Raw genomic sequence first — 126558 nt, forward strand, 5'->3', positions numbered from 1 at the left:
GGGGCGGGGGCCGGGCCGGGGGAGGGCCCGGGGGCGGTGCCGCCACCGCCCCGCCCCGCTGGGCCGTCGTGCCCACCCGCGGCTGCCGCCCCGGCCCGCCGGCCTCGCCGCTGGGAGACCCTGACAGCTGCTGCCCGTCGGACACCTGTGGCCGCTTCCGAGGAGCGTGCAGGGTTGTTGGTGGCATTAGCGTATCATACAACCAACCCTCCGCTTGCCGTGCGGCAGCGGGCAAGAGCCCTTCAGTAACACCTGGAAGAGTTTGGGTCAGAGCTGCACCCCTGCGGACGGGCTGTACCGTCATGAGGGGCATGAATGCTCGCTCAACCCCTTCTGCAATGAGGAAGGGGTATGTTGCTCTCAAAAAGCTTCCCCTTAACTTCATGCCCTAACCAGAAGACAAGAGACATTTCCATGGCCAGTCAATCACAGAATCAATTAGGTTGGAAAAGATCTCTAATATCATCAAGTCCAACCTATGACTGAACTCCACCCTGTGAACTGGACCACGCCACCAAAGTGTCACGCCCTGTCTTTCCTTAAACACCTCCAGGGACAGTGACTCCACCATTCTCCCTGGATTGTCCATTCCTCTGTCTAATAACACTTTCTGTGAAGTTCCTCCTAATGTTCAACCTAAACCTCCCCGAACGCAGCTTAAACTATGTACTTTCATCCTGTCATTAGCTACTTGGGAGAAGGAGTCGACCTCCAGCTGGCTACAACCTCCTTTCAAGTAGTTGAAGAGGGTGATAAAGTCACCCCTTACTCTCCTCCAGGCTAAACAACCCTAGCTCCTTCAGCCACTTCTCATAGGATTTGTGCTCCAGACCCTTCACCAGCTTTGTTGCCCTTCTCTGGGCTCACTCCAGCACCTCAATATTCTTTCTAAGTTGAGGGGCCCAAAACTGGACACAGTACTTGAGGTGTGGCCTTACCAGAGCCAAGTACAGGGGAAGTTAACACAAACAGAAATCAGAGCTAGCCTGTGAGATTTACTATCCTAGTAAAGCTCTGAAATTCAGCATCTGGAAAACTTAAATTGCATTTTCAGTCTGGGGGCCCAATTCTTACCTCACTTGGCTTCTATGGGAGCAGGAGTGGGCCTTCTTTTAAGGAACATCATTTTTCAGTATATGATGACCAGGAAGAAAGCCACTTTACTGAGTACCATTCTGCTTTCATGGGAAAATCGCAGCCTGTTCATTAAGTGGTACCTTTTGGTTGTAAAGTATTCCCCTGCGTGTGTGTGAAGTACATAAATAGATCTGCATGTGTATAGAATAAAGTTTAACTCTCTAAAAAGCTTGCAGCATGTATTTAAGAGCTGAAGAGGCAGGCTTAGTGCAGAAGGTATTTTAGCTAAGAATTAAAGCCAGTTTATAGCAGTAAAAAGCTGCCAAATGATTTCTAAAACTGTGCTCAGCTAATCTGCACGATAATACGGTTTCAAGCAGAATTCTTACAATTCATGTTTAACATAGAGGAACTTGAGGAGACTTACTCATAAGGATTTCACAGCATTTGGAAGGATGAATTTAATTTTTTATTTAAAATCAGTCTTTATTTGAATACCTAGCTTTTAGCTTCTGTTAGTTCTTCAATGGTATTTTAACCCCTGATAACTAACTGTCACATAGAAGTCAGCACAGAAGAAAGGGTCCAGTGTGATTTCTCATTACCTTTTGGGTGTTGAGTTACATGATTAAAAGTGTAATCCCTGTTAACACAAAGATGCAGGGAGAACAAAGGCAGAGAAACCTCAGTAACTTCATCAGGGAAAATGGAGCACGCAACACTGGCTGCTCCCAAGCATATCAGAGAAAACTGATTAAACCTTCTTATCTGGTGTGACATCTGCCAAGAAACTCCCAGATGCTTTGCAAACTACAGGTGGTTATTGCCTATGGTATAGGACATATTAAGGGATGCAACGGGAACAGCATTTTTGGAACATGCAAGACTTACCTACCATATAGTTTAGGGCAGAGACCAAAGGAAGGGAGAAGGAAAGTTTGAGGTGGCTAGAGGAGGAAAAAACATGGGAAAAGGGGGATGAAAGGGGCCAGTCAGGTCTAGCTGAGCCCTGTGTCAGATCACCACAGCCTATCCTATATTCCAATTAAATCCTGTTTCTAACTTACGTGTATGTGCGCTGTCAGTTCTGCGTGGGTATGCATGAACACTTCAAACTAGATTAGACAATAAACAAGCAGTCTGAGTATGTGTAACTGAATGGGACCACAGGTCCTCAATTGACCTCAGGTCAACAATATTTGATTCACTTTACTCTCATATGAACTGCCTCCATATAATCCAAGTAGATGCCTGGTTATGTCCCTTGAAGCAAGATGTGACCTCAGCTCTGTTGCAGACTTCATGTGGCCTGGAGCAAACCAGTTTTGTCAATCCATGCTTTGACTCTTGATGAAACTATGGGCCATCTACACCACAAAGATAAAGCATAAATAAATAATTTCAGGTTGCTCAGAATATGGCTAGATTCTGAATGGCTACTAGTAATGCAGAGTACCAGCCAATAATCAGAACAAACAAGGAATATACTCTGGAAAAAAGATTATTTTCTTGCTTCTATTATCTTCATAGTAAATGATGCTGGAGTTATGACAAGCTGTGCTTGGCCTGTGGTTTTGGTAGGATCCATTACAAGAAAGCCACTTTTTCTATCTTTGTGTACTGTGGTTGAGAGAGCTAGAAAGAGAAATTTTCTTCAGAGCCAAGCTTATCACAGAAGACTCATTTGTATTAGTATAAGATCACAGAATTACAGAATCACAGAATTGGTAAGGTTGGAAAGGATCACTGGTAGGGTCATCTGGTTCAAACTCCCTGCTCAAGCAGGGTTTCCCCTAAGCACGTTACTCAATATTGTGTCCAGGCAGCTGTTGAGTATCTCCAGTGAGGGAAACTACAGAACGTCTCTGAGAAATCTGTTCCAGTACTCAGACAGCCACACAGTAAAGTTCTTCCATATATTCAGGTGGAACTTCCAGTGCATCAGACTCTGCCTGTTGCCTCTTGTCTTATTGCTAGGAACAACCAAGAACAGCCTGGCTCCATCCTCTTGCCCCGCCCCAATATATAAATACAGATACATTGATGAAATCCCCTCTCAACCTTCTCTTCTCCAGGCTGAACAGGCCCAGTTCCCTCAGTTTCTAGTAAGAGAGATGTTCCAGTCCCCTGACCATCTTCATAACCCTTCGCTGGACCCACTCCAGGAGCTCCATGTCTCTCTCATACTGAGGAGCCCAGAACTGGACACTGCTCCAGATGTAGCCTCACTAGGGCTGAGTGGAGAGCAGATCTATTAGCCAAAGCTTTTGGCACTTCCTTCACTGCTCTAAAAGATGTGGGATTTTGCTGCTGGATTTGAATATACAAATGCAGTTTCCCCTTCGACCTATCTTGAAATGATATCATCAAACATCTCATTTATAAACATCCTGATAATCAAACAGCATTTAATAAAACTGCATGTAATGGCAGTGTTTACATCACTCGTGTAGTTGCACACTTCCACAGGCAAGTGGCTTCAGGGAAGAAGTAGGGACAGATGTAATGGAAGTTCTGAGGAGGCTGGGGATGCCCTGTGTGAGCACTCTCTTGTGTGGGTGACAAGTGAGGTGTAAAAGGTACACAATTTTTGTCTCTATTCACATCATAGCTCTATTCTGTCCTGCCTAGAAATGTCATTGGGGCATATCTGTGAATAACTCCGATACTCTTTCAGTAAATGGTGTGTCAAAATTTGGTCATCTGATGACAGCACAATAGATGTGAGGATATCTGGCTTTGGCATAAAGTTCTCTCTCCATGTTACTGTGTTGCAAATTTAGTCTTTGTACTGCAAAATCCACCACTGGGATTGTGGGATTTTAACCCTTTTTGGTAACATTTTCTTTTGAGAAGTCCAGATGAACGATAACCAATAACATAGAGGGTTTCCTACAGAAAACATTATCCAGATGTTTATTGAAACTAATCTCTGCCAATTGTTAACATAAAGATTGCCAGTTTTTAGGCTTTTGTAGACCACAGGATGTCTTCAACTCACATTGGCAGACCTGCCAGTTCTTACCTGGGGGGACAAAGGATGATTCCTAAGCACATTGCAGAGGATCTGCATCCTCAAGAGAACCTGACCTCTCTAGAAGGTACCAATGCTCAGCATGTTGCAAGCTGAAGCTCAAATTTTTCATTTCTTGTTTCTAATCAGCTTAGTATACAACCCATATTTAATTTCACAATCTTTCTTATAAGCTAGAAGTTGATTTTTTAGGGAGTTCACATTGGTTTGAGGCAAAAGAGCAAAATGCAATAATGTCTTTAGATGCAATCTAAATTTGCTGGCTTCAATCTGTAAATAGTGCTCTGAAAAGAATTAATTCTAGTAATTTATATGTGTCATGCCCAGTGACAGGAATGATAATGATGAAAAGTCAAGACTGTTGTAATTAAGGACAAAAATCTGTAATAATATATTGAAATATTTTGTATATGACTGAATTGCCACTTAGCAAGCTGGAGTGGAGTTGGAGCTGTGCTTAGCAACAGCTTTTTGAAGCATTCAAAATAATCAAATTTTTAACATACTGCAGCAAAATGATAAATGTAGATCCACATACATTTATAAATTTGTCATCACCATTAACATCTATCAAGTTAAACAGGTATATTAATATTTCAGCCTATATCCATCTATCCATTAGAATTCATCTGGCTTTGTAATGTTGTGTTCTTTAGCTATGCATCAAGCTCGAAGCTCTCCTGACTGTTGCAACAATATTCTCTTTAGGAAACAGAGCTGGAGATCAGTTTTTAAAGGAGGAGTCATAATAGGCATTCAGATTCCCTCAAACTACTCATATGCTTCTCTTGAAACATCTTAACATGTGAAAGGCTATTTACTGTATGCATTGATGTGGTCCTCGTCACTATGTCAGTTTAAAACAAAAGGATCAAATCAAAAGTAAGAAACAGTTCTCAGACATATGCAATTACATTGGCAGTCTTCTCAAAAAAAGAAAATTGAACCATGATAGAGCTCAAAGAGTGTGACAAGCCTCCCCTGTCCCCTGAGCTCCAGAGCCTGCAGTGACAGGAAGCACCTAAGCAAACTTGTTCACCTTTCCTTGACCTCTAGGAGTGCCAGACTTGAATTCAGGCATCCACTCAGTTGTAACCTGCCTCTGTGTTCCCAGGAACTCACTCCTCACAGCTTCCTCATGACTGATTAATACTAGGACTGGATTCTAGAGATTTGAGCTGCTCTGTGTTCTGTGTGCAAAAAGGTTTAATGAGTATCTAGGAGTATGATATGATGGACCAAATCTGGGATGTTCTGCTAGTACAAATTAAGTTATCTTAAGTGTTAAATCCTCTTCCTCCTCTCCTGCCAGGCTGTGGGCTCAGCAAGTTAGAAACTCTTAGCTCTACAATAGCCATTGGCTTTTCTGTCCTAGCGGAAAGTGAAGGCCCTGAAGTTCTGGCCCATTCATTTTCATTTCTTTCTTTGCACAGTCTGTAGAGGGCCCCCTGCTACACAGCTCCCATTTGGCCTGAGCTGCAGCTGCAACAGAACTCTCTGTTTGGGACTCAAAAACCAGAGATGAAAAGGCTTGTGAGGTCAATTGATCCATAACCTGGGCAATGTAGGATTGTTCTCCATTGCACAGTAAATCCTTACATCCCCTGCCTAGGTCCCTCTTCCTGACCCACGGTGAAAGGGCTGCCATGCTGTGCTCCAGGAGACTACCTCATACTCTAAGAGTGTTTAATCTTTTGTCCACTTTTTCTGGCTCCTCACTGCCTGACTTCCTCAATCTACCTCCTCTCTACCCTTTGCTTGTGGTTTTGGGACTGAGGCCAAGTAGGGGGCAAAAATCCTTCTACCTCTTTTTTTGTGCCACAGGCATAACCTTGGGCTTCACAATCTCAGTCCTTTAGTGCAGTGGGATGCTTTTGGTTTTGAGTTCTCCTGTACTGCCAAAGCCATGGTAGAAGGCTGTAATGTCCTCGCAGTAGCAGCATTTCCTAGGGCATAGGTGACAGCAAAGTAAGGGGCTTAGCTTATCGCTCTGCCTAGCAAAATAACAACTTGAGAGTATTACTGGGTGATGTCTGTGTTTTCCCTGTTAACACAAAAGGTGCAGGATCCCACTCCTCATTTGTATCACTCATGTGGCACACAGCCGTTTTGCCTTATATACATTTTACTCTGAGCTATGTTAAATTTCAGCTGGAGCATTTTCAGAGCAGTTTTCCCTCTCTCAGCCACCACCAGTCTCCAACATATGTGGTAGCACCAGTCTGTCTAGGCTATTCCATAAAAAATTGCATCCTTTCCATTTTACCTATTGTGCTGGTTTTGCATAAGGTAATTTTCTTCACAGTGGCTAATATGGGGTTTTGGATTTGTGCTGAAAATACTGCTAATATAGAGATGGTTTTGTTATTGCTGAGCAGGGCTTGCACAGCATCAAGGCCTTTTCTGCTTCTTGTATTGCCCCCTGCAAGGAAGCTGGGGGTACAGAGCTGGGACTGCTGACCCCAGCTGACCACGGGGATATCCCAGATCATATGACATCACGCTCAGCATATAAAACTGGGAAAGAAGGAAGGGGGGACATTCAGAGTGATGGTGTTTGTCTTCCCAAGTCATCATTAATGTGTGAAGGAGCCCTGCTTTCCTGGGGATGGCTAAACCCCTGCCTGCTCATGGGAAGTGGTGAATGAATTCTTTGTTGCTTTGTTCATGTGCGCGTGGCTTTTGCTTTACCTATTAAACTGTCTTTACCTCAATGCATGAGTTTTCCCACTTTTACTCTTTTGATTATTTCTCCCATATCACTGAGGGGGAGTGAGTGCAGGGCTTAGCTGCCATCTGGGGTTAAACCAAGACACCTCTTTATAAATGTACAGATCAATTAGGCAGTTCTACAGTTACAGTTCTCTAGCTACAAAGCCAGATAGAGTTCTTGTTTACAAGCTCCTCACCCCCCACCTCTCACCCACTCAAGTCACAGTTTTATTATACTTGATTTTCTGAGTACTTGTGTTTTCTGGAGGGACTCATTAGAAATCCTTTGCATTTGATGGGGAAATGCGTGGGTTTAATTAAAAATGTAATTTGTTTCTCTTATGTGAGTTTTATTCATTACCTAACATGTCAATATTTTCAGCCAATGATTTCAAAATAAGTAATCATAGACAGCATGTAGAACGGCAAGATGATTATGTTATTCCCAACATCTTCCGATCACCTCCTGGACAATAAGCATATCAATACTTTCCACTGAGGTAATGGGCAGTGCATGAACTTTCCAGGCTGCCTCCAGAATCTAAAGTAGATGAACACAACCAAACAGTGTTTGGCAGTAAAGTAGCTAATCAATAAATGAATGCTGGATCAATACATATCCCCTATATCCCCTAGAAGAACCACAGTAGTTTTTCTCCAGCTGTCCCTTTAAAGAGGTTCTAACAAATAAATAATAAAAGACAAATTGATATGTTTTGATAATGAAAATTTGCTATAATTTGCAGCAAAATGACATAAAACAACATCATGTGTGTAAATCCTCAGCTAAAGTAAAATATTACACCACCTGTGGCATCTATGCCATCTGAAGGCCTGAAAGTTTAACTCCTGCCTCTGTTTTACCGCCTGTTTTAAAAGCAGAGTGTCTCTCTTTTGCTCTAGGTAATGAAAAATTCACATCATGAAAGCCTCCTTTGAAGTGCATATGTGGGAATTTTTAAAAAATATTTTCACAAAATATTTGGTGCTATCTCACACTGATGCCTTTGTATACAGGGTAGAGGAAATGTAACCAGAAGCAGGCAAGTATTAAAAACACAAGGTGGGAGGCAATGGAGTAGCCAGGATCCTAAAAACTTCAGAGAAAAATAAGCCCTAAGCTAAAACTGAATTTTCCGAGTGCCAGATCTTAAATTAATTCTTTTGGAATTGAAACCCTACGTACTTAATCAGACTCCTTTAAAATGGTCTTGACCACAAAATTACTTTGTTATTACGTAAGAGGTGAAGGAAGGAATGCATCTTATCTCTTCTAAGCTCTCCTGAAATACAAAGCAAAAAGATATCAGAAGAAGATAACCTATATGGTGTTTGCAGTTCCTAACTGGAAACCTGGCTGGTATTTGAAAAACTGTGATTTAAGTAATTTTGTGTTTGCTAACAAGGGTAAATTGAATGTTTGCTTACATTAAAATGTGTGCCTAAAATGTTATATTTTTAAATGGTAATCTCCATTTGGAGTTTGTCCAAAATTCAGTCTTTTTAATGGCTAATGTTCCTCAAGCTGTTCACAGATAAAGTCCTCCTAAGCACCCCTAGGGTTCATCTGGCTTTTTAAACGTCTGCTTCAAGATGAGCTAAATTCCCAGAAATGCCTATTTCTCTCAATTAAATGTGAAAGAAGCCCACAGTGTCTGGCTGCAGTGGAAACTGGAAATGTCTGGAGCTTTTACAGAGCCAGAGCCAGCACCCTGTGAGCTGCAGCCCTCCTGAGGCAAGAGTGGGTGCTTAAACTGGGGGTCAGGTCACTTCTCCTGACCCTGAGCTACAGCCATCAGTAGTGAGTACAGCAAGAAGTTGGCACCCTGGGAAGCACAGGAGTTTCAGAAGAAATTTATGACTCACACAGGAAATTGTCCTGGTTTCTCTGGTGTTCAGAAGTGTGAAGAACTCACTCGTTATTTCAAGAACCCTTTAATGAAACATCATTTTGGGTGCACAGGGAAAAGGTGTGGTGACTCCAGCTCCCCTGAATGAATCTGTCCCATCAGCTCAGTTGTCTCAGCTTGACTGCCCAGAGTATAGACACAGATATAGTATGGATTTAGACAAGTGTTATGACTTAACCCCAGCCAGCAACTCAGCCCCACAGAGCTGCTTTCTCACTTTCCCAGTGGGATGGGGGACAGAATCAGAAGGATAAAAGTGATAAAACTAATGGGATGAGATAAAGACAGTTTAACAGGTAAAGCAAAAGCCACGTACACATGAACAAAGCAAAACAAGCAATTTGTTCACCACTTCCCATGGGAAAGCGTTGAGCCATTCCAAGGAAAGCAGTGCTCTGCCACACGTAATGGTGACTTGGGAAGACAAATGCCATCACTCCAAATGTCCCCCCTTCCTTTTACTTCCCCCAGCTTTATATGCTGAGCATGACATCATAGGGTCTGGGATATCCCTGGGGTCAGGTGGGGTCAGCTGTCCTGACTGTGTCCCTTCACAACTTCTTGTGCAAGCCCAGACTTCTCAGTGGTGGGGTGGGGTGAGGAGCAGAAAAGGCCTTGGCTCTGTGCTCCCAGTGCTCAGCAGTGTGGAAAAACATCCCTGTGTTATCAACACTGTTTCCAGTACAAATCCAAACAAAGCCCCATGCTAGCTACTATGAAGAAAATTAACTCTATCCCAGCCAAAACCAGGACAATAAGTGGTATGATTCTATGATATTTTTATTATTGACTATTTGTTTGTTTGCTTATGATCAGTGCAGTGTTGGACAGGAATAAGACCCCAACTTGCAATGGGGAGTTGTTCTTATTTTACACAAGAGAGCAATGGCATATTGAAACACTCACTTTGATGGTTTCCCTTGTCTGCAGGGAGTGCTCAGTAAAAGCTTTCTGCTACGTCTGGATCGACATAACTGGGATTGTTGGTCCCATATGAATTGAGACAGGAAGTACTGCAGTACAGAGATGGTCCAGATAGGAAAACAAATGTCACTGACAGACAAGATCTAATTTCAGCATTAGGCTAACAATGTGACTGATGCTGAGCCAGTAGGAAATTATTATGGCCTAGATTAGATTAAGCATGCAATGTCAGAAGAGCCCTTCTCCACCCCTGCCTGCATCCCTGCCCTTCCCTACCACTCTACAGAGACCAGTTGGCCCCTTGCCTCTCTTCCATCCTGCTCTTGTTAATACAGGTAGCTTAAAAAGCTGTATAAGCAATTACAAGTTCCATAATAATGTACTATCATCCACCTTCCCTCATCCTCACCTAAAATCTCATTAAAGAAAAAAAAGAAGTAGGAAAAAAAAAAAAGTAAAACCTTTCTGTATGGAAGTCCAAAGTGACTTCTCTTATGCATGCATTGGTATTTATTTCATCTGCCAGAAGCACTAAGGGCTTTTCAGGTCCAGAAGCTGCTGGTAGCATCAGCAGGGCCAACAGCAAAATGAATGACTTTTGCCACAAACCAGAATGGGGATTTGAACCCTAGCAACTCCGGTCACATCTGAAACTCTCCAGCCAGAAAATCCCTCTGGCCCAGCATTGGACAACAAGTCTACCTCAGCAAAAAACCTCTTTCTCTGTCCAACAAAAAGAGCAGGTTTGAGGTATAGCAAAGGACAGCTTATGTTTGTGAACTGTTCTTTCCTGCATCACTGATTAGGAGAGAAGTCATCTTTGCTCATACTCCAACCAGAGTTAACAGAACACCATGCAAAGCCACACATCCACACATGCTGGTACACCAAAATGAACCTCATGTTACGTACGGGGATGGCCAGATATCAGGTAAAGGACTGACTTTAATCCAGCTGACTTCAAGCGACACTGTACAGCCTTCATGGATATAGGAAAACACCACAGAATCACTATTAGAAGCTATTTCTATCACTTAGGCTTTCCACCAACCCCCAGCACAAAAGTGCAGAAGAAAGGTATAGGAGGTATAGGAGCAGATATAGCAGAATACAGCAGTGATCCTCGTTTCTTTGCATGTGGCAAAGATCAGGTGGATCTGAGTCAGCTCTAGTGACCAAGTGTCTCATTGGTGTGTGTCAGAGTTGAACTGAAAATAAAATTAAGTTTTCACTGGCTTGGGATTTCATATGAAACCAGTGCAAAAATGGATCTGGAAACAAAACAAATGCCAGTGGGTTCGTTTTTCAGAAGCTGGTGCTAATGCCCCTGAAATAGCTTCATTACTGTTTGTATTACACTTGCAGCTTTGCATGAGGTGTTGCACAAATACTTAGCATGGGCTTGTCCTCCACTTAGATGGCCAGTGGGTTGAAGTGATTTATTTGGTAACAGCTGAGTGTTTATTTATTCAGTGTATTGTTAGGAGCCTCTTAAGGTTGACCAGAGCACTATATAGGCATTCCTTTGGGTTAACTTGTAAAAATGTAATGATATACACAGGCAGTGCTCCCCTGAGCTTGCAGACATTAGCAGAAGCCAGCCCCTAGTGGAATGGTTAGAGATGCTGGCTTCTGAACTTGCTGAGATGGCATGAAAATGAGATTTATCTTTATTAACCCTCTTTTCAAAGCTTTATTTTTAGTCAGTCAATTATTTCCAGGTTGGACCTTTTTAATTGCTAAATTGTGACTCACACTGAGATTTAGCAAGTCAGATTAAGCTGGCCTGAAACCAGCTAAAAGGTGTAGTTTAAAAGATATCTGTCCGTACTCTAATTTCTCCATGGAAAAAAAAGAAAGCTCCAGCTTAGAAACACATTTGAGTATAAGCTTCAGCCCTGTACAAGAAGTGAAGATTGTAAAATGGATGAGTAAAGAAAAATAAAGTCAGGAGAATACTATGGCAAGCAGAGTTGGAGACTCTAGAAGAGGAAAACAAGTTGTAAAAGTATTTTTTGAAGAGTGAGAGGGTCATAGCAATAGCCTTAGTCTATCATGACAAATTTCCTGTCTTCATCACTAAGGCAGGAGGACCCAATTTTTTCTGTTCTATACAGAGGAAGAAGGAGTTAATGAATTGATACCACATCAGGTCTGTTAAGATCCTTTAAAGCAAATGGTAAGTAAACAGGAAGCCAGGCAACAGGAATGCCAAGAAACAGCTATTAACATCAGGCAATCTAACATCTTCCAACTTCCGTCTGGCATGTTTATTACAGACAAGACAACTTCTGCCTGGCATGTTATTACAGACCTTGCATCAATCCTGCCCCAAATAAAATATAAAGAGTTAAACTGATGCTTAGGGTCTGCCCTTTTGTTATGAAACAGGGGCTAGAGTTTCCAAATCATCCCTAGCAGAGATGTATGGCCTAAATGCAAAGACAACAATGGCACTTAAAGGCTTTCAAGGAATCCTTCCAGGAGAGAGACAGGCTCAAAAGATTGCAATATTACATAAAAAAATTATTTCCTGCAGCATGTAGAATTGAACAAACTTCTGCTATGGTGTTGCTTTTTACCCTTAAGTCTTATCTCCTCTTTTTTTACTTTTTTTTAGCTACTCTTTTTTTTTTTTTTTTTACTTCTCTTTTTTCTTACCTGTACCTCCCTTTTGGCAGTACTATCAGGGAATTCTTCATGGCATCTGTGATTCATATTTAACAACGTGTTTTCATGAGTGTCATTGTAGGGAATCACTGAGGACTATCCCTATGGGAAGCATCAGAGAAATACAAAAGCAGGCACCTGGAAAAAAACCCAACAAGATGGCTATTAAAAATAGAGAATACATCTTTGAATTTAATCTGCATTCAGAAGAGAGAATGGGGACTTACACCAGGAATGGGAAAATAATTTCACACTGTAAGACTAGCCCAGAATATCTTTGCCTTGGCAAAGTACTGGTGTATTGGCATCCATTTCCAGTGTGAGTTGTATTAGTTGACCAAGAAGATATCCTATTCCATTCATTTTCTCTTTTTTGAGCCAACAGCATCTCACTGCAATTGTTTCCCTGCTATTCTTCACCTGTTTGGATGATTGTTTCCCAAGGTGCTAGCCCTGTGCTCAGCCCAAAAAAGTCATCACCCCTGACTGTGACCTCTGTACAATGCTGCTATAACAAATGTGTTTGCATGTGTGGTGCAGTGTCTGGCTCTTTGCCTTAGGTGATGAGACGACCTCTCTGTTTTTGGGGAGGCAGACAGCTGCCTCCCCACCAGAGCCAGTTGGTGTTCAGTGGGAGATCTCAGGTGGGCAAAGTCTAGAAATATGGCAGAGATAGGTCCTTCCCTAGGGAAGGAAAGGGACCATGGGGCAACAAGTACTGGGAAGCACCTTGGCTCTGGTTTTGCTAGCCTAGGCTAAGTACCCATTCGGGGCTTCTTCCCCTAGAGCTGGACAATCAAAGAGGTTTCCAGAGGGGAAAGACTGGTGTCTACTGTTAGTTTGCCAGGGCTTCATGTCACATTGGGGGCCCATCAGATTGGACTTCTACTGCTTTGACCTGGATTTCACAGATGAGAAGCTGCATCCTAGTCCCCCAGGCTGCCCCATCCATGCTTGGTTGGCAGTGCCTAGCAGCCTGGCACATGTTAGCTGGACGCATTAGTGTGTTTATACATTATGAGTGCCATAATGTGGGGTGGCTGCTTCCAAGCAAAACAGCCTCGTGGCCCTCTGCCTGCTCCTTGAGCTTCCAAAGCCTGCTAATAACGTGTCACGGGAGCAATGAAGGACTCCTGTCCATGCCTGGGCCTTCTGAGGCTTCATCTTTTGAGGTGGCACATTCTGGGAGAGGGGAAAGGTGCAAGGGGGGGGAAGCAGGGACTGGGGTAGCCTAGTAAGTCATGCTGGGCCCCATGGCCACATCACCCCAGGCAGCGGGGCAGGGAGGAGAAGCTGGCAGCTGGCACCAAACCTGCCTGCACTTTGTCTCACAGGACTTAATATCCTTCTCAATCTGATGTGTCTACATATAAAGCACTGCCAGTCCTCCTGTAACAGGCATTATATTACTATAAGCATTTATCTAAGGCATCCTGGACCTGTAATTAGACAGCAGTTAAGGTCAGACAAGTGATTAGTTAACAGTAGTTCTCTGGTTTGGCTTACATGCCTTGTTCATCTTCATTCAGAACAATTTAGTTTGCTGACAGTCAGATAAATTTCTGCTAGATAATCCGGAACATTTGAGTGTTTGGCCCTGAAATGTTTCACAAAATTAACAAGTTGAAGAATGGTTTACTGTCTTCCTAGAGAGCATTTCCCCTGGCCTGCCAGCTGCAAGCTCTGTGTCTTCAGTCCTACCCCATGATATGCTGTGCCCGTATGCACATGCACTAGCAAAAATAAATGGCCATAACAGGGAGGAAAAATACCATCCTTGATTTCATATCCCATCCATGGTAATAATTTTCTATTCAACTTTATGCTTTTCTGTCTTTGTATCTCCTTCCTTTTTGCCTATTAGCCTTTTCCAGTAAACAGGGAGCTTGCAAGGTTAGCAGAGAGTTATATTTTTTTACTCTGTGAAGGGCAGATCAGCACATAAAATTACTGGACATGTACGTATCTGTATCTGCTCAGAACACCGCACCAACAGCACCAACAGCAGGCAACCAGAGTGCTCTTCAGCAAAGCCACTGCCCTCCAGTGCCCAGGGGAAACAGTCCAAAACATTTATACACTAGATCCAGAGTCCTTCTGGCCTTAAAATATGCAAAGCTTCAAGTAAGGGAAATGATCCTTTTGGAGCAGAAAGGCTGTCCCCTAAATGCAGCTCATGCCATTAGAAAACAATTTAACACAGAGTACTTGGATTATTGCACAACTAATACTTCCACTTTTAAAATATCTTGGCCAAAAGCCATCACAAAAACATGTTAAAATATAGTTTGAATACCAAATACGTTTCTAGAGCTGTATTTGCTTTTTCTCTCTCTCTCATTGCACTGTCCCACTTTTCTGAAATGTGCTAAGTTCATCATCTGCTTGTTGCATCAGGTATGTATTAAACCCATCCCTGCTCTGCAGACATACTTCTGCGAGATGAGCTGGGGCCTTGCAGAGATCTCCACAGAACCACCACAGAAAAGTCCTCACGTCCACACTGAACTACCTGCGTTTGGAGAGGATAACCATCCCTCCAGCCACAGGAAAGCAATCTAACAGCTAAATCATGGGACTTCAAAGCTTTCACTGCTTTGTAAATCCTGAGCACAGCAGCTGCCGGATATTGTCATGGTGAGCAAAACTGATCAGTCTCATTTAATCATGTCACACTTCATTTGTGCCACAAGTGTCAGGAAGCTGGTCAAAACAAGGTTAATGGGCTACAGTGCATCACAGGCCAATAATCAGATTAACTGGGCAGTTGCCCAGTTCCTGGCCATGATTATATTCACCCTATGATACTGCTTTTAACTATTTGTGACTGGGTTGCCAATCTGGTATTAGAGGCAGGAAGGACAAGGCTAAGAACCCAAGGGAAACTAGTTATTGCTAGAGATTAAATGAGGCTTTCACAAGGTGAAAAATAAAAATTGACAAGAAAGATATAGAAATATTTGCATTTTCACTACTCATTTTTTATTTAATATTGTGAGGGATATTTGTATGGACACAATCATTTTTAAAGTCTTTTTATACACTCAGCAGCAACCCATTAAGCAATCTGTTAAAAATAAAGCCGGAGAAAATGAATGGGGCCTTTTCCTAGTGTTTTATAAGTCATAATAAAACAGGACCTTTCCTTTGACACCTTCCTGATTATTCAATTTGAAAAGCATTTTTCTCAGCTCTCAGATTTCATTGCTACATCATCAGCTCAATGGGGACAGAGCATAAACTGTATGGTGTCAGTGCAGCTCCAGGTCAGGTTACAAATCTGCGGGGTCCTGCAGACTAAGTAAGCAAAGAGAGTGATGTAATTTGAAAGGAAACACAGGTCAGTCATGCTAATGTCCCTCCTGCCTGGCATCAGCCTAAATGCTGGGTCTAGGTGTACAGTTGCTATGGGAAATAGCAATGTAAGAAATACAAAGACTTAAAAAAGACTGTGTTTGAAAGCCAGTGAGATAAATAAAGATACAAACTCTCCTCCTCACCCTTCCTTCAGTTTTTAGAGGGAAAGTCACAGGATTTCCCTGAAGACAGTAGGTCAAGCATGGCAGGAGGGTCCCGGAATGGTGGTGCCCCTCTCACAACATGTCTCCTGGTAGCAGTTGGAGAAGCTGCTGTGCTCTTCCCTTGCTGTTTCTCAGGCAGATGAAACAGAGAGGCACAGAATCAGAGCTGACCACCCACCTTACACCATGAAGTACTTTCCTTTTGCCAAAAACGTTAATTTAAAGGAGAGTAAAAATGGTCCCAAGTTTGCACAAATATATAATAAATGAAAAGGTGTCAGATAATTAAATTGTTTTATTATTTGGGAGTCTGACCTTTTCTACACTGAGATTCATGTTCTCTCGCTTGGCCTGTGTTCCTGTGTAAAGTTAGATATCTGTTTCTTTTCTGCGACTCTAGTTATACTGTCTGTAAAATGTATTTGATCCTATTATGATATGAAGCCTTACTATGCAAACAATCCAAGCAACTCCAAGATTCATGAACAAAGCCCTGACTTTTCTTCAAGAGCAGCTTTGCCAACAGGCTCCTTCAGTTCAAGGTCTCTGCCTCAAGAAATTAAAGCATTTAACACAAATAGGAAGAACTATTCCTCTATGAACTTTACTAGGCCAGTGAGACACAGACCCAGACCAAAGAACAGGGCCAGGCTAAGCATGAGGCCAAAATGACTGGAGATCACAGCAGTGTGGGCTTTGTACCCTGCACCCCGGCCAGCAAGAGGCAGGTTTGCACTCAGCCTTGCCTAACATGGGTGCTATTAAACTGATGAGGCAAAAACACTCCTGGAAATTATCTTAACAGCAGAAGAATTGAGGAACCTCCCAAACCCAGGCTTATCCAAAACAGCCACAGCTGCTGGAGCATATGCTCCTGGGTGAAGTCAGGCCATAGGCACTTTACATTTCGAGGCTGTCAGCACATCCTTTCCTGTCACATCCCCTGGGCTCTCCATCTGGCATACACCTGTGTCTTGCTCCTGGCTCTTGGCAGTGCAGATGCCTGAATACAGGAGAAGCCTTTCCTTCAGTTGGTTCAGAGAGGATGAAAAATTGTTTTCTCCCCTGACTTCCAAGTCAGAGCACCCCTTACTCCAACTCAGGCAAAATTACCTTGATTAATTTTAAAAATGGAAGAAGTTACTGTGAGTTATTCTGGTTGGTTTTGCCTGAAGAAGGACAGGAGTGCTCACACAAACCAGTTTGCCAGGAGAGCTGGTGAATGGTGGTAGCTATAGCCAGAGGAGGTACCACCTCTGGCTGGCACAGCTGGATCAGCAATAGAACTTGTGGCCATAGTGGTCTGCCTGGCAGGAGGAAACTTGCTTCTTGTCCATTTTTAGTACAGGAGGTAGGTTCTATCCTTGGAGGTGTGTGGAAGAGGCACAGTAAATCTGCTCAGTGAAGCATAGTCTCAGAGTAATGGTTTCTTTAATGCGGAGTTGGAGCAAAAGAAAATACGGCTGAATGAGAGACACGCCCTGAGATTCCGAGTTGGCCTGGGAGGGTGGTACAGGCCTGTGGGGACTGTCTGGGGAGAAAGCCGATAATGGGAAAGCTTGCAAAATCCAAACTTAATCTCTTGCACTGCAGAGAACTAATCCTCATGCTTGACATTAATCTTTTCATTGGAGATATAACACCCTTATCTTCCATGTTGCTGACTGAGCCAGAAAGTAGGACCTGTGGTCTTTATAGGCTGGATATAGAGCTGCAGAAATCCTTACAGTGACATTGTCTTTCCTCTGGGTCTTCTTAAAATTTTGGTATGGACTGGGCTCCCTTTGATGACAGCCCGCCTTTGCTCTTTTTAAAGAAACATTCTCATGTGTAGTCCTAATACAGGCCCTTCTCTCGACATAAAAAAATCTCACTTGGCCCAGCAAGGAAGAGGCTATTGGCAAGTAAGACTGTAACAACCTCCATGGCATCCCACTCGATGGTCTCCAGAATTGGAGCTGGCTGGGAGCAGGTATGACTCTGGTCTCTTCCACTGTCTTGTATAGGGCATCATCTGGAGGGTCCTCACAGTTTGGGTTTACTGTCATAAAATCAGTACTCATGTTGCAAATGATGGCAGCCAAACTAGCCTTGAGGCAAAGCCTTGTTTTTCTCACAGGAGCAGAGGCCAAACAGCTTGACCTACACGCAGCACTCAAGCCAAAATGCACTGCATTTTCTGGTCTTCTGGACCAGGGCTATAAGTTCATCCTCCTCTACCTCTTTCTGACCCACAAGCCTTTCTGGAGAATTTTTGATTTCTCCTTTTATCCACCACTTGCTTCTGGTTTTGTTGTTCTTACTTTTGTTTCTTTAAAGAGAGAGGCTCTAAGTGAATACAACAGATTGCACAAGTGTTTGCATTAACCAGGGCCTTGAGGCAGGGATATTTGGATGCTCACCCAGCATCTCTATAAGCTGCAAGATAACATATTGGCTTCTATGGAATCAGGAAATATTGAACTACATGGTGTGGGATAAAACTCAAAGGATATAATCCTTCATTTATCAGCAGCCATGTTGTGGCAGAGCAGCGCAGCCTTTCCAGCGTTTAAAAGCAAACTGTGAAACAAATCTGAATGCATATATCTTAATACACATTAATTGCAACTAGAATTAGACCTCATTGGACTGCCAAAGCTATGAACACAGTCAAAATCATCAGGGTTTCCAGATAACTCTAGGATTTGTGAATAACAGAGAAACAGGCAGTAGCAAGGGAAGTAATCGAAGCTCCTACACATCATCGATTAAAACACAAGGACTGCCCTTCAAGGAGGAACTTTGCATCAGGAGGAAAATATATTGGCTGCTCTCCCAAGCTGCTTCTGGCTCTGACAGCAGCGATTCAGGACATATGACTGTGCTGACATAGATAAAAACAAATCTGCGTTTTCAGTCTCTCTACATTAAAAAAACAGCCCAGGAAGGATACACGTCTTAATTAACCCCTTGGGAACAGAAGACAAAAGCAAATAACAAACAGAATACTGCACAGATGGAAAGCATTTTGACTGTGAATCCTTTGAAGGCAGGTGGTTTTCTTGTTTTGTTTTCACACAAAAGAAAAATTCACCTGTCTGGCAACCTAGCAAAAGGTCACACAACACTGAAGCCCTGTTAAGAGTACAAGTTAAAAAGACCCAAAGCAGGCACTGTGAGGATTTCACCTACCTACTGTTGCTCTTCTGCTGGCAAGAATTCCAGCTGTGTGTGGGTTGCCGCTTTGCTACACAGGATGCAGGAGCAGAAGTGAATTATGACAAGCTGACACACTATTTCCTTTGAGAAACAGATGCCTATATTTGACATGGCTTGAATCTCTTGCTTAAAAAATGAGAGCAAATGGGCCTATTTGAAGTTTGTGCAAGCAGGTGCATGTTGCCCTTCGGCTAAACACAAACACTTGGAAAGCACAATTAAAGCAAGAAGAAAATGAAACTGGTTTTTCCTTTGCAGTTCAAGCACAGGACACCTGTGTAGCGGGGAAAGAACGGAGGCAGAGAAACAAAGAGGTGTTTATACTAGGCTGGCAGACATGAGAGATGCTCTGCTTTTTCCTGAGCCACTTCTCACCAGTAGAAGAACCCAGAGCTTGATCAGATCCTAGCGGACTCCAAAATGGCAAAAGTCTGTCCCATTTGTTTCATGGAAACTGAATTTTCTTGAGATATCTTCTAGTTGATTTTCTATAGAACAGAAAGAAAAGCTTTATTCTTAGTGGAGGAGTTCCTTGGCCTCATGGGAGTTAATCTGTTGGCAGTGCTGCTCAGCTCACATCACATCAGAGTCTTATTCATGGATACCTGCACAGCACTCAGAGGCCAAGCAAGCTGCCAGGGTCACACAGGAAGGCTGCAGCAAAATCAGAAAGGTGATTTTGCTCAAATAATCATCCAGCTGCTCCAGCTCTTTCCTTCCCCCACAACAGGAACAGCAGCAGTGCCTGCACAGGAAGGCCACCACAGGTGTACTCAGCACTGCAACTGTGCCTTAAATACTGCCTTAAACATGTTCAAAATAACCTTCAGGAAGAGGTGCTGGCCACCTGCCCATAGGGGTGAGGACCTTCCTCACCCCACCATTCTCTGGGTATCTGCCCCTGCAGACAGCCAGAGCCTGTAAAACTCCTGCCTGGCATGCAGTGTACATGTCATTGGAAAGAGCTGTCTGCCTTCTCACAGAAGAGGATATGCCCTGCACACATCTCAAAGAGGCAGACTCTGTCAGCTTATAAATGTGTCCTGAAATCGGTTGTAACTTCAGGCAAGAAATGTAAATCCAATGATCATACACAGGTAGAAGAAATACTGCCTTAACCCCAATGCCTGATTACAGGAAGCAGCGCTCAAAAATTGTTTCTTCCTCTCTGTTTCCTTCTTATTCCCTCTCTGACCTAAGCATGATCCCTCAGCTAGTCTATCCAAATCACATTCACATATTTGCTCCCTACTAGTAGAACCTCCTTTTCATGTGAAAAGGGCACTGAGAAAAATGGCATTACTTCAGACAGTTGGGCAGGTGTTGGCAATGGGGATGCAAGGGATGCAAGATGTATCTAAACAAAATCTTTAACATAATTTTAAATTCCCTTGGCTGTAGATGTTCCTTGTCTCTAGCAAGCTTCTTCCAGCACTCAGTGGCACATCCACAGAGGCAGGTTTTGAGATACCTGATGGCAGCTCAGACCAGATGAAGTGCAATAGTGAGGGGCCAGAGCCACACAAGCAGGTCAGGGAGGAGGTGCGATCACTCTGGTTGTCTGTTGAGTTCACAAGCTCACCACCAAAACATCATTTTGGCTCCAGTGTTCATTGAACCTGTGGTCCAAATTGCCTGAAATACCATACCATGCAGCTGTACTCCATTTATTGGCAACACTTGGGCTCAGAGGTTGCCCCTCTCACCTTATCGGGATCACTGATGAGTGCCTGCCATGGGTTCTCTCTGTTTTTTCACTCACAGATGAAACACAGCCACTGGGGACCTGCTGACACCAGGAGTATTCCTTGACACAGCCTTCTTGGGGAGTGGGCTGGTGTGAGGTGGCAGGACACAGCTCAACATACAAGTGTCTCATCACCCACTGGCCAGAGAGTGCAGCTGAAGAAGAATGGCCTGGGAGCTCAGGATGGGAACACATACATTGTACACAATTTACTCTCTGGCCTTCTGAGCTGCTTTGGTTTCTCCACTGATGTTTTTATTCAGACAGCAGCAGTATAAAGGAGGATAAGGCCAGCTCTAATAAGGTCAGCTCATGCCTGCAAATAAGAGTGATTCAGAGAAGCTGTCCCAGAGTAGTTCTGAATGGAATAAATATTAATGAGCTAAGATGCAGCCCAGCCACAGTGGCTGAAGGGTGTGCATGCACATACACAGAGGTACATACTACCTCCTCCATCCCCCTTTCCTCCTTTACTTTCTGGAGTCATTTCCAAGCCCTCCATTGCCAAAGCTGCTGACAGAGGAAACAATGCCTTTCTCCTCCTTTAACATAGTTTTACAGCGACTATTTGCCATGAGAGCAGCTATTTCCCAAGTGAGGCATAGAAAAGAGGAAAATTTTTGCCATTATATTGCTGCCGCAAACTTTCTTGGTGTCGCGGGGGAGACTGAGAGGCTTAGACAAATTTTATTTGGGAAGCCATCTCATTGAGCTATGAGGTGCAGAAATAACTCTCTTGCTTTCAAAACTCCTTTTCAGAGAGGAGCCTAGGTATGGCTGGATCCAATCTTAGCTTCAAATTTTGCCAACAGTTTAAATTTAAGGAATTATAGAGGTGTGATCGAACCACTTTTGTCTTGCAGTTTTTAGTGATAGCAAATAAGATGTATTTATATAAAATTAATTATTTATTATGATGAATAGACAAATGAACAGACAAAATATCTTAATCAGAATTATTTACTACACAGTATAAAAGTTGAAAACTACTAGTAGTGTAGTACAAGATAGGATAGTATAGTGCACTATGTCAAAGCAATTACATTAAGGCAATTGTATCAAAGTTAGCAAAAAGAAACAATAATTAAGTAGAGATTGACATAACTCACCACACACCAATTGCGGGCAAATCTCTCTTTCATTTAACCCCTGGGAAGTAACCTTGAAGAGGCGACCCTGCTTCACAGGAAAAGCTCCTCACACTTCAGGAAAGTATGTGGAAGAATCTGCCATACAAAAGTTGGACTGGGCTTTTACAGTTACAAAGTGCTTGACTGCCAGACACATATCTCTAGGCCAGATAGCAGCTTATCTGTCAAATCTTGCTTCAAAAAGCAGGATATGTGTTTGAAGTTTGGTGAACCAGGCTGGTTTTAGCATAATTCAACACTAAAAGCAATACCATGGTGTCACTGGTAACTCACCATAGATACCTTCCATTGTTTGGATTCTCTGACTAGATTTTAGACTATCAAGGCAAAGCATCCTGTTCTTGGGAAGATGCTTCCCATTCTGTCCTGAAGCTCCACCTCCCCAGTATACCAAATAACTGTCAATATACATATTGAGGAATCTTGCATCTGTTGGAAAGGAATCAAATGCCCTTTGAATCACATAACAGAAAAAAGGATCTTTTTGAAAGGAAAATTCTCATGCATGCAACTAGGAAGCAAACTGCAGCTCCATGTTAGTTATCTTGAACTCCTTGGCCAGATCCATAAAGGTCACCTCAAGAAACAGTCTTAGGAGCCTGGGAGGCAGCAGCCTCAAACTAGGTGGCCAACTGCCCTGCGGTGTGCCTACTGAAAACTCTGCTGCCACTTAGTCCCTGGCTTCTTTGCATCACTGAAGCATCACTAGAGCTAATTAAGAGCAAACACTGTGGTGAAATGCTTTCTGCATTGACATATGGCCACCATAAGCAATCCAGAGCCATGAGCTCACCACATGCTGCTGACGCAGTTGTGAGCTAACAGCAAGAGCCAGGACTGACACCAGTCCTGGTTTAACTCAATGTAGAAATGCCAGTTCCCCACAAAGCTCCAGTGAGTTGTCTTCTCATCTGACTTTCATTCCTATATCCTGTTGCTAAATGAGGCACATGTAGGCAACAAAATCTCGGTAGCTCGGCAATCTTCTCCTGCTGTAAATAACAGCAGCCTCTTTTGGTAAAGTGCCGTCAGCCAAGCTCTTCAACAAGCAATACTGGCAGGTGTGTTGTTAGCCTATCTGTAGAGGAGGCAAAATTGCACTCAACATCTCTCCTTCATCCCAGAAAAAGCCTGGAGTAATATCCTGTGCCATCTGACTTGCCTTCATTAAGTTTTCTCTCCTGCTTCGCACTGCACAGTTTGTAAGGTAGGTTGACTGCGCAAGACTGAAACTAGTAATAAATATATCACGTTGAGCAAATAGGACACACAAATTGGAAGGAGTAAGAAAACTCTGTGGCACTAGGACTGCCGAGGGACCTTTGCAAGGCTGTTCTTCACTGTGACAGCAAGAGCCTACAAACTGCACAGGTAGTACAACTGTGGATATATAGCATCTAAAATGCTCTTGTTCTGAATTTCCTGAGAAATCTTAAATCCTTGAGCTCTCTCTCTCTCTCTCTCACACACACACATAGGGCAGTGCTGATTATCTGAATGAGAAAAAAACCATTATGCATAGACTCTAATATAATTTTCAGTGGGAAAAGTAGATATTATAGCAAGTTGCTGCTAGGCCAATAAGAATTTAACTGAGGATATATCATATGAATGTTGTTGCTATTCTTAACTTTTTTTACTTTTTTTACAGCTTGACTTGTGCTGCTTCTCCTTTACCACCTAAGACAGCCCACATAGCCCTGGCTGCAGCAGAGCAGCTAAGGGGCTGCAGCTAGGCCAAGGCAAAAGTCATGTCTGGTTATGGTCAGGACCTTCTCTAAGCTCTCGAGAAACAGAGACAGAGAGTTTCCCTTGGTTTCCTCTCCTGCTTCTCCAAACAACTCTGATCCTCCATCTCATGAAATAGGCTTATCTAATAAAGCTATCATATTGTATATAATGACAAGAATCAACTCCAACCGTTCTTATTTTGCAACCTCTTCATATTTCCTCTGCTGGTTTTGTGCCAAGTTTATCTACCATCAACAGGTGATGTTTACTGGCTCAGAATGAACAAAGTTACCTTTCCTTCTCCAGCTACTTCCTAGAAAAAACCCCAAACCAACAAGAATTTTAAAGAAGAGAAAGAGAAATAAAATACGTGTGGGCAAGTGACAAATGTAACTGAAGTAAGAAGGAGGAGTGCTCATTGTTTCATAAAACTCACCATATGTTGTGTGGCTTCATTACTCAAATCTTGTATGTGCTTGTTTGATGATTTGATCAGCTGTTGACTTCATTTCATATTGCTGCCAATTCGTGACTTGGTTCATTTGATTTGAGTTGTATCCCTAATCAAGGATTGTATTTTGCTCATTTTCAGCTACTTTAGTTACTAAGAAAAAAAAAAGGAGTCTGCTTTAGAGGTATTTCTTATGATTTGTGTGTATGTGGTTATTTAGTTTGCAGTAAAGGCTAACAGGAAAACACAGCCCAGAGCCTTATTGCCATGTCCCCAGAAGAGCAACCCACCCACTGGGTACAGGCATGGGCAACTATAACATTCTGCTTCTCCATCTTTCACAAGTTGCTGGGACATTTACTGGCTACAAGGCAAGTATTTTGAAGATTACTAGAAATATAACAAAAGGACTTGATGGGCCGCCAAGGCCAGTTTCCTGCAAGTCCAGGTAAGCGTATTTTGTAATCCTCCCTCATACACTTCCCATGTAAACTTACTAACATGTAGCTTTCAAAAGTGACAGCATTGTCTCGTGGGAGTTATGTGCTGTTACCTATAAGTGATGGGTAAGATGATTTCTTCCCTGTAAGTGTTTTAGAAAATTTACATGAATAGATGACAGCTCAAGCTGTTGCTCAAATCTAGGCATCTTTTTCTACAAGAGCCTTAATGTCAGACAAAACCTAACAGAGCTATGTAGCATCAGTTCCACTTCTGCCCTTGCTGCCCATGACAGCCCGTGCCTGGTGGACAGAGACGTCCGTGGTCTGAGCAAAGCTCACCATGTGAGCCGGGGCAGGGCTGCACTTGACAAAAGGAGTGAAAGAGGAGTGTTATTGTACAGACTGTGACACATGAGTCCATATGGTTTAGTGCAATATGTGGACATGATCCTGGAAGGTGGTGAAAATGATAATGCATCCTCTGTGAATCTGGGCCATTCCATATTTGTGTGGTTCAAACCTGGACTCTGAAGAAGAAGTCTTGATGGCTTTTTTCTGTTTCCCAGAGAGTGAAGCAGGCTACAAAGGATATGAGGAAACTCCCTTTTTTCTTCTCCATATCAAAGTCATCGGCCACACTGCAGATGTTACCAATGTCAAAAAATATTAGTCTTTTATGAATAATAGTAGCTCCATCCCTAATGCGGTGCCCTTTTGCAAGGGCACAGAGCAGAGCAGTAGTGATATAAGATGGCAACACAAAGTGACAGAGAAAACATGGTGAAGAATAGCTGTGTCTGGACAAGCTGCAATATATACCAAGGGAGCATTTACTCTTGAGATTTTCGTTTTCTGAATTTCAGATCAAGATGCAGAAAATGCATTAAACACGACAGTCTTTCATGTGAATGCGCGTGTCTGTGAACACACAGTATGCCTGGAAGTAGAGAACATGCAAATAAGAAATCCTCCCATGATACACAGAAAAGCAGGCAAGAAACTGAGATACAGCCACAGCGCCCAGTGTGCGCTGCTGTGCTCTTTGCTCACCAGCTGCTTTCAAGCAAATGCAGGAGACTATAAGAGCTACATACCAAACAGACCACACACAGCTCAGGGAACAGCACTCGAGGCATAGCCTTGGTTACTCATGGTTACTTAGCAGTGGAGAGAAAGAAGTCAGGGGAAGGTCCTCTGTCTGGGAGGTGGTGACAGGCAAAGGAAAGAATGAAGAAGCCAAGCAATTTAGAAAGAGCTGTTGATTACACACACACACATATATGGAAAGAAAAAGATGAAAAAGCAAGAGAAAAAACAAAGATATGAATATGGATGTGAAATGTTGGGAAAATTTGCATGCAGGTTCACAAACTGAAAATAAATCTCATTTCACTTGCCCTCTCCCCTCTCCTCATTTATTCACAGGACCGTGCTTTAGCAGCAGTAGTGACATGGATCTAACACAATCACACAGCCAGCTTGCCTGAAATACCGCTTGCCACCATAGGGGAGCTGCAGCAGTGCAGAGCTTAATGAGGCCCACAACTCCTGCAAAATGAATTCCAAAAATGGATTATTTTTTTCCCTTAAGGCAGCAGGGATACAGTCTGCTCTAGATTTCTGATCATACCACACACCTGAAGGACAAAACGATCTGAGCAACAGAGCCTTAAACTGTATTAATGACAATTAATTTCCAGACCCCAGAAACAATACAAGGCAGCTTTTTAATTAAAAAGTTTGAAGATGACACTGGTAGAGGGAGAGAGATTTATGACCTGGTTTCTGTCTTCCAGAGGAACCAAGCATCTGCAGTAGCTACTGGGATTCATAGGTGCCCAGCACCTGTGAAAACTAGGCCATATTTGTCTTGTCTGCTATGCAGATGGGGAGGAAGCCACAGAAATACACTTTTTATTTTAAAATCTATTTATTGGAGTTTTTTGTAGGACCTGTCAGCTGACTGATGTATTTCCTCCCTCTGCTGGTATTCCCACAAGATCCAGAACAGAGATGCATGGGAAGGGTTTACTCCACACTCTTTAGACTTGCAAATTACCTTTCCTACCCTCTTTCTTATAAGCTGACAGCTGTCCATATAAAGGGTAGTACCACACAGCCCTTCCTCCTCCAGGAGGCAGGGTTTAGCTTGGTAGGACCCTTCTTTCACCCCTGTTCACTCCCACCCAGGAGGGACATATTTTTTGCCCTAGTAGCTCCTTGGTATGCTCATAATTCCCCATTGCTCACCTTGATCTTGCAGCAGCGCATAATCTCCTTAAGCTGTGAGCAGCACCATGGCTTTTCCACCATGGTAGCAGAAGGGTACAGGTAGAACTTCCTCAGAAAGGCTGTAAAAGCCATCGGAGCAGTACAAAGGCCAGATAGGAGGTGGGAGCAGGCCGGTATCTCAGTGGATTAGGAGAGATGTTTGTGGAGAACATGTTTGTGGAGAAGGTCATATGCAGATGTGGGTCTAACCTAAGGTGACACTTGTGGCAACAACAAAGTCATTGCCTGAGTCCACTTTGGAGATTCAGAAAGACTCCAAAGTCTTTCTGAATAAAACGACTGTAAGGCATTGGTCCCCCACTCGCCAGGGCCTGAGTCACATTAAAAAACACAGCCCAAGGAAACAACCGTCTGACTCCTCTCCTCAGCCCTGTTCATTGCCTCCTGCAAATGCTACCTTAGGGTATGCATTTGAAATTCTGTCAGGGACATCACTCTACTCCAGCTCTGAGTACAGCCAAGTACAACCACTGCATTGCCAAAGCTTGTTACCAGTTTGATAAGCTTTGGTTTTTACAGGTCAAAGGCTGACAGAGTTTAGCTTCCAAAGGTCCTGGATACACCCTGCTCCCTAGATCCAAGGTCGTCCCCTCTGAAAATGCAGTGGTCGTAAAGAAGGGCTTACAATAACATAGCCCGGGAACCTCAGAATGTGTTTTTACACTGTAGGGGACAACAGGTTTTCAGGTTGGCCCCACAGCGCCCTGGCCTGCACAGGAGATCAGAATGGGGACTTCCAGGTTGAACAGGGTGCTCTGGGTTTCTGCTGCTGCTCCAGCAGTGCCCTAGGTTCAACATCCAGAGTCCTCCAAATTTCAAGGAGGATGGTAGGTTCCTGCTGTCTGTCTGCAAATGCTGTTTATTTACGAAAAAAGCTTTTCCATGGAGCTCAAGTGCTTTGCTAGTGGCCATGACCTGTCTGTAGGCCTACAAAGACCCTGCCAGCAGCAAGGACACATGCTGAAAACCTGCCGGCATGGTGTCTCCCTAAATGAATATATTTTCTTGGGAAGCACAAAGGTTTTTGCTTACTGTGTATTTAATATATTTTGCTGCTGAGAAGAGTATAAAAAAAAAAAAGAAAGGAAATTAATCTCATGATTTACTCTATCACCAAAATGACTAAGAGACTGACTACTGCCGTTCTCCCTGTTAGGAGAGGGGGCACAATATTTTCATAGTGCAGAGCTGATAAACAGGCTACTCCTGACCATAAAACGAGTGGTACTTTTTTCTTTTCGGCCCTGGCATGTGATAAGTGTGGCTGTCAGACCCCTGACAGAACAGCCATAAAAGGCACCCTGAACCCAACATATACCAGGCAGGAGCTGCCTGCCAGCTTCCCTCTTGCCTATGCACTCTGCTGCCCACCAGCGGGATTTGTGGCTTTGGAATTTCATCCCCTTGACCCCGTGACATACCTACAACAAACTAGAGTGGCATTGCAATTCCCACGGAAGAAGTATCTATGACATCTTTTCTCCTGCCTCACCTCTTCTTAAAGTGGGAGAGAAATTAACAGGAGCACAGGAACACAAGAAATGGGCAGGCATGTGACCCAGGTGCCTCTGATTATCTCACTGTCCCCCCACATCGTGGCTCCTGACCAGGAGGGCAGTGGCCCTCCTTATGTTTCAGTGTACTCGGAGGTTTAATGAATGCTGGTTGATGGCTTGCTACTCCTCATCCCTTCCCTTCTATTTGGGTTCACACTTCATTAACTGATAAATGCTTTTCCTTGAGGGATCATACTACTTCTTCATTTCATCCCAGCTCTCGACTGATTTCCAGTCTACTTCATGCCTGGCCCTGGGAAAAAACAAAGTTATTATAGCCTGGATAAGCAGCCAGGGCAGGAAATCACTATCAGAGATGAGATACCATCATGTTTGGCAACTAATGACTGCAACTTCAGAAATTAAAGAAGTCCTACAGTACCAGAGGGAGCAGCACCCATGTGAGTGTCAGTACAGCCACCCTCTCCTGACCCTGCCAGTTCTCATTCCCTGCTCTCCCAGTGTTTTTAGCAACTCTGCATGGCTGTACCTCAGTAGGAACAGCAATATCCATCACTTGGCTTCCCTGTTTTCAGTCGAGCAGGCAGCCAACTCTTCTTGCTGGGAACAGCCTTGCTACTTTTCCTGTCTCCCACTAAAGATCCATCAGGATGCCTTAGCACACCTCATGCATCAGTTGTTCCTTCAGCTCTGGAGGTGTCCATAGGACTGTTTGGGTCTTTTATTGGAGAGGGCAAGTGCTCAGCTACATTTTCTGCCTTGCTTTTCTCAAGGTCTTGCCAGCAAGACTGATGAGGAGCCAACAACAAGATGGTGGGGAGCAATGTGGGGAAGAATGTCCACCATGGCTCACATGTGGTGAGGTCTCAAAGCTCCAGCATCAGGTCTTCCTCATCTCCCTTGTCACCTCCCTGCACGCAGTGGGAACCCAGCCTTTCCACAGTCACCAGAAAAGAGGTTGCAGTGAACTTGAGACCACTGAGGCTGGATAAAAGGGTCGAGGCCAGTGATATGAGGTTCAACAAGGCCTAGTGCCAGGTCCTGCACTTGGGTCAGAACAACCCCATGCAGCCCTACAGGCTTGGGGCAGAGTGGCTGGAAAGCTGCCCAGTGGAAAAGGAATTAGGGGTGCTGGTAAACAGCCGGGGTGAACAGGAGCTGGCAGTGTGTGCCCAGGTGGCCATGAAGGCCAGTGGCATCCTGGCTTGTATCAGCAATAGTGTGGTCAGCAGGACCAGGGCAGTGATTGTCCTCCTGTACTCAGCACTGGTGAGCCCACCTCAGATCCTCTGTTCTGTTTTGGGTCCCTCACTCCAAAAAAGTCATTGAGGTGCTGGAGTGTGTCCAGAGAAGGGAAATGGAGCTGGTGAAGGGTCTGGAGCACAAGGCTTATAAGGAGCGGCTGAGGGAGCTGGGGTTGTTTAACCTGAAGAAAAGGAGGGTCAGGGAAGACGTCATTGTTCTATACAACTACCTGAAAGGAGGTTGTGGTAAGGTGGGAGTCAGCCTCTTCTCCCAGGTAACAAGTGATAGCACAAGAGGGAATGGCCTCAATTTGCACCAGGCGAGGTTTAGATCAGATATTAGGAAAAGTTTTTTCACTGAAAGGGTGATCAGGCTTTGGAACAGGCTGCCCAGAGAAGCAGCTGAGTCACCATCCCTGAAAATGTTCAAAAGTGTGTGGATGTGGCACCTTGGGGACTTGGCTTGCTGGGGAACATGGCAGTGCTGGGTTAATGGCTGGACTTAATCTTAGAGGTCTTTTGCAACCTTAACTATTCTATGATTCTAAGACCCAAGTACAGGGTGATGCTGCTGCTTCCCCATAGCCTGCTTCTGCCCATGGCTGCATTCCCTGTCTCCTTGCCAGCAGAAGCAGAGGATTTATTTCTCACATTTTTGCAGTGGCTGCTGCTTCATGCCTCAGTTTCCCCACTTAGAGATACAGAGGATTTTTATTTCTCCTCTGGGATGTTTTGCCTCTTTGCTGCAGGGCTCTTGGGGACAGGAACCATCTGCTGGCATGTCTCTCCAGGGCCACACACAGTGGTGCCCCACAGGACCTGGCTGCTAATAGTAAACAGGCCTTTGGAGCCAGTTCAGACTATAAATTCACATTAGCACCAGGGCAAGACTGCACACAGCAGACAGAGCTGCGGTGGCCCCGGGTGTTCACTGTTACCCTCCTGGCCATGGCACTCCTTGGGTATGTGAGTGTGCGGCTCTGGCAGCTCCCCAGCCCTGCCTGAACCACATCAGCATCCCCTGCTTCACCCTCTGCCACAGAGGAGTATGGGCTGCTTACCCCTAACTAGGCTGCTTTGCTTTAACCCCCTTGCTTTTTGCCAAAACCCCTCTGCCACAAGGAACCGGACCTGCTCTTTAAGACTGTCTTTTCTAAAGCTGGAAGATAAAGCCCTTTTTTGGAATATACCTTAACAGAGATTAATTAAAAATTTTCAGTTTCTTTGGAGTTGCACATCAGGGAGCTTGTTTCTTTTTTTCCCCTCAAACACAACGTGGGTGGTTTTTCTGCAACAAGCTGGGGATGGGAGGAAGGTCCTTATTTATTTACTTCCCTATGGAAAGATCTCAGCTGGTATTAGTTAACAATCCAATTTTGTGGCAGGGAGATAATATTATGAGGGAAGGCGCTCTCTCAATGGCCTGAGCTGGGGCATCTGCACACTGAGGGCATTTACCCTCCCCAGTGCTGCTGAACAGAGAAGCAGCAAGGAGATACCACGATTCCTCACGGTCTCATCATGTAATGCACAGAGATAAATATTTTTGCCTGTAGCTGTGCCATTTGGCTGTACAGAAAAGACAAAGCCACCCAGTGCATATAAGTCTGCTCAGTACTGCTGCTCTTTTAAGCCTGGGTTGTTTTTTTTTAAGCTCACTCAGACTACTGGAGCACCATAAGGGGCTTGAAAAACAACATTCACATTTGGACTTTTCCAAAATATAAGGGAATTTAAAGCTTTAAAGTGGCAACATTTGCTTTTAAACTCTGAAAAGGCTGGGATCTCTTTTGCTATGTTCTCTATAACCTTCCAATACACTGCCCAGTGTTGCAAAAGGAAAAGGTGACCACAGCCAGTGTTTTTCACCACTCATTGCAACGTGGTAATGATCAAATAGCAGGGTGGGATACATCCTTATAAATCCATGCAGTCTAATCCCACGTCCAGCAAGCCACATTCTTGTCTTTCTTTGAACTTGAGTATTTCCCATTCAGAGGAGGTCGAACACAATCTTTTCAAGTCTCAGCCCACAGAGGATTAAATATTTGGCAACTCTAGGAACAGCAGGAGCTGGGCATGCATGTTCCCAGGCAGGATCCCAATCCTGTTCCCTCCCAGCTTTAGTGGGTGTTTCAGCCTGGTTTAGGCACTCAGTCCTCTGCTAAGACCCTGAATTCCTGTCCAGGAGCCAAAACAAATGGCATCATCTACTTGGGCTGCCTATTTGGAACCAGGGTTTCTTTCTCAGTGGGTCCATGGGAGATACCTATCCATAGGTAGGCAGCTTCGTAAGGCAAAAACAAAGAAAGAAAACCAACGCCAAAACTAGTTTTTAGACTACAACCACAAAGAATAAGGGTGGCAGCTCTGAACATAACATCTTGGTACCTCCAGAAATGCATGGTCTGATCCAAAACAGAGAGCACAAAGCTTTAGCAACTGCACTTAAATGCCCCACAGTTTGCTGCTTGCAGCATTTGTCTTACGGGCAGGCAGGCCAGACCCTCTGAAGCAGTGGAGGAAGCTCATCTCAATTCAGTCCTGCCCCAGGAAGGAGATGAACAGAAGCATTAGACAGAAAAGAGAAGCGGCAGCACCAGCACTTGCTCCTCTGTTTTGCAGTCAGCCCCATGGATATGATTGCACTGCAGGTCCTGCAGACCCACCCTGCACCATGGGGCTCACATAAGAGCTCAGTTTATGGCAGCTCAGGACTTTACTAGTTTGGGTGTATCCATCTGCAAATACCTAGCTGCTTATAAAGCCTCCCAGCTGAAATGTAAAAGCCTGTGTTAAGTAGTCCAGGAGCATGGCAGCTGCTGAAGACCAAAGGTTTTCCTTCAGACAACTTGGCATTACCATGTCTTTTTTGTTGCAGGCCCAAACCTCATTTCAATTTTCCAAGAGTAGGACCGTCTATTTAATATTGCCTCAACCTGCTCCCCTCTCAGGCCCTCCTCCTTCTTAGCTTTTAAGAAACAATTATTAAACTTTTGTTTAGTCTTGGGAAAAGCTGAAACAGTGTGAATTTATTCACCAAGGAGACGTGCACACTGTGTACCCTGGCTTTTCCTGAATTGCAGTTGTGACACAGGCTGCCATCTGCCTTTGGAAAACTTCCAGGGATGCCTGGCATCCTTTAGGTGCAATGTGAGTGTGCCCTAGAAAGCAGATACCAAACAAAAGCAGGAGCCCGGTCAGGCTCCGCTTCTTCTCTCCACCATTGATTGTACCAAAGCATATTACAATTTAACCTCTCTAACTATTAAAGTTACATTTAATAAAGAATTTGAGAGCAGAGCTCATTTAATTGTGGTGAGAAGCTGCTCTAATACAGGCACAATGCTACAGATATATGGGAATGTTATATTCAGAAATATAACATTCAAAAACACCCGTAGCACAGAAACGCTTATGACTTAGGTGACTGGGCATCAAAAGGACAGGTGAAGAATTGCATCCCCTTCCCTTTGCTACAGATTCAGGCCAAAGAGCACAAGCTTGTGGCTTCAGGACTAATTAAGGTACTTGTGAACCAGCAATTAAAGGCAGATGTTTATACTAGTTTTTTTGCTGTTGGCTTTTAGAAATATGTCTGCTAGGAGAAAGTGGTCAGCCTTCCCTATTACTATTTACTTCTTTCCCTGATGGGCAGTTGAGGGTACAGACAGCAAAAATTTCTTCCAAGAAGGGGTATTTGTTTATACTACTCTACACTTATCCTTCAGAGCAATGGATAATCCCCACTTTTATTTTTTTAAGTTTTGCAAGTTATAGAAATACACGATACACCAGCCCTTGGAAAACCCTGTCCAGGGCTTGGTTTACAGATGTCTCCAAGAGAAACAATCATGTAATAGTAAAGGGTATAGGCTGGGAAAACATGTTCCTCTTGTTTCCTTCATCAGTTATTGCTCTGGTCTGCTTGCTAATATCAGGATGAAGGCTTATTTTAAACTTAGAAGACTCTAAGCAGAAATAAAAGCTCTAGAATTTTTCTTTTAATTTTACTTTTAATACAACTTTGAAGAGAAGTAAAGGACCTGAAAAATCCCAGCTTAAGAAAACCTTTACCTGGCTGGGCTCTCACTCTCTAAGAAAGTTTTGTTTAATGGCACTAGCATAGGGTGCATAAAGGTTGCTTTCAGGGCTTCCTCCTTGCCTGATGGAGAACACTGTATGAGGTGCGAGCTGTGTGAGAAGGGGCATGTCTGTGAGATGTTTTGTGGGGGTTTTTGCCTTGGAAAACATAATTCTCTTGGCTCTGATCTTGTGTCAGCTTGCATTTAATTCCTCTCATGTGAAAGCAAACCACAGAACAATTGATGCAAAGTTGCCACACAGGGTTATCTTCATGTGCTTGTGTCCCAGCCCACTAGAGGCAGCACACAGTATTCACAGATGTTGTACTGGGATGGTTTTGTGGTCCTCTGTGGTTTCTTTTTTCTCCAGCTGCCTGAGGGGAAAGAGCATGTTTCTCATCCTCCTTGGCTGTAACAGAAGTGGAGGCAAGAGTGACTCCTGTGCCTGGCGTTGTTCTCCCTCTGTGATCGGCTCTCTGCCTGCCTCACAAACAGCAGATGTAAGGAAAGCTACTGCCAGGCTGCATGAGATGCACTGGAGGCACTAGAGACACAAGCAGAGTATCGACTGCTGTAGCAGATGATGTCTGTGACCTGGGAGAGCCACTACCTATTAGGGAGATAAAGCATGCAGGCAAGTTTTAAACAACAATCTGGCTTTGAGGTGATTCAGAACAGTATCTGCAGCTCTGTCAAGTTAAAATTGCAAAGTTCATCAGCTCTCGGGGTTCAGGACTTGAAGTCATCCACAAGCTGGAGGTAGTAAAAATGTCCCTTTGAGGAAACTGCATCTTTCTTCAAAGCAGCCTGAGCTATGGGTCCTCCTGGCAGGATGGTACCCCACCTGACCCATTGGTCTCCTCACAACAGAAGCTGGACTTTGATGAGCTGTGAAGCTAACCCATCCTTTCCTCCTGATACACAGCATAGGCTGATGTCAGGGGAAGCTCCTGGTAAGTCTGTGATTTCCCAATACCACTCTTGGTGGCAGGCTGTGCGAAGATGTCTGGTAAGCCAGTGCCTGAGCCTGATCTCCTGTGTCCCTCTCCCACTCTGTCATGCCAAGTACAATCAGGGCTCAGTCGTGCTGCTGTTTTTGGATTAAGACTTGTCTTGTTCGGTTTTGGCATCTTTTCACACCACTACATGTCTTTATCAGCCCATGTTCACCCTTCTCAGTGCAAAGTACTTCACAGCCTTAGAAACCCAACTATCTTCATGTTCACTGCACGCATGTGAGAGTCACTAGAAATCACAACCACGTAGATACCGCAAAATAGCCTTTATCTGTGGCAACTCCTGCCAGCTCGCTGTGCAGGAACTGGTGTGTGAAGCAGCACCACACAGCAGGGCTTGCTGACTAGCAGTGGCAAATAGCACACTGCATGTACATGCCTCTGCTCCAATTGCTTCCCTGCTGTTAGTCTTCTTATATCTATAAAGGGTAGAGAGGTATCAAATGATAAGTACAACCTTACATTTGTATACTTAAATCAACCAAATGCTTTCTAAGGAAAGAGGAAATAAGGAACACTTTGCATCCTTAAATCTCTTTGTTTTGCCGGAAGATTTCATTATTTAAGGCTTAATGAAAGAAGGGGGTGAAGGCTGTCAGCCAGCAGAGCCCTCTTGGCTAGCATTCAGCCTCCAGTGCCTTAAAGAGATTTGATGTGGCCATCAGCAGAGTGCCAGTTCCTATTGTAGTTATACCCAAAGCCTGGCAAGGAGGGATAGAGAGCAGGGGAGTGCCTGGGAGCTCAAGGAGCGAATACAGGCTTAAGCGAGTCCTGCAGCACTGTAAGTTCAGGATCCGGAGCTTCACCCAAGGGCACTGAACTCACAATGAACTCCTCAAATGCTATCAATACCACTGGGGTTGCTCTTGTTGCACAGGGCTGCAAGCACGATCCCCTCTTCCATTTCTATAGGAAAGACAATACAGTGTCAATGTACAATATGGTCTTTTTTTGCCTTCCAATAAAATGGATGATTAAGAACCGTAAGGTGGAGGCAAACCGCTTGCTCAGGCCCACTCAGACTGCAAGAGCAAAAGCCAAGTGATACCATGATGGGGGCAGAAATGTTTAAACCACATTGCAAGCTTGTTACTGGGTCTATTTTAGCAGTATTTCTCCCTGTTTCAACTTCTGTCATCAAGAATATGTGCTGGCATACTTTATTCATTGTCTCCCTGAACAGATGAGTCTTCAACTTTCCACCAGTGTCAGAGTGTCTGGTGAGTTCAGAGAGCATAATAAGCTGAAAGCCAGCACCTCTGGACAACCAGCCTGTAGACACTAGAAGCACATGGGTTCTCAGTGCAGAGCCAGGAAACACACCAAAAAAAAAAAAAAAAGAGAGAGAGAGAGAGAGAAAGCCCCAAGATTTGCAGGTTTTTTGAAGTAATTTCTATGAAAAAGCTTGTTTTGCCCTCAAGAGTAAGTCCACTCAAAATAATCATGATGTTCCTAATACTTCAGTCTGATGGGCCCTTAACATCCTTCTGAAAACAGTCCAACTGAAGTGACGCAGTACCATTCATTATCTAGGACATGCAAATCATCTTATGCTTTGTAAAATCTATATTATGAACTAAAAGCTCGATGCAAACAAAGCCAAAATAGTAGCTATCATCGGGGTTGATGTGGTGGTGGTAGTGGTATTTGTTTGTTTTCAAAGAGAAAAAAGGTTATCATTACTTTCCAAGCCAGAGGAATGGCAAGTGTCAAAAATGGATAGTTCTTCAGGATACCAAAAGCACCTAAATGCACACACAGGAATATCTGTACAGGCAGGCAGAATTACCTTACTGATATTGCTGTTTAGTAACTCAGGCACTGAGTTTAGTAACTCAGGCACTTTAATTTTTCTTATTAAAAAATAAAGAAATAGAAGAAAAAAAGGAAAGAAGAATTACAGCCCCCTTTCAGAAAAGAAATTATATACCCTGGTCTCCATCTGCTGAAGACTGTTGGGAATCTTTCTAGCCTTTCTTTGGAAAATACACTATAATAACTTTAACAGAAAAAGGACTAAATAAAATGAGGCTGGACATCAGAATCTGGCCATCAGATCCCGCAATTTGATCTGCTGTATCTTGTCCCATGTGTCCCATCTTGGCACCAAGAGAGGTCTGCTTAAGGGCAGCCGTCTGTCTGCTCCAGCTAACTATAGCACAGGAACTGCAATTATCAACATTTGCATTCCCCAAATTCCTTTGCTGATCTCCACTGGTATAGTATTATAGTTATTCTTTGTTTGCAAATATACATACTTTATCAGACTAATTAGCTGGTAACTACATTTAAACTGAAGCCACATGACAAAATCTTGAGGTTTTTTTAAGAAGTCACGTTATGATAAAATGACCTTCGCTCTGTAAGCCTTGGGCACAAATGACTTGCACTCAACAGATGGACAGAGGGATAAAGGCTAAATGTGAAATCAACACAAAAGCTTACAGAGTAACGTGGGTTACTGTAAAACCACTTTTCTAAAAAGCTGCTTATGCTCTTGGTTCCATTGTACAAAGAGAGACACAGAGATAGATGATGGAATTAACTCTAAGGCCAGCGTCATTCTAAGAAGTGGCAAAAATATTTTTAAACCTTCTACAAATAACATACCGTGTTCTTCATGTGTTAATTTTTTAGCAGCCCAGATGCTGCTTCGATGTGACTGCTTTTCTCTGCAACCTGTGTGATTAAGAACTGAGCAAGGATGAGTTTTATTGGGGTAACTTTTAAATTAAGCCCTTAAGTATCTGACTAATTTTGAATTCGGTGTGACTTAATCTCATGCTTTACCCTAAGTACCTGCTTAAGCATATGGCTGAAGTAGGGCTTAGCCAACATTGGTTGATCTTTGCCATACCCAGAAAGGTAAAAACTGCACTGGGCATTCCCCTCTGGTCATGGTGAAATTAGAAATGTGCAGCAAAACACTGCAAGAAAAGCCTATTGCTAATAACTGACATTTGCCCAAAAGTGTATTTTCATCCCAAACAAAGTTTGCCACATTGCATTGCTGTTTCTGAGACTGATAGGCTGCCCGTTGAAGAGGTGCTCATTCACTCAGGAACAATTAATTGGTGACACTGGCAATTATGTCTGTATTGATCACCTCAGCTTTCAGGTTCATTCAGGGGTAAGCAATAATGATATCACACCATGCTCTCTAGTTATGACAGGACTTGATTTGTGGTCTTTACGAAAATGAATTTGAGTTCAAATCAACAGTCTGAGAAGCTAAATGAACAGAGAGTCTCATAAGATCTGCAGAGAGGTGGTGAAAATCTTCATTGCAGTGTTCACATTCTGTGCATGTGTTGCAGTTTAACCCCAAATGGCAACTAAGACTCATGTAGCTGCTCACTCACTCCCCCCAGGTGGGATGGGGGATAGAATTGGAAGGGTAAAAGTGGGAAATTCATTCAGCACTTCCCACGGGAAAATGTTCATCCATCTCCAGGAAAGCAGGGCTCTGTCATGTGTAATGGTTACTTGGGAAGACAAACGACATCAAACATCACCTCCTTCCTTCTTCTTCTATGGTATGGAACATCCTTTTGGATAGTTTGAATCCTCTGTCTTTGCTGTGCTCCCTCACAGTTCTTGTGTACCTACTTATTGGCAGAGCGTGGGAAACTGAAAAGGCCTTGGCTCTGTGTAAGCACTGCTCAGCAATAAAGAAAACATCCCTGTGTTATCAACACTGTTTCCAGCACAAATCCAAACATAGCCCCAATGCTAGCTACTATGAAGAAAATTAACTCTATCCCAGCCAAAACCAGCACAGTGTGTTTGCAAGTTTAAGGTGTTTTTTTTAGTGGCAATATTTAGAAGAAATGCTCTTTTTTAGCAGAGAGATAAAAATATATGTACCTACATGAAAGACTGCAATGGTATAATGGAATGGTTAAGATCTGTGTGCCTAAATGAAGTTGTATGGTACCATCTGCGGGCCAGAACCACTGCACACTAACAGTGACCAAACTTACTATGGCCAAGTGTGAATTACAGGGTACAGACAGATTCATTTAAAAAGTGGCATCACTGTTTTTCTTTCAGATTCTCCTCCTTGGTATTGTCTACACTGTGAGCCTAACACAGCAGCAAAGAAATGTGGAGAGAAGCTTGGTGGCTGTTCTGCTGAGAAAACACCATTGCACTAAGCCCAGGCTGAGGACTCCTGCAGCAGTGGTCAGCTCTGTCCCGTGCTTGCACAGCTCCAGCACACTGCAGTTGGGGTTAATGGACAGGTTTCCGTGCTCCTATGATAACAGCAATAACCTGAATGATAAAACCTGATCATTGATCCTGAAAACAGGAGAGCAGGCCATTTGAGGCTGTTATCTGCCTCCTTGGCTTATTCAGTATTTCAGCAAGCAGTGCAATGCAGGCCAGGTCAAATCAAATCATAATTCAGTCCAAATCGGAATAATGCACCAGCAGCGCAGCCTAGGAACAAAATGGAAACAGTGTGATTTTCATGCTCAAGGTCTAAGACAGCACTGTGTAGCCTATGGGTACCTGCTGTGGCAATCAGGAAATATTATGGGATTGAAACCAATGCAATGAGTAAACCAGAAACCCTGGCCTTGGTCTGTATAAGTCATTGCACTGTATTTAATGTACTCACTGCTTTCAGTTTATAAGGTGATCTAGACAGTATTAAACAGTAAAAAAAATTAGGAACGTGCCCTGAGAATACTGTTGTACCTCTTTACTGATAACTGATTTTTACAGAGTGTTTCCAGATCATAGTCTTTAGAGTTAAGCAAATTTTGATGTAGAGGAAGCTTTGTTTGATGAGTTGTTTGATCCTGGATTGAAAAACATTATTTTCAAAATCTACCACAATATCATAAAGCTAAACCTAATGAGGAAAAAAAAAATCACAATCAGGCAGATGACGAAAAACAACCAAACCCACAAAATGCTACAGTATACCCAACAGGCTGGGATGCAATCTGATTTTGCAAGGAGAGAGGGGAAGATTCCCCCCAGAAGATTCCCATATAACTTCAGGTTATCCTAGAAACTGAAATGAGAAACAGCAGTATAAAAAGTTGTTAAACTGTACATTATATGCAAACCAACTGACCGTTCCTGTAGGATCACTCCTTGACTTCAAAAGATGCACATAGAGCTTGGCTCTGCCCATCAACTGCTTTAAACAGTAAGTGAAGGGTATAAACAAGGTATATACTGACCCTTGCAAAGCAAATGGGAGAAAGCCTGAATAATCTCCATGTGTATAATCGTCACTGCAAAGTTGGGGCAGTACTTATTACACAACATATGCATTCCAGCTGTAATATATGTCTGCAATGCAACTCACCCACCTAACACACAGACAGGAAATAAGGTCTTTTCAGTATCTGAGTGTCTGAGTGTAACAAGATAAAGCTGCTCAGTTTAACCTTATCCACACCAGAGCAAAAAGAAGCCCAGACAACTGTTCACATGCTTAAGGCATCTTGCTCCATCAGGATTTGAACTGAACCTAGCTGATGGATGTTTTTATGTTTTGGCAAGGGAGTAAAATGGCAGGTCCAGAGCCAGCTTCTGATGGTGAGATATTCTGTAGTCAAACAGAATAAGCCTGTCTACTAGCCACAGCTCAGCACTGCTTGGCCTCATGCCTTACACAGAGAGCATTATCATTTATCAGGTTTAGTCTTTTCATAAACTAGAGAAAAATTCTCATCAAACATACCCAGGATGCTTAAAGGGACACCCAAGAAACTGTCCTGACAAGTAGTTCTGCTGGATACATAAAACTAATCCTTTCAAATAGTTTTACTGAGCCAAGGAACATAAGCAAATGAAACTCACAGTTTCCACACTGGTAGCGTTCCTGTGCCAGTGGGACATGATAAGAACTAAGGGGTCCAATCAGAAGATGCTGTCTGGCACAGCACTTGACAACAAGGCAATGAACCCCGTGGGATTACATGTAGAAAGCCAGTTTACAAGGTTTGCAAGTCAGATTTGCAGGGCTAGACTCCAACGATACAAGCATCCCTTTAATTTCAAAGCTCATCTGATGCCCTAAAAGAGGGGCAGTTAGCCTGGAACCTCCCGAGACTCTCAGGAGATGGAGCAAGGAAGGTAAAAGTGATCGTGACCACTGTACCTACCCAGAACTTTGCACCTAGGGAGTGCTCCCTCTATCAATCCTTGCTGTGGGAGACAGCAGGTGGGACCACTCCCTGGCCTATCACATTTTACCTATACATGGATGATTTCCTCCCCCACTCTCTGTACCAGCTTACCCTTGAGAAAGAGGGAGAGGATTGCCTTCTGGCCCGCCCTGGAGGGCTTGTGTCATTACCAGGCACTTTATCATGAGAGCTTGTGATGGGGCTGGTCTTTGGTCCTCCATCCAGCCTCCCCTCTGCTGCCACCAGTGTGGAAACAGCGATGCAAAGTGTCTCCCTGCAGATATGGCTGGGAGACCATGGCTTTTTGGCTTCTTCTCAAATGGGTCACTTCACTTTGCATAATCCTTTTACAAAACAGACTTGGAAATTGTAGGAGTATGCTGAGTTATTACACAGTAATTCCAGCAGCATCTCTCAGGATATACTAAAATAAATTGTTAACTATACCCCTGGTCTTCAAAGACCATTTCTACCTCAAACCATTTATTAATCTCAGCTGCACTGAATTATTAAACTGAAATCCTCACTTACCTCCATCACTAAAAATACCAGGATGGCTTTTAGATCTATATTTCTACCTTTTACTGTAATGCATTCTTCATTTTAATTACTGGCACCATATTGGCAAAGGCCAGTGCCTTATCTTTGCAGGGTATTTGTCAATGTAAAAAAAAGGTTGACAGGTGCATAAATCATCAGGTGTGACAAGCAGTGAATTCCGAAGGAGAATTATGTGGAAAAAAGATTGTGTTATCTAGGTGAACCAAAGACCTGTCAAAGTGAAGCAACAGGGGAAACATCATCTGCTTTTCCTGCCACAAGTGTGCATTGTGCAAGACACTATTCTGGTGTTCATTCTTTTCCATGAAAGGGAAAGAGATCTTTTGCAAGAGTGAGTTTGTGGACTAAAAGGATAACAAGAGCTCCCAGATAAAATTTGTAAATGAAGAAATCAAGATTGCATCTAACCAAAACCACAGAAGACATCCAAACAACAATCCCAACCCAAAGTAAGACTCGGCTGTCTAATGACCCCTAACAATGAACTACTGCAGTCCTCCTATTGCCATTACCTTTTCTGATTCAAAGAACAGATGCTTTGCCATGAAAATCTCATCTTCAGGGTCTGTCAGTGGTCTAGCTGGTGGAGGCCCACCATACAAACTTCCTCTGTACCAGTACACAGGAGCTATACCTCACTCAGGAATGTTAAAAGTGTCATCACTGTGGCCCAATCCACTTAAGAGCTTCCCACTGACCTGCCAGCTGGTCAAGGCAACTAGAAATGTCTCCTTATGAAAGAAAAGGGTTGGTTGTGACAAGGGGTTGCCAGCTCTGTTTGCTTTTCTCTAACTAGAAGAGACACTTTAAAAAAAGACAGCACACACTGTCAGGTGAAACACTGGTGTTTGTAAACTGATGTCCTAACCTTGGCTGTTAGCCCATACTGAAGCCTCTCATGCTACATTTTCATTTTTGCTCCCCTGGTCAGCTGCCTGTGCCGAAGTCGTTCCTCTGTCTTGATGTGTGGACACACCTGCACACCAGCCGTGACATCTCACAGATTGAAGGTATGGACACTGCCTTGCAGGAAAGCTGGCCTTAGGTTCCCATGTAATTCCTGTCAGCTGATGATCAAGAATAATTATACCCAGTATTCAGGTTGGAGCACATGTGAGGAGACAGTAAAATGCCCAGCACTACATCCTCAGTATCCTAAAGCTAAACACAGTAACGGGCTTTCTTCTTCAGGGAACAGCAATTTATCCAGTCATCATCTTTTTAAATTCACCTCCACCTAGTAAAAAAGAGTAATTCTTTTTCTGTCTAGTTTCTTTCTTACATCCATGCTTTCAGCTTCATTACTTGTAAAAAACCTGAGACAAACAATAACTTCAGCAAATAAAGTAGAAATGCAGGGACATCTTTGGAAACCACACTGGATTTTTTCCTTACAAGACAAATAATGTATTACATCATATCTCTCATTCCTCTTCTAACCCTTTTAATAAGAAAAGACAAACACAAGCCAACATCTTATTGGGTCAAAACCTTTTAACCGACAGCATATGTGGTTGTGATTATAAAGGTGATATGGAAAGTAGTTTTCTGGGACCTCTAAAACCAGAAGGATGCTCTGGAGATGATTTATATAATGGTCCTGTTAGTTTTTCAAGCTAATCTAGTGCCAGCTGGATATACAGGAGTAATCACCCCTGAGGCTGAACCATTATTGCAATCTGCAGAGCAAGAATAGGACAGGATGGGAAAAACAACTTTCTCTTGTGCCACCCCCAATCAGCCTCAGTTTTGACCTAGGAGCTACATCCTGCAGGTATGAGAAGGAATCTTAAACATTCACCTCTCTGGAGTTATTGGATTTCCTTCATCATCTGTGCCCTTAAAGGGTAGATCTGGAAGATTCACTAACTCAGCTTACCTGTTGCCTTGTTATTTAGCATCAGGTGGAGAGACTAAATTTTGATAAACAGATATAATCACGTTTCTGCAAATTCTTAAACTCCAGCTCTGGCTCTTCTCTTCTACAGGAAAAAAAAACAAAAACACAGGAGAAATGAAATAGACCTTGTCCAACATACACGAACAGTCCTCTCCACCCACCAATACAATGGGCACTACACAGAAAGGGTGTCCTCCAGTGGACTGCTTTTAATTTACTGCATGAGGGTTAACATTAGAGTCACACTGAGGAACCAGCTACCAGAGCTGCTCTGAACACTATCAGAAATGCCTTCTTCTTCTGGGTAGATGTGTCTCTTATATACCTGGTACCCATGGTATGCTCATGAAAGCCCTGTGTTTTTATACTGTGCTCTCTTGTCCAGTGTCTGCATTTCTATATGGTTCTGATGAAAGCTTCAGTTTGCTTCTCATTTTAAAAAGGCACAAGGAAAATCAAAACACAGCATGCATGAAGAACAATATCTGCCGACACAAAGTAGGAGTGAATTTTCAAGGACAATCAGTTGATGATTCAATACAGAAAAATCCCTCTTTGCAATTTATAATGCTATTGAAGAAGGTGAATTTCATTTTTATTAATGAAAATGGTTCCTAGTGTTTATATATGCATTAACTATCTCACTCATTTTCAATAGTCACCACTGCACTACAGGAGCATAGGGACTACCTCATCTTCCAGACCTTGCTTCTGGTACAACAAAACTAGCTGGGACTTTAACATAATGTAGTTGGTCAACTCTTTTCAGTTTATATCCCATCGCCTCCTAAAGCCCCATCCTTCATTCTGTGCTGCTGGTGTTAGAGCCCACTGCAGTCCTCAGAAGTGGTTCTCTGCTATTCAGTGCAGTTGGCTTTTGAATGAAACATGAGGGTTTTTAGCACCTCAGGAGGCTGAGCATGCTTTAGCAGCCCAGCTCCAGCCTTACACACAAGGACTGCCCTTTAATTCCACTTAAATAAATTCAGTGTTGTTGGTTTTGCCCCTGCTCAAAAGGAGCTTAGTGGGAAAGTCAAAACAGATCTCAGCCAAAGGGAAAAAATAATAAAGCAAGCCCATAAATTAAGTCAAGCAAGTGTATCCTAGGAACAAGAGAGAGCTCATGCAGATGAGGCAAACCATGCCATGCATAGAAAGCAAATCCCCACTGCTGGTCCTCCCTCATGCCATTCCAAAGAAGCAAATCTCTGTGCGAAGTGTTTGAGGGCATTCTGGAAACAGAGGGGCCCTGGAAAAATAGTTAAGAAATAAATTCCACTGTTTGATGGCATTTGTTCCAAAGGAGACAAAGTGTCTTTTGTGAAGCATGCCCACCAGAAGCCTTGCAGAGTTGGAACTGCATCCACAGCCTGCACTGGTATTAGACCTAAAGCGAGATCTTATTGTTCAACCAAAACAGATTAAAAAATCTGACTAATCAACTAGGACTGAGCTGCATTTTTCCCAGGATATGAATCAACATAATTATAAATTTTAAAAATCTATTAGCATTATTATCGCAAGAAGAGTAGGACAGAAAGCAAGAAGGGGTAAGGTGCTTAAACACAGTGAGGAGATTATCCCTAGACTCCAACAATAAGCCCCTGCTCATTCATCATACAAAGTTATATCAAGTCTGTAGTATTGTCTGCTAACTAGAATGTATTAGGTAAGGATGAGATTTTTAGGGGGAAGTAAGCCCTTTCCAAAAATCCCTTTCAGTTCTGAAGGGTTTGGAAACCTAGCTAATGTAACATCTTACAAAAACCTCAGCAAAACACCTTCATGTTTACTTTCTTTGCTCTGAAACTCTGAGAAGTCAACACAGACAGATCACACTGCCTTATGTGTCATGCGAGATTCTGTGGGATTGCAGTGTAAAAGCCAAGTCCAGGCTGATTTACAGATATTGCCAGGGCAGGAAGAGCTTCATCAGCAGTGGTCCCAGAAAAAAGGCAGATCCCTGGAAGCATCTAATCCTCCTTTGGTAAGTGAAGTGCAAGATGCCTATAAAGTCTCCCTTGTAGCCAAAATCACTGTCTCAGCAGGGTCCATTAGCAGAGGGTGCATCGTCATCACTGTCTTGCCTTTCTCCTGGGAAAGAGAAATGGAAGGGAAAGGATGAGCTCTGTAAGCAAAACAAAGTAGAGAATGGGAAAGAGCTGAGAGACCAATTAAGCCCTGCACACATGTAGGCTCCCTGCATGGCAGCTGACCTACAAAGGATATTCAGTGTCGACAAAGGGCTGCACATTGAAATGATAAAGTAACCAGATGCAAAAGCAATGCAGCATTAAGATGTGTTGAGGGGGGGTAGATTACCCTCACATTAACTCTGTTATAAAGAGATGACCAACACCACATAAATCAAAGCAGATATATTGGCATAAACACCCAGATTCAGCTCTGTTATCTTGAGTATGCTTGGTAATAGTTTCCAACACTTTAAATGCAAAATAAGAAGGCAGTTTCCAGAAAAATTCTTTTATTGTATTTGCAATTATGCAGCTGGGTGAAGATGGAAGAAAACTTTCCCTGGAAAATCCAGTTCACCCACCACCCCATGGAAGGCAGAGCTTAAGTAGGCCATCACCACCTTGCAAGTGATGGGGAATGAGTCTGTTTTGTTCCTTCTTCTCCTACAAACATTCTTGCCTTTTCCTGCTGAGAAGAAGGCAGTGAGTGACAGTTGGGAATGAAGTAAAAGAGGCAAATGTGGGCTTGAAAACTCACAGTTCTGTGTTTGGCTTGTTTGCAAGTGAGCACTGAAGTGTGTCCCTAGACAGACATATCGTGGTGGGTGAAAGGAGCTCTTTTAAGCATAATAATCTTTTATAGTCTATCATATGAGAAGTAATCTGAGTTCAGATTAATGATTTTTCAACCTATTACACTGGCAGTAGCATACTTCCCAATCTTCCCCTTATTAAGAAACACTTCCACTCCTGCTTCCTCCTCTCAAGCCAGGGATATTGGAAGGATGAACCCTCCGAGACTGTTACTTCTATGGAGATCTTTAATAAAAATGCAATGACTGGAAATTGTAAAGATAGAGCAGTCTGAGGAACAGGAAATTTAAATAAACAAATATGCAAAACTCCTCGAGATGCTGCCAGGGCAGCAATTTCAGAAGGAAAACAATGCTGAATAACATAGTTTCCCCTAATAGCTGCAAGTCATTCAGCAACCCTGAATTAAGCTCACAACTCTGCTGTCTCTGCATGGCTTCACAAGAGAGGAATGAAATCCTTTATCAGCAGGACCAAAAAATCCTCAAAAGAGGGTAAATATTAGGAGGCCACAAAATCAGGGAGCTTGTAGCTGCCCTGCAATGATTATTAGGTTCATGCATCTCCCTATGCCCTGGCTCAGCCATGCTGAGCTAATGTTTGAGAATGTCATAATCTGAGCAGCCCCTTTGCTTTCAAAGACATAGCCTCGGCTGCCCAGTGATTTGTCCAAGAGACAGTTAAAATGAGTTTGGTTTCTTCTTTCCTTCCTCTCTTTCTTGAAAACATCCTTAAGGCAGGGTTATTGCACAGGGCACTACCTAATCACTGTGTTCAGTAACACATTGTACACTGAAATATAGAACAACTGGATCTTCACACTAAGGAGAAGATTAGACGGAGAAATCTGTTACAAACAAGCAGGACTAGCAACACAAGTGGGTGATGGGCTGATAATAAAGAATACTGCATTACTGCTAGGAACGATTCAGCAGCAAAAAAACAAACCAAAACAAAACAAAAAACCCAAGCAAACAAAAACCACCGGGGAGAAAAGTAGCACACACAGACACTGGACATCAGTAGGAGCCTCCAAGAGTGGCATCCTGGCTTCAGCAGTCTGCATGAACCCATGGATCAGCCTGGCTTCTGCTCAGCTGCAAATACACGTGCACAACTACATGCATCTACATGCCTAACTAAGACATGCAGGGGAAAGAAAATGGAAACTAACAGGAGTAAGAAAGGTGCCTGTAAGGACAGTGTCCCAGTTAATATCTGAGAAGTGGGCTGACCGATACCTTTTGTGCTACAAGTGTAGTTGCAATTTGTACCCTTGAAATCAATTTCTAATTTGTAATGACAAATTCGTTTGTTTTTTTGATGCCTGAATTTGGAGTCTTTGAAACATGCTGTTGATGCAGCCCTGGAAGCTGATGCTGCCACATTAAGCCTTAAAACAGGCACCATCTCCCCCCCTGCAAGAAAGTTCTGTCAGGGAGAGTTGGGTCAGGTATCCAGGACCTTTCAGTTCTTAGTCTCTCCTGGGACAGCTACCAAGAACTGATAAATGTCACCCAGAGTGCTGGTACAATGGCTTTGTGCCTAATAATCCACCAGGGACTTTGGCAGTAAAAATCAAAAGTTCTGCAAAACAGATATTGTCCATCTTTCAGTCCCTTCCATTCATGCAAGCTATGGGTAAAACAAGCTGTCTCTGTATGACAACAAAACCCTTCAAAGCAGTTTCCCTTAGAACACCGGTCTTGATGAGAAAGGTTTTTCAAATCACTACAAAAAACATAAGGTGAGATACTGAAGCATCCTGCTATCCCGCCCTCCAAGTTTCCATAACCTGTCCTGTCCACTCTGTCCTCAGGGCATCTGGGGACACAAGGCATGGAAACCAGACAGCTCTGCCTTTGCAGTTTTGCTGGGCTTTTTGGCAGAAGATTTAGGAGCACATTAGCAAAGTCCCAACACAGAACTAGAGACAGGGCAAGCACCCTCATTTCCACTTTGCAGCAAAAGGGACCAAAGTGACAGATCAACTGACCTTCTAAGACCACAAACCATGTCAGTGGCACAGCTCAGGCTTTGCTGTCCTGGCAAGCAGCTCACTCCTCTTCAGTAAGCTGCAGAGCTCAGGAGAGATCAAGACCCAAGAGGTGTCTTAGTCCACTGTGGGTGATCGTGTGGGGCTACAGCACAATACATTCTGGGTAAGGGACAGTCATATGGTGCTCAGAAAATATTAATTGCACACCTCTATATACATTCAGATCAATATCTCTGTGCAGCATGCTTCTGCTGCAAAAAAACCCTCCCCAGTGTATTCAAAACTGTTCATATCTAGTAACTGTGTGCACAGAAAGGGTGCTAATTGCTGTTCCACTCACCAGTTACAGTCACTACTGCTGTAGAAAGTACATTCAACATGAAACGAATTCATGTTTAGAGCACAGAGCTGCTTCCAGAAACCTGCTGCATTTTAATTACCATCTGGATATATGTGGGATCCTCTGTTTTACAACAATGCTACCATTTCAGTTGCCTTTCCCACTCCTCTAATATGGAGATTTCTATTGTCAGCTATATCTTTTAAGGATGGTGGCAGCACTGTGAACAGGTTCTTTGCACACACAGTGGCTGCAGGCACGACTGCAACAATAATGAGTGCTGAGTCTAAAGAAGGATCATGAGCAGTCATGAGGGAAAGCTCAAGGCCTGTCCTCAGCAGTTGTGGTGAGTGGCAGCAGAGTGACTTACTGCTCCACCAGGGGATCTCAGCAAATCATGTCCACTTTACAGCATGTGCCGAAATTTCCCTGGCATAATTATCTTCCTCAGTGTCTGTCTTGCAGCCCATCCATCATCTGAGAGGCAAGGGGGAGTGGAGAGCAGAAAAACAAAAGCAAACACTCAACTCACATTTTATGAGTTGGGGTGAGGGCAGAGGGTGCAGTGACAGTACTGTGGGGAGCTTCTCCAGTGGACAGGGGTAGAAAGAAAATGGAAAAGGTAATAGGGCAGTGCTGAGTGAAGGAATGCAGCTGGGGAGACAGAAGGCCAGCTTGGTCATTTGTGAATGAAGCCTTTGTCTTACGAGCTTGGGAAGAGCATCTCAGGGGCCATCACCTCCAAGGCAGCTGGAGTGGAAATTTCCCCATTCGTTTAGTGGCAAGCCTTATTTCAATCAGCTTGTGTGCACTCTCAATGGACAGGCAACCCCGAAGTAGAAGTAATGGACACAGAATCAAAATCTCCCATGCCAGTCACACACTTCAACGCTCATATGACAGTTTCACTTTGGAGACTATGCCTAATAAATCTACCAAACTGCTTTTTGCTAAATCTCAGCCAGGACTAATCTCTTCACTTCTGTCAGACAAGCTGACCTTTCTTACATGGATGTGTGTGTGGCAGCAAGGAAGAAGTTTGAGCAATTTCTTCCAACAATACAAACTTTTGCTTTCCACCTGGCAATTCAAAAAGAGATCACCTCTGGTCTCCCTCTCATCTGTTCAGATAAAAACTCTGACCACAGGCATTAGGGTTAACAGAAATCCACCCGTGTGCTGGTTCAGCTATATACTTATGTAGCACTCCTGAACACACTTGATTTCCTAGCTTTGGCTTTGTTCAAACACCGCGATGTTTGGTACAGTATGACTACAGACCAAAAAAATCAACACAAAGAAGAGGTGAAAAATTCAAAGAGGAGAATGTATTATTAATCTTTCAGAGAAGCCAAGCAGCACTAATGGCCTTGTAGGAAAGAGAGGAACTTCAGGTTCAGCAATTCCATTTCTGCTAAATAATCTGGGACATTTTCAGTGTGATCCTGTTGGAGGCAGCAAAAACATAGATGTCTGAAAGCGGATGAGCTGTTCAAGCAGCATGTTAACACTTCAAGGAGCTCTCAAAGCTGTACTACACCTTGCACACAAATAGGAGAGTGGCTGGAATGATAACACATGTGCCACTTGTCAGGTTGTCGCTGGGAGAGGTATCTTCAAGGACAAGTCAATAATGAAATCACTTCTTACACCCCCTGAATCGCTACTATTATCTGCCTTCTCATTTGTCAAGGGTTTCACATTTGCTTCGGAAAATTCAGATTCTGTCACCTTCCCTGATCACAGTATCAGGCATGATTTACCAAGGAAGCCAGATGAATTTCTTCTGAATTCCTTCTTATTTTAGTGTCTAATCAGTATCAGGAAAAAAACCTCGAACCACACAAATAGCTGTGTTTATTCTTACTCTGTAGATGAAATGCAATCTTGGTTTCATGAATCACTTACACATCTTTGTGTAAATACATATGATGCACATACGAGAACGTTCCCTGGAAACAAACAGTCACTTTACATAGAAGTACAGAAAAGCTATTTTTCCACCCAGGAGCCTACTGCAAGTATTTTTAAATAGGATAACTTGTTCATCAGTTGTGCCGAAGGGCCCTTATGGAGATCAGGGGTATTAAAACACCATACACAAAAGTCCCTCTCCCAGGGACCTGACTCCTAGCAAACAGCCTCGAGAAGAAGCCTGAAAGGGGAATAAACAAAAGGGCCACTTCCATTTCACAGCATTTGTAGCCAAAGGTAGAGCTGCCTTTGGATAAAAATTCTAATTTCAGCTGTCTGTATCTCACTGTCCAAGACTTTGACGCCAGTGGAGCACGGATGGCTGAGGGGGATGTACACTCCTTGGCTGCTGCAGCTTATTTTCAGTTTGTGCAGTTTCCTTTTTATCTGTGTTGAAACAAAGGGCTGTGGATTAGAAATGTACCCCATTTAGTAGTTGTTTTAGCATGAACCTCTGGCAGGAGAAGGGCTAAGGCAGCAGCTTTTCAGTCTCCACAGCTAAAATACACTGCAGTTGTTAACTGGGGTCTGGAGATGGGACTCTATGTCCAAAGCCCCCATCCCTGAACATCCCTCCTTAGCTTGTTCTGTTGTTGATGGCTATTCAGCAGTGCAAATGATCATAGGCAACCTGACTTCCAGAGCTGCTTTTCATTCAGAGGGACAACCTCAAGTAGTAGACTGTCCTAACCATGTTTTATTAACATTCACTTGCCTTCAGAGGTAAGAGCCTGCCCAGCACAAGCAGCAGAGATGGTGAGTGCCCACCAAACATATCTGTATTAGCCTAAACTAGCAACTTATTAATTGCATTTTCCCTATTTTAATTCAGAAAGGAACTACAAAAAATGTGCTTCAACACAAAAGCAACAGCATACTGCAGCAAAAGAATAAGATAAAATAGGAAAAACATATTAAAGTCACTTGGAATAGCAGCTACAACATGACAGCCTCTTTTTAAGGAAAGAGGAGTGACATGATACACACATTCTTTACATCACTGCATGTGCTCAAGTAAGACCTTGAATTGTCTGATGAATGTATGCTGAGTCTTTGGTTTATAAATGTATCTCATTTCTTTTCTTCCCTGCTCTTCCACTCCAGGCCTATAAAAACTACAGGACCAAACACAATTTCCTCTCCTGGTTTTTATTCATTCTTGAGAATGTAGATTAGAAGCAGGAAGCCAAGGAGACCTTGGGATGATTTTAATTGCCTGCAGTTCCTTTTGGAAAAGAGGAGAATAGACATGCAAATCCTCGATGAAAGATAGATGGATGGCTAAGGTCTACCTCACTATAAGCTGCCGCAGCAGAAACATGACATGTGGCAGCACTCATTTAAGCACACACACAGTCTTACCATCTCCTCTTAAATACAGCCAATGTTAGAGGCTTTCCATAGCTGGACAGCAAGTTCTTTGTATGAGAGTATGATGTGCATGCAGATAGCAGGAAATTAATTAGAACTGGACAATGAGAAAAGAGGGGACGAAAAGGGCAAAGTTCCCAAATGATTAATTTCACAGGTTCAGCAACCATGCCTGCACTCCTGCAATAATGCACCTCCAGCTTGGCCAGGAGGAATTTTTCCTGTGACACAGAGCATCTTCACTTTTCCTCATGCTGTGTCTGCTACAACTACTGTCTTATTATTATCTAGATTTGCAGCTCACTGACAACCAGAAGGATGTCGCAGACTCCTTTCATAAAAAAATCACAGGAAGAAGTCAGAGCTAACAGGCTGTCTCCCAGAGGCAACCATCATCTCTCATTTTAAGCTGACATTGTTTTATGCAACCATCCTCTTGTTCCTTGTCCTTAAGTTTACAAATATCTATAAAGCCCTATTTCTCTAGGGTCTGGATAACCCCTTGCATTTTTTGCATTAGCTTGGTTGTTTACTTGTATCTGCCTTTGTGGGTCTGTTCCTTCTGTCGTGTTCTGCTGAGGAGGAGGAACTGCTCAGTGCAGAAGGACAAGAGGAAGCCAGAGTGGTTGAGACCTCAGTTTGACAGGCTGGCACACACACCAAGAGCGGGAACTATTCTCTACCAAAACTGTCACTGCTGATAACACACAAAACATTTCCTTTGAGGGAAGTTTTAGGTAAAAAAGCAAAGTATAGAGACCAATATCTTTGTGATACCATGACTTCTGAAATTCAATTAGACCCTTGACTGAAGGGCTGGCAGTTCAGTAGACATGCGAGCAGCATGTATGCTTAGTGGTGCTTGTCTAAATCAAGGGCACTGCTTCTCCTTTGGATGCTGCTTCACCAAGCACATGAGGTCAATTGACTGACTCTTCTTTTGGATTGCCAAGGAAAAGTAATTACTCATTGTTTGATTCATAATTAAAAACATTTTATAAATTCATGAAAGAGCAAATGGTTTCACTGTTGTAAGAATAAGCAGTCATACAGTGTCATGTTTAAGTTTTTAAAGAAAGAAGGATACCAACGAAGATATTTGACAGCTCTAAAAAAGGAACAGGGAAAATAAGTTATATATGGACACTAATGGATTTAAAGGAGACATTTCAGCCTCACGAAGTCTCTGCAATTTTTTAATGAGATTTCTGTTCTGCTCCCAGTGGAATAAGCATTGAGAACATACCCAAGTGGTGCTTCATCATGGCAAGCAGCAGAAATAGGAGGCATATGGCAATAGAGACAATGAGAGACAATATAATTTTTCTCAACAAAAAGAATAAAAATGCTACTAAGAAATTATATTCAAACTACTTACAGGGAAAAAAAAGCAAAACCACAGACATCCACAGGAAGAAATTTGTATCCTATTTGACTGCTGTTAATGCAACTCAAACATAACAGCCAGTATACTGAATCTACACTTTCCAAAACAGGACCTGGGCAGGAAAGCTAGGCCCTATAATTTGATTAATACACACTCAGAAAGCAGCAAATGGATGTTTGTTGTTATTAATCCCTAAAGTCAGCTCAAACTTCTGTAGTTTCAGTACACTCCTAGCACTGCTGGATCATTCAGTCACGACGAGTAATTTTTAAGATCCAGGACTTATGAACCCAGACCCTGGTCCACAGCAAAAGACCATGAATGTGTCACTGCCTAAGAGCTGCCAACAGGGACACTGAAAGAACTGGACCCTACCCCAGCATGTGAAGTGGCCAGCACAACTTTGCACTGTCCTGTGCACTGTGATCCAAGCTATGCAAACCAGTTCAATAGACAGTGCATCAATAGCATGCATCACTAATAACAGTTCACAATATGAAGAAAACACTGTCTCCTAAGCATTGCAAACCCCTAAACTGAGGCTGGACCAGGAGAAATTGAGAGGAAGCAATTCATTTCCCCAGGGAATGCAGGACCAGGCTTATGAAAAACCTCTGGACATCACAGGGCTGGGAATCTTGACTTCCCAAGAGTGTCTACAGAGCATTGTTATATGATCAAGTGTCCAAATACTGACAGTACGGACATGATGCCAGCTGCTCTGTGCACAGAAAGAAGTCTCAGGTGGGCTTGCTGAGGAGTTGATAAGTTTTTGGAAGATACATTAGAGGGCAACATGAAAGCATGCTGGAACTGGACTTGCACTGCTGGTGTTCATTGTTCAAGGGGACCAGAGGAGACAAAAGTAACCAAAAGCCCACATTTTTGTTTTTAATACTACTATTTTGATTATTTATTATTGTTTCAGTATGTTAAATAGATGTTCCAGGTAAAGCTCTGCAGACAATATGGATGTTAGATCCTTTTGTGTTGAGATTGGCTACCATCTTTTCAAAGTATTTACAAAATACTACTGAACAGTCAGACCTCTTGACTCTTTCCTATTTGTGTTCTGTGAACCACCACATGGATTCCAAGGCAAGCCGTACAATATACTTATACTACTTGATTCTTTTCATATTGTCACAGCATCTCACAACATGACTTCAGAGCCAGTGAAAGCCATCATTCCGCCCTGTGCAACCTGTGCAGGAGTGTTTTTAGTCATTTGCATTGAAGCTGCATTAGCACAAGGACCACTGCCACATTTAATGATCTGAAACATCTTTTGTGCCACTCATAAAAGCAGAATCTTCTTGTAAGGGCAGATTCCTTTAAAACAAGCCAGCATCCGGCACAAGCATGAAAGCCTTCAGTTTGTATCACAGATATATGTAAAAATCCAAAAGTAAAGAGGAGAGACTGGAACAGTCCACAAAGCCCTCAGCTGCACCACTGCCCCATGTGTTCCTCCAGTGGCTCTTTCTGCTTTGCAGCACCATGTAACATTTCACCACATTGTCCATGTCAAGCTCATTTGAATTTGTTCTTGCTGCCTGACAGACGTGACCTGCGAGAAGCAGCTGACAAGCAGTTGTTTCATTACCTCATGAAAGACATATTTTGTCTCATTCTAGCTTAATTTTTCATAAGAACAAGAATATGCTGTTCCAAACGTTGCATTCAGCATCTTGGAATTATGCTTTTTATCAGGGGCATCAAGGCCAGCAGAAAAATGAACTATTATACAAAGACAGTGTCTTTGTCCATTTCTACAGTTTAAGGGAAAAATGCAAGCACTCAGCTAACTGACTGATTGATACTATTGTTTGTTCTTGTAATATCCAGGACCCTGCTATGTTTCTGGAACAGACACATGACCAAACTGTTCTTCTGAATCAAATGTCAGCCTACTCGATTTCTCAAAATGGTGGAAGTGACAGTGTATAAGATGGTGCTGTGCCTGCAGAGAGTTAGAAGTCACTTTGTGGTAAACAAAGACATACTAAAGCAAGCTTGTGCTTTAAAATGGCAACAGAAACATGACTTGAAAATGTTATTTCTTTGGGTTGTTAATTTTTATCTCAAAATTGTTTTTATTTTAAAGTGCTTTGCCTGGAAAAGAGGTTGTTCTTTGCTAAAACCTAAATATTTGCGATTCTTCACAGGAGCAATCCCCTGACCTCCTTAAAGCAAACAGTGAACACATTTCTAAGTTGATTTTTCTGCAATCCTGATTCCAAATACACAGCAGCTGTAGTGGCCCTCTCTATCAGCTGGACAGATAGGATTGCATTTGCCCTTTCCCCAGCTACATCACATTGGCATCTTATGCTACAAAATACAGTACAGCTTTTCAAAAAACATATTGCACAAATTAACCTGATCTTTTCCTGCAATAAAATAATTGAATTTTCAGACAAAATAAATGCTGCAAGTCTTATCTAGACCAAACCACAAGCATTAGTGCCTCACTCCTTTCTAAGTTATGAGCCCATTTTCCAGCAAAGTGGATTATGTTTAATCCTTACGTGAATAACCTTGTATTTGGTACCATGCCATTTTACAACATTTCTACTGCATAATCATCAAGGTCATCCAATTCTTCTTGCCTAGTATCTTGATCTTTTATTGATGTGTCTCACAACTTTGTGTTGATCTTTTATTGATGTCTCACAACTTTGTGTTGTGAGTAACAGAAACTATTCCATTAACTCTCTCTTTTCTGAGCTGAAGTCACTAATAAAAATATGAAGCAAGATTGGTCCCCAAATCACTCCATGATAAAATCTCAATAACCTTTCTCCAACCTTCCTTCCCTTTACATTATCACTTCCTGCCATATCCTTGTTACCCAGGTGCTTCTTCTACCTTCCAATTCCCCTCTTCTCCAGCTTATCTAACTCCCTGTGAATTGTGCCATCAAATAATTTCTGGTTATTGCACTTCTTTGCCCAGATGATCATTTCTTTCATTACTTAAAGGTACCATATAAATTTGGCACAATCCCTGAAAACCCTGTGTAGTGTTTTGGTCGCTCACCGAGATGAACTGCTCTGGCACAGGGTGCATGTCCTGCAGCAGCACCCCCACAACTGAACAAGGGTGGGAAGGTATTGGCTTGATCAGGTCCAGCCCAATCACCTTTCCTGAACAGAATGGCAAAGCAGTTTCTTAGTTTTGGAGCTTCACTGACATTACATTTAATTGTAACCCATCCTTACTGCATCGTGCATCTCCCCCATCCCCTCATTCTTTCCTCACTTTGTAATTATTTGATTGCAAGATCTTTTTTCTATTTGCTTTATTTCCCATTGCTTTTGAGTCCAGCTCAAGCTGGTTTTTGACAGTTCTTACTTTCTCTCTAGGGAGCCATGTGAAATTTTCTTCTTAGTTTTAAAGTTTTGTGCTTATTTAAGCTACTTCATTAATTTAGACCTGGGGCCTAAAAATTCTATTTCTGCTTTTCAAAACTTTTTAATGTCAAAAGTGGGAATCACCCTCTGGGATAAGAGTAATGTTAAAGCTGAGATTGTCCAACAACCATGTTCACTATAGTTTAAACATCCACCCTGAATAAGAATTTTCTAACTTAAATGCCCCAAAGACTGAAAAGAATAGGCAAAACTCCCAGAAAAAATCCCATTCATGTTGCTTCCTCATTAAGTATCACATTCTGATATTGTTTCAGTCTTTGAGGTTGAACAGTTGATTGTCTCCATAATTAATTCTTCCACTTTCTCTCAGTGAGTAATGAGGAGCTCCATGATTATCTGATAAATAAGTAGTACATTGGCTCACATTAAAAACAGGAATGCTTCCAAGGGATCCCACGTAATGAACAACAATAACAAAAGATGACAAGCACCAGGAATACTTTTTACTACTAAATACACATTGGAATAGGAAAAGCAGAAGCCAGAAGGTTACAGTTATTGCTTGCTCATTAGCTCTGCTCAAATGTTTGGGAGCTCACTCCCATTACCATGACTCATTCACCATTTCTCTTCCAGATACACTGGACAAAATGGACAAAGAGGTATTTATGTCAAAGTGAATTTCCTGTCCTCAGAGGGCTTCTGACACTGCATTGCACTGGAGTAATGAGGTCTCCATTTAGCCAGGGAGCTTGGGACAGACCCTATGGCTGCTTTCTGTGGGGTGCTTCCATGCAAACCTGAGCTCTGGCAGCTCTCAATCACTTCTAATGGGCAACAGCTCCAAGGTCAGAGTTAAACTGTCTCGAGCTCTGTGATGCCCCAGGCTCTCAGCCTGCTCTTCTTCAGGCTCCTCTGGAGCAGTGAATTCAGCAGAGATTATTTTGCAACAGCAAATGACTCTTCTGATAACTCACATTCCAGAGTAAGCAGGGCAGAAAAACTGAACAGTACTTTTTTCCACTATTAAGTATCCAGGAAATGTATTTAAGAAATTAAGAAGGTAGGTAGCATTTATAGGTAAGTGAAGGATAGAGTACCCTATTTCGTAGGCCCTCGGAAGAGTAGGAAAAAAGTGCCACAGAGACATCTGGATGGTTTTCAGGACTTGAGTGTTTTCCACCCAGGATCATAAATAAAAAAGTAGCACTGCAAAAATTTTCCATTTCTAGATCAGACAATAAAATCACCTACTCCCAGGACTATTAGATACCAGAATGGAAAAAGCTACAACTTCATTTTTAATAATTATTGATCAAAACTGAGCTGCAGTTACGTGTGACAGTAGCTAGGACAGAATAGGTAGTGCATGCCTGCAGATCGGCCAAGTAAAACAACGCTCTACTACAACTACAAATGGCACATCCAACACAAAGTCCTGACATGTTTGCAGGCACAAAGCTGAGATGCAGCACAATAACCCAGGCCTCATCCTGTTGCCCATATATCCACCAAAGTCCTGCCCCTGCATGTCCCACAAGACAGCTGGTTAACATGCCCACTTGCAGGAACCAGCTATGCTTCTCAAAACACATATGCACTCCCACACAGCTGGAAAAAGCAGATGACACTGAAACTGTTATACTGGCCAAATCCTAACATTTGCTCAAAAAACCAAAGCAAACCAGAATTCCCACTGTGGTCAAGTGGACTCTTGTATAAACACAGCTAACCAAGGTCTTTCAAACAGTGACTATTTTCCTCTTAGACCTCTGACTCATTTCTGGAAGCACTTCTATAATTAATACTAATAAACTGGAATTAATACTAGTACTAAGACTGATATTTTGGAAGCTGCCTGGGCAATACAGGTGCCCATACACTTCTGTTTTTAATGAGAACTCAACATCCAGGTGTCTTACAACCCTTCTCTGTTCCCACACAGCCCATAAACCCAATTCCTTGATAATATACCATAACTGCTTGGCACAGTCCTGGCATGGAGACCAGGATGGTGACCTTCCTCTGTAGCAAAAAGGTTTCTCCAGGCCTGCTCCAGGTAGACAGGACTGGAGTGGGAGCTGCCACTCCCAAGAAGCTGGAGCAGAGCAGGATTCTTCAGCGCTGACTGGTACACGCTCTTGCCTCCCTAACACACACACTCAAGCTGGAGAATATCCTTAATGAGCCACTGTGCCAGCTAATGCAAAGGTTTTATACCAGATAAAACAAGGGGTAAATGCAGCTTTAAAATGGAAAATATTTTCTCCTATACAAACATATATGATTTCACTGTAGGGGGTGATTTACATTTATTGCTTGCAGAGTAAGGACTACACATTTCTTGCAAAATACACATTTCTTAAAAAGAGAGGATCATTTAGAAATTGTTTAGAAAAACACCTCCCTTGAAACTATGTAGGGTATTTCAGGGTAATGTCAGATTTATCATTTGTTTCTCATCTTCAGGGGAGACTGGCCACTCAAGGATTCCCACAGTCCATCCTCAAATCATCCCCAGATCCAGTGATGAAGTGTCAAGTCCCCAGGCCTCTTGTAGTGCATTTTCCTTACTTTAGCTGGACTTATCTGAATACAGTCACAGCAGGAATTAAAATAAAAAACTTGCAGAATAACTAGAGCAGGTCTGTGATCCAACGTAAGATTTCAGTTCTTGTTTTTCATTCCCTATACAATTTACTTTTGACTGGACAAAAAACATACTACAGTCCACCACCTCAGTGGGCTGGGGACAGAGTAGATTCATTACCATAAATGTTCTTATAAACAGGTTCTCAGTTTGGTGCCAGCAGGTCACTGAGGTAGTTTGCAAGACTTGAGCACCATTAAGTTTTGACTCTAGGGCAACACGTGGTTCCTGGCAGAAGCAGCACCAATAGTTATGCTGCTGTCACTGTACTTAGGAAATTGTCCTTCACCCATGTAGCACTGGCCTTGTGTTGAGAGGATGCAATTTCCCATCTGTAATCTCCATAAGCATTTTCCAAGTGGCACTTTGATGCCATGTGTCTGAGTACTGATGCCAAATAACAACTTAAATTAAGAGATAACAGGGCAAACACTGGCCTGTATATTGGATTTCTTTTTTTTTGCCTTGCAAAGTAGCACTACATGCAAAAGGAGTTCTGTACCACAAGTAAATCATCAGCAAAGAGCACTGCAGTCACAGTCTTACAGTAATCTCTCAAGGTTCAGTGTGCCACTGCTGCCTGGAAGGTGGAAAATTCAAGTCTCCTTCCACAACAAATTGCTTCCCCATCTAACTTCACATATGTTTGCACAGTCTGCCACTGTTCCTAAATTTCATTTGGAGTTGATTCTTGGACTCTTCAAAAAAAAACCCAACAAACCATAAAAACTATTAATGAAAAAATATCACCAAGGCTTATACAATCTCCATCTGAAGGTGTAACTTACCTGAACTTCAACTGAAGTAATTACTGAAACATTAGATAGGAAAGATGCTAGACCTTCAGTGCTAGAAATATCTGTCATTTTCCAGGAATGGCTAAATAATGAGCCAGGAAAAAAAGCTATAGCAGCTTGTATGATCAATCTCCACAGCTCTGCCACTTTACACAACACTACTATAAGTTGGGGGGGGGGGGGGATCATGAAAAGATAACCAGACTAAATCTGTTTCCTTCACTTCTACTAAACCAAAGAGAAAAGTGTTCCAAAATTCTAACCTTCAGATTCTGCTATGAAATAAGACGTATGGAAGTCTTGGCACCAGGGATTGATTTGACTTAATATGCTAAGACTACATAAAGAAGTGGCCACTGGAGATGGGCAGTTTATTGTCCCCCCTTCTCTTCCAGCACAGACATGAAGCAGTATATGTTAACCATTATAAATTTCCACCTAACACAAGCAATAAAGGGCAGTAGCACCTATAAGAGCTTATCCATAATGGAATATTTCAAAATCAACTACGAATCTATTTCTGAAGTACAACAATTATTTTGCTTTCACTCCCATCTGCACACTCCCCTTTCACATTAAGAATTCCTCTTTGCAGTTAAGCATCTGAAGCAATTATGCCTAAACCACAAGGCAGCCTTCTTGGTGTGGAAGAAGAGTGTTGATCACAGCAGGGGCAGAATAGTGGTTTCAAAATCATGATTCCCAGCAAACTGTCTGAACCAATAAACCTGAGGAAAAGCCTTTCTCCTGCATCAAAAATGTAAGCAGCAATGAACCTACTGGGTGTCCCCTAGAAACTGCTGTCATGTACATGCATATAAACACAGGGGTCAAATTATTTCTTTCAAGGTGATGCAGAGATTTCATTACTTTGAAAATGACAGAATCCAGTGGAGGTGAATCTTTATTAGATGGAGTGGTCAAGTGAAACACACTGTTTTATTCGTGATGAGATCGTGACTGCATTATCAAAAATGCTTACGGGTTTCAACTCAGCATTTTCCCTAACGTTGCTGCTCTGGTTTAAACTCAGTCTCCCGTTCTTTTGTTTTCCATCCTTTCCCTCTTTTGGCTTCTGAAAATGAAGCTGGCCAGTTGGAGACCTGAATGCTCAATTTAATGACTCAGTGCTCAGGACACTGACCCGAACCATGGTGTGAAGTTCCATTTATTCTGGGGCCAGACGGATCTGATATAGTAAAATGGCAGCAGACTTAGTTACCAAGACATCATGAAAGAACAGAGAAGACTGAAAATCTAGGACAGAAATCTGGGAATTGGGGTTTCCACATTCTGGTCCTTCCTGTAGCTTACTCCATTAATGACCCTCAGCTTCAGCACCGCTGTTTTCTCAGCTGACTCACAAGACTGTTAGGAAACTTGAGTAACTTATGTGCTCAGTGATTCACAAAATAGCTTTGGCGGACTTCCAGAGCCACCTGGAGCACTCAGGTCTTCAAAAGTCTTGGAAAGCATCAAGAAATGATGTGAGTGTGTGGTATGTAAAAACTTGCACGTTTTTCTTTTGCAGTGTGATGGCCCAGTAGAACTTGTGTTAAAATAGGAGACTTGCAGAGTCATTTTAATGCCTCCCTTTGGCACTCTTCACTCTGCACAAGCCCTCTGGTCCCCCTGTGCTTCTCCCCTTCTGTACCCTTCACACACACACTGCAATTCACATCAGCACTCGGAAGTTCAGTGCTGTTTGAACTCCAGACATCTGCCACCAAATTATTTCTCTCTCCTGGTTCACTGAGCAGACATTCTGTATCACTGAACTACAGAGTTTATCCACTGACAACAGGTTGATCATGGCAGGCGCCAAACTTTCACAGCTAAAGTGCACTTATGTGAGTGGAAGAACCCTGAGCACTCTGCAAAAAAAGAAAGAGGATGGTTCTTCTGATAAATACAGAGAGTTCCTTCCCTTCCACATCTCAAAAAGACCCTCAAAGCAGGCATCTGATACAGTAAGTGGTCCACTAAATTGAGCCAGCAACTAAATGACAGTGAAACACCACTGGCACAAACAGATGTGCCTGTTGTGTATGAAACAAACTGATTAAGGTCCATGCTGTCACAAGGAACAGTCAATCCATCCAAAAGGGCTGCTTGCTAATTTCCAGCCAGGAGGAAGCTTCCCCACTGCGCAGGGGATTATGCAAACCTGAATATACAGGCACACTTTTCCCCTGCTCCCTTGGCAGAGTCACGGGTGTAGGGATACTGCTTCTAAGTGTCTCTTTACTGATTTAAATTAGGGAAAAAAATAATCTAAAGTGTTCATAACATCTACATGAATACAAAATGAATTCATCATGATTGGCACTATTACAATGAACAGCAAATCCCTTCATAATGGCAGGACATTTAAGAAGTAATGTGCTGCTGCCTCCCTTGTCTATAAAAGCGACGATAAGGAAATAGTTGCGTCACATACTTAAGAGGAATTCAGCTACTGGCAAGCTGCTGCTTCAAAGGCTCAAAAGAGAAATACAAATGCTTGTAGGTTTTAGCACCTCAGCTGTGAAATTATTGTTGCTCTGTACTTAATGGATCTTTTTCTGTCTCTGAATCTGAGCCATGTGGACCACTTTCCAGTGCTGAAATGTTCCCTATCGGATACTTCTTACTGCTTTATCCAATCTCATTTTCAGACATCTGAAAAGAGAGGCTTTCAACCATTCCCTAGGAAAATTTTACACAGTCTCAGAAGGGCTGAGTTGAAACAGGCACTGTAACTGAACCCAAATCTCTTTTATTAATTTGTTCATCTACAATCAGGCTTAGATCTGAAAACCATCTAAGGCACACAAGTTTCATTTCCACTGTTACATCAAACCATCCAGCAAAGAGCAAATTGATCTCATTGAAGGCAAAGCACTGGTTACTATCAAGCTCATATAAGTACAAAAAAATGTGAAGGGAATGTACAAACATGTACGTATAGACTAGTAAGGCCAGAAACATTTCCTGGGACAAATATCCAGATCCCTCCTGAAACTATGAGAGTCTTAGCTTCACACCCTGAAACCCTTGAACTCTGCTATTGAAAGCCCACCTTTATAGGTATCTCTTCAGGAAAGGTACACCAGCAGGGCAGGGAGCGTGCAGCGCTTGCACTGTCACATTTCAGCAGCACACAATTGCCTTCAGAACAAAAGGCAGGGAAGATGAACAATTTCTGCATCTTTCTGTCTCTTCTTTTTCTCCTCTTCAGATGTGGCAGGAGAGCATGGTTCTTGTGGGCACTCAGAAAACCCAGACACAGACTTTCTAGGATTTCTACCAAGGAACAACAAAAGAAAGCCTGGGAAGAACTGCCTTGTGCCTGCGTTGCTTTTAGATGTGTGCCAACAGGCTGGGGCTCATGCTGAGGGCAGTGAAGGGTGTGACAGCACTCAGGCATGAACGGAGATGAGGTCAAGTACTCAGTGGCAAAGCTTTCAGCAACAGCTGTAACCAAATCACTCCACCAGCAGAAGTTGTGTCAGCCCTTGGCAATTCCCTTTTTCCACATTCCTATGATCGCAGATTTTAAGCATCTCAGGTAGCTAGCTATTCATCAGAACAACTCAGGGCAAAAATACCCAACAGGAAGCAGAGCACATGGAAATTGTTGAAGTAAATGAACACGGCGCCACTGAAAAACAGGTGATTGTTTAGGTCAGTACCACTGGTGCTGATTTTGGCTCAGTGCCTCCAGCATATTATGGAAATCAGCAGCCCTGTGGTTTTCCCTATAGAGGACATGAAGTCAGCTCCCCTGTGAGACTCTTGGGTTTATTAAACACCCATGATCCACAATAAAATATCTCTTTTTCCTACTCCTCTTATGTTGTCCCTTACCTCCTCCCTGTGACGTAAAATTCTTTTTTTAACACAGACGGGCCACAGCAGGGAGATAGAGTTCATTGTAAGATTGTCCTATAAACTGAAAAAGAGCTAGAAACTCTACTTTTTTTTGTCCTTGAAAGGAGAAGAACCATTTGCTGGTGCTGTCTTAAGATGATGCTCCTGAGAATGCTTTGACAGCAAAAGCATTTATAACCTTGGCAATTTTATTAAAAAAATTAAAAGCTCAGATGCTAGGAACAAATAGGTTTGAGATCTCATACACAAAAGCAATCTCTTTTACAAGTGTCATTAAGCTTTTAGGAAAGCTAGTGGTGTTCATGCACAAGCTGCTTTTGGAAAGAGGTAACTAGGGAGAAGTTGTTCCTATGAGTTTTTAAAATGTGGCACCATTTACAACCAATTTCACAAGAATTCAGTACACTAGCTTGAAAACATTTCATATTTATTACAGAGTGCTAATACAAAAAAAGATTCATTCAGCAGTTCTGCTCTTGTGCTTTCATTTTGCTCCAACATAAATTTTTTTGTAGAAAATTGTCACACTCCACCCAAGCTGTGCACCAGGCCCAAAGAGACACTGGTGTATGTTTCTGAAAAGGGAACCAGAAAGCAGCCAAGAAATTCACTTGCAGGTTGTGGAACGGTTGCTATTGCTCAATAATATACAAAATTACTGCTATAGTGAATTTGTGAGAAAGTATCCTGCTTCCACTGCAAGCCCTCCTCTGTTCACCTGAGAGCTCTTCTGCCCTATCGTTGTGTTTATCTGTTTAGACTGTAAGATATTTAACTTAAATAAGACACCTTTCAAAAAGTATTTCTTTGGCATAGGGACGATCTTATGCTCTAAACTTTCATCAAGTCCACCAAGCAACATTCTCAGGCATACCACTCTTCCCCTGGCTCAAACCATAAATTAGTAACATTTAACACACAACATCTTGCACAAATACCTTAGGACATGACCAGGAAGCAAAAGTAAAAGCATCACAACTCTGCAATTTATTGCACCACTTCTACCTATGGTTGCATAAGAATAATATACATAACATTACAACTTGGCACTATCTAGCTCATAAGCAAACTGCATCAAAATATATTTCCTAACTTCAAGCTCGTTACCACTGTGCCAAGAAAAGTTTCAACCCACATAAATTTGAAGTAGCCTTTCCCTACTCCTATTTCTGCGTATTGTCTGACAGGTAAGTGAGAGATCATGAAATCAAGAAGATAAGCAATGCTTTGTTTATTTATTTTAATGCTAAAGCAGTTAAACACACAACTTTTATGCAAGAGATGTTCTGGATTCCCCTGGTAAACTATCAATTACAATATATCAGTGCCTTTCAGGTAAAAATCAATAGTGACACTGAAGACTCTACCTTCTGACATATCTCCCTCTTTGAGGTAGAGTTAACTTGTGGTTTTAACTTCAAAAAATATTTGTAGATGGTGGTAGAGCTTGCTATGAAAGGTTTAGCACAGGACAGTATGGACTGGACTCTGTTGTTGTTGTACATTTAGCTCAATGGTAGGGATCCCTGAGCCATAACTGAGATGCCTCCACACACCAGCAGTGTGGATAATAAATACCAGCTGGTTTGCCTCTGTGGCACTGGTCAGCATATCCCACGTTTTATGCAGCAGCAGGAGGCTGCACCTTACAGCCTGTGATAGAAGGGGGGAGCTCTCAAGTCTTCCATGCCCTGAAGAGTTCAAGAGGTTGTTTACAAGAAACATAACAGAGGCAAAATCAAAACAGATGGTAGACAGATGTGAGCAGAGTCAGGAAGGGGAAAGCTGCCTGGAAATGTTTTTAGCAGTGTCACTTTCTGGCTTAGCCAAAAGCATCCCACAGGCACCAGCAGAGAGTAGAAGTCTTGCATAACCAGAAAAAGCATCTGCATCACCTACATGGTGTCCTAGAAAGGCCTGAATTTTCACACGTTCATCAAACTACAACCAAACCAACAGTACCTTTTTCCATTCCTCTGTATTACCACTTCTCCCCCTTCAAAACACAACAGGCAGTACCTGTACTTTGTGACAAGGGGCACAGACCTTGCTCCATAGGAGCTGGAGCACTACACAAACAGCCATTAATCTTAGGTGAGTTCTGGACACTTATTCATGTATGATAGATGGAGAAAGAGAAGCAGACAGCAGAGGGTCACGCTCACACTCATACAGGAGATAAGTGCCACTGATCTAAAGAGTGGTGCCAGGGGAGCTACCTGCCCGCCCATCCTCACCTATTCTGACCACTACTCCAGGCTCCCCCCTGAATCCTGGGACTTTGCTGCTCATGTACAGCATTTGGACAAAGGAAGTTGGGCACAGGCTATCCACTAGCTATCAGAAAATAAGTATATGCCTTTTAAATGAAAATGAGTGCTATATGCCCTCACCAGACAGAAGATAATTTATTTGTTTAGGACAAAATCTTGAATATATCACCCTAGCAACCTCCTGCACTACGACCCCCATGCTAATCTTATTAAGAGAGAGGTTACTGGGCTCTTTGTTGGTGAACAGCACATTAATAAGATCTCCTTGAAATAATCCCATCTCTAATATACAAGGAAAATTACATTTTCCAGCGTAATTACTACGTCAGTCAATAACCCCAACTCCATCATTAATTGCTTTTCTTCAGATTCAAACATCTTCTTCTTAAGTAGTAAAACTCCAGGAAGAGGAAGGGGCAAGAAACCCAGGCAGTTCATCTTATGAAGTAAAACCAACAGCAACTCTGGGAGGCTTTGCCTGGTTGGAGTCTGTTGCTTAAACAGTGGGAGCTGCAGACATCCCAGCAGGTTGGTCAGAAGTAGGTCACTTTGTTAGGGCACATCCATCTGCCACATGTCCTCCCCATAACCTTTCCTGCCCAAACCATCTCGGAGGCAGTCCTAGGGAAACCACAGAGGTATAAAACAGAGCTCAGCCCCAGCAGTGGCCCATGAAGCCAAACTATGCTCCCTGTGACCCCTCAAGTCTCACAGAGGTGACAGGATCCAGCCCAATTGCACCTCAAGAGGGATGGCTGAGGAGAAACCGTTGCAACAAAGGGGAGCATGGTATGTGACACCCACGTCCCTCTGCTCAGCCCTAAGCCAAGGACCAGGGCAACAACAGAGAGTTACAACCTGTTATCTTTTAGATAAGACACAGAGATCTGACCAAGAGAAGCTGCTTCCTAGAGAGTGTCTAACATCCCCTCAGGACAGGGCATAGGGAGGGTGAAGAGGGATGCTGCTGAGCAGAGTGGTGCATAGGCACCCTAAAACACCACCTTGTACCCACAAACCTTTGCAGCATAGCCAAAGAGAGGCCTCCAAATAACCACCCTACCCCATACTTACCTGTTCCATCACATCCCAGCAACCCACCCCTGCGTAAGGCTCACTACCTGACTGGTGCCTTCCATGACAGGGAACAACCTCAAGAGCTGAACCCCTACATTAGCTCTCTTCTGCTCTCCCAAGGTTTGTGTGCACCTATCTCTAGGCATTCTCCTGGGTCAGAGAAACCAGTAGTTCCCTATATAGGCCTATTCTACCTGAACACCACTGTGGAGCACAGCTAGCTCTTTCCTAAGATTTTAGGACCAGATTTCCACGTCTCACAGGACTCCTCCATTACCTCACGCTGCGTGACTAAGGGCTGAGATACCCTGAAGTCTCAGATGTTGTTCCACAAAGATCATAGAACTAATGCTATGGCTGCCTCGAAAAAAACCACATTTTGTCTATCCCCACTTGCATAAACTGTGGGCAAAGGAGAGGTCATTGTTATGCTGCTCAGAGAAAAGCACTTGCCTCAACAAACTGACATAGAGGGACTGGAGGAAGAGAAGCTTATCTTGTTCAGCCTGGCTTACTCTGAAAGGTGACACTGAAGCAGGCAATGTTGTCACTGGTAATATTGATAAGAGCACCTAGTGCTGCATGGAAATCCCTCAAGCAACAGCAGCACTCCTCTGCCAATGGCTTTTGGCTCTCTATGTTGCTCAGTATTCCTTAAGGATACCCCCACCCCACCTCTTCATATGCCTGTAAGCAGAACATTGTGTCCATTCCTGGGGAGTGGACACTCTGGAACAAACCACCCTCTCCTCAGTGCTGTTTTGGATATGTTCATGAGCCCATTTTTTGCCATTAAGGGCTACGTGGGAGCTCAGCATGAGGCTGGTCAGTACCCCAGGCAAAACAGTTAGTATTTGCTTGGCAATACCAAGGTGAAGATCAGAGTAGGGACAGCACGAAGCTCCACTCAGGTTTTAGCTACAGACCTGTTTAAAGTCCTCCATATACTGTGGGAATTGACCACTGACACTATTGCACAGGTTTTCCATGAATGTGAAACATGCACCATAACCAAACAGCCAAGCAGCTAAAGCCCCTCTGGTACACAGGACAGTGGCTGAAATACCAAGTCAGGGAAGCCTGGCAGATTGATTACATCAGATCACACTACCTCAAACCCACCATGGCTCCCCAGAATGGAGCAAGGAGTTGGACTCAATGATTTGTATGGGTCTTTTCCAAGTTGAGGTATTCTATGTTTCTATGGGCAGACACAGAAGGCCAGGTGCACTTGCACCAGCAGTGTGTAGAGTAAGTCTACATACCATGCATGTTCTTGGTGAGGGGCATCCAGACCACACCAGAGGAATTGAGTACTCCTGAGGTCTGCTCATGGCATATTAACTAGGGTGCTCTCAGGATGTTAAAGAAGATGCTTCAAAACCCAGATGATGTAGGCATGGCCTGAACATAGCCTGAACATAGCAGACTGGAAGTTGCTATTGGTTTCCCAAACCTGAGCTGCTTTTAATAAACAATTAACATCAAAAAGGAAGATAGCCCACACATGACAGAGGGACTTGCATCGAGGCATTTAATGAATCCCATGCTTCCCTAGCTTTATGCCACATACCTGTGTTTCTTCACAAGTACACTGAAATAAAGATAATGCAACAAATTAGCAATGGACCAGTATCTGAAAAATGGAAAGAAATGGTGGAAGTAACACTCTTGCTCTTTGGGCCACAAAGTGTTTGGAGAAGCACTTTGTGTGTCAATGCACAGCAAAGGGCAAAGAATTAATGAAACAAATGCTTCAAAGCAGAGGATGTTGCTTAGGTCACCAGTGTGGATGCTTTACTCAGTGCCAACTATCTCTAATAAAAATGCTAATGTTAAAGTGAAAATAGAAGCGTGAATTGCCTGTTATGTATCCCTAGGGAAACTGGGAACTATTTTTATTAATTTTTGAATTTCACTGGTTTTACCTCAGCGTGAGAGGAATCAGGCCTCTGTTCCCGGTATGGGAAAACTGATCAGCTCTGCAACAGCAGACTGGTGTTTCTAAAGCTAGGCTATCCCTCCATGAGGAGTCCTGGCATAGGAAACACTGAATGTCTGTGTTCTAGCAACTGCAAAGTGCAAAGATGTTATCACTCAAGTTTCCTATTATTTCATGCCCTTTTTTTGTACACAACCTACTACTAAAGCAAAGTATGGCTTATCCTGGGAACAGGAAAAGGGACGTGAGCATTATATGGAGCCTGCAATATTGCTTTTTGACATATAACACAGGGTAAATACTTGCCCATCAAATCAAACAAACCACTTGCTTTTTCATCACCAGGAAGATTTTTGTGCTCCAGCTGGTAGAATTTCCACAACATTTGCCATAATTTACCACTTTCCCTTCAGATTAAGCAGAAGGGTAAAGCCAAGCTGAACAGAAAGAAAACTCAAGAAGAGCAGAAATAGAAAAATATTTCTTCAAAACAGGAAGCTTCCTGTTTAAACTCTTCAAAACTATTCTTTACAAAACCCACTTTAAACTGACTAAGAATTAGTTAAATATCCAGTTCCAGCCACATCTGAAGCCATTTCTAATCAAGCTGAAACAGAAGATGGGCAGATGGGAAGACAATGGACAACTGCTCCCCAGTGGAAAAGCTAAGCTATTAGCTCAGTATTGGTCTGTGTAAGGTGAGCAGATTATTCTGGTTCATAATTTATTCTTCTGCTGGGATCCTATTAACATCTCATTACTGTGATGAAGACAGCTTTAGCTTGACCTGGACTCCTGAAAGGCAGGGGTGCTAAAAGTTAGCACTTCCACTTTTGGAAGTTATTTTAAAAACAGAGATCATCCTTGATATATAAAATTGAAGTCTTTTAAGTGGGGCTGCAAAAGCAACCCAAGGCCATAAGAAACAGACTTAGAAATCAGTATCAGCAAAATTTAGAGAACTCCACGCAGGCTCTGTACACTGTGTGCTGCAGCAGGGTGTTCAAGGCTCATTTTGTCCTTGTCAGTTTTAGTCTGGTCTCTTCAGCTTTCTCAGGGGTGTAAGTGATGCTCAGAATAATTACTAACTGGATTCAGGAAAATGAGAATGTGGTAAGAAAGCATAGTTTCTGGCATACCACAGTACATGAGCACTGACAACACAGAAATGGCTGAAGGAAAACCATGCTATAAGATGAGCTATTTGTTATGTTGCAGAGAGGAGTGAAGATAAATGCCAAAAGCAAAGTAATTTCTGACTTAGCCATTAAGGCAGAAAAATTGCCTTTTGCATTTCCAGAGGAGCTTTTTTCATGCTAGAGAACAGCAGTAAAACATAAAGCCACACAGAAGCCAACAACATAAGATGCAGAGAAGATCATGAATATCAAGGAAAAGCCGATCTCATGAAGGACACGCACTAACAGCCATACAAACTTCTGACTCCAAAAGTTTAAACTGTAAGATATGGACTTTCACACAGAATAGATCATGTAAAGCAGAAGGGTGGTACCTTCTAGTTGGTGCCTCCTCCTACCAGAAGGAACCAAATGCCCTAGTTCTCGGCCAGCACCAGATAGGCTTCAGCCTGCATAGACTGTGACTATGCTGAGGGTGCAGGAGGAGTTATGGTGGCAGGGGACGACTTTTCAGAATTTCCAGAGTTCTTTGGTAGGTTGGAAATAGCACAGGTCTCCCTGTCCAATGCTGTTTAAGTGTACCTATGGAGTCAGAGAGCTTTTTGCAATTACTCCTTTCTCTGCTGCAGCAGGGAGCCTCACTGACAAGCTGCCACAGTCCAAGTAAAAAGGGTCTCATATATTCAGTTGCAAATTATTTCTAAAACCTGTTGCAAGGTCCCTAGGTGTTACTGCCTCTGATCCAAACTTTGCAGTAGTTTCAGCTATATTCTATTTGCAAGGCTTATATTTAACTTATAGAGTAGCTCCTGATCTTTTATTTTTTAAAGTAAGCTATAGAGAGAGAGACAGAGACTATATCTGTATATAGCATGCAGTATATATATATGATTTCTAAGCTTCTCATTCTAGCAATTGTATCTATTGTATCTTTTCACTTTACTACATAGAATAAAGAGGCAGAGATAGAAGGAATAAACCCTGACTATAATTGTCTGCAGTATCACATGGTCTGGGGCTGAAACAATTCAAACTGGTAGACAAACTACAGCTGCAATTCTTGCTGTTATTTTTAACTCATTCTCCCACTCAGGCTGTCTTGTCACCTCTCTCCATCTCTGAGAAACACACTGCAGTCTGATAGTGTTATCAGCACCTTTGTCAACAAAATAAATTCATCTCCCTGGGATGGTGAAATGTGTGTCACAAATGAATGAGATTTCTGGAGTTCAGCACCAATCTACAGGGAGGTGTTAATTAGAACAGACTGTGTCATAAGGAAGCTCAACAGACACAAACTAATTAGCACCAACAAGTGTAGCAGGGCTGCTCTGCGGAGGCAGCACTCCATCACCAGCTTCTAAGAAGTTAGCACTCTTTCCTATTCCCTGGCTTTAGTCTCAAAATGGCATCAAAACATATGGCATCAGAGCAAGAGTCCCACAAGGATATAGCGGGAAGATCTGCTTTTGCTCCGTCACTGTTCCCTTCATCAACTCTTTCTCACCACAGTATTCAACTCAGTCTATCCACAAAGTCAAAGATCTCCAAGATTTCATCCAGGTAGGAGGGGGTGGGTCCTCAGAAAGGTATGCTTCCCTCATGAGTCTCAGCTGGACTGACAGTCTACAAATGCTATCAGTTTCCTTAGGGAAACGAAGAACATTGGGTGTCAGTGCAGAATTAAAGCAGACTGGTTCAGTGCAGAACAGCAAGGGGTTCTAAAAGTCCAGCAGGAATCTGGGAAAAAAAGAACTAGAAAGAGCTATTCAGCGGGTCAGCTTACGAGCTTACAGCTTAAATATTGCTGAGTAGCTGACATCAGTCAAGAAAAAAAATGCTTCCTAAATAACACATCAGATGTTCTTCAGATGAGTCCCCACTTTTTCACAGACCCAACCTAGCAGATGGACTTATGCACAAGTAATTCTGTAAGCTGATAAATGAGGCTGGAGATGCTAAAAAAAAAGAGATAAAAAATAGAAAGTAGTATGAAGCGTCATATACAATGCTCGTTTCTCACATTCCTGTGCTCAATAATTTCCTCATTTTTTAAGGGAAAATATTTCAGACAGAATATAGGTTATATATAATTCTAGTAACCAATGGGTCAGAATCCAGCAGGGTTTCCCCAGGTTTGTAGCTATAAAAAGGAAAGTAATACTGCAAGCAAAAGAGCCCATACCCACAAACACCCAGCTTGTAGCCAGAGGTGTCAGGTGTGCAGTCCATCAGAAATGACACAGAGGGTGTAGAATACATGGTTTTGGTTATACCCACATAGTGAGAAACTGCTCCCAGCCCCTGTAACTAGGACACTTTATTTGCTAAATCTTTTCTTTTTAACACTACATGTCCACCAGTTCATATTTCCCTCTGCCAGCTCCTTCTTGATTCAAGCACACAATTCCTTTAATAAACACAACGTTAGAACTCTTTGGTATCTTGTTCTCTCACCTCTTTTGGTCAAGAACTTACGTCACCTGACTCTGAGAAACTCTTTTCTCCACTCCAGCCTAAGTATGCTTGACAGGCATAAAAGAATATAGTGTAAAAATTGGTTCCCAAATAATCAAAAGTCAAAGCACAGGGCCAGACAAAGCTAATGGGACCTGTCGACGTGTAACACATGCTAAGAACAAACCATTTCAGCATTCTTTTAGGTGTGTTTGAGCATTTTAACAACAAACACCTTTTGGTGCAAATTGGCTTAGAAGGTTTTACAACATTAATGCTGTGACCAGTCCCTACTGGTCCATACAAATTTCTAAAAGCATCTGCTCTCAAAACTGAATTTCAGATATCAAAGAAAGCAGGATTAGAACAGCAGGGGGAAAAAGTATTCTTGCCAGCGCTCCTCATTTTGGCTCTGCAGGCAGAATGAAAAAAAAAAAGAAAGAAAGAAAAGAGTCAAGGATGTTAGATTGAGAGCTTTAGAAAACCATTCTGCCTGAACCAAACACTTAGCAACAGGATAGTCTATCTCTTGCTGCCATTAAGGGAGACAAGACCTTGCGGTCTGATGGCTGAGGGCATCATCCTTACATATGACTGGGTGAAGAAGGAGCTAACAGGCAGGCCAAATGCTTCCATTACAGCATTTAGGCAGCACAATAGTATATGATCACAGCAATTTATGAAGAATCAATATATATGTACACCCTCTTTAAGATCTGTTTCCTTTCCTTTTACACTAGTAGAGAACTGGGACCAATATTATCCATTCACAGGAACGCTATGTTACCTGCTGCTACAGGAAAGAGCTGATCAGCTATCCATTGTGTACTGAAGCAGATGGTGTGTAAACACCAGAATCCTTATGGTACTTAGTATTTCAGAGATCTCATTTCTTTTTCATAGCAGAGTTTAAATTAAACTGCAAATGCTGCAGAACACATAGGGACAGATTATTTCTTCTCACAACCCATTGCAATAAGAACGAACTTCAATCAAGTGAATAAAAATAGAGGTCTAAAGCAAGTATCAAAAGAGAATCAATGTTCTTCAAAGCCATACATGTTACAGAAAGAATCAAGATTACTTATATCAGGAGATCATGACTGCATTAATTACAAGTGATTTGTGCAGAGTGGAGTTTGTGCAATGGGCACACATAAAAAACACCATTCCCCTGCTCTCCACTGTTTTCAAGGAAAAGCACAGGGACAGAACTGTACTAAGCAGGCATTGATTGTTAAGTACTTGGAGAATCTGAGAGAATTATCTTACATAAACCAAAGCAGTCATGCAATTTAACATGCTTTGCATAACTAAGCAACTAAATATCTACAGCATACCTCAGCACAGCTCAAACCACTTCAAGCACTTGCCGTTGAGGCCAGCTGAAGTTTTGTGGACAGTAGTTTGAAAGACATTACATTAAGACACCTCTGCTAACAGATAACTTTCTTATTGTTATTTAGGCATTTATATGAACTATGACAATGTATATTACTTTCACCTCTTTTTGCTAATTCATCACCATCCATCAAGGCAAGGACCGAAATCTGGTTGTATATGTTCACATACCCTACTATTTTTCACCCTTATACTAGGGACAGGCTTGAAAAAGACCCGAGACAGAGAGTAAAATGCAAAGCCTTGTGGACAAGCAAAGAACCAGTTGGGCTCTTAAAAATGAAACCCCTTCTCTGAGACTATTCACCAGTCTGCTGCCTATGAGAGAAAGAATTCTAAAACCATGGCTTTCTTTTCATTATTATGCTGCGTCTTTCTTATTTCACTTTCTCACGCGAGAAATGGGTAAGGGAAACACTGTTACTTTTGTTTGTAGTTCATTTTAATTCTGAACTCAGAGGAGAGCACAAGTGAGATCCAGGCTTGCGATCCATTTTGTTGCTTTGCCTGTGCTACGACAGAGACACAAGCTTCAGTTGCAAGCATCATTGAAAGACTCACATCAATGGACTTGTTTGAATGAAGAGGAAAAATATATAAAATATTTGTTTCTTCTACCTCTCCTCTAAGCACACAATCCATTCTAAAAATCATTTTCCTTTCCCCTTGAGCACTAAGAAGAGTAATCCTATGCGTCATCAATTGCACACCCATGAGGGAATGTACCTGGTACAAATTTGCTAATACCTGACAAAAGGCTGTGTGTAGCATAAGGGAATCCAAATTCCTCACACATCTGGGGCCAGTTAATGTGACACTGGTATAACTACTCCGAAGTGTCTCGGTTTAAAGCATGTACTGATTTGCTCCTTTGGTTTTGGAAAGAGCAGGCCAGCTCTGCTATAATCCTACCAACTTGCTTTGTCAGAAAGCAGGTCATAGGTCTGTCTGACGTGACCCAACATGCTCTCAGTTGCTGATTATGAAATGAAATATGATGATTAAGTACACTAATTATCAAACTCCTGGGTAAGAATGGTGGCTTTTTAGTAAAAAATTGCTTAAAGTATCTTTTGAACTTACTGTGTAACACTGCTGCTATGGTTCCCTGCAGCAAAATGGATAATTGGGAGATCTCTGATTTGCTCTTCTCATCACACACACTGGGAAGAAGAGCAGAATAAAGGACCAACCTTTTCTTATTGTTTCAGACAAACCAGGAAAGTCCCCTCAGAATATTTTATTTTAGTAATTTGTTTATGGTGTGGCAACTTAAAAGGGCCTTGGTGCACTGTATGTGATTATATTGGAAGAACTGAGCTCATGCCTCTGTACTAAAAATCAGATGGCCCACATGGTAAAGCCATTCATGATCCAAAAGCTATGACTCTATGGTTTCTATATAGTAAAGGCAGCAAACACCAGTTCTGTTTTTTCTCAGTACTCCAGGCTGTGCACCATTCCAAAGCGTAGAAAGTACTTCAGGATCCATGAAGTACTTACATTCCTTGTATTCTTTTCCATAATACATATATAAAATTATATATATATAACATAATATATTATATAGAAACATATAGTACCCTTCCATGATACCCTCTGACAGATGAGCAGGACAGTGCAACTTCATCTGGTACTATTCACAAATTACAGCCTGCACATAAGAGAAAATCCAGCTCAGCTCATATAGCTGAAATGCAAAGCTGTAACAAAATACTTATTAAGTTATTAATTATAATATGTAATTACTTATAATACGGAAGTATCCAAGGTCCCGAAGTCCCAGACAAAGTTCTATAAAGCCTGATTCAAAATCATAGGGACCTTCACAAACAAAACCAGTATATGCTTCCCTAACACCTGGAGACAATCACTTGCTGCTACAAATTCTACTGTAGAACTTGCACTTTAAATGCAAAGCCCCCTGGTGCTAGCAGTAATGATTTGGATTAGCACTGCAATTCTCCCACTGCTAGGGAAATAAAAATCTCTTACTACCACTATCAGAGATTTCTGTGGCAACTCAGTGAATAATGGTAAAAGCAGCTGCAAAATAGCAAGTGAACAAAGACTACAGAGATATAATAGTGACTCAACAACCTTCCAATTCAGCTATTAAAGTGTCTGCAGTTCCTTTTATGCTGCAGGTGAATAAAAAGTGATTGAGCAGAATTAACCTCTCCCAAGAGCATTAAGAAAAGTTAAAGTTTCAGTTCTGACTTGCTGGGCTCTTTCAAATCTGAGTTTCTTACAACTTTTACTGAATCAGTGAACTGAATGTCCAATGAACTGAATTTCAGCAGAGCTGAGTTTTGGAGGACTGAGTTAAAACCATGATGTGAATTAAAAGTGTATATATATATTGAGATTATAAGCTTCCAGTTGAAATATACAAGCCTTCAGGAAATATTGATACTGAACTGCAAACTCTGCTGGTCTCTCCCAAGAACCTATACAGTGCTAAGCACGAGAGGTACTGACCCTGCCTATGGAGCTTTGATTGACTGCATGAAAATTTGTTTAAAATCCACATGGAGACCACAGATATTCAAGCATGTGCACAGGCATTCTATGGGTTTAGAACTAATTTAAACATCAATTAAGGAACCCATGTTAAGAACAGGCTCCATAGTTCTGGCTTGGAAACTTGAAGCCTTGACTGACATATGTGTATACAGCACTCAGGTTACTTTATGATCTAAATAGAGAAATTTTCTTCACCTTGACAAATACTGAAACTATTCATAGCAAGGGTTTCATGAAGCTTTTGTTGAATGAAAGACAAAGGAAAACAAATTGATGAGTAAAATTATTAATGTGGAAAAGTCAAAGCTGTCTTGGGAAAAAACAGAAACCACATCACGGGTTTTTAAAGTTTACAAGGAAAATACCAACTGTACATTTCCAAAATATTTGGATAGGTTTCTCTTTTCCTTCCCACAACCACAGATTCTCCTTAACATCTTTGTGGCTTTGTTTCAGACCAGAACATCAGAGGTGTCATATGAGACTTATTTCAGGTGCATGAGCTCTGAAATTTGATTGTAAGTGAATTCTGGATGGCAGTTTATTGAACCCAAATCTTACTTACCCAACACTTACCAACAAAGCGAGCAGGCAATAAAAAAGTATGAAAGCATAACATTTCCCCTTCAGGAAACAGAAAGAAAAACAAACACATTCTAGAACACACGCAGAAACCTTACCATAACTGAGGATAACACTGGGACATGTGAGATTTTCATTTGTATATACTTCTAGCTCCAAGGACAAGTTTACTAATGGAAGGTGATTAGCAGATATGTCTATTTGTGGAATAACAGGAAACCCAGTTAGTTCAAGCCATTAGTGTTGCTGCTCTCTGCAAAATTCTTTCACTCTGGGCAATCACCAACTCTATGAAGTTTAACATGGGCAAGTGATGAATTCTGCGTCTGGGATGGAGTAACCCTGGATGTACGGACAGACTACAGAACAAGACAGTGGAGAGCAGCACTGAAAGGGACCTGGGGGTCCTGGGTGATGGCAAGATGAATATGAGTCAGCAGTGCCCTGGCAGCCAGGAGGGCCAACCGTGTCCTGGGGGGCATCAAGCACAGCATCACCAGCCGGTCAAGGGAGGGGATTGTCCTGCTCTGCTCTGCAATGGTGCAGCCTCACCTCAAGTCCTGTGTGTAGTTTTGGGTGCCACAACATAAAAAAGATACAAAGCTATTAGAGAATGTCCAAAGGAAGGCACGAGGATGGTGAAGACTCTGGAGGGGAAGCCATACGAGAAGCAGCTGAGGTCACTTGGTCTGTTCAGCCTGGAGGAGAGGAGACTGAGGGGAGATCTCACTGTGGTCTTCAACATTCTCATGAGGGGATGTGGCAGGGCAGGCACTGATCTCTTCTCTGTGGTGGTCAGGGGAGGTTTAGGTTGGATATCAGGGAAAAGTTCTTCACCAGAGGCTAGCTGGGCACTGGAACACGCTCCCCAGGGAAGCTCCTGGTTACAGGACCAAACCTGCCAGAGTTCAACGAGCATTTGGACAATACTCTCAGGCATATGATGTGATTCTTGGAGTGGTCCTGTGCATAGCCAGGAGTTGAACTTTGATGATCCTTGTGAGTCCCTTCCAACTCAGGATATCCTATGATTTGAGTGAAAACTCAATACATCTCTGCCAGTCCTCATATGTGATACAGAGTTAAAGAGAAAATTCAACTGTTCTTCATCCACCTCACTCTAGGATATCCCAGTATCAGTCAGTGCAGAAAATCTGGGAAGGCAGAGCTTTAAAATACAGACTTAGAGCTCCCAAAAGTCAAGAGCAGCTCCTTTCTCCATGCAATCAGAATCATCAGTCTTACTACGCCTTCTCATCTGTTGTTTTCTACAGGACCTATTTTATTTTTTGTCTTCCTTAGGTTTGTTGGAATTTCACCATATGTGCATCTGTGCTAGAAGCCAAATTTCTAGACATGCAATTTCTCAAAATGAGTTTAAGCCTCCATGTGAAGAGCTATGATATTAAGGGAGTTCAAGATAAGGCTGCTTTGTCCAAGTAAGAGTGTGGAATGCTCAAACCTTTATTGCTCTCTTTCATTTTTCTGCCAAAGCAGAATTTTGAATATTAAGACTTCAAATTAAAAACTGAGTGAATCCATATCCAAAGTCTGGCTTGTATCAGGCAAGAAGGAAAATCCTTCACAGATCTACCCCCATGCACAGCCACCCAGGATCCAGGCAACAAGGAGAAAGCTTCGAGATGCACAGGCTATTGGGGATCTAGATGAATTAAGAACAGTGTCTGTGACAGTCTATTTTCTAGAGACACACCTGTAATATTAAATCTACAACAGTTTTTACTTTCAAAAAGCATTATTGCAGAGAAGTGATTGAATTATAAGGGAGTTCTGAATAACTGTATGTCCCTATCTCTCATCTGAGTTATAAAAATTATAAAGCACTCTTTCACTTTTTATGAAGCAACAGCAACACTCAAGAATTTTAGGTACAATACGCCAGAAATCATGTATTAAGTGGCTGAAGACATTTGGCTTTTTGCCCTTCATAACCACTGACAATATGTGGGCATCTAAATGAGATTGCACAACTTGTCCTGCATTATTACACACATCATGGCTTATCAACCAGGACACTTAGTGGCATTTATGAACATATTTAATGCTGATACAAGCAAAACAAGGGTAAGCCATCTGTTCTCAGGTTTTACTTTAGGTTTGAGCCAGGCCAGTTCATTGAAGGCAGGTGTTGCATTGCCTTTAGGTTTCTGCTGATCAGATTTGCCACATGGACGTGGAGTTCAGTCAGCACTGCTGTCAGAAAAGCAGCAGCCACTGCTTCCTGCAGGTTCTCGAGATGGAGGGCTTTCTGGTCCTCCTGCCAGACTCTTTATCAAACTGCTGCTGAATATATATTTTTGCCTCTCCAGGTTACCTGAAGGTCTTGGGAGAGAAAAATCCCTTTTTATAAAGCCTACACTGTTCATCCTCAAAGAACTGCCTAGCTGCAGATAAAATGTAACTGAAACACATAACTGGACTTTGGCTCCTGGATGTGGCCTCAGAACTGAGTCCATACCAGATCATGTCTTGAAGGGGAGAGTTTCACCCTGGAACTCATTCTCCCTTTCCTTGAGTGAATCATCCTCTTGGATGAGGATGGGGATCCTCTCGATCATCCTCTAGAAATGCAGCACTCACAGTTCCTGGGATACAGCAGAGATCCACTACCACATCAGAAGAATGCAAACCCCTGATATCTGTCCAGAACCCATAATATACCTGTGTTTCAGAGTACTTCTGAGTCTCTGTTCCTACTGAGAAGAACATCACCAAATGTAGAGACAGAAGACTCTGGAAAGCAAAAGAAAAGATTCTGGAAAACAAAATCCCCTCTAAGAATTAATATATGACTTGAGACTGGTGGATAGAGAGGTGAGATAAGCTAAAGTGGGGGAGGCTTAAAAAAACTGACAAGGTCAATTACAAGGTCAAAAGTAGTTATAAACAGTTGCAACAGCAGGGTGGAGGACTATTTTCCCAACAAAACTGCATCATTCCTTCATTGCTTCAAGGCTTCCTACCTTACCTACAAAAAATTGTTTGGTGAAAAATTCATTTTGTTATTGTTTTCCTGGGAAAAGTATGTGAGTGGGTAGAGGCAGACTCAGTACCTTAACCAGCAGAACTCAGTAATGTTCCTATGGCCTGTAAGTACTAGGGTTTGTGATCAGACTACCTCAGATAAGACCAAACAGTAGAGCTCAGAAAAGCAAAGAGGTTTTTGGGCACACAAGTCGTAATTAAGTGCTGACTGAGTCTTTGAAAGCATCTTTGACTTTTCCAGCTGTATTTGCTGGTTTAATGCAATACATTATCTCTACAAACCTTGGATTAACTACGTCCTTAGACTGTCACAACTTTGATAACACACCAAGCCAAAGTTACCAATGAACAAAACAAATCACGTTCAAAAACTGGATAGCAGTTACAGGTTCAGCATGCTCCTAAATTTAAAACTTGTTAAACTGATTTTCTTCCTTGTCAGAGTATATTCTATACTGGGTCATAAAGTTCCAGAGACATGAAGTTTAATATCATGACTGATTTTCTGGTTTCATCAGAGGGACTGATATGAATAAACAGTTTTTTCTTATAAATTAATTATTGCCCCCCTTCCCACATAAAGCAGAGTATGCAAGACTTGTAAATAATACATGATTTCTGGTGTATTGTACATAGGTCTCTGTCCTAATATTTGTGGAAATGAAAGCATGGGGTCAGTGCCAAACTAAAACCCTTTTGCACTAGACTGACAGAGAAGAATTCGTCCCTGAATTTGACAGAGGCAAATTAAGAGTAATGCTGCTTACAGGATCAAACCATTCCTGAATACAGTGAAATGACTGCCCATCTTTTCCAATCTAACCTGTGTTAGACACAGATAACTGACATCACATAAATAAATATGAAGTTTTTAAAAGGTGCATTGAGTTGACAGAATGAGTCTCAAACCAGAGAATAAAAGGAACAAATTCATTACGATGGCAGCCAGTTCTGACATCTCTCATGCAGAAGATTCTACTAATCCCGATGAATATTCATTCTGAACAGGAGCCTGAAACACAACGCATAAATTCACACCTCTCAAATAGGACACCTTTTGGAAGCCATCAAAATACAACATTCTCCACACATTTTTCCACTTCGGTTTGTCCTTTGCACTTCAATTAATTAAATGTTATCTGCACATGACTGTATGTACATAGCAAAGAAAATCACTGTGTTCTCAAAGTTCAGGTCTCAATACTAGGACCACAGACTGGCATATGAACAAGAAGTATTCTTCTCCCACTAACACAGACTGTTCATGCAATAAAACACTTCCTTGCAATATTATAATTAATTGCATTTGATGGCACCACAAATATTCTAGGGGAAATACAAGCACAATAATTAGTATTTTTTAATGAGTAGCCAGTACCAACCCCAAAGGTTTAGGGGCAATGCAGGCTCCACATCCCGATGTAGCCCCCAAAATAAAGCAAAAGTTCTACGGGTCTTCCCTGTTATCAGGGAAGCCTGAAGAGACAGACATTCTCCAGAAGATCCTAGAGCTAAACTACAAATCATTCTTCTTCTCTGTGGAAAGGAGAATCTACTAGAGGAAGAAGATCACTAAATAACAATCACTGAAGGTGGGAACTGAAATTATGATCACCAGGAACAACTACAGAATAGTAACTGCCACAGATGACCTACAGGACTCCACTATAACACACAAAAGGGGAACCTTTCCACCAAGCAGTTACCTGAGAGACATACGTGTCCTGCAAAGCAGGTGACCTCTGTGGAGCTGGTGGAGCTGGCCAGTTCTGAGTTCCAAGGAAAGTTTCACTGGCAACTGATGGACAATAATGCTATTATTTTCTCCTCACATCTAATCTCACTGTTTCTAATTTTATTGTGACTTCCTGGGACTAGATTCCATTAACAATTAGCACCATTTATTAAATGCCAACAGTTCACATGTGACAAGTGCCTTACAACATGCAAAGCAAACATTTCTGTTTTATCCATGGAGGAAATGGTGTAAGACTTGAAGCACACTTCAGGTTTTAAAGCAAAACACCGTGATGACTTCGAGCAAGTGGCATAGTACTTATTTTTAACACTCTTTCTACAAAGAAGTTCCTGTATAGACTCCAGTGGACAGATTCCCAAATTGCTCAGGACAAAACATGATGAGGACTCTGAAACCTTTTTCAGGAGGAGAGCTTTCAGAAGAATCTGTAACAGGAAAGTTAGAAACTCTTTTAGCTTAGGAAGGCTTTCTGCCTAAAAGGTAACTCTTTCTCAGAGACAGTTTCAACACTTTTTCCCCCTCCGCATAGCAAGAGAAGTTCTCAGCCTCTCTCTCTGAGAGATAAAGTTTGCAGAAATGCTACAGGGCCATTGCGGCCTGGGGAGAGTCGAGGCAGTGACTCTCTGAGGAACAGTGTAGTAGTGATGGTAAAGCCCGGGAGCGAACAGGTGGTTTGCCTTTTTCTCTCTGGGGCCTGGCACATACCTGACAGCACTGTCAGGTGTTTGTAAGTTTCTCGTGTTCTGGCCTTTTAAATAAACTTTTGAATTCTCTCCTCTGCCTTGGCATTTCTGGGGATACCTGCGTATCTTACTTTACACCCTTTATCCTAATCCCTGAAGGGGAGTTTCCACCCAGTGCCTATATACCATGTTCACCTTTCCTCAGGCAGGCATTTCAACCTGTCCTAAGAATGCGGCCTCAGATGCTCCTCTGGAAGAAGAGCAGAAGCTTGAAGAAGCAACAGCATGTCTTCTGGACTCTGTGATCTCACTCTCTGTGAAAAGATTCTCATATAAGAGGTGAAACAAGATGTGACAACGAGCTGAAACTTGGAGAGGCTGCTATCCACACGTAAGTGTGGTTGGAACAGTTTTGTCACTATCTGCTCTATTTCACTGGTCAGAACCAGGCAACTTTCAGGGAAAAGTAACATGACTACAGCTAGTCCAGTGCAGTGGTGCCAAAATGGAGATCATATTTTTCTTCATCATCATCAGAAAAGTCATCTCAGAAAACAGGAATTCAGCTTCAGAAGGCTTTTTCTGTCAAGCCTGTTAACACCATCCTCTTATCTAAAACCCACTCAGCTAACTGCTGCTACCAGGCCCTGGTACAATATATTCCACATGGAACACCACTAAGGAAGCAGGTACCACCATTCTCCCTCAGTGAAGTTTGAGTTACTTCCATGGGTCACCCCACAAAGAGCACAGTGAAGCAATCTTAGAGAGTTTCGTGAGTTTTGCAAAGATACTTGAACTCAGGAAAAAGTTCACAGACAAAAGGAGAATGACCTTGCTTCAGAGTGGTTTTCAGTGCTCCTCTGGGCACAGACTGTCTTTGTGTCTTGTACATACAGAGAACATAGACATAGCAAAATAGAAACTTTGATCTAATTTCCTCCTTTACCTACGTGCACTTGAGCTGTGCAGAATATATGAGGTAAAATCTCATCTGTTCAGGATGAGATCCTCAGAAGGATAAAGGAGTAATAATACTGGGACTCAGTGTTCCAGAGAAAAGGACATCACCTCCCAACAGGGTCCCCTTCTCACTTTAAGACCTGAGTCACAAATGAAAGGAATATCTTTGTGTGAGCTTCTAAGAAGGTACTGAGAAGGCTAAGCAGTTTGTAAATGCAAAAAGAGGACTATGATGTTTAAATAATAGAATTGCTTCAATGATGGTTAATGAGGAGATATTCTTCAAGCATTCAATAGTTGTGGGATTTTTTCGCAGGGGAAAAGAAAAAAATCACTATACTGACCAGTGTAATTGCTTTAACCATATTGTTAGATCCTTTCTCCTTGCCTGCTCCATCCACTCCATACAGTATGGCCTCTATGACAGACAAGATGGGATGCAGTAACCTTCATTCCTCTACAACCCCCTTCAATCTCAGAGTAGACCTAATATGATCAAAACTACCTGCAGTCTCAGCAATGATCTTTTCTATGTATGTTTGATATGTAAGTCAAAATCAAAATTAACTGCAAGAAGAAATTCTGGAAAAACCCAACTGAACAAAAGTACCATAAAATGATCTCACATTGTCACCCTCAGAGATCAATGGCAACGTTTAACCTACCAACCTGCTCCACATTCCTCCTTTACCTGGGCAAGCACATCAGCTTACACCTGTAACAGTAGTTGGCCTTTGTATTGATCAGCGGGAGAAGGAATAAAGCAAACTGCTAGCAGGATTTAAATGCACTAGCTGCCAGCAAGTTCTGCAGGACATGTGCCTGCAGTGAAGTGCAGCCCTTCTCCTCCCATACTCCTGCTTCCTTTGAAATGCCATGAAGACTTGTCCTATCAAGGAAAGTTGGGTCAGGCAGCTAATGCAGGCGAAAACTTGGGTCATTTTCCCTGGATCCCACATGGCAAAAGAGAGAAGGGAGAGTCGGGCTGCCAGTTCTGGCAGCAGAGCAGGCCAAGATCCTGGCTGATAGTAACCGTGGGTTCCTCTCTAGAGCGTGTAGGACACAGCACACTTTCTTGGGGACAGACTGTTCTGCCTTTCCTCCTACTTGCTTGACTCCTCCTGATTTGTCCCTTCTTCTTTCTCTAATGTGTGGCATGTCCATTTTCACTTGCTCTGTTCCTCAGCAGGGTGGTCAGCAGTAAGTGATGGGATGAATTTAGCCTTTCAGTGAACAGAAAACCCTAATGTTAAGCAAGAAAACTTTGAAATCACTGCTACATACACAAGATATGGATTAAAACTGGGCAACTTTGCAGAGGAGGGGAAATGGTCACTCATGACCCCAAAATCCCAAAACTGGCTTACAAGCTTTCAGGGCACTCCAGTTCATGGAGAAGGCAGGTGCCAGGAAGTGTTCACTCATTTGCTTTAATGTAAAGCAATACTCTCCTCCTAGTCCTGTTGCTGGAAAAGGCTGGACTTGTTTTTGGATGACAGCTTAAAAATAATAACATGGTGAGATAGATAAGTCAGACAGAAAACTTTAGCCAAAATGCTTCTTATTTGGTAGCATTATAGTCCATTGAGAACTGCTTAGGACCAAGTGTTGAGGTGGTCTTAATAGATGTACTACTAAAATTGCTTACTGCAATTTCAACAGAGACAGAAAAAAAAATTCTTTGTAGGTCATGCTATGCAGTATCTAAAGGCAGCATCTTTGAACTGGCACAGGTTAACCCTGATTTATGGGAAAGGCTGGTACCAGCAGGTAACTTTCTACTCTACAGATTTGCTTTTAGTTAACATGTCTAGATACTGGTGGATGCCTGTGTGGAAAGTTCTTTTCAAAACTGCTCACAGGGCATATTCCAGTAAAAACTTGCCAGGGTCAAGGGTAGGAAGCAGCACACACAGGCAACTGAACTGGCATGCTTGCTGCAAGTGCACTTGTCCCATTAACCTGCCAACCTGGCAGGTACAAAGGCTCCGTGCCTCACCTTATGAGGCATGGATTAAAATGGCAGAGGAATTGAAAGTGTAGACCTAACAATAAAAATCAAGACAGGAGCATCTTCTCAGATACTTATCTGAATGACTGCTGTTTTGAAAAGAAGGAGAGAGATAAGCAAAGGAAAAGAGCAAGGGGACATCCTCTTTCTGCCAGGGTCTGCCCTGCCCTGTCTGCACAGTAGCAATAAGTCACTGGAGCCCTGCCCCATCCAGATTTTAAAGTTTAGAAACTTGAAACAGGAATTTCTCCATTTGTTCTCAATAGATTTATCTGGCTGCTTTCTAAAGTCCTGGTCTGCTCCAGGGGTGATGCATTTTGTTATTCTTGTTTCGAGAAGTCTAATTAGGCGACTGGAATCGAGTGCCAAAAATACCCTCTTCACAGAGCTCTTCCCAAAATAAAACCTGATTACTGTAAGTAAGGATCGTGCATTGAGAGAATTTGCAATACTCACACTATTTCAGTCCAACTTTTCTCTTCATTCATTCGGGACAATAAAAAAAAAAAGTAGGGACCAGTCAGGTGAAGGTATTTCTCACTGGCATTTACTGGGTATTCACTCATCAGCTAATTGTTTTTGGAGCTTCAGATGCTTATGTAACACATACCTGGAAATATTCTTTACACAGAGGGAGAGCTGAATGTTTACACATTTGCAATCTGAATTTAAATTTAATGTCTCTCTTGCAGGAGACACTGTATGCAGTCAGACTGCTGCAAAGCAGCTTACTGAGAATTCAGGGAAATGGCAGCAATGTGACAGTACCATGTCTTACACTTTAGAGCTACCTACTTGCAACATTACAGCAAAACTACTGTAACTTTCAACAACTTTTGACTGACACATTACTCACCAACTGCTGCATGGTTAAATTCAGCACTGCCTTGGAAATTAGAGAATGCTCCCACCTACAAGAAAATTCACAGAAAGAAGGCAGGCAGTCTTCCCACTTATGTTGTCTAAATGGGACTTTCCAGAATGAGAGATAAACCCAATCTTTGTTAGGAAAAGCCTGGCACTGATGCCTTCCTGGAAAGGATCCATCTTTCTCATGTCATGGAGGAAAGCCCTCAAGCTATTGAAGCATCTTTTTCTACTTCTTGAAGTTCCATCCAAGTTTCATTGATTTATGAACAGCAGTAAAAAAAATGCAACTTGCTTTCCCTTGCTTGTATTCCTCAAAAAACAATGGCAGCCTGTCAAGTAATAACTGAATGTAAAAATAAAATATAAAAAATTGAAAGAGCTGTGTCTGTCCTGCTGAAGCAGTTCTGTTCCCCACCACAGGAGCAGGTGTCAGCAGCAGGTGTCAGCAGCAGGTGAGGAGATGCCCCTTCTTCACCAGATCCATACCTGGCCTCACTCATGACCCATTCTGTGAATCCCCCATTGGGAAAGTTGTCTGCTGTGAAGGAGCACTCCCCCTTGGAGCCAAGGGTCCCCTTCCTGCTCTCTGGATAACAACACGCTCGCTGGTGGTAAGGAGATATTTTCATCTACAGTCATACCAAATGCCACATCCAACCTGATCTACAGTCTTCATGTACCAAAAAAGATTGTGAAAAATGGTCTTAGCCCCTTAGTGGTCCAGGGAATTAATGAAGGGAAAAAGATCTCACCCTTTGTACAAAAGCTCTGAAAATACATTAAAGCCTGAATGAAAACAGCAGCACCAGCAAGTGATCAGGATATCAAATTCTACTTTGCTCTCAAACCAGCCCTACCTTTTGCAGTACATTTTTTGGGTACTCAAAGAGGAAAAGTGTGGATGGATAATTGAGTCTAATTGTTTTAGTGTTTTGTTTGGGTTTTTTTAAATGTAGTGTTAACAGTTCAGTTTTAAAAAAATCTGGCTGTGCAAAGGGAGGTTTATACTCAATTTCGTGCATCTTTAAGATGCAATCCTATAAGGTTTGAACCACTGTACTTTACGAAAGCGAAAGCTTTCACTCGAGAACAACAGGTCATGTAATACAAGGAGTGAGGCACAGAGCAGCTGCACTAAGCAACTGCAAGACCAGAGAGGACTCATCCACAGGCCTCCCCTCCAGCAGCGGTGCTGTGACACGATCAGTGCCGAGCAGCCGAGGGAGATGCAGGCACCTGGTATGAGTGACTTGCCCAGAGCCAGATCAAGTTTACAGCTGACAAGACACTTGAGTTCATGTCTCCTGCCTCTCACACTTCAATCTGTTGATTTGTAGCTTGTGCAGTTCTTGAGAGAGGGCAAGGGCAGCCTGTCCGCTCTTTCAGGCAACTGACAGGATAGGACAAAAACACACTTCTCTATTGCTGGTCTAGACACTCACAAATGCAAAAAGCAGGCAATTAAAACCACATTTTCCTCTCTCAGCAGTTTCAGGAACAGTCCTGTACATATGTCCAAGTTCATCCGTTTAACATGAAGTTCAGTTCCCTCAGAAACATGTCTCTAACAATAGCTTAGCATCTCCTTAGCATGATGTGCACTTCACCTTTTGATGTCCACTTGCTTGGAGTGGCCAGGTAGATTGGCCAGTAAAAAGAAGGGTTAATGAACAGCAGTCCTTTTTCAACACAGCTGAAGAGTTCTTAATTTTCTACGTATTCAGCTAACATTTGTGTCTTGCTAGAGCATATCTATTTATTGAATATCTCAAAACACATTCTAATTTATCTGCTGTGAAATAATAAACCCATATAAGGAAATGATACAGAAACACATGGTCTAAGAGCAACTCTGCCCAGCAGGCTTGCAGTGTGATGTTGCCCAGCCACCATTAACACTCAAAACATTGATGTGCACATGCCAAACCCATCCAGTTTAACAGCGTGGAGTTCAGTGTGGGATTAGCAGTACCTAATCTCTGCTGCTCCCTGCTCTGCTGTACAGCAGCTGCAGCAAAAGCATGGGCTCCTGATCTGGCAGTAAGAATCTCTTCAGTATCTTTCCCACAGTCCCTACCATTCTGTGCTCTCAGCACCTCCCCACTACTACTTTCTTATCTCCTGCTTCCTTGGGTCTACTTTCAATGTATTTATCCTTCTACGACACTTAATCTTTGTTCCCTAAATTCCAATCTATTTTCCTGTACATTTATCCTTAAGTCCACAAAAAAGTGAGATGCTTTCCTCCTTCAAGCTTCTCAAAGAGCCAGAACTCTGATGACTTCCCTTACCTCTGATGGTTGAGCTAAAGTCCATTTATGCCACCTGAGGTAAGGTAACCCTCCCAAAGCTTCCTCTTCCTGCAACTCATCAGCCCCTTCATCTCCTTCCTGCTGTCCCACTCAGGCAACAAAAAAATCTTACAGCAGCCTGCACAATTACACCAAAAATTGGCAAAGGTCTCCTTTCTGCTTTGTCATTCCATAAATGGCATTATCATATAGTGCTTCTATGTGCCTGACATATTAATAGCACAGCTAATTATTTGAGATTGCTTCAGCCAGATCTTGCCAACCCTCCCCCCATTTTACTTAATGAATTAATCTCAAATTCATGTTAGCACATCTGGTATATTTTTGTAAGTGGGAACACTGAACAAGACACTTATTAATAAGGAATAAGTACTTGCAATAGTTATTCTTAATGAAAAATGGAAGCTGGTAGTGGTAGGAGTACTCAAGAGCTAATAATAGTGGGTTTAAATTACAGCAAGGAATATTTTAAAACAGACATTAGGAAATGTTTTTGAATGCTCAAGGTTGTAACAGACTTGCACTGACTTCCCAAAGAGGCTGTGGAGTATCACTGAAGGTTTGCACTACAAGGTTAGACAAACATCTGTTGGAAACGGCAGATACAAATGATCCTGCCCTGAGGGAAGGGCAGATTTTGATGCTCCTGGAACATCTTTCTGCCTGCATTTGTTCTGTTCTGCTCTGGCAGTGCCAACGGGATGGCTGTGGCAGTGACTGCAACATTCTGCAGTCACCCTGCGAGCCCCACCACCTCAGCTCCTGCTATCACTACAGCAGATCTCTCTCACGTAAAACCCTAAGCCAAGGTCCGGAGCTATTCCCCACAGCACTGCAAAGTATGCAACACAACAGCTTCAGCAGAAAGGAGGTGGTGAGTCAAAATCAACTCCTGAGTGAGGTATGAGCAAGGCAAGGCAAGACCTGCCAGCCATCCCTTGGGCAAATCTATCTGCTGAGACATCAAAAGCCCTGGCTTGCTGGCTAAGCAACCTTGACACAGAAAATGTACAAAAAAGCCTCATAATGCAGACTGTTTATGATGTGGACTGGGGATGGGGATCCTGACTAGTCTCCACTGGCTGTTCTCGATCGCAAGGATATGAGTATCCACTGGAGCTAAGTTTCATCAGTGAACTTTCAGCCTCTCTGTGTGAGCTCTTTCTTCCCTGTACTTTAATCATATCATAAACAACTACACACCTTTTCCATCACACATATCCTAAATTAGCCCCAGGGCTCTCCAAGAATAACAGAGCATTTTTGGGGGTTTGGGTTTTCGGTTGGTTTTTTGTTTTTTTTTTGGGTGTTTGGCGGGGGGTGGTTTTGAACAGCTATCTTATCAACTGCTTTAAAAGCTGGAGAGAAACAAGTGCACTCCACACAATTACAGAGGAAGCGGGTTATTGGAAGTGACACAAGGAGCTGGGGACCTTCATGCACGCAGGCACTATTTTGAAAGCCAGATGTGGAATGTTTGTTCTGCTGAGAAAATCCATTACCCCATACTGTGCTATGCCCACTCACTTCAAATTAAAAGACTTCCAACACTATCCATCTACTCTTTCTAGTCTCTGCTGTAGGACTGGGTACATAACTTCTTCACGGGAAGCACATTAGATTCCAGAGACTCTGTAAAACGTTTTTTATCATCCTGTAAGAATTTACCTCCCAATTGCTTTCTACCACCAGTAGCATAAGGACTGTCTCCAACACACACTCACAAATACTATTTTAATCTCCACATTAAAAGCATGACTCACCATGGCTTTTTCTCACTGCTCAGCGAACACAAGTGACAAAGCATTGGTGTTGATCCCAGTAGCAGGGTATTTTTAAATGGTGGAAGGCAAAAGGAGAAAAAAAATTAGCTCAGTTCTGATTGTCCCTGTATCTCCCGAGACAACGACTGTTTCTGTGCCACCTTTTGTACGATCAAAAGAGTAAATCAGCCTGCCTTTGCCAGAACTCAGGGTACAGTCAGAAGGCAGGATAGCTAGGCATGAAAAATAACAAGCGAGTTTAAGATCCTGAGTCACTGACACCAGGAGGTTCAACTCCTGCTGCTGCAGAGAGCCTGTGGAAGTACACCAGGGAACAGACCTACATGGACAATGCGCCACTGACTTGATACCACTTGGGCCCCAGCATTACCACCTGTAATGGTTTTGAGTCTAGGCCTTCCTTCCGGGCAACCAGGAAGGAAGTATTCCATCCTATTCCTTTACATAATCACAGAGAGAGAAGCCTCTTCCTCTTTTCTCTTCCGGCAAGGTTTAGAGACTCCCGCAGCCGGTCTCGCTCCTGTGGGGGAGCTGAGGCCTGGCTGGGTCTATGGGGCCTGTTGTTTCTGCCGATCCCGGGTCCGGTGGCTTGGTGGTGGCGTTTGGCACGATTGTGCTATCTCAAGGAAAGTATTAAGGTTTTCTTTGGCTAGTTCTTTATTGAGTGTGTATACCTGTTTCAGGGTTTTTTTTGTTTAGTCCCTTTTCCCTTTCCCTTTTCTGTTTTCGGGTGTTGGAGGTTTCTTTCTTATGTGTATATAGTTTTTGTAATTGTATATAAATGTAATATAAGTGTAAATATATTTATATATTGCTTTAGCGCTCTCTCTCTCTCTCTTATTTTGGTTCTCTTGGGTTTTTTTCTTTTCCCTTGGTTTTGCAGGGGGAGCTCTTGCAGTAGGGTTTGGAGACTTAGTAGGGAGCCAGCTCCAAACCACCACACCACCTCAGCTCTTTCCAAGTTTGACAGCTTATGAAAGACAGACATATTGTCCCTGTGTCTGGGGCAAAACAAGGTTTAAACCACTACACCCTGTCATTTGCTCCTCCATCGCACCCGTCCAGAACAGTGCAGCCTGTGCTCCCCAAGGGGACAAGCTGCTATGGCATCACTGACCTCTCCTCCTGGGAGCTGCTGGCCTGACCTACTTTTGCCTGCAGGATAGACTAACGCACCATCAACACTGATGCAGCTCAGTGTGATTTCAGAAAAAATCCAGTTATCTCCTCAGTACAAACACAGCCTTGTGGATGCTATTAGTGCCTTTTTTTTTTTTTTTCTGTGGGAAATGCATTACTGGTCAATACAGTATGTGGACGAATTACAAACAGAAGGTCCTTCTGTTCTGCTGACACTATCCCTCACCCATTCCTTCTCTTCTGCATAAATTCTGCCTTGCAACTTAGCAGTAGCCAGTGAAAGATCTCATAGCCAGAATAAAAATCATAGTTAGATCTTTATCTTCAAGTCAGGCCTCCTCAATTCATTAAAAAAAAAATTCAGGGTTAAGTCTTCTCCTCTGCTTAATTCAAGTCATATCCTTCAGCCCAAAGGAAGAAACGAGTGTCAAATCCAACACTCAGACACTTTATCACTATTATCATAGTAAAGCTTTATATGCAGGCACTGAGGGTCTTAAATTAAATGTCAAATATTATTTGGCACCAGGAACATGAAGTATAGCCGCCCACAGGGAAAAGGAGCCTGACAGCTTTGGTCTGCTTGTCAAAACGGCAGTTGTCTCATTCAGCTCTTCAGGCAAAAGAACCACTATTTGCCAAACCAGAAGTTATCAGAATCAACTCACTGATTCCTACCAAAAAAAGGTGTTGGTGATGGTAGGGAGTAAGGGCAAATTTTTAATCCTATTCAGATGTTGAAAAGATTAATTTCTCCACTGGCAACACTAAAACAAAAGAAGATATAGAGATGTCTCAAATTTTTAAATTTTTTTTCATTGAGGTGAAACAAGATCAATGAATCTTCTCCCCTTTCAGCTTGCCTGTGTCTTCCTCACCAGTTAAACAAAACAAATGCCCTGAACTTACTTCCCTCTCAGCCTACCCAGCAACTGTTGCTGCCTATTTGAACAGCCTCCAGAAAGCTTGCCAGCTGAAGTCTAATTAATTGCTTCAGCATATTCATTTCATGTTTGTATGGGGAAACACATAATACGTATAATTGGAGACACCCCTAGTTTTTTAGCCCTCCAGTGGCTGGCAGTGCAGCACAGCCACACTGCAAACCCTGCTTGGTGGAGGAAAAGGTGGGATCCTCTAACACAGCAACTACAGATGTGTTCAGAGCAACAAAGAACCCCAAAATTCCCAAAGCCTACAGCATTGCTGCAAAGGTACATTACTAGGTATTGCTGATAATCTTCAAGATTTTAGAAAATGCTGCACCAAATAGAGAAATTTTGCTTTCAGAAAAGCAAAATTATTTTGCTTTCAGAAAAGTAAAATAATTTAGAAATCAATAACTTTTTCTGCTTCTTCATCAAGGAACATTCTGTGCCCCCACAGACCAGGACTGCAGCCCTCCCTTTGTATGGGGAGCAGAACTAGGACTGCAAGCCGGAGAGGAAAATGGGAAAACAGCAGGTCCCAACTGGCACAAGTGGGCACACATGCATGCCTAAACATGTGCTGGAAAATATATGGCAATTACATCTGTCTCCCTGACGCATCAAATTCATTTTAAGTGGGGGTCCGGTCAGACTGTAACACCATGGTCATGCTTGAATGTGCAGAGCCCAGGAAGAAGAATGACGCACAAGACACAAACAGAGAGAGACACAAATGCATTCTTGACATTTTTTACTGAAAAAAAAAAATCTTCATCCACACCAACACAAGCACAAACTGGGAGCCTGCTGAAGTCAAGGACAGGTATGTTAGCTGCAGGAGGAAGTGGAACAGTGGATGAAAACATTAAAGTAGAAAATAAAACAAGTTTCCACTATGAAAATTCTGTTTCAGTGCTCACATGCTTAACAATCTTTCTTCTCCCAGCCCGCAACAGAAAGTGCTAAAAAGGCTCTTTCCAGGATGAAGATTTATGAGTTTTAATGTCTGCAAACACAAACTGAACATGTTGAACTCCAGAAGGGACTTGGGACCCATTCTGCCCCATGGTCATGAGGCAAAACTGCTGGTTTTCACAGCTCTTCAATTAAAGAAATAAAAGGCAATTTTGAGTATTTGGGGGGATGTTGGAATCCATTCAAGTTGTAGCAGAGAAAGGAGAAGCTGTGAGACTTGTAGGAGACAAAAGCATAAACTTTCATCTACCCTTTGCAGAGCTCTAACATTAATGCTAAAAATAACTACAGCCACCTGCGGGATTTCAGCATTTGGATTAATCAAGTCTTACGGAGTTGGGGGCGGGGGTAAAGCGTTAGAGGAACAAAGGGCGGAAGGATCTCAGGACCTGAGCGTACCGACAAGGACGTGGCACCCAGAGAACAAGCTGCCGTTTGTTCCTGGCTAGGGCAGATGTTCCATAAGGATTACAGCAGGGGAAGGAAGGTGAAAAAAATGGGGCAGGCACAAAAGCACATTGAGAAATGGGTCAGGCTAGACCAGAGCTGTCAGCCTTCCCTAATACTATGGTATTAAAGTTTAATTAGTCTGAGATGTCTTATAAGCCAGGATAACCTATCTGGGAGCAGCATGTCTTCAGATACAATTTTCCTTCATGGCCTTTCATATGCCTAGCTTTGGCTTGCCACTGCTACATAACTTCCACACTTGATGCAAACTTCACAAACACTAAAGTGTGCAACTCAGCAGCTCTGAAGGGCAGAAACCACCACTGGGCTCCAAAGGAAAACAGACGCTGAGGGTTAGAGATGGGAAAGACCTGTTGGGGTAGCTTCTAGTCACTCTAGTCTCTGGATTATGCTATTATTTTATCCTGTTCAATTCATATCAAAAGAAGGCAGCTAAGCTTCTGGTGTCTTCCTGAAGAGAAGATTATTACCGACTTTGAGGTTTGGGACTTTTTTGTAATGTGCGATCCCTATTTGTTTTTCCTTACAATCACGAAAATCTTCTTGTACCAAATACTGTAATCTCAAGCCTACCAATATGCTTTATTTTACAAATATGTTGTGGATTAGAAGCCATCTCTCTTCTTTTAGGGTCGTTTATAAAATGGTACTACTAGATGGTGGCTTTGCCCTGCAGCTTTCTCTCTCTTGATGCCTCAGTGGAAGGTCCAAAGCCACATCAGTTGATACTTCCACTTTTGGATTTTGGTTAATAAATTAGGATTTACACTAGCTGTAACCATTGGTGGCTCTTGCTCCAATGTCAGATAGAGGATCCAGTACTCCAGGTGTTGCACCTTCTCTCCTATTTACAAAAAGACCTTACAGAATGATTTGTTGTATTCACCCCTCCTGATCACATTCTCTGACACTGCATGAAAAGCTAAGAACAGCTTTGAGTTCTCTATGATGCTCCAGTGTGACCTTAGCTACAGCCTGGTAAAGTCTGGACCTTTCATGTGATAACTGCCCAAAGCCATTCTATAACAAAATCTAGCCATTAAGGTAAATGCTGGGGTAAAAATTCATTAAGTATTTGTCTGCAGTTCAGAGAAAAACAAACAAATAAAACACAAAACAACAGCAAACCCTCACATAACAGTTAAATGTTCATAGTCAGAAAGTGAGGGTGAAAATACGACTTAATACTAAGCACATTAGAAGCCTGCTTTCTCTGGTTTTTTGATTGGCAGGTTTAATTAGAGTTTAATGCAATGTTCATACAGGCATTAACAATACACTGAACTTAGATCAAGGAGAATGAAAGGCAACAGCAAGCAAGCAAATGCTCAAACAAGCAATCACTTCTGTAACTTACTTTTGGGTCTGTGAACTTGAACTTTAGCCTTTCCACCATCTCCAGCCTGAACAGGTTCCACACAACAGGCTCTGTTCTGTAAGGATGGGGAGCAGAGGGCACGAGACAGCACTCATTTCAACTCTACAAAGCACAACAAAGATTCTCAGTAAACAATGGGAGGCAGCAATTTTTCAGCTTATTCTATCAGCCAAGTTGCAGCAAAACTATGAATACATTAGCCTGCCCTTGTGGGACTGCTTTTGTTCAGTCAAAAGGACCAAGAAAGAATGGGAAAAAAATGAAAGCAAGCATGAATTGGCAAAAGAAAAAAAAAAAAGGAAGAAAGAATAGCTGCCAAGTGAACTGGGAAACCTTCTAGAAAGAAAATTAAATGTAATTGCACAGGCAATTCATTTTTCTCATGGCTTTTTTAAATCCTTGTTAATGAAGTCAGGCTATCAGAGATGTTCCTGGATGCTGCACTGCCGCCGCCAAAGTCAGTGGCTCAGGAGCTTGTGGGGGGCACTCACTCTTTGCAGGCACAGGTGTTAAATTTGCTTTTCTAAGACGCACATTGAGTGCCTGATGAATTAATACTCTGAATATCTATTTTGATTTATTTATAAATGGGAATAGAGATTTTAAAAGTACTAATTAAGGAAGCAATCAAGGATTCAATCTTCAGGAGAGAAAATGTGAAGTGTGAGGCACTTAACGAATACCTGAAATATTTGTTTAATTCGCTTCAACAACTCCCTGCAAAAAACTGTTGCTCTTACTTGAGAGGCAGCAGCTTGTTGACAAATGAAAGAGTTGAGGCAAAGTCTAATCAAAGCTTATTCAGGAGCATTTTCTGATTTCATCTACAGTATTTAACAGAACAGAATTTGAAAAATGTCCTGACACCTTGCTAGAGGGAGGCTTAGATAACTAAACCTTGATTCAAATGCTGACTTCCAAAATGTCAATTCTCAACCTCCCACCTAATCCTAAAGACACTTCAGTGTCTACCAACAAAACACTCTAGATACACTTTTTCCCTTCTCTAGCAGGGTCTAAGTCTCAGAGACTGTCTAAGTCTCAGAGACCAAAAAGCTTGGCAGCAGCCTTGCACATTGTTTCCCATCTAATTCATCCACTGAACCATTCTTTTGCCTTTGCCACAGGCAGACCACATGTAAAACAAAATGAAGTAATGTTTTCACGATCCCCTTGTTTTGCATAGCCAGCACGCTTCCAACAAAGGTCAGGCTCAGATGCTCTCTGCTTGACAGACCTGAAGCCAGTTCCTCTCAAGGGAAGTGATCCAGCTCTTAGTCTGCTGGCCTCTCTGGGGCAGGACTCGGTATCTCCTTGTCTATGCATAAATAATTAGACAGAATACAGAAAAAGGAGATTCACTGCTGTATATTCCAATATGAACCAGGTGTTCTCCTTGGCATGGAAGCTTAAACTATATATTTCTCCTAAGCATCTGTCGACCTCATGGATCCACATTTGTGGGTTTCCTTAATCACCTTCTCAGTAACTGTTCTCACATATAACAGGGGAAGCCTAGGCCCTAAATCAGAAGAGTAGTTGATATTACAGTAGTTGCCTGATAACTTCAAAGCTAGGAGATATGACTAAGGCTCTTTGCCAAATCTAGCCCCTCACAGATATCACTCTTGACAAACTCCCTCTTGTTCACACAGTGAAAAGCAGGAAGAATGCTGAGGTCCTCTTTGTGTTTCTGCCCAGTAATCCAGACCACATATTAACAAGACTACTGGATTTTTACATCAAAATGCTGTTATTTTTTCTTTATCCTGATACCACCTTCCACTACGGCTCACCAGGAACAAGAGGTTGCTACATCAAACAGGCATCATCTGCTATCAGGCACTTTGGCTCTTACCTCCACTCACAATGGAAAAAAAGAAGTGGTGTAGATATCCTACCTAACCATGGTTTCAACCTTCCATGTTGAAGGACATGTCACAGCACTAATGAGGGTGGTCAATGCTAATACAGAAGCCTTCCAAAGTGAGTGTGGGGTAAAGACCAGGCTAAACTAACTGCACTACTGGAGACAGTGAGAGGTGGGAAAGGAGATCACCTCCAAAGGGCACTAATGGCTTCCAACAACATAACCAACAATATGGGGATTTCTGGATGCACCTTGATCGACCCTAACAAAATTCCTTCTGATGCAGGAATCAGAATCCTTGCCATCCCACCAATTACCACTACGTCAAGACTCTTTGACTTCACAGTACTCATCCCACTGCTGAAGAGCCCTTCTAAACATCATTTACCAGATGGTCACAAAACAAAATGAAATCCTACTTCACATATATTGGGATTCTGGTGCATGGAAATGAATGAATTTCCTCTGCTCCTTACCCGTCTTTCTCGCTCTAAGTCTCATGATGCTTCTGGAGTGCCAATCACTAGACTTCCTAGGTACTGCATCCTCCACTTTGGACAGCACAATTATCACTTGAGCAATCAGCTTGTGACATAACAAGCATAAACAGCAGCAAGAGATAAAAATCAAAAGCCACAATGTTTTCACACAGGTGCCCCAAGTTGCCAAGCAAAAGAATCCATAACCTTATAACAGATACTACGCCGGCAGGATTGCTTCCAGAAAGCAAGCAGCATCAGTGTCAAGTGACCTGAGAGACTGGTAATACTCAAGATGGAAGGCAGAATGATTTAAACAAGTCAGGAAGCATCCTGATAGTCCATTAACATCCCCCTGATACAGGTGGAAAACAAGAACATTCTTCCCTTTTTCAAGAGACACTGCAGAAACTGAACATGAAATCCAGAGATATGTGTATAAGTTCCACCTGACTCCAGCTTCAGCAACAACCTGGTTCCACTTTGGTAGCTCCACAGCTTTGACCACTGAGCAGCGTGGGGGCACCCACTGCACTTTTAGTGCCTACTAAAGTAAGCAGTCATAAATGTAATAAGTGAGCACAATGGCAACATGCAGGGGCACTTCTCTGCAGGGACAGGAGGCAAGTCCTTTAGGCTTAAACACACACTATAGACAATGTGATCTATCCCAGTGCTAAAAAAATCTTAGCCATTAAAGCCTTTCCAGCCTGGACAAAGCCAACAATGTGAATTATGCACAAACACTAATCCATCTTATTTGGCCTTTACTTGACCCACCCTCTCTTCACACAGCAGGAAGCCTACCAACTCATAGATGTTGATGCTCTCCCACAGAGCATTTCTAACTCATAACAACTTTACCTGGCTGTCCTCAGCCATAGCCCACCTCACACAGATGGTACAGCAAGGAACCAAGTACCTGGGAGGGTGTCAGCAGGACACATGATGAACACACGCTTGCTAGCTTATTTCAAGAAAAGTTGTTCTCCGAGGAAGTAAAAGCTTTAGCTAGCATGTATTAATCTTTTCACTAATGGAGATGGGAGCATAATGATTAGATGTGGGTATATATAAATCAGTAGCATTCAATTAATTTAACCTGTGTACATTATGATCTAAGTAAGAGTTAGCATGGACTAAAGGCAGGTTATGCACAACTTCCAGGGAGTTGGGGTGGAGGAGGGGGCACTCCATGACAGAGAGGACTGTCAGTAATCTCACTGCAACACCAAGCCCCCCAGAGATCACTTTGCTCCAAACTAGACTCCAGAAAAGACCTTGAGAAGGTGAGGTTGTCACAAGGGCTCAAGCATCAGTGTATTCTTTTAATAGCAGCTTGAACCAAAGCACAAAATATAACAAGGGACTCTTGCCTCCTCCAAAAAATCCCAACTCAGCTAGCCATGTTTCTCCCTGATTTTCTGGAGTTCTTGGTTTGCTTAATGCTAGAGAGAGACAAGGACAAAGAAGAACACAGTTATATAGCAATCTTGCTTGTATGAATGGGTCTGTGGTGTGACACTTCCCTTAGAAAAAAGAAAAGCCTTGATCTTCAGGAGCAACTAAAGCATTAAAGAAAGAACACAGCCTACTTCCTAGATGAAGACTTGAAGTTACATTTCTTCCATACTCCCAGATAATAGGTCTTATTTCTCAGAACAACTTTAATATGCCCAATTTCCACTGCAATCACAACAGACCCTGGGCACAAAACAGGAACTGTTTTTATAAACCCTATGGAAATCCGTACTTTACATATAAAATATGCTAAATCATATGTTTTTCCCACCATCTAGCAGTTGGGAAAAAACCCTCATCATTAGCCTTTTTGCTAACACTGCCAGATGAGACAACACTTATGCTACAGGCACTACTCATGGTAGTCATCACATGGCACCAGCCTTTTGGTTGTGGCTGGAAGCAACTTGAAGGCCAGAGGACTGATATTTTGCTGACAGACCCCCCTGAACCGCTCCACTCCCCTCTCTCACCAGCACCAAAGTAGGAGAGGAGCTTCCTAAAGCATCCAGCAGTGAAGGAAAATGGGGGAACACAGGGAGTGCTGCCTTCTTGCACAGATCATTTTGTCTGTTAATAAATAATGTAGCTGTCAACTGAGTAATAAACTTCCAATTCCTGATGTTCTTCTGAGTATCCTTCCTGCCCCTGTCTAGTTTAATAGTTTAAAAGCCTCCCATTGCTTTGCCCTTTTATTGGACTTTCAGTAATGCAGCCATCAAGCAACTTCTTGGGAAATATATGATGAAACCTACCAGGGTTACAAGGGCATCTTGCACGAGCAGGTTCCTGGAACAGCCCTCAAGCTGCCACCTGACGGGGCAGGACTGCAGGCTCAGCCACCTCCTGAAGTGACATGGCAGGAGGCTGGAGCTGTTCAGGAGAGGCCGGCTGGGTGGCACAGACATCAAGGAAACCCACACTTCGGTGATTATCAAGAGCCTCGTGCACAATTATAACTTATACCAGGAGCTCCCAGCTGTTGCATGGAAAGCAACCATTGCCCTGGACTGGTGACATCTACCCCTACTCACACGGCAGTGTTTTGCCTTAGACCATCCCTGACCTTGTCTTCCTGTCGTCCCCATCCGTTCTCCCCCCGCATGGCACCTGTGCCTGCCCACGGAGCGCGCGGCTCTGCGCGACCGCGGGTCGCTGCCCGGCTATTTTGGGCAGCTGAGGAAATGCCTGATCACCGCCCGCGATGCCCCACTGTCGCTGCCGAGGCTCCGCCGCCCCACGATCCCCGCGCACCCCCCGCCCGGCGCTCCCCGTCCCGCTCCGCCCCCGGGGCCGGGGGGGAGCCTTAAACCGGCGATGCCGCGCGGCTGCTCGGTGGGTTTGGGTTGTCGCTGGTCCTCGGCTCGGAGGAGTCAGACATCCTCTAAACATGCGCTCCGCGGGCCCAAGCACTTGGCGTCCCGCGATGCCCGCACGAACACCCACTCGCGCCCACACAGAGATCCCTCGGTGACAGCGAACCCGCTGTGCATCACCAGGGACTCGCTGTGGCTCCCGAACAAGAGATTATCGTTAATCTTGTTAATTGTTACTGCAGTTCACGTGTTTTTTATCAACGATGTCTGGTCTGAACATCAGGCAGTGTAACAACATGCACTGGAAGTCCTTTATTATTTATTTAGGGTAAGTTCCTGCTGCAGCACCGCTACCCAGTTTGCTTCAGTTTGCTTCTTGCCGCTGATCATTGTGTCCTCTAATTTTGCTCTTGCACAGCAGGGAATGAGGATGGTGCATTGTCCGATTGCAAAATCCATCAAGCAAGACTCTAGGGGAAAAATGGTCCTTGGTGGTGCCCTCTTTTACTGCACTAAACGAAGGCTACAGGGATGCTATTAGCTGTGCCACAGCTTTTCTGTGGAGTTGCTTGTTTCATGACAGCTGAGCTCAGGCATTTAATTCAGTCAGGTCCAGCTGGCCCAGCGCTTAGGTTGGAAGCAGCTCACCTTTTGCCTGCAGATAGTGAGCAAGCTGCTTGGGCAGAGCTGAAACAGCAGTGTCTGCCATGTGCTTCACCTCCTTGTCTTACACATGGCCGGAGCTCACTCCCGCACAAGCCACAGCAGCCAGAGCCAGCCTTGCACCCAACAATACTGATGGAGTATTGGATGCAGAGGCACATTCCAACCCAACTCCCCCATGTGAGGGGAGTGCTCAGGACAGGAGCTGTGCTGTGGCTCTGGAAGGATAGATGGGTACAGGTGACTGCAAATGATGGTGATAAGTGTTTGAAGTGATCCATGGAGGTGGAGGTGGCCCTAAGCTTTCACCAGTGCAAAGTACAATGGCTGCGTTTTCATGGGAGTGGGCCTTGGCATTTGAATCCAGAGCTGCAGTGATGCAAACCTTATGCCTGTAAGAATTTATCAGCTTGCTTTCATACAAAATTGCGTTTGCAGTCAAAATGCCATCCAAACTCAAATTTTAGCAGTGTCTCTTCCTGATGTAGCTGTCCTATGGAGGGCTGGCTATGGGACATTTAGGTATGTGAGCATTGTCTTCTGTTCCTCTCTATTTTGTAATGTAATGGAGTACCACATCTCCTTGGCACGGTCCTTAGGGGCTTTAGAAACGAGGCTTGTCAAGAAAGAAGTCAAAGGCCCTAGAGAGCTGTCTGATGAGGAACAAGCAAGTTTTTATGTGCTCTAAACCCTCCCACCCAATTTCTCTGCTGCTTGTAGGCAGTCCAGCCCTTTCAGCACACATTAGTGAACATCACAAGCCTATTGGAAAAAGTGCTGGAAATGAAAAATGAAATGTACTCTATTTAGTCTTCAATTAAGGAAGAAGAGTTTACTCCATCTCTCTAGGGCAACAAAAACTGGAGCAGAATGTTAGGTTCATTGAACATTAATGATCTTTTTTTATTATGCTAAATTATCGCTTCCTTAACCAGCGATCAAACACAATAGCTTTATTAAAGCCCGTTTCAGTCAGAAAAAAGAAAGTGCCTTTCTCCTGCAGTAGCTCTTATGAATGACAAAGGAGCAAGGGCCCTACAACGGAGTGATTGTTGGAAACAAGGGAAACAATGGTCCCTGCTGCTTCTGCAGATGTCCTCACCTTTCCCCTGCCCCCAGAGACATCGAGCTACCCAAACGAGAAGCTAATTTCATCTTTGTGCTCACCCAACTGCAGCTCCTCTGGCCCCCTGCACTGTAAGCCCTGCCCTGCTGAGCAGCACTCTGCTCACAGGTACACAGAGCTCACCCCACAATGAAAAATATAAAATCTCCTAAAAAGGCATTTAACACATAACCCAGGTCAGAATAAAGTGTCTCGTTACAGCAATGAGGAACAAGCTCAAGCTGTAATAATGCAATCCTGTGGGGGAAAAAATAATCTGAAGCAAAATGAGTCAATTTTGGTGCAAGTCTATGGAGGCAATGCTACACTCTTTGGACAAAATTAAATAAAACAGTTTTGATGGAGTTCTGTGGAGGTCACAGTCCAACATAATTGCAATGGAAAATTGGCGTTCTGTTAAGTACGCTGCTGCTGAAAGGAAAGGGTATAAAGCCATGGGAAATACAATAGGCATAAAAAATAAGGTTGAAATTAACTTTTGAAATGGATTTATTTATACCACACCCCGACTGTGTCCCTCTCTGGCACTGTAGCACTCTTGTGAGATGACTGCCTCTTGCAGCAGCTCAACACTACCCCATGTGCTGTTCACGAAAACCAGGTGCATGGTCTCATCTGCTGCAAGAGAAGAACACAGTGGCTGAGGTGTCATCTCCAGAAGTCCCTGAGCCATAAGTGGCGGTGTGTTCCACTCTCCCTACCTGCCTGCCCTAGGTGCATAGGCAGCTTGACCCAGCTGGGCTGTTCAGCAGTTGGGGATCCTTGGGCAGCACTCTCAGACATTCATCTTCACAGCACTCTAGCATGGCATTTAAAATGCCATTGTTCCGTAATCTGTGGCATACACAACAAATATCTTATCTGGGACACAGCTCAAATCTGAGTGGGTTTGGGTGGGAAATGGGAATGAACCATGTCATTTGCATGGTGGGAAGCACATGGAGGGGGGGAGGCAGTGCTGGCAGAGGAATGCTGCTGAGCACATGGAGAAAAAGTCCAGCAATTTCCCCAGGGGTCAAAAGAGTTGTTTTATTTCAACAAGACACTTTTGAGCTATGGGAACTTCAATTTTAAAGTAGTTTCTCCCTTCCCCAATATGTCTCTGTCTTGGCATCCATGCCATACTACCCTCTGATGTTACATATTCTGCTTGAAATCTACCTGGAAAAGGGGAGGATCAATAGCCTCTCAGTTTCGCATCCATGGCAACACATACTTTACATATCATTTTATCCTGAACAAAGGAAAATTAAAGACTTGGGGTTTCAGGGAAAGAGGGGAGTGAAGGCAGCGGGCTTTGCCTCCAGGTGCACACTTGTCATATTGAATCCTTAATGCAGTGAACTTAAGAAAAGTGTTGATAGAGCAAAACTTGAGGCTCTGTGAGGAGAATATGAATGCCAGGTTTATTTCCACTGACAGTACTCACAGTCTAATGCAAACTAACAGAGCTATCACCAGCTTTTAACAGACAAACATGTAAATAAGTTATTCTCAAAAAGTAATTATAGGAAAAAACCACCCAATACCTCACTCCAAAAAATCCCACAAAACCCCCAAAAACAAAATGAAAAACCACAAACAAACAAATGAAAAAAATCATAACAAAAAAACAACATAAGAAACCACCAGGCAATATCAAACATTTATATTTTGGACTAATCATATTCTAAACCTTATTCTGACTTCTACTGGCAGAAGGCTAGAAAATCAGTTTTCAAGCTGCAATGGTTTAAGTCAAAAGAAAGCCCTTCCGGTGTTCCTGAACCCTGGAAAGTGTTGCTAATACTAGGTGGCATCTGTGATAATATTAGATCTGACATCTGATCTACAGAAGCCTCACCTATGTCTAGTGATTTAAGTTCATTACTTCATCATAATTAAGTTGGTTTGGTTTTTGTTTTCCAAACCCTGTTATTCTGAATTTGGGTTGAACAGTGATTAAATTAGGTAGTCAACAGCATAAAACGGCCTGATTTCCTTCTGCTGTGTCCCTAGGGTTTTATTTACACAATCACAGTGTGAGTAAAATGCATAAAACCATGCATTTTTTGTATGGTTTAATTTTGCAGTTATTTAGATCCACACTTTCAAAAGTGCAACTTCCTACACCAAAAGCAAGGCAGTGGAAAAGCCATTTCCTAGTTTTCTGTCTGTCCACATCCACATGAAATCCAACATCTTTCCAAGTCATTACTGTGCTCTCTGTAACTGCACATGCCTGTGCTAATATATAAGTGTTGCACTGACTCCTCCAATCACAAATTTTCAAATTTCAAAGCTCTGCTTTTTCAGGGATGACTTGGAACCAGGTCTGCTATGAGGCTTCATGTGCTTCTGAAAAGGCAAGGAGAATCCAAAAGCAGCATCAGGCCAGCTGGTGGGTGGGAGTGGGCACCACTTACTAGAAGCAAGTCTAGAGAGAATCCCAGAGGAATCAGTGCATCACATCAGACCAACCACTGTGCAAACTCCTACTTGCACACTGCAAGCCTGGCACTCCTGTGTCAACAGTATCTAAGGAGCAAGAGCTTGAATTGAAAGGCTTCATTCACCAGCATAGAGCTTATTCCTGGTCTCTTGTTAATGATGTATCTAAAGATGCTCTGTCTGGTTGCTAGCAAAGGCAGGCACAGAGACCACAGTTTCCATAGAAAATATATGCAGTTAATACAGCACTGTTGGGTAAAACCTTATAGATTTTACAGCATACTTTAAGGCTGTGTATTAAGCCATGTCTCTGGGGTCAGTATCCCAGAAGACAACAGATGTAGGCATGTGAGCCATTGATGTCACGTTTGTGCTCATTAAGAACAAAAAGATCCACTCTAAATATGGGAAAAGAGAAATAATTAATCTGGATACTGAAGAGTGCCTGCAGTTGGGTTATTCCATTGAGTCCACATTACTGCCCTTCAAGGTATGTGTCACACAAGGACTCTGGGAGAAATATGAAACAGACAAAGATATCACAGCTTTCCTTTACTTACAGTTACGACCCTGAGGCTTTTATCTATAGTCTCAGGACTGTGTTACCTTTTCTTTACTCTGAAGCCTGCCTGGCATTGTTGGGAAACAAGGTGAGCTCTGCAATGTAGCTGTGCTGCTCCTGCAAGGGCAGCAACACGGACGGTACTGGGCAGAGGTGTGGGGGAAGCCAAGCAGTAAGAACAACCTTTCTGCCAGTTCCCAGCAGCAGCATGGGCAACCTAAGCCGCCAGCTGCCACCTTGGGGGAAGTGGGTCCCCTGAGGGGCCACAAACAAGGGCCCCTCCTGCCCATGGCAGATGGTGAAGCCTCCTGCCAGCCAGCAGTATCACGAGCACCTCTGAAGTGAGAGAGTGCTGCTGCCAGCACAGCATGGCTAGGTAGAAAAAAACCTGGGCCCAAGTCTTGGCGGCTTGAGGGCAAGATTTGCCTTAGCTTACATCCCACTTCAATGCCAGTGTCAGGCAACATGCTCTTGGTTCCTCTGTTCCTGTTTTTCTCTGTGTAACATGAGGGCAATAAGACATACGCCACAAGAGCATTGTGATGCCTAACTCATCTTTGTAAAATGCTTTGAATCCGTCATGAAATGCTCTGCCAAAGTTCATAGCACATCATCAATATTACCACAGTATTTATTGCTTCTGAATGGTCCATGTCATTATCATTAAGCATGAATATTATTCTTTATTATGCACCTATGTTATATCTTAGCTCCTTGGCAGTTGTTCAGAAATGCTGTAAATGCTTTTCTTGTATTTGCCCTTCCCCAACAATTTCAGGAAGATGTACGCACATCTAAAATGTTAGAAGTCAAAATTCTTTAATTTCTAATGCATAAAAGACTCCATCTGGCACACCTATATTTTTCAGCTATTATGCAAACTGAGAACTGAAATATTAACGAGCTTTTTGAGTAATTCATATGAGGCAGGATAATTTAAAAAGTTTTTCAGTGAGTATACTTTTCTTTCTGAGAAGAAATTCTCTTGATGTCTGTGAACATACTGATAGTTGCTGGAATTGAAAGAAATGGACGGGTATCATTAAAATGACAGCAGATTGAAAAATTACAACGAAGAAAACACTTATTTGCATTTCAACATAAAATAACATGTCATGTGTTCCTTACCACCCTAGCTGGTGTTTCTGGGGCATTATGTGCAAGTATGGGTAGGTTCCTCCTAACACAGAATAGCAAGTGGAGGGAACATGCCTCATGGGCAGGCAGACTTGTCTGTGTGTGGTATAAAATATACCGGCCTGTGTGATTATCAGTGACATCTGAAAACTTGAAGAAAAGTGTGGACAGGAGCAAAAATTATCTAGATGGTAAAGAAAATGGTAAAGAAAATGAGCTGAGCATTTTGAACAAGGCATGGGGTCAATACACTGAAGTTCTCTTTCCAGATAATAAGGATTTAAGCATTTTAAATGTTGACTGAACAGACGAGTTCACTGGAACATGTTCCTTCCTAGTGGTCAGACTCTGTGGAGTCTCTTGCAGAAGCAGCTATCCCACCTCTATGTTTTGGCAGTGCCCCTGTTCCAGCTTTTCCATTGGCAAGGATCAAGAACCTCAGCTGAGCAGCTCACAGCTGCAGCCACACCTTGTGGGACATGTCTCCCTGCTTCCTGAAGGATCCTTCTGCTTTTGCTTCCCAGCTCTGAGGTCAAAATCTAAGTTTCAAGATCAGCCTTAGCTGCCAAAGTGCTGAGGATGATCCTGGCAGGGAGAAGCAAGACAAAACCTTGCATTAATAAATATACAGAAACATCCATGTTTTTGTCACTCAGTACCTGCTAAAAATCATGTGCTGGGTTTCCCTCTTGCATTGGATGAGAGCTGTGCCTGTCCCTATTCCTGGCCCGAAGCACAGCTGGTGACATGGCCAGCCAGAGCAAAGAGCTGAGACACGGTGCTCATGGCAGACAGGTAGACTGCTCCCAGTCTGGACGAGCCCAGCCCCATCCTCTGCACCAGCTGCCACTCTGCCGATGCCGGATTACACTGGGGTTAGTACAGCTCTTGCAGCTTCATGGGCCACCTGTTTTGATTCTGTCTGAATATGATTGGTTTGCTCTGTGGCTTAAACATCTATTTTCAACTCAAGGGGGTGGGAGGCGAAGGAGGAGGAAGGGAGATGGCTGTGCTGGGGCTGATCCTGAGGGTTTTCTTCTCCAAGGGAAAACAAAATCTCTCTAACACTTGTATTCACTAATGTCATGGTTCATATAAATTTCTGACACTGTAAATGCATCTGTGATCTACATACTAACCCAAACTGTCCATACATTTACAAGGCATCAGTACATCACCCATGAAGCAACCAAGGCTTACTCCATACTTCAGTAAATAACCTATCTGTCCTATGTCTCTTTGATCATAGACAGGTTTCCTGATGTCACCAAAAGCACTGTTAAGACAGATGGGATTGACATGCTGTTTAATAGGGAGTAGATGTCACATGAAGCAGTTGTGTACTTTCTCTTCAGCATAAAGGAGCTAAACCTGACAGTTTCAAAGAGAAAAAAAATTGTAACCTGGTTGTTAAAATTCACAAGGAAAAAAATCCTAAATATCCTCTTTTATTAAATCTATGAATAATTTTATAATTTTTATGGAAATAGTTTCATATCAAGGAATAGTAATTGTAGAGTCTAGAGAACAGTTACTGCACTGTCCTGATTGTGTAGGAGAGGCCTAGAGAATGAAACTGCCTGGAGACTCATTACTGACAAAAAATGCCTTGTTTATCTGCCTTGACTAGGAGGAGCAACATATAAGTAAAACAACTATCTGGACTATTCACTGATAAGTCAATTACATTTCTAATTTATTTTTAATCATCTGAAGCACTTGTAGGAACCTAAGGAGGGGAAATTAAGTTTTTTCTTAAAGAAGAAGAATGTCTCCTTCTCTAGAGATATTCAAAAGCCATCTGGACACAATCCTGAGTAACATGCTCTAGGGGACCCTGCTTGGACAGGGAGGTTGGGCTACACAACCTCCAGTCTTCCTATCTTATCCATTCTGTGATTAAAGAAAAAGAGAAGACAACCCAGGAGCATCCGTTTAACTGTATCAGCTCCAATGACTCATCTTCAGAAGGTCAGATATTCATCAGCTCCATAATAAATGACAAACTGGTAAGAGAACTGACAGTCATTGATTGTGGTCCATTGTTCTACAGCTGACAGGCACCTGAGGAGCCTGATTAGGAGCTCCTCTGTGTTGGCTTGAGCAGATGGATAAATGACTGCACTGGGCTCTGTCATATGAGATTTCAGCAGCCTCAGACTCTGTCATTGGACAGAATCCCATGTAATGTGTTGTGCTGGTCCCCAGGCTGTTTCTGTCGCCCTCTACCCTGTGCCATGTTGCTAGGAAAGGAATAACTCAATGCTATCTACTAACCAATTTAATGAGCCCTGAAAGCAGTATAGCTGGACTCAGTGTAGCATTCCCAGTTTACTTTTTTTCCCCTTCTTTGCTGCTCTTTTGATAAATTTCTGCACAGGTAATTGTTTTTATGAGCCAGCAGATGACAGCCTCATTTCTGACACAACCTGAAATATTTCTTGCTAGAGGAGCTCATAAAACCTCCTATCATCCTGACTTTCACAGCAGGCTCTGGTTAGCTGGGCTTCCAGCAGTCTGCTAGGTTAGTCGACAAAAAAAGGAACAAGAAGCACCACTGTCAGTCCCCCTGGTCCTTTCTAAAAGAGAGATGAAGCATGTCTCTATTAATACTCATTGTGGATATACTCATGACCAGTTTTTGCATCCTAACTGCAGGGAAATTCATGCTCTTACCCCTGCAGAGCAGTAAATCAGGAAATATTTTAGAGTGTTACTTGCATTTCACACATCACAAACAGGGCCTGATTTTGATCACTGGTGGCTACCAAACCAACTCCACTGGGCAGTTGCCTTGCTGGATAGCTGGTATGAAATGAAATAATATAATTAATATCCTCCAGATCCTTGCGGACAGGTTCATCCATGAACTGTGCCACCTTACTTTGCACTGCACTGTTAAAAAATAAAAAATAGCTCTTTTTCTGATGAGCAGTTCCTGTATGTTTTTAACAAAAAAAAGGAAACAATTACCCCTCCTTAACTTGAACAAACTAAAGGGCATTGAAAATTTTGGAGATGATGAAGGTGACCCAGTTAAACTAAAGCAAACTGACTAACTGCAGTCATTTAAACAAATAAATTCCTTGCTCATCTACAAGAAATCATGTATAGCTAAAAAATATTCACAACAGCAGCTTCAAACCATAGTTTATTAATGCCCTTTCCCCCACAGCAGGACACAGAAAGGAAACTGGCAAGATAGGCACATTAAAAAATGATGATTCCTCTGACTGAAACATATGATACCCTTCTTTTATGCTGGGGTTGGAGATACTGATAAAAAACATGTTTGTTCCTTACCTCATTACTGGGATGCATTCCTGTGTTGGTATTACTTGAGGTAAATGCCTGTCTGTTTTCACAGCAAGGCATTTTTTAAAATTCCAGCCATGAGGGGAGGAGGCTTTTGGCAGAAGAGGGAGTTTAAGGTAGTTGGTGGGGAGCAGGACATGGTGGACACACTTAGAACAGCTGCCTTTTGCTTTCTGGGAAATACTATTGGGAACAAAGCCCTTCAACTACATTTTAGTTAAGGGAAAAATCAACTTCAATTCAGTCCATATAGACCAACAGTAATTTTAACTCCTGCACATGCTTTTGGGGAACATAAGGAGCAGTGAGTGGCAGAAGTGAGGGGTCCCTCCCAGCCTTGTGCCTCACCCAAAACCACACTGATCCCAAATGTCTGTGAATCCTCACCATCACACAGCTTCAGGTGTAAGCTCTGAGGATGCCTCAAGGTTGATGGCATGCCCTAGTCCAAATAATTTGGAAAAACCTGAACAGTTACATTCCTAGATATTAAGTTATATAATGGATTTTACGGCACCAAAAGGGAGCTTTTTAGTGAACTGCTCACAATTCAGAATGGGGAAAGTATTTAATGAGTTTCAATAATATTGAATAGGTTGAATTAAATATGGAGGTGATGCCTTAAGCCCCTAATGGTTTTTTTATTTTTCTAATATTTGTAAGACTTGTAAGTTTTATAAGTAGTGGAAGTAGGTTTTAAAAGCAGAAACCCTTCCCTTCTTTGTCCCTTGTCCCTTTCCCTGTCCCTGTAGCACCCTTGTTTACACATTCCTTAACCCTCTTACCCCATTCTATCCTCCCTATATCACTCATAGCCCCAAATACAATAGAAATGTTTAGTCTTTTGTCAAGGCAAGGCCTAGACAGTTGACAGAACAGCATATCTGGGCCTAAACCACAGAATACGGTCAAGAATTAGGTAACTGTGTACCCTTTGTGCTCTGATGATGATGAAGGTGATGAAGTAGGTGGTCCCGAAATGCACCCCAGACCCATTTCAGGGGGTGGACCCTGGGGCGGTCCAGAGTAAAGGCCACGGGGTGGACACATCTGGGATTGGATGGATGGTATTATAAAATGTAACCTCTCGGGCACAGGGGGCGCGCGTCTTGTAACATCTTAGCCTTGGCAAATAAACCCTTTCTTATCTCACCCCTAATTAATTGCTCCAGGAGATTTTTTCAGCACCTAAATCCCACGGCAACAGAGGGCAGTAAAAGTTACTTACTCTTGCCCAGCTTGCATTCTGTTTGTATTCCATCTTAAATCCCCTTACCTGCATATATGTCCTTGGGATAGGAACCGGAGGGGTCTGTGTCTTCAGGATGTCTGCTCAATTTCCCCTGCATCAGCAATTGCTACATTTTGCAGTCAGTTTTCTCTTCTGTTTGCTTTCTTGCAGAAATGGCACAAGTGCGACACACACAAACCCCCACAACCCAAACCCCACAAGAAGTGGTTGAATAGCAGAATGACACAAACCCCAATCTATCTGCAGTGTCAGACCCTCTTTGTTGTGCTATTTTTGTTCATCCTCCAGTAATCCAGCCAGAGCCCTTTTCCTTGAATATAGCACTGGCTTGCTTTCAGATGGGATCAGTCTTCTTCACCTGCACAGCTCCTTTCACACCTGCACATAGCAGCAGTCCCAATTCGTGCAGGCTTGTGTGTGTCCTCTCCCGTGAACTCATCCTGCACTGGAGTGGGCAATGGAAAGCCACAGCACAAGAGGGTGTTAAGACATTACAGGTATAACATCTTGTTCCTGCCCCATACTCAAAGTACCCTCAGATTAAAGAGTCCCTGAGGGTGGGACTAATAATGTTTGTCAAAACACCAGTTGATTCTCAGTAAAATACTGTTTGCAGACACGAGTCATGTTGTTGGGAAATAACTTCTGCTCAGACGAGTGTGCATTGCTTCAGAAGGGAGAGCTACATTAGCACCCAAGATAGCAAGGTAAAAGGTTTTCTAGGTCATGGAGAGTCACAGAAGCTGTGTGGGTGCCCGGCAGGCACTGCTTACTGTGCAGCCCAGCCCGTTCTCCTGGGAGCTTTGCCACATTTAACCCAGGGAGCACAGCTCTGAACGAGTGATTAAATGTCATGCTGTGGTTGCAAAGTAGGAATAACATGCAAAATGGGATTAAGTCAATATAATCTCATATCTCATACTCCTGGACCACCTAGTAATGTCAGTGAGAAAATTCTAAGTCTTATTAACATTAAAAAAATGCATCAAACTTCAAAGGGAAAGCAAACCACAAAAAACCATGCTGGTGATTTCAAGATCATGCTGTACGACCAGTAAGTCAAAGTGTAACTAATATATTTTCACTGTCTTCCACTGGCCTTGAGTAATTTTCTCAATCTTTGAACAGGCTGACACAGCCTCAGCACGGCAGCAAAGTGGGGCACCAGAGGTCAACACAGCTCCATCCCCAGAGCAGCTGCTTTTGTGTGAGAGGTAAGGGGACTCTACACCTGGGATGAGCTTCCCAAGCTGTGAAGGAAATTCTCAAAGGAAAATCCACAATGAAAATAAATCCTGACTGGAAATTACTTCAGATGCAAGCAAACAGAAGCAAAAGGAGATTTGTGCTGCAAATGCCAGCCTTGCTTTTTTTCACCAAGTGGGAACTCCACTGAATTCAGGTACTTCTCTGTCTGGTGCTCCACTGCAAGCACAGTTTTGATACTCCTTAGTTCTCAGAAACTATGAAATCTGTTCTCCCTTCACACTAGTAGGGTTTAGAGGTAATATCCCAGTGACTATGAACTCAAGCTGGGAGTAGCAACAACCACCTACCCTACAAGACTCCTCAGATTCCAGTGAAAGAAAAAATCTGGGGAGGCATTCTGAATTTGATGGAGAAACATGAATAGGAGACTGAATGTAGAGCATTTAAATTATTCTCTCTACATTTTTCTGGGTTTTTTTTTCTATTTTTTTTCCCCGATTCTAGTGTTATCAGTTAAGCACCTAGGTCTTCTCTGAGCTGAAAACCAGACCATCTGTCTCGCATCTGGGACAGACAGCAGGCTGACTCTCCCACCCAGCCTCTCCAGATCTGTGCAACAGTCCACATCTGGCCAAGACACCAGTGCAGCCAACCTTGCTAAGCACATCCTTCACTGAAAGCCTGTGAAAAGCTGTGGGAAGTGCATCCTTTAGTGTTCTGCTGAGTGAGGTCTAAAGCCCTACAGCCCCATTCTGACACAGGTTGCACAGATGATTCCTTGAGCCTCAGACAAAGAGCTGCGGAGTTGCTGGCAACGCACAGCCAGAACCGGCCAATCCTACTATTGACAACCACCTTCTACTCACAACTTCCAGGTCCTGAAGTCTTCCTGTTCTCAAATAAGCAATGGTCTTCCTTGCCTGACCAATTACTGTAACTCAAAGGAAACTACTGGAAGTAGGCAGTTACATGAGTGCCATTGAAGTTATACTATGTCAAGTTTACAGCTTCATCCCTCGGTTCTGCAGGAAGACAGTCAAACCTAAGACAGCAAATACAGATAAAATGGCATGCAAAAAGTGTACCAAACCACTAATTTATAAAGCAGTGTTCGCTTTAAAGAAATCACACAGAATAAAGTAAGTTTGCCTTAATCTAATGATAATTCAAAGCTTTTTCTGGCCCAGAAGATGATTTCAACAAGAAGAATAAGAGAGCAACAAAGTAAAGTATCATTCTCCATCTATGCTAGTTTTCTCTGTCCTTTTTGAATGAACACGTTTCCCAGGGCACTGCTTCTCTAGCACAGCATGTCTAGTTTCACACCAACCTAAAACTACACCATTTTTGAACACATTACTTATATACAACTTGAGGAAGTTACCAGTCACCAAATAAGAAATCATGTTCCTTCTTGAAAGGGGTAATTATCTAGGCTCTGGCTCTAAAGACATTGCAAATGAGATTTACTTCCCATTAGCCATCAAAGCCACAGTTGTGCCATAATTATAAAACTACTTTAACAGAAATGAAACCTTAGATGCTTGTGGCACAGTAGTTTGCTCTTCATGGTGGTTTAAAATGTATGCCAGCAGTTTATTATTTAAATGCATTTTCATGAGGTGAATGCGACAGTACTGCTGTATTTCAGTTACAAAGCAATGCTAAAGAAGAATTAAGAATTACAGTTAAATTGTGTATTATCATGTAAATGGCAAAGGAATGTCACATGGGATTCTGTGCATTGTTCGCAGAGATAAATGCAGTGAACTATAAATACAAGTTCAATAGAGAGCCTTGACAGTTAAGCAGCTGAATGAAAGCTAGTCTTGGAGGCTGCTGGGACATTTTGAAATAAATACGCATACATACAGATGCAATACCTAACGTATCTAATTAATCAACCATTAATTTTGGAGATGTTTTTTGTTGTATATCTCTTGTCTTGTCCTATTAAAAAATCAACCCACAAAAAAACCCCCACCCCTGCTGTAAGGGGCAAAGACAATTGTCTTTGATGTGAAGTTTAATCTAAATAATGAATATTAATAGACTGAAGACCTCCTGCAGGTATGAATGTTCAGCCCTCCTTGAGTTCATGGGAGGGTTAGTGCTCAACACTGAAAACAGTGCCTACTTGAACAGCAGCCACCAAGAACACTGCTGTCTTCATCAAAAGAGGTGCCTGTCCAGATGTAGAAGAGATTATGCTGCTGTTTGATTAGAGCAGGAGATATACTGGCATTTAGGGTCTAAAAAGGATTAGTTTATCCTTTGTCCTTATTCTGGCTGTTATTTTGAGCTGTACAATGGCCTCTTCTGTGAATACTGGTACACGTAAAAAAGCAAACGAGCTACAAATATTTTATTTTGTATGCCCATTGCTACTGCTTCACCCCACCCAGAACAGAACTTTTGTAGGGGAAAAAAACTCCACCAACTATTTCAGCAAGACTGAAAAGGTTTCCTGTTCTTCAGTTCGGCCTCCATGGCAAAAATAGCCAAAATGGGAAGAAAAAACTGAGAACCAGTATAAACACCCACTAAAAACAACCACTATCTCTGGAGATGCTTCTGGTGCAGTAACAGCTGACATCACATGTACTGAGAGGTTGGTATCCAGGCCCAGGACCCAAAAAGGCTGAGGGCAGCTAGCCCACATAAGCTCTATCAGTTTGCTGAAACTGCTACAGTTATCTCAGGGCTAGGCAAGGCAGTTCATTTCAGGTTTTAAAAACCAGACAAATGTCTATTCAGCTGAAGTACTCACATTACTTTACCCACTCAAAGAGCTTTTGCCCTTTCAATGACACAACAGCTAGGAATGAGAGAGAGAGGAGAGTAGTGTTTGAAAGCTTAACTCTACCCCTCCTTGCCTCAGAGGGAACAAGTAAAAGTTCACTCAGTTCAGTGGAGTGAGAAGCTGGAAGGTGGTGGCCTCCACTGCCCATCAAAGGCAGCTGAGGAGACACATGCTTCCCTGTCAAAGCTCAGGCAAACATTCAGTCCAAAGGCAAAACATTAACACACTTTACTGAAATATCAGTTTCTTTAGTAAGTTACAGAAAAACTTATGAACATATATAATGTACATAAAAAGCAGACTTTGTAAAATAAAAAGGTCTTCTTCTATAAAAAAAATATTAAAAAGTCAAAGTAAAGTGCATGTAACAGTTTTTCGTCCACTTTAACTATTGTGTCAAAGTCTTAGCACATAGTATTTTTTAAAAATGGGAGACCTTCTTGTGCCACCCATTAGTCAGTTACTTTACTGGTCAGATGGAAGGATGATGGTGATGATTACAAACAAATGCTTAAGAATCAAAACAGTTTAAGCCACAACAAAAACTAAGAGCTAAGGGAATATCAGCTTCCTATACACTTCTCACCGACAAGATGTAACAATCAGTGGAAAGGTTCACTCTCGTTAATCGGTGGGAAACAAGTTTCATAAATAGGGCAGTTTTGCTAGTTAGGGGCTCCCCTATTGTGCAATCAGTTCTTGGTCTATCAATATCAACATTTATACTTAAATATGCCATTGTAAAAGAAAGAATATATAAAAAAATGTTTCCACCTGCGTCCTTTGGAAGAGGTACTCGACCCCAATCCAGACAAAGACAACAGTTTTCCTATGGGGTTTCTTACGAGGGCAAGTGCACCCAGAAAGTTAATGAAAGCACTAAAGATTCTGAACCCTCTCATGTTTTTCAAACTCCGGGGGCAGAGTCCTGGAATGAAACTCGGCCATAATTATACCGATTGTGCTCCGCATCTTCAGAGATCTTGACAAACGCGAGTTAATCGCTCCTCTCGACAGCCCCGGCAGGCAAGTTGCCCGTGATTCCCGCCGCTCCCGGCGGCCGTTCCCATCCTCCGCAACCCCCCATCCCCGGCAGTCGCAGCGATTACGGGGCACCGAGCACCGGGGTGGCACGCTGGGTCAGCTCCTGCCTTTGGCAGCTACCGGGGCAAGTCCCGCTGCCTCGAAGGAGAGGAAAGCTGGAGCTCTCGCCGCCAGCCTGCGCCCGGCCCGGGGCCATCAGAGCACGGCGGCCTGTGCGCGGCAGTGGGCGATGTGGCGGTGCACGAAGTCGACGCGGGCCTGCAGCAGCTCTGCCTGGCGCTCCGAGAGGAAGCCGAGGCGCGCCCAGAGCGGCTCCCGCGCCCGGTACCGGCGGCGCAGCTCGGCGGCGGCGCTGCGGCGGCGGTGCAGCTCCGCGACGCGGCGGGCCGTGCCCTCGCGGAACACGCACACGGAGCGGAGCAGCGGCTCGTTGTAGGGGTCCCACATGGCGAGGAGGCGGTAGCCGTGCACGAGACCCGCCTCGTTGTCCATGAAGACGAGCCCGCCGTCGGGGGCGCGGAGCAGGTTGCTAGTGGCACGGCGCATCACCCGGGGATCCCACTGCAGGCTGAAGAGGTTGCTGACCAGGCGGTCGAAGTTGGCCGTCAGGTAGTCGAAGAGGATCAGATCGCTCCACTGCACCAACTCCACCAGCTGGGACGGAGGCAGCCCGCCCAGCTCTCCCGCCGACAGCGGCTGCAGCCGCCGACCGGCGCCCGCCTCGGCGCTCCAGGGCGCGGGTGCCACCACGGCGGTGAGATTGTCCACCCAGCGGGTCAGGCTGACCACGGCGCCCTCGGCCCAATGCGAGCCGCGCAGCTCCTCCCGCACCGGCTCCCACTGTCGCCCGCGGGCCTCCACCAGGGCGAGGACCATGGGAGGCAGCCGCTCCTGCATGCCCAGCACCCCGGCCAGGTGGTACGAGAGCGCCTCGCCCTGGATCTGCTCCGGGTTGATGCCGTAGCGGACGCAGGCGCGGCTCCCGTCCGACAGCCGCGCCAGCCGGTTGGAGCTGCGCCCGCAGCCGCCCCGCTCCAGCGAGGACACGCGGGCGGCGCGGGCGGCCGAGAGCCACGCCGCCGCCTCCTCCGCCGCGAAGCCCGGCGGCACCTGCTCTTCCAGCTCACGGCTCCAGAAGATGCCCCGCTCCACCGGGGAGGCGGTATCGGCCGGCGGCAGCGAGCCGGTCACGGCGAACCGCTCTTCGCCGCCCCGCTCCTCCTGGCCCGTCGCCGACTCCGGCACCGCCAGTAGCGTCCGGAAAGTTTTCTGGCCGCCGCCGCCGGACTCGCCCCGCGCCGCCGGGGAGCCTCCCCAGCCCCACCGCCCCGGGGGGGGCTCCGAGGGCGGGAGCGGCTCCGGCTCTGGCTGCGCCGCCGCTTCCCGCCGCAGAAGCACCGTCCAAAGCCCCGGCAGGGCGCCCAGGAGCAGCAGCCCCAGAAGGGGCAGGGGGCCCGGCGCGGCCCGCCTCGCCCGCCTCATCCTCAAGCTGTTTCACGCCGCTGCCGCGGGACACGGCGGCGGTGCAGCCCCGCCACTCGGCCGCTCAGGGCGGCGCTGGCGCATGGCCGCGGGCCGGAGCTGCCACCCGGGGAACAGCGGCGGGAGCGGGGTAGCCCAGCAGCAGCCCCGCGCCGTGTGCGCCCCGCTCCGCCGGCGGCCGGGGACACGGACACCCGCACCACGTGGGGGAGCCGAGAGGGCGCGCCCAGCCCGCCCCGTCTCCCGGCGTGGAGCTCCGCTTAAAGCGGCGATGGCGGGGCGGCGGTCCCACCCGCGGCGGGGCGCCCCCTCCAGGGGGCACAAGGGTGGCGCAGGGGCCACCTCCGGGGGTGGCGCAGGGGCCGCTCCGGCCGCCCGCCCGCGGGCAGGGAGCGCGCTGCGGCGGGGGCGCTCGGCCCGCCGCGTCCTCCTCCCCGCTGCAGGCAGCACAAAGGAGCCTGCACGCCGAGGGAGGACAGCGGGGAGGGGGAAGGGAGAGGCGGTGCGCAGCCAGCGGGGCCGCCCCCCGCCGCCGGTGCTCGAGATTCCGCGGAGCCTCCGGGCGCGGCCGCGCCGCCTCCAGCCCACGGCCGCACCGAGAGGTCGCGCCGCGATCAGCGGCACATCGGCACCCCCTCCGCTCCACCGCTCCTTCGGCCCCCAGCCCGGCGCTGGGGGCCGGGAGCGGGGCTGGGACCCGGCAGGGGGTTGCACAAAGGGATCGCTCACGTACCAGGCTGTGCACACACGTTCGAGTGCACACTCGGACACGCACCTGTCCGCCCGGCAGCTTAACGCCCGGGGCCAAAGCGGGACACCGCGCCGTGGTGCCGGGGCTCCCTGCCGGGCAGGGCCGCCGCTGGCCGCGGCCGAGGCGCGGTGGTGAGAACCCACAGAGCATCACCTCTTCCTGCGCCTCCTCCCGCTTCAGCGGCGGCAGGTGGCACCGCCGCGGGGCCCCTCTGCACGGAGGGCAGCGCCCTTCGCGTCCTTACACACTGGGATATGCGGCGCGATCACGCACCAGGTGTGTCACGGAGCGTGAGGACCAGCTTTTCCTAGCATTTGAACTTTCTCCAGAGAAAATTTCAAGGCTGTGGAGCCGGTGGCAGGACGCTGTCCCACCCCACGGATTATCCTTCCTGAGGAAACAACAGCCAGCCCTTCTTTTCAAGTTTTGTCCCTTCGAGGTCTTCGGAAGAGTAGCTATTTCTTTATTCTCCATTTCCATTTTTCTGCCTTACCAAGGCAAAGAAGCTTAGCTCTGCCCTTCCTGTATTTTTCTGGGGACCTCTCTTGGGAAGAACACATTTGTGAGCCGCGTTAGATTAAACACCTCTCCCTTTTGCTCTCAGTGCCGTGGCTATCCTCCAAAGTAGTTATTGGAGTTGGATCAGTGTAGCAAAACCAACACACGCAGAATCTTAAATACTGCAAAAGAAAAAAAATCCCTTTCTCATCTCCCCAACTCTTTCTGCTCTCTTGAGCTATCACAGCAACTCGTATTTTTTCAGCCACACCACTCTCTTCAGGTTAGATGGAAAATAATTTGTTTTGTTTTAATATAAGAAATAGGGAATTCTTTCTTTTGCAGGATTTTGTTAAAAACATTCAAACTCTCCTAATCCACCTTAACAACTTACATACACACAGGCACACCGTAAAAAAAAAAAAAAAAAAAAGAGAGAGAGAGAAAGACTCAAAAAGCAGAAGCCGAATTCCCTGTCTTTTGCCTCAAATTCCCGGGCAGCGAGCAGCGGGAGCCTCCCCCGCCGCTCCGGGCGACCGTGTCGCACCGGCGCCTCCTGCCGCTCACGGCGCCGCCCTGCAGCCACCGGCAGCACCGGTGATAATGATAACAAGAAATAGTCACCATCCTGGCTTTCCTCAAATGCAATGCCAGCTGTAAAACATTTCTCTTGTTGACCAGGAATTCGAGTCTCATGCTATTCCGACCCTGAAGCCTCATTGCCAGATGATGCTTTACACTTTCACCCTTTGAAAAGTGTGAGGTGAACACCAGGTGTGATTTCTGCACTTCACAGTGGTGAACAGTACCATTACTATAAACAGGAGGCTTTTATCCAACAGTACGCTGATATTTTTACCAAAGAACTGACACAGAATTGCCTCTGTTTGCTGTCACTTTACAGCTTGAAATAGCTTTAAGAAAACTCCTAGCTTGTTGAAAAAAGATTGAAAGCAGAATACTAATTTTATTCGGTATGTAGGTTGAACACGTATTTTGATTTAGGTGAATTATTTATGTTTCTTTCAGGGTGAGTTGTGCTTCTATTGAGCACCCAACTGCCAGTGTCTGTACTGGGAATCCCCCCTGGAGAAGTACCATTGCCATGGATAAGGACACTACGTTTCCTGTTATTGAAGTACATATAAGCTCCAAGTGATGCATGGCATTAATTTCAATTACAGCTTGTCTCTTGTAAGCTAAGCAGTTAATCAACAGGCTATACTGTGGCTACACCCTTAAATCAATAGCTGGGAAAACATCACCTCCCCCAAATACTCCGCCTCCTAACTACACTATTTGGAAGGAGTACAAGCCAGAGTTTAGCTGAGCCATCCCACTGGCTAATAGTCCTGCTTACAAGCTGCAATATTTTTAAAACCAGACAATTAGTAAAGGGTTAAACATCAGCCAAGCTGTTCAATTTACAGCATGTTAAGCATTCCTGAAACTGTGATCACTGATATATTTGGGTCAATCAGATGTCTTGTTACTGCTTTGCAGACACTGCAATGAGCAGCTCAGAGATAAAGGAGAACAGTTTCCAGGCTTCACAGCCCTGTACTGGGGAAGGGAGAGCTGGCTGCTGTCCAGACCCAGAATTCTAACAAGTAAAAAGATAACAAAATAATTTCTGGCTTCCCTATGTTGTTTCTTATACTAAGTTGATTTTAGTTGCCTGGCAAAGCTAGGCTCATAGAATACCTAGCTGCTGGTGTTTCACACTGATTTTAGCCTAGTGAAGCCTTTGTTCTCCTCATTCCCCTCCTGACCCGCCAGTACCCAGTTTCTCAGTGATGTGGGGGAGTTGTCATTACAGGCAGCGATTCCTCCCATTGAAGGCAGAAGAAACAGGAGCTGAACAGAGACTTGAAGATTTCTCCCCTGCAGCGAAAGTAATTTTGCATTCAAGACAACTGTCAAACTCTAATGGGCTTTGATAGGATTAGGATCATGGGGAAACAGATGGGGACTTTACTTTTCTGGACACTCTACCTATGCTGGCAAGAAAGGCTGGCAAACCAGGCACAGCCTAAAATGATTAACAACTCCAAAGCACTGAGAGATCTACCAGTGCTTTCCAGGGCAGGAGGTAGCTTCCTCCCATGGCTGGACCTGCAGCTGGCAGAGCTGGCAGAGCTTGGGAGGACTCCCAGCCATGAGGAGGCACACTGGCTCAGGCAAGTTCTGGCCTGTGGTAGCATTGCATATCTTCATCTGATACTCTCCCACAGCCCAAGGCTTCAGTACAATGCCTCCACCCCCACCTTTCAGAGGCATTGCTATGAAAGTTATTTCCCAGCATAGGTCTTTTCGGACTACCAAAATTAGCCCCCCCCCGCCCCAACCCTTCCCAGGCTCATGAAGTTTATGAACGTTTCTCTCCCTTCACTGAGTACTGACAGACACTTTCCATACAGCATTGGTTTTAGTGTAAACCCAAAGCCACATCTAACACACCTCAATGCCAAGTTACTGAGTCTGGTGACTGCCACATTAAGCTCAGCAGGGCTGTGAGCTCCTTTCCTGGAGACTGCAGGAGGTGAGCCTGAAGGCTATTGCTTCATGGTGATGACTAGCACAACACAAGAAGTTCTTCATTTACTCTGAACTGGGATTCAAGAGCCCAGGGTGAGGTGGGAATAGGGTCCTTTTACTCCAGTCCAGGATATTTTTTCTACATTTCGTTCTCCTAAGACTTTTTATACAGCTTGTTCCTACTTTGAGTACTTCTCTAGCTCTATCTGTACTCTTTCTTCTTTGTCTGTCAGGTTACCAAATACCTCTGTTTCTATCCAGGATTTCTTTAACTTTCCACGAGCAGCTTGTTCCCACCCCTGTGGAACCTTTGGTTCCTGGCAGTGAGCTGGTGCCAGTGAACTCCCACCCTGGTGATAGTAATTTTTAAAGTGACCATCTGAGATTGCTGTCAGGAGAGGAGCATTGAGTACATGGTACAATGTGCCTGCACCCATGGAACTGGGGTCTGCCCTGGCAATGTGAAAGCACTGCTGCAGACAGGCTGTAGCAAAAGTATGCCCCCGTTTCCTCAGTGCTGCACATTTGGGTCCCTCCACATTTCCTCACTTTGTGTTTTGAGTCACTGGATCAGTGAAAATGTTAGTATCAAGAGCCTTCCATCAGGACAGTATCAGTTCTCCACATGCCAGTGATCTACTCTGGATGATTTACAAGGCTCCTTTTCTGCTGATGACAGGTTCCTCCCAATGCAGCCTCCCTGGTACCTCCTTACTTTGGTGGTGAGAGCATCTTATGCTGCCCTTCTGTGCTGTCTGAGCTTGTGGCCTCCTGAAGAAAGGGCAGCTTGTGCTCAGAGCCCCTTGTCCATATGGCCTGTGTGTTTCAATTCTTCCCTTTGCAAGAAAGTTACTGAGGCTAGCTGGCTTGGGGGGGAAGAGTTGTGCCTGCAAAGCTACCTAGTACAGATGCATCAAGACAGTGCTACTGCTAAGACAGCTTTTTTCTCTTGTAGGAGGGTGAGAATTTTGGAATAAACTATACTGGCAACAAGTTAGTGTGCAAAAATGTTATGTGCTTAGTGTGACTAAGTTATTTCCACACTAGGAGTGCTTGGTACAAATTTATCAGCAGCATAGCCCATGTATATGCCTGACTGGCTCTGTCAAGGTGGATTTGTGTTTCTCAACCTAAAACCCATATTCCTTATGACGAGAGATTCCAACAACTGAAGGGCATGATTTATAGCTGGTTGTGACTGGGGGAGGGCTGAAGAAGATAAGGTACTCTGCATTTCATAGCAGGGAGGTGAACATTAGCGATTTTACCCTGCAGGCATGTTGGCAGTTTCTGGAAGTATTTACAAACTTGTCTCAGCCTGGAATAGAGAAATATGGAAGCTTTTCTATTGCTTTGACTCCATAGTTGATTTCACAGAAAAGCTCTCAGACATATGTGACTCTATAAGGAATGGGGGGGGTGTTTTGGTTTTATTTGTTTGTTTGTTTGCTTGGTTTGGTTTCTGGGGTTTTTTTCAATCTGAAGCACCATGCAAAATATGAAACTAGGCAATTCAATTCCTGTACACAGAATGGATCCTATCTGCCCTGTATTCTGTGACTCTCTACTTTTAATATCAAAAGTAGATATTGAGTAAGTACTTGAGTTCTTGTGCCTGGTTCTTGAAAATGTTCATAAGACATGTCGGGTGCCTGATGATGCTGTCTTTTAGGTGATTTGTTCTCATCCCCATTAAATATGAACAGAAAAGATGGAAAGACTTTTGTATTATGCTCAGACTGATGTTCTCAGGTCCTCCGACAAGCAGACTCTGCGGAACTGTCATGAAAGAAATATATTGAAATGATAGGTTAGCAGCATCCATTATACAAATACAACCCAGCCTCTTCAGACAACTCATGATTAGGCTGTGAGGATTTTTCATATGAGCAACATCAGGCATGATGCTTTTCATGGCTTAGGGGGGATATCCTTGGCTGATCTGAACTGGCAAAGCTGCATAGTGGTGAGCTGCTCACTGAAACTTGCAGCACGCACATTAGAACAGTTCTGGGAGGTCTCTGCTCCCTGCTCCCTGAAATACAGTCCATTCTGAAGGGAAACACAGTAGCCATTTGTGTCCATTACAAAATATATATATATATATATATATTTATTTTTTTTTAGATTGGGAAGTAAAGAGGTTCAAGACTTCTTCAAATGAAACTGCTGAGGTGATTTAGGGAGAGAAAAGGTAATTACCACATGAGAGAGAAATAATACATTAGGTACGAGCCTCTGCTTTCAAGTAGGGTCTCCTGAAAGATCACACTCCATGGCCTATAGTATTTATATCATATATATCAATAAGTTTTCTTCTCTCCTTCTTCCACCTGCTAAAATATGTGAGTGAAGAGTATTGTTCAATACAGTTCACAGTAATTCTAGGCACCTGCCCTGATGTAGCAGAACAGGAGAGACAACTCCAAAGTTGATGTCTTTCCAGAAGAGAAAATGTCAAACCACCTTGATAGCAGCCCATAGACCTTCTTTCTTTCTGACCCCTGCTGCAAACCCATGAAATTTTACTAGAAAAATAGGTATGATTTGGAAAGATACTGCCTTTAGGCAGAGAACCTCCATCACCTTCCAGTAAGCTATGCGAGGGGTTAAATACTCTTACTATTAAAAATATCATCCCTGTAATGTGTTCTCCAGGCACTTAGACAGTCCTATGATGGGCCCAGTTAAAAACTGAGATGGACCAGATTTGACTAGAAAAATAAGGCCAGGCTAAAGGCAGAGTTTACTATTGTCACAGGAAGGAAAAAAGAAGGTCATAAAATTTAGCTTCTATTGCAAAAATGCACTCAGGACACATCTTAAACTTTTCAGCAAGTCCTAAAAAGCTGCAGCTTTTGCACTGCCAGTGAAACTGTTCTAATTAGTCTTAAGGTAAAAACCCCAGCTGTGCCAGTGGAAAGCCAGCTGTTCAGTTCTCTCTAAGCAAAGTAGAGAAAAGGACCAGCTTAAATAGCAAACCTAGTTTCCAGGCCCCTAATATCTTCTCTCTGATGTGTTGCCTGGAGAGGCTGCTGGATTGTTTCCAAGGACAGAGGAGCCCCTTTGGCTGCCAAATGTGCTGAAGGGGGAAGACACAGAAGAAATAAATGTATAAATTCCCTGGACATTTGCTTTTCTTCCCCCAGCCTCTTCCCTTCTTGAAGGTGTTCTCTGCCCCTGCATGAAGCTGTCAGGTGAGGCAGCAAGAAATGGGGAGCAGTGTCCCAGTCCCTCTCCTTTGGCCCATCGGTCCTGTCAGAGGAAGTCCTCTCTACACTGTGCCTGCATGGCACAGTTTCTCAGGTCTGTCTTTTACCCACACCAGGTATTCCAGGGAGCCCATAGCTTGTCCACAGGGGTATCCCTGGCCTGACACCCAGGCACTTAGGACTGTACAATGCCATGCAGTGTACACATCAACATGTGCAGCATCCTGTGGGCTACAGGATGTGACCTCCAGCCACATATGGGGAGAGAATTCACCACTGAGGACAAGTATGATTCCGTTTCAGGTGACAATATAGTCTTTTGCATCAGGCCATGCTGAGCCTCTCTCCTCACTTGTGAGGGCTCTTCCTTCTCCACATTCTCTTGGGTTTTGTTTTATCCAATTTTAAGTGACTCAGATGCTGAGATTTCCACTCCAGATGTCTCTGCTGGGAGAATTGACTGTGGCTGCATTACCTACTGTAATAGTTTTTCTGCACATCCCAGCTGTTGGGATCAAGTTACTGACTGACACTCTCAGACTTCAAATGAGAAAAGGGTCTTCCTATTACTGCTCTTCTGTGTGGTGGGGTGATGAAGTCATAACATGTAATTCAAGTGTGATCAAAGGGGACTTCAGGGCTCTGGGACAGTTGATAAAGGAACAAGTTATTATCTCATGAGGTTCATCAAGGCCATGTGCAAAGTGCTGTACCTGGGTCAGGACAACACCCATATCAATATAGGATGAGGGATAAAGGGATTGAGAGCAGCACTGCTGAGAAGGACTTGGGGGTGCTGGTGGATGAGAGGCTGGACGTGAGCCGGCATTTAAGCCCAGATAGCCACTCGTATACTGGGCTGCATCAAAAGCAGTGTGGCCAGCAGGCTGAGGGATGGGATTCTCCCCTCTACTCTGCTCTTGTGAGACCCCACCTGGAGTGCCGTGTCCAGGTCTGGGGTTTTCAGCACAGGAAAGACATGGACCTGTTGGAGTGAGCCCAGAGGCGGGACATGAAGATGATTAGTTTTCCTCCTATGAAGGCAGGCTGAGAGAACTGGGATTGTTCAACCTGGAGAAGAAAAGGCTCTGGGGTGACCTTATTGTGGCCCTTCGATAGCTGAAGGGACCTACAAGAAAGCTGGAGAGGGACTTTTTACAAGGGCATGTAGTGACAGGGCAAGGGGGAATGGCTTTAAACTGAAAGCGGGTAGGTTTAGATTGGATATAAAGAAGAAATTCTTTACTGTGAAAATGGTGAGGCACTGGAACAGGCTGCCCAGAGAAGTGGTGGATGCCTGATCCCTGGAATTGTTCAAGGCCAGGTTGGATGGGGCTTTGAGTAACCTGCTCCAGTGGAAAGTGTCCCTGCCTATGGCAGGGGATTGAAATGAGACGGCCTTTAAGCTCCCTTCCAACCCAAGCCATTCTGTGATTCTATGTTTTTGTGATATCTCAATGTACATAGGGACAGCCAAATTGTCTGAAAGTAAGCCAGCTGACCCTGGATGTGGTCTAGCTGCATTAGCCATGCTTCAGGTCTGAGTTCAGAAGCCCAGGTTCAGGTTTTTAGCACACTTGCATGATTAGCCTAAATTAAGACTCAAATGGACTTATGAGTTTGTGTCTCTGCAGCTTCAGTTGTCCATACACCACTGTCCATTGTGCAGGGAGATGTTCCCTGTCAGGACTCTTACCTCTGACAGGGTGCAAAGCAGGAATCAAAAGACACACACACACACACACACAGAGACATACACACATACACATACAAACA

At 43.5% G+C, this 126558-nt stretch overlaps 1 protein-coding gene and 1 long non-coding RNA gene across 4 annotated transcripts; both read right to left on the minus strand.

The window, feature by feature from the left end:
* Positions 1 to 34074: 34074 nt before the first annotated feature.
* LOC113946782 lies at positions 34075 to 100661 on the minus strand. 3 transcript variants are annotated; one of them, XR_003527545.1, is made up of 4 exons: positions 100511 to 100661; positions 95554 to 95676; positions 43319 to 43421; positions 34075 to 34320 (listed from the first exon to the last, which is right to left on the minus strand). It is a non-coding gene; the product is annotated as an uncharacterized LOC113946782 (long non-coding RNA). The 3 variants fall into 3 exon arrangements; XR_003527547.1 differs by having other exon boundaries at positions 95550 to 95676; XR_003527546.1 differs by having other exon boundaries at positions 100479 to 100661.
* A 13364-nt stretch (positions 100662 to 114025) lies between these two features.
* On the minus strand, positions 114026 to 117950 carry FJX1 (four-jointed box kinase 1). Its single transcript, XM_027642523.1, has one exon. The coding sequence runs from the start codon at positions 117781 to 117783 to the stop codon at positions 116497 to 116499; it is 1287 nt and encodes a 428-aa protein (XP_027498324.1). The 5' UTR covers positions 117784 to 117950; the 3' UTR covers positions 114026 to 116496.
* Between the last annotated feature and the right edge of the window lie 8608 nt (positions 117951 to 126558).

This window comes from Corapipo altera, unplaced genomic scaffold (genome assembly GCF_003945725.1).
Source record: "Corapipo altera isolate COAL_440 unplaced genomic scaffold, ASM394572v1 23b, whole genome shotgun sequence".
Taxonomy (NCBI): Eukaryota; Metazoa; Chordata; class Aves; order Passeriformes; family Pipridae; genus Corapipo; species Corapipo altera.

What these genes read in the sequence shown, in the direction of transcription:
- FJX1 (XM_027642523.1), bottom strand. Translation starts at nt 117,783, where the DNA reads ATGAGGCGGGCGAGGCGGGCCGCGCCGGGCCCCCTGCCCCTTCTGGGG.